This window comes from Magnolia sinica, chromosome 2 (assembly GCF_029962835.1).
Source record: "Magnolia sinica isolate HGM2019 chromosome 2, MsV1, whole genome shotgun sequence".
NCBI lineage: Eukaryota > Viridiplantae > Streptophyta > Magnoliopsida > Magnoliales > Magnoliaceae > Magnolia > Magnolia sinica.
Genome location: NC_080574.1, coordinates 10,745,528 through 10,862,705, shown reverse-complemented (window position 1 = coordinate 10,862,705; position 117,178 = coordinate 10,745,528). Strand labels below are relative to the sequence as shown.

Sequence of the window (117,178 nt, the reverse complement as noted above, 5' to 3'; positions counted from 1 at the left end):
AAAACCCTTCCTAAATGATGATTTTGGTATAGTGACACCTATGGTTAAGTAGTTATCTACTTTATTTGTGTTGGTACTAATTGCCCAATTCAATCTTGAACTGCAATAGTTGGATGTAAATATTGTTTTCCTACATAGAGAATTAAAAGAATATATTTACATGAAGCAATCAGAAAGGTTCAAGGTGCAGGGGTCAGACAATAAGGTTTGCCGATTAAGGAGATCGTTATATGCCTTGAAACAGTCGCCTAACTAATGGTATACAAAAATTGATTATTTCAAGTTAAGCCACTGTTTATTTTGGAGTATTAAGGCATGAAGAATTGATTATATTATATGTTAATAATATGCTTATCACCAGTTATATCATGTCTAAGATCAATATATTGAAGGCTTAGTTATACAGGACGTTTGAAATCAAAGATCTAAAGGCTGCAAAGGGATTCTCGGCATCAACTTACATAGGGATATGGAAAGTGGCAGGTTATGGTTGTCTCAGGAGAAGTATCTTAATTAAGTTCGAACTCGACAAAACTAAATTAGTTAGTACACCCCACGCTCCTCACTTTTAGCTTTCTTTAGATCGATATCCTACTATAGATAAAGAAAAACAACATATGTCTTGTGTGCCCTACTCGAGCGTAGTTGACACTTTGATATACATCATGGTCTGTACAAGACAAGATATTTCACATGCAGTGGGTGTTGTGAGTAGATACATGTCAAACCTCGACAAGCAACACTGGAGGTAGTGAAATAGCTACTTTGTTACATACGGGGTATGAAGGACTACGTCTTGACATTCAAAAAATCGGAGGATAAACTTGTATGCTATGTGGATTCTGATTACACAGGGAATGTAAATAATAGAAGGTTGACTTCCCGTTACTCGCTTATATTAATAGGTAGAGTGATCAGTTAGATGTTAAAGCTTCAGTCTGTGGTTGCTTTTTTCACAACCAAAGTTAAGTATAGACAATGACGAAGGGATTCCAAGAACGTGTTTGGTTGAAAAGAATGGTGAATGAGTTTAGGCTTTTGTAAGAAGTTGTGTCTGTGCATTGTGACAACAAAAGTATTATTAATTTGGTAAAGAACTCGGTATATTATTCCCATACTAAATATATTAATATTTGTCATCATTTTATCCGATAATTGCTTGAGAAATGAGATTTACTCTTAGAAAGATCCACACCAACATGAATCCGACTGACATGCTTACGAAGGTAATTCCTATAGAGAAATTTAAGTTTTGCTCGACTTCTCTAGGCTTGACAAAGATTTAATGAAGATAAAGTGTATATAAGAAGCGATAATGAAGATATAATTGAAACGATTAGAGATGGAAAAAGTAGCTTGAAGCAGTGGAGCATAGAAATTAAAGCTACGGTGGAGATTGTTAAAATTGGGTACCTTTAATCTATGCTAAACAAGAATTTTAGCTATGATTGACACCTTAGTCGATTGGATAGAGAAATTTCAATTGCTCGTTGGACTATTCTAGTTATGTTTGATTCAATTGAAGAGGCTCTCGATTTGATCGAGAAAATCCAAAAATATAAGTTTGCTCTCTAGATGATTTTAGGCACTTTTGATTCGATTAAAAGTGTGGTCGATTCGATTGATGACCCTCGATTGGAGTTAATTTTGTCGAAAGCCCTATTGACAGTTTGCACAGTTTTGCATAATTGTGCAGTTTTGTTTCTAATTTTGGATTTGGGTTGTATTAGAGGCACAACCTGAATCTGGCCTGTAAAGATCTCTATTAATCAATGAAATCTGGAAGTTTTTTTTTTTTTAATTAAGAAATATGGATCTAGGTTATATATGGGTATAAAGTGAGATTAGGGTATTCTACGATAATTGGAAACTCGTTCTATAGAGAGTTAGGATTGGGGGAAATGGGATTTAGGGTTTTTTAACTGTAGGATTTGCAAGTTAGTTGATTGCATTTCTTATAATTTCATTTTCATAGTGAATTGTTTGTCGCTTTATGTTATAATTTTTTCCATAAGAGTTTTTTCACATAAATCATTATGTTCCAGACGTATGCTCAAATTTTCCATTTCTATACTTATTTGATTCACATTTGGGTCACATCTAAGTGACGCTTATCTTATCCCACAACATATAGGACATTTGTCCCTTACATAAAAAGTTACGCACTGGGAATGCAAAAGAGCATGTCCCCATATGGAAACAGTCGATGGTTCAAAAGACTCGCTAAGGGTCCACTTCAACATATACACGTGTTACATTAGAAAAGTGGCACACCCATTCAACGGTAGATGATCTTCAGCGTCAAACCCACATTACCCAAGGATCATGTCTCACACACACATGGCTGCTTGGCATGTGTGCGAGACAAATTATGATATAGCTTACTTATACATGGCGGTTGAAACTATGTGTGCAAATGCCTATTAATCAGATGGTTTGGATCGTCCTATCCCTATAATTTCCCAACAATACTAAAAAAGACAACATGTGGACCGTAATTCAAATGGCTTTGATTGAGTTAAATGCATGCCACCTACTCGTCTAATTAAATTTATTACACAAAACTATCCTGATAGGTCACCTCTATTTAAATGGCACGACTTACCTTACTCGCCCGCTACTACATCTAGAGCAATACAAATCAGAGGGACCGCTGTGCATGGAGCATACCTTAAGAATTACACTGTCATAAACATTCTAATTATCCAATTAATGGGCATTATTTGAGCTGTTAAATGGAATTCCGTAGTAGGTACAAATTCAGCAGGTGTCATCTGACGGTTGATATTGACTGGTCGCTTATGCCCTTTGGGACCACTTTTCGTCGGAGAGGGGTTGCTCCTTTATTTATTTCTTTTTGTTTTTTTATTACACACCCACCAACCCACCCACTCCACATTTCCTGACGAACTCAAAAGAAGCTATTACTATAGAATTGTTTGTTGAAAGTAGAAGTCTCTCTCATGAATCCTTAAAAGTAGAAATCGGATTGCGTACTGCGTAAGTATGCTCTTATGAGTAAACTCTGTTGGGCCCACCGTGAATGTATATGGTCCATCCATGCTGTCCATCTGTTTTTCCATCTTATTTTAGGGGTTGACACCGAAATTTAAGCATAATCAAAGATCAACTGGACCATACCATTGGAAACAGTTTGAATAATGATTTACACCGTTGAAACCTTTAGAGGGCCGACAGTGATGTTTATTTCTCATCGAACCTGTTCGTAAGATCCAAAAAACATGGATGAAGGGAAAATACAAATGCAAGCTTGATCCAAAACTTCCGTGGCCCCCAAGAAATTTTCAATGGTAGATGTTCAATTCACAATGTTTCTTGTGGTGTGGTCCAATTGAGGTTTGGATATACTTAATTTTTAGGCTCAACCCTAAAATTATCTGCTAAAATGGATTGACGGAGTGGATAAAATACATAAATCACGGTTGACCCTACTGAGTTTACTCAATACACTAAGCATACTTAGTCACTCAATGCAATCCACTTCCTTAGAGTGGGCATGTTTGATTTTTTAGAGCAAACCTAAATGCATAGGAAATGGGTAATAATTATTAACTTGGGTAATTACCTTCATTGTTTCCTATGTTGACATGACTCCTACTTTTTTCAGTGCAAAAATCTACGAGGGTGCCAAATATATGGGGGTCCCACTATGATGCATGTGAATTATCCACACCGTTCATCCATCATGCCAACTGAATTTAAGGCATGAGCCAAAAAATGAGGCAGATTCAAAGTTCAAGTGGACCACACCATAGTAAAAATGTAATCGAACACTTACCGTTAAGAACTTCTTGGGCCACTGTTTACTTTGGTGTGGACCACTTGAATGTTGAATTTTTCTCGTTTTTCGGTTCATGCCTCAAAATGTTACCGTAAAATGGATGGACGGTGCGGATTTGTCATATACATGACAGTGGGGCCCACAAATTTATGCCATTCATTTTGAACCATTTTCAAACAGGTGAAATGGTAATAATTGGCTATTTACAAGGTATTTACCCTGATTTTGGAAAATCAAACAGGCCCTAAAAGTAAAACTTATAAAAGACTACCTACTTAATATAAAATTGATACTATGGCTCCTTTTTTAAAATGGTTACAAGGGCCATGCGAGCAAAGGGATAGGTAGATACGGTGGTCTCGATGTTTTTATGAAACCCACTCTAACAACCACCAAGTGTATGAAATCCACTTTAGCCACCGGATGCGGCCCCGTCTTACTACCTATTGTCCATTTTTATCCAGGATGTGTCTATCAAATGATTGGATGGGCCTAATCCAGCTCATCATCACCAGGAGGCTTTTTTTTTTTTTTTATTGACACACGCATACCCCCCCCCCCCCCCCACACACACACACAGAGCTCATCAAATGATGGGATTTCATCACCGGAGGCTCACTTAATGCGGAGGTTGGATGCATAGAGACAATGAGAAGGGCCTCACACAGGCTTTACCTTTTTTATACGTTGGTAAATATGGGTGTGATTGCTTGTCCCTCTCGCCAGTAGTTCTAAAAGCTCTCGCAAGAGCAAGTTGTGTGGGATCGACCATCCACATCCACTCTAATAATCAGTTTTGACAACTCAGGTTAAGTCATAATTCAAAAAACAATGAGGCAAATTCACTGAAATGTTTGTGAAAAATCCATCTCTTTCATCTATATATATATATGTGTGTGTGCGCGCACACGCGTGTGTGTGTGCATGTGTGTGTGTGTGTATATCTTGATAGATGAGGGATGCGGATTTCCTTTAAAAGCCTTTCCCATTAAGGGCATGTTTGGCCCACTGAATTCAATGGGATTAGGAGGGATGGGACCATTTTTAAGGTAATGATGAAGCTGTCAGTGGATGGGTTTAATTCCATGGTATTGCTATATCTTGGGACCATTTTTTGATAGTCTGTTTGGTTAGGTTGGAACATCCCAGGATTACGATTATGATTATGTTTGGATGAGGCATGGGATTGAAGTAATCCATTGGTGGAATCTGTTATGCCCGTTTGGATATATTGATCAAAATCTCAAGATTGATATCCCAAATCAAATTCAGCTCCTTGTGGTACACTGGACACAATACATTTCCAGAAAAATGGTCTCGAGTGGACCGCACCAACCGTAAACCATGGTATCCATGCCGTCCAATATAACTGATGCAAGGAATAATATATGTCTTTCACTTGAAGAATGTGGTCCCAGATATGGAGTGGACCACACCATTATCATTCGAGGGGCAATGATATCACAAGCACGCGTATAAGTTCCAAAAATCCAGTGAAAAACAAAATGATGATGGTGGTATCCACATCGTCCTAAATAACTGACAACGATTGGAAGGGCGATATCCAAATTTTGAATGTGGTCCACATATCCAGTGTACCACACCAAATGGGTCTGGTGCATTAAAATCAAGATCACGTGTTGCTGGTCCCCCAATCCAATGGACCACACCAAATGGAGATTAGTTGATAAATTCACAATCAAGGTGAAGCAGGCATAGATATACAGGTGACCACACCACCACCGAAAAAAAAAAAACTACAATGACACTATAAGATCCATTTGGATGACCATGGCTTTCAATCCTTTACAGCAAAATCCATCACCAATAAGTCATAGCTAAAGAATGTACATGAAGGAGGCCAGAACCCGTTGATTTGCCTTACATTAGGGCTATGTCATTCCAAGCATAGGTTTCTTGTATCTTTCATGAGGGCAATGCCATTCCAAGCCAACAAGTTCATGTTCCAAGAAGAATGAAACACATGGAGATGGAAATGAACCATTTACAAGGGCTAGTTTACATAATAGACTCAACACAATTTACATATATCATGAAAAGCCATCAAGTAAATTAGGGTCCTAATTAACATAACATACACTATACAAGCTTCAGTGACCATGCTACTCAAAATACGGGAAATGTAATAGTTTCAGATTCAGTACTGAAACTCATCCAAATCTTAAGTGGACCATACCATAAGAAACAGTGGTGACTTACTAATTAAATTTTCGTATGGGCCACAAAAATTTATAGTATCTAATATATGTTTTGCCCACCTGAGACATGGATCTAATATTTGTTTAGCTCAGAACACAGGAAGTGTAACAGTAATAGAGTCACTATTGAAACAGAAAAAAAAAAAAAAAAAACCTATAATGAAACCTTTAAATTTGGATTAGGATGACTTTATGCCATTTACAGAAAACGCATCACCAATCACATACATTTGAGTCATGAACATGAAGGAGATGAAACAATCTATGTATGTCTGACCACAATGAAATCATATGATGAATGGAACTTAAACAACAGTCTGATTCTATAGTAACATGGGTTTGGCCACAAGGAGATGAAACAATCTCTTTATGTCAAACTCTGTCTTCTTTACAGGAATCTATGGATTTTGAAAACATGTAAATCAAAAACAGAGAGAAGCTCATGATTTCCATATATTTCTACACATGTAGATTAAAAATCCTCAATATTTCAGAAATAATCCATAGAATCCCGATAATGTAGTGAAGTCGTATGCAAAAACTCTCAACCACAAACCTCCAAATTTCAAGAAAAATTATATAAAGTCATAGAAATCATCTCAAGTATCATGTACATCATGTAGACAACAAACCCCCTAATTTCGTGGAAGAAAAAATTCATTCAACATGATAATCAAAGGAACAATGAATCAGAACATGTAGGAAGCAAAACCTTCAATTTCTATCAAAAATTCGAAATAAGACCACACCAAATTCTGATTTTAGGAAAGCATCACACTAGAAATCAGAAAAAGATTTCGGATCCAAGAAATCAAAGTCTCAGAAGATGTTGCTTCGATCATTGAAGAGGGAGACATACGTCGGTCGAAATGGGTTTGATGTAAATGTTGTTGCTCACCTAAAATCGACCGTCACAGGGACGAACACAACCACTTACCTTCCAAGCCACCCTTTAAGTAGTAAACGCCCAGTTCGTGCCAAGATTTCCACTTCTGCCATTTCGATCGGCCACGTCGACCTAAAATCTCCCACCCCATAGATCCGTATGACTGGATGGAGGAAGAGTCGTGGGATGGGCCCGATGCTGGCAGCATCCCGGGCGTCGTCTCCAAGAGGAATTTTGCAATCCCTCCTTTAGCAGCCAAATCCCACCAAAATCTCATGGGTCTGTAGGATATATACTTGCCCAAACACACCCAAAAATCGTAATCCCAGGATATTACGAATCTATCCCTCGTAATCTAGTCGAATCTATCTGTCCAAACAGGCCCTAAGTTACTGGACTTTAAACCTAAGTGGGGCCCACCATGATATTTGTTAAAAATTGACTCGTCCATCCATTTTTTTAGCTCATTTTAAGACTTTTAAGACTTGAGACCAAAAGTAAGCAAATCCAAGACTCAAGTGGGCTGCACTAAAGGAAAAGGTGGGTAAGGAAATTCTTACCATCGAAAACCTTTCGGGGAGTCGACAGTGATGTTTACATTCCATCTATGCTGTTCATAATGTCATTCTTGCTGGGATGAACTGAGAACACAAATATTAGCCTGATTCAAAACTTCTGTGGCCCCATGAATATTTCAAATGTGGACGTACAATCCTCATGTTTTCAGCTTACTTGAGTATTGGATCCGGCTCATTTTTAACGTCATAACATAAAATGAACTCACAAAACATATGAATGGAGTGGATTTCTAATAAACATCATGGTGGCCCCACCTAGGTTCCTTGCGCATAACCTTCCCGGGAAAAGCTTTAACAGGAAATCCGCGTCATAGATGAGTGGATTGGCTTAAATTTCATACCAGGCACTCGTCAGGCCGTAGCCCCATGTTTTTCACGGGTTGAATATTCTACAAATATAAAATACTGGTCACGTATGATAACTCATGCTACTGTATCCCATGAAAAAAAATAATAATAATAATTGGGAAAGGGAATCCTGACCGTAGAATGAAGAAGATGCTCAGAAAAGATAAAGTTGTAATTGATCGATGCAACTTGGACTATTCTATGGCAGCTCAGGCGATCACGTGCTTGTATTGCCAGAGCGTCCATTTGATACGTCGCCACCTTGGATGCTTCCGAGCATGAGACGACCTTTTGGAAACAATGCAAAGTACCTCAGGGGTCGTAATTCACACCGTTGGATGGCATGTGTCAGAAATCCAGGCCATTCATCAGGTACTGATTACTGTGAACACGCCCTTTACCGAAAAAAAGAAAAGAAAAACAAACTTATCTGCATCAGGCAGATCGCAATTGTACGAAAAAAAATGGGTACTAAGCTGAAAGAGTTAACAGTCCAGATTCAATGGGCATGTGAGGCTCACTTGATGAGTGTACTACCCTGTGTTCGCTGTCAACACTACCTAATGGGTGGGGCTGATCTGAATCTAAGTTGCCATCTAAAAAGTACGAACCAGGCCCTGCACTGTAGCCATAAATGAAACACGTGGTGTTTATATTCCATCCGATCTATTCATTGGAAGTGATCTTGACGTAAATGAAAATAAAATGGGCTTTCAGCCATCGATGTGATGGAATCTTGCAAACCTGTTAAGTTGATTGGTACGCCAAAATCATATATAATATATTGAAAAACTCATTCCAGTTTGCTACATACGTTATTTTGTTACCTTTCGTCGGCTATGGTTATTATCCGTAGCCATAGTCAGCGGCAGCTTTTAGAAATCACATTTCCAATAAAGCAGGGAATTTTGGTCCAATAAAAGTGCACCCATACAGCAGTGGCTTAGTTTGGTATAATAAATTCGGAGGAAACCACAAGTGTGGGTGACTTAAGAGTGAGGTATACAGTAGGAAAAAACTCTTATTAAATTCACTCTAACCACCAAAGGGTGTGAAATCCACTCTAACCACCAGCTGTGGACCCCACCATGATGTCTATGTGGTATCCACTCTGATAATCAGTTTTGAAAACTCATGTTAGATCATGATTCGAAAAACCAGGCAGATACAAAATTTATTGCAGTAAACATCAAATGGCACCCACTCCATTGTACTATATACCTACTACTAACATTCGATCTAAATGCAGTCCTTTGTAAGGCTAAGGGCCTGTTTGGGAAAGTGGATTTAGAACCCTCGGATTCGGAGCCCCGGTGTTTGAAACCCCCTGGATTTGAAATCCTCGCGCTGTGTTTGACACCCTAGATTGCGATTCAACTTTAATATAAAAGTAGCTTGTATGGTATACGTACGGGTTTGAATGTAATTACTAAATCAAATTTAATATCCATAAGTAATGAGATATACAATAATTTTTGATACAATGGTTGTGATAAGCTCGCTGAAATATATGCTTTAGTCAAAAATGATGAAATTCCAAGGCACGTATGGGCCACAAGCACAAGAATGTATCAGAGTGACTGACCAACAATTTTTAATCATTGATTAATATAGACAATGTTTGAACGTATTGGACAATATTTGGATGATATTGATTTACATGGACAATGTTTGGCCGGTGTTGATCATCATTAGTGGGCCATGTGCCCACTAGAATGACAGTATAATGACACACATGTTACACATTCAACTATTGAATTGAAACGAGCCCTAATGAGCTTAAATGCCAAACATACCCATATCACACGCGTAATTAATGTACTATTTGCGGGCAGTTAGGAAAATGCACCTCTGCGTGTGGTTGCATGCAATTTCATCAAGGATGGCAATACAGTGGTTGTAAGACTCACAGGAATTTGTTGCGACTAGTCCGAGTAAATTCGGAATAGGTGGCACCGTATCTGGTTCAATAACACGAGTCGTCCACAGCTCGCGTGAGTCCCCATTCTACAGATTTAACAGTGCATAGACTTTCAAGATCAAGAACAAAAATCGGTGATTACGTTTAGTCCACTGGGAATAACATTCTGAATGGTTGAGAATGCAATTTCAATGGTTTGAATTGCCCAAAAATATCAAAAGTAGACTATTGATAGTTTCAACAGTGATAAGCCACATACCTACTTTTTCCTATTGTGGGATCCACTTTTGGTTGGATTAGCCTCGATTTTGTGCTCACGCCCTAAAATAAGATGGTATAAATGGTGGACAGTTTGGATTTCTGATAAGCATTAGGAAAGTGGAGTCCAACAGAATTAAGTTTGCATGACTAAGTGGGTTCGAGTCCTTACGTCAGTGGTGGACTCCAAGGAGTTTCAACACGTGGTCTTGGGTTCGATACCCATAGGTGGTGAAATCTCACTACGGCGTGTGTAGATGTGTCTCCCGGGTGAGAGTCCAAGTAAGCAACCTACCTACATTTACATGTCGTGGGACCCGCCTTTACATTGAATTTGCTTGGATTTTGGGGCCATGCCCTAAAATGCAACGGTGGATGGTTCGGATTTATCATCATATTCTTTGAAAAAGATCCTAACTGTCCACCGTTTCCCTCATAAGATTTTAGGGCTTGGACCAAAAAGTGATCCAGATCCGAAAGTCGAGTGGGCTACACGGCTGATAACAGTGTAGATTGAACGTAGGCCTTTCAAGCCTTTACGGTGCCAAATTTTTTTGTTTAATCGGGGACTAAAATTGGTGGTTACGTTCAAAACTGGGAATGACATTATAAATGGTTGGGAATGCCATTTGAACGGTTTGAATGGCCTAAAAGCATTAAAAATGGATAATTGATAGTTTCAATGGTAATAAGCAGTGACTCACTTTTTCCTGTCATGGGACCCACACGTGTACACCTGATCAGCTGAATTTTAGGCCCTCAACAAAAAATGAGCCGATGAAAATGATAGATGGCTCAGATTTACGACAAGTACCAAAAAATCGGCCCAACCTCATGGTCAAAGTATACAGCAGGCTCACGACGAGCGATTTTGGGGCTAATGGCGCAAACAAAAGGCTTATCGGAAATTAATGGTTTTCCGATCCATTTCCCAAAACAAAGCAGCTTATCGGAAAAATCCATTTTTTTTCCCCTCATTTTTATGTTGGGTCTTAACCGATGAGTAGATTAGCTTGAATTTCATAACAGGAAATCGTCAGGCTGTAACCCCATCTAGGTTGGATATTCTACAAAATATAAAACACTGGTCGCGTATCATAACTTATGCTACTGTATCCCAAGAAAAAAATAAATTGGGAAGGGGAATCCTGACCGAAGATGGAAGAAGATGCTCGGTACGATAAAGTTATATTTGACTGATGCCTCTTTGGATTCTTATATTTATAAGGCCGCTCAGGCGATCACGTGCTTGTATTGCCAGAGCGTCCATTTGATACGGGACGCGGATTGCGTCTTAACCCCGCATACGGGACGCGGATCCCGGCGGGGCTCTGTGGGATTGAACGTCCACCGTTAAAAAATTCTTGGGAGCTGGAGAAGTTTCGGATCAAGCTGATATTTCTTTTTGCACTTCATCCACGCTTACATGACCTTATGAATAGTTTGGATGGTAAAAAAACATCACGGTGGCCCTTAGAAAGGTTTCAACCGTGGGTGTCATTATCACTTCAGCTTCCTTTGGTGTGGTCCACTGTATGTGTGGACCTGATTCGTTTTTAAGATCTTACCTTAAAATGATCTTAGAAAAGCGATGAACGAAGTGGATAGAACATTTACATCACAGTGATCCCTGCCCACGGATTACCGTCCGGACGGGGGTAGGACGCAATCCGCGTCCTTTGATACGTCGCCACCTTGGATGCTTCCCATGGTACTCTCCGAGCATGCTCAAGGTGAGACGACGATTTCGAAACAATGCAAAGTACCGCAGGGGTCGTAATTCACACCGTTGGATGGCATGTGTCAGAAATCCAGGCCATTAATCAGGTACTGATTACTGCGAACACGCCCTTTACCCAAAAAAGAAAAAAAAAGAAAAAAGAAAAGCTTATCTCCATCGGGCAGATAGCAATTGTACGAAAAAAATGGATACTAAGCTGAAAGAGTTAACAGTCCATATTCAATGGGCATGTGAGGCTCAGTTGATGAGTGCACTACCCTGAATTTTGGTTTATAACATGTTCGCTGTCAACACTACCTAATGGGTGGGTCTGATCTGAATCTAAGTGTGCCATCTAAAAGTAAGAACCAGGCACTTCACTGTAGCCATAAGCGAAACACGTGAAAAGGGTGGAATTTTCCCATCCATCTCGCATTAGAGGGCTCTAATACTCTGGTCAACCGGTGTGGGCCACGTTCAAACTGACCTAACAATCGCTATCTTGATTTTTTTTTTTTTTTTTTTTTTTTATATTAAACTTATCACCTAAGAAAGTAACCTCCACTTTCCTAACATTCAACACGCAAGCCGTGCAAACTCAAAGGAAAATGGCCGCGCTGGCGCAACCAGCGCCAGGTACCTCGCGCACCAATGTACACGTCGGCGGATTTTCCACGAGATCCATCCACCCAGTCCACCCGTTTATGCTGCTTTATGTACGCCTTGCAGCCCAGGAATCATGACCATCCATAACCAGGTAGGCCGCACCCAGGAAAAAGTTGGGATGGGACTACCACCGTTAGTTTTGCGTAGGGCCTACCGTTGTGTTTATATTCCATCAAATCCATACATCTGATAAGCCTCAACGAGATGAAATTATAAACTCATAATCGCAAAATTCCAAAACTCAGGTGGGCCACCACATGAATTTAAAGTTTTTAGGCATGATTTTATGAGTGGCCCACCTGATGGTTGAATCGACTGAATTTTTGGGATGAACTACAAGAAGAGGGGTGATGCACGTGATGGATGGAGTGGATTTTATGCATATTTAGCCTTTTTCCACGCATTAGAGAGACTGTCACCGTGTGTCTCCAACCCAGGTATACAAGAATTCTCCATTTGAAAATGGTTGCAATTAGGGGGCAATTTGTAACTTTATTTTTCAAGTCACAATGTTTATTAACTACTCCCAGACCAAATGAGAAAGGGACATGACTTATGACTTTTGATGGAATACACCCGGATGTAGTGCAATAGGGTAGGTGGGGGTTTTAGCCTCTGAATCTAGGCCATCTTACAAAATGATCCAAACCGTTTATATGATAAATCTTACTTTGTACGGTGGCGGACAGCAAATAAAAGTTACCAATTGAATTATTTCAACCATTTGATACTTCGGCTCTTTTACTCTGTACATAGCCGTAACATTAATTCGTATTCCCATCTAAAGGGAGCCCCTATCAAATAAACGGTTTTGTCATTCAATAAGGCCCAAACCCAATTGCAAGTGTTTCCAAGTATTTCATTTTAATACATGGAGATGCACTCGAGCAAGTCTCCATGAAAGCTTCCTATCACGCGTGCATTTCCTTGTGCTGAAATTCCTGGAATGAAATTCATGCTGCCCAGATTTTCTAGTGCGACACGTACGTTCTTTTACACGCACAGAGCACATGCCAATCTGGGAGGGTGTGCGACATCCAAACAGTATCCAAGATAGGGAGCGATTTGGAGATGAATATATGTAAAAATCAGGCTGGTCTACCTCGCCTTATGGGCTACAACTGTACGGAAAGAATGGATGGCTTTGAAAAACTGTCTGATTAGACAGCTGTCTGATTTCTGCGTACGTTCATCTACAGAGTGTATTCAGACGCGCCCATACTTCTGATACTCTTGCAAAGTTGGCACGTGCTGCGTGCAAGTTGCGTGTAGCCAACCTCCATGGAGCTTATAAGCTGACTTTTCAACGCTTTAGGTTGTCACGGAAGTTTCCAAGATACAAATGGTCTCTTCCTTTGAACAAGAATGATATGAACGCGTTATCTATTATAGCTCTCTATATAAAGCTCATCTATTTGTAGCCAAACACTCATATACCAGAGTTTCATTTCCATTAAAAGTGATTTGGGTTGCTTTGAAATCTCTGGTGATCTGAATTTTCAGCGGTTTCAAGGGTCAACATAGAGATTTAATGAGCATGTCTATGGTAACATCCATCAGTTCTAACATCCATTTCCTCAATCTTCCTCGCCATCGATCACATCCCAGCATCCATAATTCTTCTCCAAGTTTAGAGATTTCCAAATTAAAGCATGGATATTTGTCCTTGGCGAATCGAAGTGCTCAAACTGGCCGTATCCGCCGTGGAATCCGAAGCGAACTCCATGCAATAATGTAATTATCATTGGATCTCTCTCTCTCTCTCTCTCTCTCTCTCTCTCTCTCTCTCTCTCTCTCTCTCTCTCTCTCTCTCTTTATTTGAATGTTTTGATTTTGAAACAGGGACGATAACCTTCTATCAGGAGCTCCACAACTTCCACACATCTTCCCAGACTGGTAATGATCTAATGATATTTGGGTTGATAATTCAATTCTCATCTATTTTCCATCTGTGCTAAAATACACCGAAAATACAGGGCAAGTTGGGTTTTGGGATCGATATTCACAATAATCATACCACTTTGGAAGCTAAAAGGTGGATTCTTACAAAAATTAGGAAGTAAGCATCTACAACCAACATCTTCTTCTTTTTGTTTTTGGGCCACATGCAAGCATTGCATCCACACCTTGCTGATTTTATTGTTAGATGCTAAGTATTTAACTCTTGTGTTGGACCTTGGATGGTTTAGGTAAGGTAGAAGAGGCTGTAGATGTTGTAGACGATGTAGTTGAGGCTGTTGAAGATGTAGTTGAGGTCGTGGAAGATGTCGCTGAGGCAGTAGAGAAGGCATCTTCGGATATGGCTGATAATCTTTCCAACGGTGGGATGCTTAGGGATGCAGTCTTGTGGGTTGAGAATGCGTCGAAAGAATTGAGGGAGGATGCCCAGGAGGCATTAGAATTCATCGACAAGGTCTGATCTCTATCTTATAATTGAGGAACTCCATGTAAGTCGGCTACACTGAGTTTCGGTGCGAGGTGACTTTATAACCATCCGATCGCCAGATTGAAATGATCAGCACCAGAAATCGCTATAGCCTGGCTCCGTCTGGCCTAATGGATTGTGGTTTCCATATTCGACTGCTGTTCGATTAATATTGGGCTGATGAAATTGATTCACACCGAAGCTTGGTGTAGTTAATTTGAAAACGGTTTTCAAGTATCAATTCTTTAATTTTAATTATTTATTTATTTTAAAAGGTAACGATGAATTACAGCTGTGTATATCAAAGATAATGCTGAATTGTCATGTTCTCCATGGCCTTCCTTCGATGATGGGAGCCCCATGGCCATGTGGTTGGATAATCCAGACCGCCCATCTGTTCGTTCCTATCAAATAACGTTTAGCCACGAAAATTCAAACTAGTGGGACAATCCTAATCATACAACTTTCCCAGTAGAGCATGGATGTTAACCTTTAAGTTCTCTCCGGTAACCTTGAAGGTCGACAATGGGAGAGATGGGACTGTTTAACCATATGAACGGTACAGATCATTAGAAGTGCATACATGTGATGCCCATCGTGGGTGGGCATTATATTGGTTTATCATCTTTTGACGCATGGTGTAAATGGGCGTGCAGGTAGATGACTTGACGGAAGAAGTGGAGAAAAAGGTAGACGCACTGTTTGATTCCTTGAAGGAGGATGAAGGAGAGGCTATAGAAAAAGAAGCCAAGGTGGAGACAGTGGTGGGCCAGACCATCACAGAAAATGTGAAGGTTGTGGAAAATGCAGCACCAGTTAAACAAGAAGCACAGGTACGGCAGTCATGACAGAAAGTCGACGATAGTTGCTCGAAGTGGACGTTTGACTTCTCAAATGCACGAGAGCCACTCGAAAAAGATATTGGCCTAGAAACGATCTCCACCATTAGTTGATAGTGCCGCCCATGACCCGTGCTGTAATTACATGTAGCTTTTTTTTTTTCATTTATTCTTCTCATCAAGCAATTTATTAGACGTTATAATTTAAAATTTATTCTTGTCATCAAGCAATTTATTAGACGTTATAATTATAATTAACTTGCCAAGAGTCCTCTTCAACATATACATGTGTTCCATTAGATGAGTGGTCCACCTATTCAACACCCGATGATCTTTATTGAGGAACCCACATTACCCACGGATCAGATGTCTCACACGCACATGCCTTCTTGGCATGTGTGTGTTAGAAAAGAATGATATAGCGTACTTATACATCGTGGATGAAACTAAGTGTGCAAATGCCTATTATTCAGATGGTTGGGATCGTCCAATCGCTATAATTTCTAAATAATACTCCAATACAATACGTGGGCCATAATGCAAATGGCTTTGATTGAGTTAGATGCTCGCCATGTGCACATCGAGTGAGTGAATGCGCATGATATACAATGCACGGGCAGAGCATCATTTTCTCTGTAGATCCCAAAAATCAATCAAAGGTCGCACCATTGGGAGCCATATTTCTTAAAACCTCTATATTCACCTTGTGTGGCTACTTGAGTCTTGGTATTTCCTGATTTTAGGCAAATCCATTTACCCTGTGTGTGATGTCAGATGAGTGGATTGGATTGCATGTACACACCACGGTGGACCCCATACAAAATTTAGATGACTTTAGTGATGTGACTTTCGATTTGAATTGATTTCCATGGTGTGGCTCACCTGAATGCTGAATGGGCCTTAATTTTTTAGCCCAATATAAACACATGGCAGTCTGCCCAATGTACAAGATGGATCTAATCAACATGAAGTCGCTCCATCCACGTCGGGAAAAGTATGGCCCAGGTCCTTACTCTTGCTCTGGTGGTGGACTCTTGGGAGTTTCAACACTTCGTCAAGGGTTCGAGTGCCCATAGGTGGTGAATCCCACTCGGTGTGCGTGTGTCGGTGTGTGTGTGCGCGTCGGTTTTAAAAAAAAGAAAAAAAAAAGAAAAAAAAAAGGGGAAAAGTATGGCCCTGCATCTCTGTACGAAAGTCAAGCGTCCATTGACCGCTCGTCAGATGTGCACCTCTTGATTTGGACACAGTGCAAAATCTCACGGAGCAGAAGATCCCAACCGTCCAACCGTCTACCAATGCTTTTAAGTGTTCTTAAAAGCCCCATTAAAAATTCTATAGCTTTAGCGATTAATCTTACTGAATACTGATGTCATTTCTGGAATGTGGCCCTTGATGAATCGTAGCCATCGGAACCAAATGAATTGGCATTTGGGGTCGCTAGCTTATTTCACTTAAATAAATAAAGTTAATTAAGAACCACCAACCAAACCAATCCAAATGCAACCAGAGAAAATAATTAGAAAGATATTAGATTAAACAAAGTGAAACGTGATGAAATCAGCCATATAGAAAGAGGAATCTCTCTCTCTCTCTCTCTCTCTCTCTCTCATTAGTTTCTTCTCAATTCTCAGCGACAAAAAACTAAAATTTCAAACCTACAAGAAAGGCTTTCATATTACCATTGAAAACCTAATTAATCTAAACCATTCAGTCATCCTCCTCGCATCCAATCTCAACCATACAATTAAAACAAAGCAAAAATATGGAATTGCGCCGAACCCACGTTTTAGATGGCGGAAATTCAAGTCCCCTTATACAAAGTCATCTTACTGAATACTGGTGCCTTTTGTTCGTCAGAGCCATCAAAGAAGGGGGGAAATTTTTAAGTGGTCCAAATTGATGAACATATACACAGATTTTGGGGTTGTGGTGGGTACATAGCATAGTTTACTATCATATTTCTTCTAATATATTTAGAGTAAGAAAAAGTCCAGTTTGTTGAAAACCACATCAATGAATCATATAGCCCAACTTGCACAACGTTCGCATGTGGGTCATCTTTTCAGTTTCTCATCACGTAACAAATTTATTATTATTATTTTATTTTATTTTATATTTTTGTAGAAAAAGGAATCCACCTTCTCACTTTTCTTAGTTTCTTCTCTGTTCTCAGCAATAAAAGGCTAAATTTACGCCCATAAAAGGAAAAAAATAAAAATAAAAAATCTATCTTCGCTATGCAAAGAAAAATTATTCTTCTCTATTACACTTAAAATGTTGGGACTTGTGGAAGTATATAGAGCATAATCAAGTAAAGTAATCACAATCGTAAAAACAAATTAATATAGGGAACTTATCTGGAATCGTCATAGAGATTCCTCGAATCCATGGAGTTTATCTAGAATCCTCATAGAGATTCTTCGAATCCAAGAGGAATGAAAACAGAAATAATTTCTAATAATTTGAAATAAATTGATTGATGATAAAAACAAATTTACAATCATTTAAATAATGAACTCAAACCTAAGATGGAGTTTTAGACTCAAACTCTAACTTAAACTCTCAACAAACGTGACTTATTATAAATAGTAAACTTACTATTTTATAAATGGTTATGATTTTTACTAGACCTCATGATTTTTGGCCTAACCACATTATTCTCGTAATTTTTCTAATCCATTTTCATGTTCGGCATGACTCCTAAAACTCAAAGGATCAAAAGTTATGATCGAATTAAAACTTAGTATTTATAGTAAAAACAAAAATAAAATAGACTTTCGACCATCAATCTGATGGAATCTCACAAATTTGGCATGGACAACCAAGCATAAAAGGGTTGGTTGGATAAAATAACTTCTCTTACCCCAAAATCATATATGATATGTCGAAATTTTCATTCCGGTTTACGAGATACAACTATTTTAAAGTTCTAACGGTCCTGATCACCTCCGCCTCCGATCGGTCCTTCTTTGGTCCATCTTAGCCATGAAAGTGTCTGCGACCCTCTTTACATCACAAATCCAAACAAAGAACAACCTAAATTTTATGTGAAAAAATTCATGTGAAAAAAAATCACAGTACAAAACGACAAGTAATACAATATAAAAGCAATATACAGGAGATAGATAATCTTACCGATTCGAATATCCTTTGAGTTCCTAGCTATGCCCTTCAACCCTTGAGAACAACTTAGAAAACTTTAATTATTGCCATAATTTCGATTATACTTGATATATATATATATATATATATATAGACACACACACATTAATCAATAAATTTTATTTTATTTTTTCGAATTTTCTCGATGGAATCAATCATCTGTTGATGACATTAACAAATTCTGTTATTAGGCAACATAAAATTTTAATTATTCTATTTCAACGTATGTAATTAATAAATTCTTCTCTATTCTTAAAAAAAAAAAAATAAATAAAAAAAAATTTCCACCCTTATAAGAAAGCCTTTATATTACACTTTAAAACCTAATTAATCCAAATCATTCGGTTATCTTCCTTGTAGTCATGTATGCCAGGACTAACGAACAATAGCCAACTATAGGTAAGCATTTAGTCATTTCCATAGCCATTTTCTCCTTTAAAATCATGGGCCCCTGGGTACACTGATCCTCTTAGGGTGTGCTTTTAGACATGTGGATGGTCAAACCTATGAATTGGATCGTCCATTGGGTTTCCGCCACTTTCATAGGTCACCATGAAATAGTGGCAAAAGCTGGATTGACTTTTTCATCAGGTCATTGTCATCCTAAAAAACATGGACGGTTTGGATCAAAGGTCAAACAATCATATAAAAAGTCCATGTGATAATCTCTTTTGAATAACACGCCTCCAAGGAACTATTTTGATCAGCCAGATAACCATAAACATCACATCAGCGGCTTGGCAAGAAACGGTTCTAAAAACTATAAAAGGATAGTCTAGCATTCTCCAATCACCATGAATTTCTCGGGGTGGCCCATGACATGTGGGGTGCGCCCAATGGATGGCCCAGATTAATGATTTGACCAACCATGCCTCTAAAAGCAACTGCTCACGTTGGCCACGAAAACTATGTTTGTTTTTTTTTTTTTCAACCGTTTCTCCAACCCCTAGAGTAAATTTGGATTCTTCCAAACCTTATCATTATTATTATTATTTTTCTACTCATGGGTTACGTTTTCTGTTACAATTATTCAAATGATCATATCTTCATGAATGAAATAAATATTCCTTTTAAAGCCCCTTAATATAGGACGTGGATTGCGTCCTACCCACGCCCAGACGGCAATCCGTCCGGGCAGGGCTCTGTGGGGCCCAAAGTTATGTAAGTATTTTATACACGCCGTTAATAGCTTTTATTAGACCATTTTAAGTTATGACCCAAAGAACGAGGCAGGTCCACAGTTCCAATGGACCACACCAAAGGAAGTGCAATGATAATGACACCAACCGTTGAAACCGTTATGAGGGACACTGTAATGTTTTTTTTTTTTTTTTTATTTATACCATCCAACCTATTAATAAGGTCATGTAGAGTGAAAACATAAATATAATCTTGATCCAAAACTTCTCCAGCTGTCAAGAACTTTTTAATGGTAGACTTTCAATCCCCACTTTGTGGTCCACTTAAGACTTGTGCCTGCTTAATATTTTGCATCGTGCCTTAAAATGAAATGAGAAAAACGATTAACAGCGTGGATAAGAGTATTATATCACTGTGGACCTCACAGAGCCCTGCCCGGACGGATTACCGTTCCGGCTGGGGTAGGACGCAATCGGCGTCCCTTAAAATAGACTTCCTCTCAATTCTTTTCTCCAACTTACAAGCTTTTTTAACTATTCTTGGCTGGCCACCAAAGGAAGGGACGAGACCACACCTTCCGTGCTTAGGAACGCTGATTGACTGCAACAGCCTGTCACAGGAACTTCTAGGAAGCTAGGTGGGGCCCATGGTAATGTTTGTGAGAAATCCACCTGTCCATCCGTTTTGTCAAATTATGTTAGGATATGAGCCCAAAAATAGGCAGATACAACACTCAAGTGGGCCGCATGATGCGAAACAGTGAAGATTAAACGCCTACCATTGAAACATTTGTGGGGCCATGGAAGTTTTGGATCAGGGTAATATTTTTATGTTTTCAGTTCATCCAGATAGGAATGAACTTATTAACAGTATGGATGGAACATAAACATCACGGTGGACCAGGGAGGTTTCAACTATAGGCATTTTCCTAACTACCTTTTCCTGTCATATGCCCATTAAAGTTTTGAACCTGTCTCATTTTTTAACTCATGTCATAACATGATGTGGATAAATGGATGGTCGGGCAGATTTTTATCAAACTTCACACGGTGGGCCTCACCTAGTTTCCTGTCACAAGAAGTTATTAATGCGATCGGCTGTCTCACGCGATCCGCGTCCAATGCTTAGGTTGGCTGGATCAGCATCGTTAAAATAATAATTAAAAAAAGAATCTTGCAACGCATGCTTTAAATTTTCAACCCTGGTTTTTATTCTTTATCCAATGGCTGCCTCACTATGGAGCGGATTTGGTAAGACCCCGGGTCCACCGAGGTGGGTGGGACGGCTGACTGTGGGGCTCACAATGATTTATGTGAATTAAATCCACATCGTCCAACCAATTTGAAAGCTCATTTCAGCGCGTGATCTCAAACATTAAGCTGACTCAATTCTTAGGTGGAACACACCACAGGAACAGTATTGATTGAATCTCAATCATTAAAACTTCATGGATTCCACCGGAATATTTATTTGCCATCCAACCTGTTGATAAGGTCACAAACACGTACTTGAAAAGACCACACGAATATCATCTTGATCCAAAGCTTTTGTGGTCCACGAGAAGTTTTTAATAGCCAATCACCACTGTTTCCTGTACTATGGTCCATCTGGTTTTTCAAACTGCTTCATTTCATGGATCATGCCTTAAAATGAGCTTTCAATAGGGATGGACAGCATGGATGTAGTTAGATACATCACGGTGGGTCCCGAAGTCCCACCCACCTTGGTTTATACGGGGTCTCACCTAATCCGCTTCCCCTCCCCCGTACTAACAAAAGCCGTCTCATAACATATGGTGCATTATAGCTCATTTAGCATTTGACATGGATGTATGGTTCGTCCAAATAAAAAAGATTCATGATTTCTTAAGTAATTTTGCTGATCGGCAATCTCGACTCTTAGATTTTGGTTGTTGAACTTAGCTGTTGACTTTTTTCTCAACATCACCTGACGAACGTCGATCTTCTCAAGGCTAGGCGCATCTGACCCTTGTAATTCGTGTGCAATTCACCACCCACGGTGGGACCATAATTTGGACGGTTCGGATTGAGTCATGGTAGGGCCATATGAAGGGGTGCGTTCATGATCCACCATAAGTTGCATCGCGGCACTGGACCCATTTATCATATAAGGGAAAATACGATCCTCCAAAACCGGAGGCTGTGCAGAACATCTAGATCAGAAATCGGATCGGACCCAAAGTTGATGACCATAGCAATAAAGTATCCTTGATGTAAAACCCTCTACTTTCCATCAAAGCAATGACCTTCAAATCAAAGGCTATTTAAGAAAAGAAACATGAATATAAAAAAACAACTTATCCCACTCGTACTACCGAACGGACGCGGATTGGGTACCACACCGTCGGTCTCGAGTTCGGAACAGGCCGGAATTCTGAGGGGCCACAGTAACGTATGGGTTTTATCCACACCGTCCATTCATTTTTTCATATCATTATAGGCATAAGCCCAAAAATGAGTCAGATCCAAGGCTCAAGGTGACCACACCACAGGAAGCAGTGGTAATAATGATATCCACCGTTGAAACTTTCCCAAGGCCCACCGTGATGGTTAATTTCCATCCAAGATGTTCATAAGGTCACATGGACAAGGATGGAGGGAAAACACAAAAATCAGCTTGACCCAAAACTTCTGCGGCTCCCAAGAAGTTTTCAACGGTAGGAGCTTAATCCCCACCTATGGTCTACTTGAGTTTTGGAAATGCCTCATTTTTGGGCTTAGATCCGTAGGCGGTGTGGATTAAACCCATACATCACGGTGGCCCCTCAGAGCTCCTGCCCGTTCCGATCTCGGTATGGGCGGGGGTAGTACCCAATCCGCGTCCCCACCAGAAACTCCGAGGATACAACGCAGGTATATACGAACTCAAACCTTGGAAACTTGTCGTAAAAGGCACCGATCACATGGGCAAAACACAATTTTCTTTCATTACTCGGCCAAACACGCTTTCTTCCTATTAGAAGCTTTTTAATCCCACGTGGAATCCTATGGATGACTGCTCATATATATCTAGTATCTGGCATCCAAACAGTCATTAGTCGAGTTTCATTTCCATTGAGAGGATTAGGTAGCCTGCCAAACCGTGAGAGATTTGAATATTGAGCTGTTCCAAGGGCTTAATACAAAGATTTCAAGTACCATGTCCACGTTAACATCCATTCCTTCGAATAGCTCCCGTAGTCTCAATCTCCATTCTCGCCGTCGGCCTCAAGCTCAGATCATTGGTTCCTCTCTCCGATGGTTATTGGCAAGCCGAGGGGCGCAATCCGCCCGCATGACTGGAAAAGGCCGGAGCGAACTCCATACGGTGACGTAATGTTCAATAAAACTATTTCTTTCTCCTCTTCTCAACCATTTTCAAGGGCTTTATATATATATATATATATATATATATATATATATATATATATATATATATATATCCCACACTAAAACGCACCATGGAGGTGTAGATTTTATTGGATATGAGCATGTGGGTCTCACTTATGGGCAATCACTAGTGAGCGATTCTCATATGTATTTTCTTCTATATCATTCTTTTTGTTTTATTTTTCAGAACTATCAAATTCAAATAGCAAGAATTCATTGGGAAAAAAGAAAACTTGGATTAGATGAGATAACCCCTGCCTTATTCAAATTCCACCTAATCTTTAGATCCCTGCTCCCTCATAAAAGCAGAAGGATTTTTCTTCAAAATCAAGAGTTTTTCAGAGAAAAAATGGGGGGAAAATATTAATTATATACTTTCGTCCATCTGACTCATGTCTAAGCTATCTAAATTATTGATCATAATTTGGAAATGTTGACCACGAAATCAGACCCAAAAAAAGGGATCGGCTGACCCTGAGTGGCCTCCTTCCTCGCGTTGGGGACGGCCTCCGCTGGTTTCCTGCCCCATGCACCGTCTTGCCCTCATCCTGAGTGACTATCCTCTGGTTTGGTTGGAGGCTATTAGCCTGTTGGCGCCCTTTATGTAGGTGATTCCAGCTCGCGCTAACTTTTCCTTTCGTAGTTTTTTTTTCTTCCATATGATAGGTGTGGCCTACCCGAATCTCCAGGATGTACATTTTCCATTTTCAATATATTTGTGTATCCCACCTTTTTTTTTTATTATTATTTAAAAAAAAAAAAAAACCATGAAATCAAGGAGGTGATAAGATCCTTTCTAATTCTGTAATATTGAGATAAATCACCGGACATAGACACAATCTGAATACTGTCAGATCCTGTGAGCCTACTCATTTGTCCAGTCAAATTTATTACACCACACACATACTCTTTATATTTTAAGCACTAATCACGGTTGGCAAAGTAATGCTGGAAAAATATTACTCACTGTTGCAACCAACGGTGGATATTTTTTTGAGCTATGGTTGATCGTAGTGATCAATAGTGCACATTATCAATGTCTAGTTTGTGTGATTTGGATGCATTGATTTGATACAGGAACAGCAGCAGTCTCCCAGGAGCTCCAAAACCTCCATCACTCAATCTCCCTAGCTGGTAATAATCTCATAGCAACTTGATTATTTTCCTTTTTGTCTTCTCTGTTAGCATAGCCTAAAATATTGTATTGTGCTTGTAACAAATTGGGCATTTGATGCAGGGCATGTTGGATTTTGCGATCGTTACTCTCTATAGTTCTACCATTTTTGAAGCTAAAAGGTGGATTTTCACAGATAATAGGTAGTAAGCATATGCATACAAACATTTTTTTAAAGGCTAAACATATGCATTGCTCTTGGAGTTGTGCTTGGCACGCACCATAGCTTTCCAAACAGGATTCAGTGTGGGACTCGGTCTATCACCGGTGCTGGGTCAACTTGGGACTTGGCATGTTAACCACTCGGGTCAAAAATAAATTTTTTTTTACCATTCTTATGGTCAAATAAATTAATTTCTCTCTCTTGAAAATTACAGATCCGCCCCTAAAGGCTCACCCTGACCCAGTCACACTTTGACTTGGGAAACCAGGCCCAAGTCCCGTGCGTCCCTATTTCTCCTGACCCAGTGACTAGATCAGTGACCAGGCCGGGTTGACTCAGCCAATTCCCAAGTCGAATTGCCTTGCATGCCAACTATGGTAAACACCATGCTTAATGTAGAATGACTGGTGCATTGTAGTGTTAGATTCTGAGTCTTTGGGGCATGTTTAGGGAAGGTTGAACAAGTGGTGAATATGGTGGAAGATGTAGTCGAGGCTGTGGAGGATGTTGCCGAGGTGGTGGAACATGTCGCGGATAAGGTGGGAGATAATCTTCCCGACAATACGCCGCTGAAGTGTGTTGCTTTGTGGGTTGAGAACGCTGCCAAAGAAGTGGGGGATGATGCTGAACAGGCCAAAGACTTCATTGACAAGGTTTACTCCCTAATATTACTTTTAAGCAACCACTTGGTGCAAGGAGATTACCTAATTTCAGTGCGTAAGCATCTTAATAACCGTCCGATTGTCAAACTGTGGTGATCACTTCTTGATGACCTAGCAGGTGGCGCCTGTTTCCACAATCCTTAGCCGTTCGACCATGATCGGACTGGTATCATATGGACCGTCACTGAAATTCGGGTAGTTGAATTGCAAATGGTCATTTCAATTTTTTATCATCATATACAGCACTAATGTGCAGTGTCATATCAGTGGATTGGAATGATTTCTTGTCATGGTCTATTTCGGTCATCAAATTAACATGTTTCTACGTTATACATTTCTAATAGATAAACAAGTAAGAGTAAAACCTTGACAGCTATGTAGAACCGAAGCTTATGGTGGGATGATCTGAACCGTGCATGTGGTGGGCCGTGAGTAAATCATGCAGGCTGGACACTCTTAGCCAACCCATTTTCCCAGTTGAATACACTGTTCAATATTAGTTTTCATCCGTGGCTTTGAATACTGCCAATCCGGCCTCTAGGACTGTCAGAATAATGAGAGTTTACTGTTGGTTGTCCATCCTTGGTAGGTCCACTAATAGACGGTCCAGAACATCTAACAGTACATCCATCATGGGTGGGCTATATGCAGTAAATATTTTCAAATAATATTTTCATTGATGGTGTAAATGGGAATGCAGGTAGAGGACTTGACGGAAGAAGTAGAGAAAAAGGGGGACCAGCCCATAGATTCCTTCACAGGTGATGAAGGTGAGGCCGTCCAGAAGGAAACAAATGCCGTTGGATTGAAGGAAGAGGTGGGTCAGCCCCTCATTGAACAAGAGGAGCTGATCATGAAAGAGGAAGCACCTGTTAAAGAAGAGCTGATCATGAAAGAGGAAGCACCTGTTAAAGAAGAGCTGATCATCAAAGAGGAAGGACCTGTTAAAAAAGAAGCGAGCACACGTTAGACAGATAAGGAAGCCATGTGAGCCTGATTGGATTAAAGTTCTTCTTTGACTAGTCAAGCCATCAGAGCTGGTGGTGAAAGATGCTGGCTTAGCTACCCGAACCAGTTAATGTTATTTATTTATTTATGTATATTCTTCTGGCAATAGATCTTATGTGCGATTACACATGTAATGGTATGGTTGGAGTAGATTTATCCGGTTAAAACTCAAAGGCTAGGATCCCTCACTTAACCGTTGTAAAGAATAGTGGGATTTTGGCCGATATGTTAAAAAAAGAAACGAAAAGAAAAAAATTTATGAGATGGTCACCCTTAATTTTTACGGGGTCCACCGTAACATATATAAAGCAGATGTACAGATTTGAAATAATGTTGTGAAAAGTAATGTTTTCACCAATTATGATTATCTAAATTCTTTTGCAGATGTACAGATTTGAAATAATGTTGTGAAAAGTAATGTTTTCATCAATTATGATTATCTAAATTCTTTTACCCACGCATGTGTGGTGTCACCCATGGGTTTCGAACCCAAGACCCCGTGTTGAAACTCCTCAGAGCCTACCACTAAGGCAAGGACTGCCTTTTAAAAAAAAGAAAAAATAAAATAAAATTGAAAAATGGCATAGTATCTGCTAATCTGTGAAATGGGCCCATCAGTTCAACGTTCCAACAGCCACAGTTGGTTCCTCGTGTACACGCAGCATTATAACAGAGAAGATTGATGGTTCATAAGAACACTTTAATCATCGCCCTGCCACTGGCGGAGAACATGTTCCTCCACCTAACAAGTTGTAGGCAAGCCATGGCACAGCTCAGACAATCTCAGGAATCCAACAAAGTTACTGGTATCAGGTGTACGGTCGGATGACGACTCATTGAAAATTCACGGTAGAGTAAAAATCTTGAGAAAACAAAATCGTTACTACCTTTCCCTTTTGGTAGCCAACTCCCTTTTGCATCAGCAATGGTTCTAACCGACATTTTAAGCTTAATTCCGAAGGGTTGAGCTAGAAAACGTTTATCATATGAAAGGACTGCGCTATCCTCACCTGCGTAGGCACGCCAAAATCGTTACTAACCCTAACTGAGCGCTGCGCAGGACAAAAATGCATCAGATCCACCCTATCGACCACGTGCACCATCACATTTTCTCTATGTATCCTAAAATTCAATCAAATCCAAGACTTGGTAGGTCACAGTACCATTGGGATCCATGTTTCTTAAAACCTCTAAATTCACCTTGTGTGGCCCACATGGGTCTTGGAATTTCCTGATTTTAGGCAAAATCATTTACCCTAATGTGCAGTGTCATATCAGTGGATTGGATGGCATATGCACCCCACGGTGGACGCCACGCCAAATTTAGATGATTTTAGTGATGGGACTTCACACCTCAACTGCTTTCGATGGTGTGTCCCAACTGCCCAACTGAATGTTGAATGGGCCTTATTTTTTGGCCTGGTAAAAGCACAAGGCGGTCTGCTCAATTGACGGGGTGGATCTGATCAATCATGAAGTTTTCCATCCACGTCAGCAAAAATACCGCCCTCCATGTCTATACGAAAGTAAAGCTTCCATAGGCTAGCTGCTCTCTAGATATGCACCTCTTGAATTGGACACATTGCAAAATCTCATGGAGCAGAGGATCCCAACCGTCCAATCTTCTACTGTTGCTTTGAATCGTTTAACAACCCCATAAAAAATTCTATATCTTTAGCAATTTTAGTGATCTTACTAAATACTGAAGGCATTTATGAAATGTGGCCCATCAAAGAAGTTGTATAAAATTTGGGTGGTCCAATTGATGGGCACATCAGAGTCAGGAAAGTCCTGTTGATCCAAAACATCTTTAATGAAACATAGCCATGGACTGACAGAATTAGCATTTGGGATCTCTACCTTTTTTTTACTTAGGTAAAGAAAGTTCTATCCAACAAGAACCACCAACCAAACCAATCCAAACGCAGGAAGAGAATAATTAGAAACATATTGGATTAAGTATGTTAAATGTGATGAAATCAGCCACATTCACTCCCCCATTTCAGTTCAATGTAGAAGGACGAACCTCTCTCTCTCTCTCTCTCTCTCTCTCTCTAGTTTCTTCTCAATTGTTAGCAACAAAAAACTGAATTTCAACCTTGCAGGAAAGACCTATCTCAACCATACAATTATAACAAAGCAAAAATATAAATTACCCCTAACACAAGTTATGGATATTTGAATTTTCGCCATATAAAGCATGATTTTGGCAGAAAATTGCAAAAAATTAATTTCCTCCAAACCCATGTTTTAGATGGTGAAAATTCAAGTTCCCTTACATAAAGTCATCTTGCTATACTCATAGCATTTCAGTAGTGGGACCCATCAAGGAAGGGGGATATAATTTAAGTGGTCCAAGTTGATAAACACATTCACAGATTGGGGTACAAGGCATAGTTTACTATCAGTCTTCTAATATATTTCGAGTCAACCAGTTCATCGAAAACCTCATCAATGAATCATAGCCCAAGTTGCACATGGTTAGCATGTGGGTCATTCTACCAGTCTCGAGTCACCTCACTTTTATATATATATATATATATATATATATATATATATATATATATATATATATATATAGTTTGATGAGAAGATTCCTCCAAACTCCAAGAACCACCACCATACCCAACCAAAATGTGACGGGCCCTTAAAAAACCCAATTAATCTATTTTCGCCTTGCAAAGAAAAACTACTCTTCTCTATTACACTTAAAAATATAATACATTTTACCAACTAATTCATTCTTCTCTATTCTCAGCAAATAAATAAATAAATATAATCCCCCCCTTTTAAGAAAACCTTTATACTACGCTTGAAAGCCTAATTAATCCAAACCATTCAGTAATCCTCCTTGCAGTCATATATGCAAGTACTAACCAATGATAGCCAACTATAGGTAAACATATAGTCCATTTTCACAGCCATTTTCTCCTTAAAAATCATCGAGCCCTAGGCACTCTTAAGCTCTTAAGGTGCCTGGTGTAATTACCCTAAATTTTAGTGCACTAAAAAAATTAAAATAAATATTTAAAGATTTTATTTTTAAATAAAAAATAAAAACAAGTCAATAGTTGAGTTGGTAGAAACATTCTTAGTTGAGAGACAGGTTTAGGAATTGATTCTTTAAGTAGTAATAATAATTTATTTTTTTTATCAAATGTCATAAAAACAATTTTAATTCAGGATAAGGGAGGATGAGCTCATCCTATCTTAAGTTTTTTATTTTTTATTTTTTATTTTTTAAAAAAAAGGGATATGGAGAGATTTCTGCTTAATAGAAAAAAAAAATAGGAAGCCCTGAAGAATAAGAGAGATGAGATTTTAAAAAGGCTTGATCAGGTAAGTTCTAATCGTTAGATCTTTTTAATTTTTTTTATTATATTGTTAATTTCTTCTTGATCATATAATGGATGGTGTGGATTATCCACACTATCATTGTATAGGTGTGTAGAGTCAATTTTAATAAAGTGATTTTTTTATGATTTCAGACCTGATTAGTAATATTTTAGGAATATATTGAATGGATAGAATCTAATTGTGTTAAGATAGATCTGTACGGATTATATGATCCCTAAGGCCAAAATATACAAAGGCCATAATTTTCATATCAATCTGACCATAAGCCACATTAGTCAGATATAAAAGTGTTTAATAAAGGAATCTTAGATTTTTTCGCAAGTGTTGGTATTACTTTGCGTAGAAGGTCGAGATTGGCCATCGGTGTATGTGTGGTTAGATCCATACCATCCATCTAATGTGTAGAGGCAAAACATGGTAATATCTCAAGAATCTGGTTGATCCAATCATCCAGTGGGCCACCCCAATTAATTATTTGACATTCAATTTTAGGATTTTAAAAAGAAAATCTAAATCTTAATAATTAAATTTAAATAGACATAATTTTAATTATTTAATCATTTAGGGTTTGACTACTTTGGATATATATCAAGGTGGGCCCCACCATGTAAAATAACTATATGAATAATAATGTTGCTGATATAATTGATAGGATCTCTGAATTCAAACAAACTCATTTACCTTGTGGGTTTTATACTATCAGACTCATGTGAGTAACCCAACTTGTCTCATGATTCATTAAAATTAAAATAAATTGTTTGTGATTGTTTAATTGATTAATATATTAATTTGAGTATTTTGTTATGATAATTATACGCTAAATTCATACATGAATATTTTGATCAATATGCAAAATATGAAAAATATGCATTTACATATTATTCATCATTCATTGTATTTGTGTAATGCATGGTCGATCCTAGGGGCCGTCCTTGGAAGAAATGTCGATCCTGGTAGAGCGTTACCAGATACGAGCTATACCCAATCCTACAGAAAGGTGGAAGCCTACCCAACGGGTGGATGTGGGTTGACGACCTCCAACCTAAGCAGATGGACGATCATCCCATCTGATGTATTCATACATCATTTGTATCCATATCATTGTACATCCATTTTTATGTTATTTTAATTATTATGATTATGAACCATGCTGGATTATTTCACTAAGCCTGACCAGCTTACCTTTTTATTGATGAAAAAACTATATAGAGGAGCTATTAGCAGATGATGTGACGCAAGAATTGGAAGGATGCACCGTAACTAAATATAAAACATGTGAAACATGATCGTACTTATCTGAAGATGAAGTGACGACATTAAACCATTTCTAATTACTTGCTAGTATAGTTTGATTAACTTAAAATGCATATCGGTATTGATTTTGAGATTTTAAGAAATTATTTAGATTTATTTCATTGAAACAATGTTAGTATGGAATAAACACTACGCTAAAATCATGAATTTGCGACGGACTGCATCCGTCATAAAACTAAATAAACGACGGATTTCGTCCGTTACTTGGTCAGTCGCTGTTTACTGGGTCATTTTTTTTCTCCATGGACTACATCCATCGTAAAACTAAATAAAATCCGTCATTCAATCTTCGACAAATAAGGTCAATCGCAGAGTACTGACGGATAAGATCCGTCGCAAAAAATAAAAATCCGTCGCTGAAATTCAAAAAACCCATCCGAATTATTCGTCATTAAAAATATTTGCGACAGATAAGGTTAGTCGCTAATGTGAGGAGAGCGACGGACCTTAATTCCGTCGTCCATCGACTTGTTCAAAAATTAGCGACGGATTTGGTCCGTCGCTAAAATAGCTTCGAATTTTTTAAAAATTGCTAGATTTGTTTGTATATATATATATTTTTTTTGAATATTACACCTGATAGTCATTCAAAAAATAATTCACACAATTGTACACCTGATAGTCATTCAAAAAATAATTCACACAATTGTTTAATAATATTATAATCAATCAAGATTAAACATGTGCGTGCATGTTTCATCCATTTAACATTCATCAAGACAATAATCCACACAATACCCATAAAACAGTTAACAGTCTATTTAATGTTTTCAGACTATAAATGCACATGAATGTCCATTTTCCATTCGACAAATGTTTATCGCAATACAACTTTCCATGCAGCCACAACCTGATATAGCCAAACAGGCAAAACCGTACAACTAATAAGTAACAATTTTTGAAAAAATTTTACCTTTGAAAACCTTAAACCTGTTGTGCCAAACTGCACCAATTGAGAACCTGTCTCCAATATAATCCTTTCCTGGAGGTCAGTAGTTGTCCAAAAGTCTCCCTAGTAAATAGTGTTAGCTTCGGGTGGAAATCCTTAATGAGGCATAATGTATCTGCAATGAAATGCCGCTTTTTGATTAATTCAACCTGTAACATGTACCAGACTAAATATCGATCTAAGAATCCAAAATTTTGTATCTGATCACTCTTTATGGAAGAGATCTGTTTCATCTAGAAATTCTGTTTCATGCTAATTGCAGATGCCCCTACATTCACTAATTACACAAGCACGTGAGAATCTTACCTGCATTTTAGCAGGGCCCATCGGATCAATGGTCTGTATTTCCCGACCTCCCAACAAAGATTACCAGTTGAGAACTAAGTGCTCGCGGATTCCATACACAATCCTTGGGGTTGAGAATGCTAAAACCTTCACAAAAATCCGATTCTAAGATTCCCAACCCATTTATCACAAAGGAGCAACATGATCTTTGGCCTGAGTATATGTGCAGTGTACTAGGATTTTTCTCATAGAAGTATAATTTTCCTTGATTAGCAGACCAACATCAGTTTTTGGCCCAGGGCATGTGCAAAGTGTACACTACCTGATGAATGAGCTGGATTTTTGACATGTATACCATCTAATGGACAGAACAATGGTTCACTCATGTGTGGATGGATCCATTTCTGGACACATTTTGGTCCCCAGAGAGCAATCAACATACACAGATTAACCTCGATCATATAAATCATGGAGCGATCCGTGATTTTATTGTTCTTTTGCATACTTTGAATTATTTCCTAAATGCAATGCACATGCATTTAACTAATAGCATCTAGTTATGAATATTGACTAGAGGAAGGCATAATACTTGCCTTACGAAGCTCAAGTTTTCCACCATTTTCTGTTGTAGAACATTTGCATGAAAGAGTCACTCCATGTTTGTCAAGCACCTACATTAAATAACCAAAAAAAAAAAAAAAAACCTTTGAGCATTACAACATCTATTCAATGGAAACTAGTAACAAAGTAGCCACAGAGGCTAAAATAATACCTTCACATGGTAATGCTCTTTCTCTGATGCATTACCAAATTCATTCTTGGGACAACCAGATCTTCAACAGCTAGCATATATTCATCAGGAACATTTGTATAAAATGTCTTCCTCACTTTAGCTTGAGCTGGAGAACAGTCACATTCCCCAGTGTCAATGGCAACCCCAAATCAACTTACATTGATGATGTTATCAGAAAGATGGAAATAAGAAATGAGAGTATCCATGTCTATTTCCTAACTGACTTAAGCTGATTTAGGCCGCTTTTGGATGCACAAGTGAATTGAATTCCAAACAAAGATTACTGCCACTGCCCATAGGTAAGCTGATAAAGAGTCACCAGACAAACCAAAAACAATAAGAAAGGATCCAGCCAAATTAGAATATTTAAGTGTCATTAAAGAGAAAGGAAGTCCCTGCATGTTTATAAAAATCACGCATTACCAACCAAGCATGTGGACAGCACAAGTGTGGAAGTTAAAAGAAATGCCAGTTCGAGAATTAAAAATGCCAAGTTTCATTGCTGTTTTGCTTGTAGTTTTCATCCTGTTAGCTCCTTGTAGTTTTCCTTGGTCTAGTTTCAACATTGTTTACCATTTGTTATGCAGGAAAGGCCTCACATGTTTCAATTTGTTCCTAACGGAATAGTGTTATATTGGATGACATAATACCACTGGATGAAGAAACAAAACATCCAGTGTATGCAATGGATGCAATTACATTACATGGAAGCAGTTATTGAGGAATCCATGGCTTGATTTTGGCTAACAACTATCGTTTATCTGATGTCCATCTTACATAACAATTAGCTATTGGGTGTGAATCTCAAGACTGGGTTCAATCCATGGGCTTCTAAGCTCAGTCTATAACCCTGTCCAAAGTGGTTTGGACTCGGCCTCTAAGCTCATTCATTAGCTACAATCTCTCACTTCCTGTCATGGTTACCCAGAGTATGCCGAGTATCAATCATTAGAAAAAATTTCTGAATCATAGGTAAAATTGGGATTGTCCAAAATACTCCTATGAATGAAGAAAAGCTCCCCAAGTTAAAAGGTGTAAGAAAAGCTCCCCGAAAATCTTGAGGCCACAATTGCCACATTAAAGGTGATATTCAAAAGAAAATTAAAAAGAAAAAAATAAATAGTTAGTTTGCAATCTCACGCAGTGAATAATGGTCATATCTGATTTGTCTAGAAATTTAAGAAAAATAATTTTAAAAAACGGCTAAAGAAGTATTATCTGTTATAGCTTATACCTGGCTTCTAAGACGGCCTCCAAAAATCTGGTTTATGAAGTTGTTAGCATGTGAAGATGAGGGCTCATCTTGCAGTTTCAAGTCCACGTAGAAACTGTGAAGCCTGTCCAGCATGCACTGGAAGAATTCATGAGCATCTTCCTGCCAGTATCTTTGTAAAGAAGAGGATTACCGGTGCGAAATTGGCTTCAAATCAGTTTTAAGAATTCAACTAGCACATACTCCAGCAAAACGAAAAACTGCAAAATTCACTTCATGTTCTTAAACACAACAGATTGTTTAAATCAAGCTATAAGAATGCTTCTTAGATTATAGCTACAAAATTGGCTTCAAATCAGTTTTAAAATAATCATATTTAGGCCCCGTTTGTTAAATCTGAAGTCTAAAGACCGGATCTGAAATCTGAAGCCTGAATCTGAAATGTGAAGTAAAAAAACTTGTTTGGTAACTATGGCTGAAGTCTGAAAATTAAGTACTGACTTTGAAACAATCTGTTTGTTAACAAACATCCGAAATGTTTGAAATATGTTAATTTGACACATTTGCCCCTATCTATCTCCTGATTGGAAATGCTTTATAAAGAAATTATTTTTTATTAAATGAAAATAAAATTATTCTATTTAATCCAAACAAACTACAAAGTACTTAATAGAAAATTAAAATATCATTATTCATAAAAACAGATAAAAAATTAATGATTTGTATATATAAGTGTGGCGGCAATTTCTTCTCGATGAGCCCCATATAAGCTTCCAACGCAGGAACTTCATGCGAAGAGGAGCGGATGCGGAGTTCCTGCTAAAGCCTTTTGCAGGGAACTTAGGTGGGACCCATCGTAATGTTTGTCAGGAATCCACTCCATCCATCCGTTTTGTGAGCTAATTTTAGGTGATTAGACCAAAATTGAGTAGGATCCAATACTCAAGTGGGCTGTATTAAAGGAAAAGGTATTTAGGGAAATTCCTACCATTGAAACACCCCTAATTCGACAGTGATGTTTACATGCCATCCAAACTGTTCATAACGTCATTCCTAATGGAATGAACTGAAAACACAAATATTAGCACGATTTAAAACTTTAGTGGCCCCACGAATATTTCAACTGTGGACCATGGACGTTTAGTTATCACGTTTTCGGCCCACCTGAGCATTGAATATGGTTCATCTTTGGCCTCATTTCCTAAAATGAACTCACAAAATGGATGGACGGTGAGGATTTCTCACAAACATCCCAATGGCCCCAACTGCGTTCCCAGCGCAGGAACTTCTCGCGAAAGGCTTTCGCAGGAGATCCGTCCAAGACAGAAACGGATTGGCTACTCTCCATCCACCGTGGTCGGTGCTCTGTTAGCTCCTCCATGATGTATGTGTTTCATCCATTCCGTTCATCCATTTTTACAGATAATTCTAGTGCTTCACACCAAAAATTAGAGGGATATAAATCTCAGGTGGACCACACCATAGGAAAATAATAATGATTGGATATGCATCATTAAAATCTTCCTAAGGCCTACTGTACTGTTTATTTGAAATCCAATCTTTTTATTAGGTCATACAGGCCCAAGAGAAGGGAAAAAACAAAGATCAGCTTGATCCAAAACTTTTATGGCCCCCAAAAGGTTTTTAATGGTCGATGTTCACACCCCAAGAGCAGGGTTGTGATGTAGTAATAAACTGGGTAAGACCGAGGTCGAATCCACAGGGACTGATACCTGTACGTTATCTGAAACCAAGTAGAACTAGAACTAGACTGAGATGCGATCTAAACAAAATAGAATTTGAGAAATAATTGTGGAATAATTATCTAAAACTTTAAGGAATTTAGAGGAAGGAAACTAGGGATTCAGAGGATCCACTTGTAGAGATCAGGGAGATCTTATGCCACTATCACAAATTATGAAAATTTACTGAACTGCCATTGATATAGCTTTCAAGAGATGAAAGGTGTATGAATTAGAATGGATTCCATCACCAAACCATGCCCAGGAGACAAAGCTAACAACAGAATTAAACTAATTACCAACCACATCAACATGCTATGAAAATCAAGAAAAAAAAATGGTACTGTCATCGACCATGCCCAGGAGACGATGGTGAACAACAGGGCTTCCTGACGTCATACACATAAAAAGAGTAGGAACATGCTCAAAGTCATCGCAGACCCATTGTAATTTCAGTCACAACAGACCATTAAAAACTAAAAACATTCCCCTTAATCAAACTATAATCAAGGTCGTTCATAAATTAAAATCAATTCAATGGCACAAAGTAAAACCTCCCCTCACACCACAAGCTTCACCCCTTAGCCCTAGCTAAGGGGTTTAGCCCAACATGGGTAGGCTAAATAAACAACAAAATAAAAAATAAAAAGGGGAAGAAAAGAACATGAAGGAAGAAGAGAAAAAAAAATCACTCCTTAACCTTGCCAAACCCAACCGATGCTTTCAGCGAGCACGAACCAAACACCCTTGCTCCCTTCTGACGTGCAGCCAACCAATCAAACACCCTTGCTCCCTGCTTCTCTTCCCAACCGTGCACAGCAGCCGCCCCCTTTGTTTCTTCCAGCCGTTCTCTCTCTCTCTCTCCCTCCCGATAAATCCAAGACCCCTTCGTTTGATGTTTATAGCACTGTCCTCGGAGAGTCCTACCGGAAATAGGATGCGGAGACTCTCCTTACGCAACAAGGACCGGTGGAGAGCTGGAGTCCGCAGACGAGCCAGCTGCGAAAAAAAAAGTCCCTCCGCTGCGCAGTCCGGGATTCCGGTCTGGATTCTTATTCCTCTTTGCCTTCTTTTCAAAAGGACAGTGTCCTTTAGGAGATTTTTGGCCCACCTACCTGATGAACGGTTCGGATCAGCCGTCCGATCGCCCCTAAGGGCGCACAACTCGCCGCGAAAACCGGACAGCGTCCGGCTGCGAAACAGAGTGCGCTATGCACTTTCGCTGTCTGATGGTGGGGCCCACATCGCTTTTGTTTTGGGAAATCCACGCCGTGCACTGCATTCTCCTCGAAAAACCGTTCAGGTATGACGCGTTATGGCTCGAATTTGGTGTGGCCCATGGACTCTTCATATCACCGTCTGTCATATGTTTGAACGGCTAGAATCTGTGTATGGTTGCAGGAGACAAAAATAGACACCTAGGCGAGGGTCACGCACCATATCTGGAGTTAATGGACGGTTTGGATCATGGAGATACATGATAGATGGGGCCCACAAGCGGAACCGACGGTCGGCAGCGTTGCGTTGCTGCGTAATGAGAAAAAAAATAAGTTTGAGTCGGTCAGCGCCTGCTGACCGACGGCCCTTTTTTTTTTACGTTCGTCCGGTGTACATATGCACCTTGCACGTGCACTGCATGTGTGGGTCCAATGGTGATGTTTGTAAGAAATCTGCTCCATCCATCTGTTTTGGCACATAAGTTAAGGCGTTGAGACCAAAATTGGAGTATATCTAGATATCAGGCGGGGCCCACATAATGATTAAAGGGGCTGATCTATCCGTTGGGCCACTTCCACAGTGATCCAGGAGCTGAAATTTTACATGTACGGTTCATTTATGGTCCTCAGGCCACGTAATCGGATGGTGAAAACCCTATGATCTTGCATTCGGGACACTTTCAAGCCGCTTGAGCTTCAATTTCTCGATTTCCGCGCCCCTGGTGTATAATTCCGTCGCTCTTGGTCTTCTAGAGTCCGTTCCTTGCCTTGGTGCTCCTGGAGCGTCAAATTCATGCATTTACCACCCTTTTTCAGTCCATGCTTGTAAAAACACTCTGCATTACAAACACAATTAAATCAGGTTATTAAACGGTATCATGCTTGTAAATTCATGCAATAAATGGGTCTGATATGCAATATTTGACCCTCAACACAACCCCCAACCAGCATTTTGCTAGTCCCGAGCAAAGTATGCGAAAAATAAGTTGAGAATTACAGAACAATTTATAAACTCGAGTGATTTTTGCAGAGTAATCTAGATATGAGAATTTGTTAGATTCATGACTGTTGGATATTGTTTTCTCCTAGACTCCAGCACACGGTAAACTCATAATCAAGTTCAAAGTATTATTCCATTAATTAGAAAAATTCTAACCATTGAGATCTATGAATGTATAGTCTAATCTCGACTTGTTAATATTAAGATCCACCTCGATATTTAAGGATATCATTGGTAACACTAAGAGAAATCACGATAACTCAACTCGGCTTACACATTATCCTTTTATTCTTTTAATTTTTTTATCTTTTTATTAGAAGTAACGCCAAGAAGAGGGATCAGATCCCCACCTATAGGGAGCAAACCTAAGGTAAAGACTGTACACCAAACTTTTTCATATATCATTCATGGGGAATTAAATCTACACCTATAGGGAGCAAACCCATAGTGTAGTTCTTTTTTATACCCTGATGGCCAAATCTTTTAAGCTGGCTTTTATCATGCTCAGTGATTGCCAAATTAACCCTTCAGTTTCAAACTGAAATGTGTAAGCGAGATGTGACATGTGAAATCATGACTCAATCAATGTTTACAACTTCTAATCATGGATTAATAATTCACTTAACTGTGAATTCTAACGAGCAACTGAATCCAAGAGTAGTAATTCACCAACATTCACTTATCTTGTAATTCTAAATCCAGGATGGCCATCAAAATCACTTCGAATGTACAAGAATGTTCAGAAAAAATTTTAAAAATTTTCACAATTTTTTTGTAATTTTTTTGCTCAAGATGAAGAAAACACTGATCTCAAGATGAAGAAAACACTGATTAGGTAACCTAATCTCCCACCCCCAACCAAAAATATACATTGTCCTCAATGTAAAAGAAATAGGCATGCAATGCACATGGGACAAAAATAGGTAAATGAGAAGTGATGAGAAGATAATACCTGAAAGGATCAAGAGGCTTTCTATAGCTATGTACGTAAAAAGGGGGTCAGTACAAGAGAGGAACCAACAAAAGTAAAGACAAAATCCTACCTATACCACTTTCGTAGGTGCTCTCGATTGCATTTAGCGTATGCAACAAGCCTTTAAACCCCTAGGTTACCCCTAGTGGACGAGTTGTAGTCTCGTGAGGGTTTGCAGCAATGTTACCCACAAACATTGAACTGACTAATGAAAAAAATGACATAAAATGAAGAACTGGGTTGCCTCCCAGGAGCGCTAAGTTTACCGTCTTGAGCCCCGGACAAATAAAGCAACTACCCTAGTCCTAAGAAAACGGAAACCTACCTATACCTCCATCAGACTAGGAGATCAATCCTGGTAAACAGGATCAGTGAGAGGCATGGACATGTCCTCGAATCAAATTTCTCGACAAATGGCTTTAAACGATGTCCATTTACTTTAAACTCCTTGCCATTGTCGGGATCTCTTATCTCGACGGCCCCATGAGGATAAGCGGTAACAACAATGTAAGGGCCGGTCCAACGAGATCGAAGCTTACCCGGAAAGAGATGTAATCGAGAATTATACAAAAGGACTTTCTGGCCTGGTGTGAATGATTTTCGTAGAATATGTTGATCATGAAACGCCTTCATCCTGTCCTTGTAAATTCTCGAATTCTCGTATGCGTCGTTCCGGATTTCTTCAAGTTCATTCAACTGAAGTTTGCGTAGCGAGCTAGCGTTGTTCAAATTGAAATTTAGATTTTTGATCGCCCAGTAGGCTCTATGTTCCAACTCTACAGGCAAGTGGCAAGCCTTCCCATAGACGAGTCTAAAGGGAGACATTCCAATAGGGGTTTTAAAAGCAGTACGGTAAGCCCATAAGGCATCGGTCAATCGAATTGACCAATCCTTACGGTCAGGGTTAACCGTTTTCTCCAAAATGTGTTTGATCTCCTTATTAGAAATCTCAGCTTGCCCACTTGTCTGTGGGTGGTATGGGGTGCTCACCTTATGAGAGATACCGTATTTCTTCATTAAACTCTCGAATGGCCTATTACAAAAGTGTGAGCCCCCATCACTAATGATGGCTCGAGGTGTTCCAAATCGGGAAAGGATGTTCTCTTTTAGGAATTTAATGACCGTGCGATGGTCATTATTCCGACACGGAATCGCTTCGACCCACTTAGTGACGTAGTCTACGGCAAGCAAAATATATAAATTTCCAAACGATTGGGGGAATGGTCCCATGAAATCGATGCCCCAGCAATCAAATGCTTCGATGATAAGGATGGGATTCAAAGGCATCATATTTCGACGGGACAATGCTTCCAATTTCTGACAACGCTCACAAGCTTTGCAAAACTCATGAGTGTCCCTAAACATAGTGGGCCAGTAAAAGCCACACTGCAAGATCTTGGCCGTGGTCTTTTTAGCAGAAAAGTGACCACCACAGGCCTCTGAGTGACAGAAGGAGATGACGCTCTGATGCTCATCATCTGGTACACATCTCCTTAGAATTTGATCTGGGCAATATTTAAATAAATAAGGATCATCCCAGAAAAAGTTACGCACCTCGGTGAAAAATTTCTTCTTATCTTGCGCAGTCCACTGTGTGTAGGAATTGTAGCAAGATATTAGCAATATCCGCCAACCAAGGTGAATGGGAGACTCGAACAATTGTTCATCGGGGAACATGTCATTGATATGAGTCGCCTCAAGGGACTCAGAGGTATTAAGGCGAGAAAGGTGATCGGCCACTACGTTCTCTACTCCCTTTTTATCTTTAATTTCCAAATCGAATTCTTGGAGTAGAAGGATCCATCTTATCAAGCGGGGCTTAGAATCATTCTTAGAAAGAAGATACTTCAGTGCCGCATGATCTGTATATATAATGATCTTGGATCCGATCAGGTAGGACCTAAATTTATCCAAGGCGAACACTACGGCTAAGAGTTCTTTTTCCGTAGTCGAGTAGTTCACTTGGGCAGGATTTAGAGTCCTACTTGCGTAGTGAATGACGTAGGGCTTCTTGTCTTTTCTCTGGCCTAGGACCGCCCCAAGAGCATAATCAGAAGCGTCGCACATAAGCTCAAAAGGAAGGTTCCAGTCGGGTGGCTGCATGATAGGTGCAGTGGTTAATGTGCCTTTAAGCTTGGTGAAAGCTTCCTGGCATTGCTCAGTCCACTCGTACAGAACATCCTTTTGAAGAAGATTACATAATGGACGAGAGAGGAGACTAAAGTCCTTTATGAATCGCCTGTAAAATCCTGCGTGTCCTAAGAAGGATCGCTCGTCTCTGATGTTCTTGGGTGGAGGTAGGTTAGAGATAAGATCTATTTTTGCCTTATCTACCTCGATTCCTTTGGATGAGATGATATGTCCAAGGACAATTCCTTTCTGAACCATGAAATGGCACTTCTCCCAATTGAGTACCAAGTTCTTCTCCTCACATCTTTTCAGCACACATTTAAGACTTTCCAAGCACTTGCTGAAAGATGGACCATAAACAGAGAAATCGTCCATGAAGACCTCTAGATATTGCCCTACCATATCAGAAAAGATACTAAGCATACATCGCTGAAAGGTGGCAGGGGCATTACATAGTCCGAATGACATCCTTCGATAGGCAAAGGTGCCGTAGGGACATGTAAATGTGGTCTTTTCCTGGTCTTCAGGGGCTATCTCTATCTGGTTGTAGCCCGAATACCCGTCAAGGAAACTGTAATAGGAATGACCAGCTAACCTTTCCAGGATCTGATCAATGAATGGTAAAGGGAAGTGGTCTTTCCTCGTGACGGTATTCAACTTCCTGTAGTCAATGCACATTCTCCAACCAGTAGTGACTCTAGTTGGCACGAGTTCATTATTAGCATTGGCTACGATGGTGATTCCGGACTTCTTAGGGACCACTTGAGTTGGACTCACCCATTGACTGTCAGATATAGGGTATATAATACCCACGTCCAGTAGTTTAAGAACCTCGGCTTTAACCACTTCCTTCATATTTGGATTTAGTCTACGTTGTGATTGCCGAGCGATTTTTGCATTATCCTCAAGATATATGTGGTGAGTACAAATCGAGGGATCGATTCCTTTGAGGTCCGCTATCGTCCATCCCAGGGCTCCTTTATGCTCAATGAGAGTAGATATAAGCATACTCTCCTGTTCTTTCCCCAGGTGGGCAGAGATCACCACCGGGTATGTCTCATCTTGACCCAAATATGCATATTTCAAATCAGAGGGCAAAGGTTTTAGGTCAAGCTTCGGCGGCTTGAGGTTAGACGGTAGAGGCACTACATCAGTTTGTGGTAATTCTTCAAATTGTGGCCTCCATCGGTTAACTTCAAGTACCGGTGCAGTATCAAGCAAGGCGCACGTCTCCCTAATCATGTCATCATCAAAATCATGAGAGTGGGCCAGGCACGACTCTCGAGAGTCAGAGGAAAAGGTCAGAGGTGTCGTATCTTCCACGAAAGAGTCAATCATGTTAATGTCGTTGAAATCGTCATCATCCTCTGAGTTTCTCGTTATTGAAAAAATGTTTGACTCCAATGTCAAATTTCCAAAAGACATACTCATGACACCATTCCTGTAATTGATTGCATTTGAGGTAGCAAGGAATGGGCGACTAAGAATGACCAGAATTTGAGTGCTCATGTTACTGATGGGTTCGGTATCCAGGACGATAAAGTCTACAGGGTAGTAGAATCTTTCAACTTGGACCAACACATCCTCAATTATCCCTCTTGGTACACGAACGGAGTGATCAGGAAGTTGTAGTGTGGTTAGGGTGGGTTTTAATTCACCCAACCCTAACTGTTTGTATACCGAGTAGGGAATCAACTCGACGCTCGCTCCTAAGTCAAGAAGTGCGTGATCAATTCGATGGTGCCCGATTACACATGATATGGTTGGGCTACGGGATCCTTGAATTTCTGTGGCACGTCTTGCTTGAGGATGGCACTCACTTTCTCGTCAAGAAGATTTTCTTTTGAATAATTTTCCGTCGGTCGTGCATAAGTCTTTTAGGAATTTGGCATATGAAGGTATCTTTTAACGACATCAAGTAGAGGAATGTTGACTTTCACTGTTTCAACACCTCTAGGATATCCGAGAGTTAAGAGAGGTTTTGGTGAAACCAACCGTTGGGGAATGGAGCAACCGGCTTCTCTAGAAGTTCCGGTTCCACTTTTTGTGGGGCATCTGGATCCATCATTGTTGTCCTCTTGGTTCTTGAGGCTTTTCGGGCCTAACCGGAAGAGTTTTATCAATGATCTTCCCACTCCTAAGAGTGGTGATGGATTTAGCATGCCCCATCGGATTTGAAGAGCTGGGATCATTATTCTCGTACTGCGGTTTAGGATTGGGGAGAGGTTGTGCAGGAAATCCCCTTTTCTATAACCGTCATACGAGAATCTATCTTTTGTATAAAATCTGTAATTTCTCGCATTGCCTGAGCCAACTCTTGTATGGGATTTTGAACCGGTTCCTCTTGAGGTTTCACTTAATTTGGATTTTGATTGAAGAAACCTGGAGGAGTCGCCGTTTGTCCATTTCTCCAACTAAAGTTTGGATGATTTTTCCAGCCAGGATTGTATGTGTTAGAGTTAGGTCCAGTAAAAGGTCTTTGATAGTTATTTACGGCATTGGCTTGTTCATTCAACACTCCTCGGAAGGCAGGTATTGTAGGACAGTTTTGAATGTTGCAATCACAGATGCCGCAAACAACTTCATTAACCTTATCCTTCTTTCCTTCCATGGCCTCAACTTTCCTTATGAGCGTAGTCACTTTACACTTGAGATCATCCTCTTCTTTGAGATATAATCCACCTTTCTCCTTTGATTGAGTTGGCCTAGGCGTGGTGTTCGACTTTGGGTAATAGTCCCAAGATTGTGTTCTGTCGAGGTAGTCCCATACCTCGTTGACATCTTTATTAATGAATTCTCCATTACACATTGTCTCGACCATTTGGCGCATGGAAGATGTCACTCCATCGTAGAAAAAATTTGTAATGCGCCATGTTTCAAATCCGTGTTATGGGCATGAAGTGACCAAATCTTTGAACCTTTCCCAACATTGGAAGAATGTTTCATCTTCCTTTTGGGCAAAGTTCATGATTGCTTTTCGAGGGTAATCGTTTTATGATGTGGGAAGAATTTTTTTATAAATTCCCTCGCATGTCGTTCCATGTGCCAATGGATCAGGGACACTGAATGTAACCACGTCTTAGCTTTCTCCTTTAAGGAAAAAGGAAAGAGTTTCAAATTGACCTCTGATACATTAGGAAAACATAATGTAGCTATTTTTCATCGAACTCTTTCAAATGTAAATATGGACTTTGATTCAAGTCCATGGAATTTGGGAAGGAGTTGGATAACTCCGGCTTGATGTCCATTTGTCCTGTTTTTTAGGAAAAATCATGCATGAGGGCGTACTCACTCCCGGGTTGTAGAAAATCTCATAAAGTACGAGGGGGGGTGCGTTGCACCTCATTCTCATCTTGGGGTATCCTCCACCCCGGGTGGAAGTAGAGGAGGTTGGTGTTCAGCCATAACTTCAGTCAGGGGATTTCGATCGGTGTCTAGTCTGCGATGGATAGTCAACCCCTCAACCATTCCTCTCAGTCAAGAGACGTCGAGTGTCGTCACGGGCCCACTTGGGCATGAAAACACTCGCAGCCCTCGATTAAAAACCTAATCCTAAGAAAGAAAATCTAGAAAGAAAGAAAGAGTTGGAAAGAAATTACCAAATTGGAGTCCTAAGTTAAAAACCTGCAAAATAAAACAAAAATAAGTTAGATTCCTAAAAAGAGAAAAAAATAACAGGAATTTTTTTTAAAAGAAAGTGGAGATTTCTAAGATAAATTAGGAAAGATCTAAACTAGAAAGTAGATTATTAAAAGAGAATTGAAAAATAGAAAGTAGGGAAGGAGTGTACCAAATTAGAGATTTCTATCTTAACGGCCTACAAAATAGGAAGGTTAGTTCCTAAACACATATTCTAAAAATAAATTAGGAAACAAAATCAGTTTCTAAAAGTGTTGGAATTAGAAAGTTACTAAAAAAAAAAAAAAAAAAAAAAAATTAATTTCTAAGAAGGGAAAGAAATAACCTAAATTCTAAAAATATGAAAAAGTAGAGAGATTAGGAAGGGATTACCAATTGAGAAACTTATATCCAGATCCTATAAAACAGGAAACAAGTTAGTTTTGAACTCAAATAAAAATAAATAAATAAATAAAACTAAGGTTAATAAAATCCTAATCTTAAACTAATCCTAAAACCAATTAATTTCAGAAAATCGTAACTATCAGTCCCCGGCAACGGCGCCAAAAACTTGTTCACACCCCAAGAGCAGGGTTGTGATGTAGTAATAAACTGGGTAAGACCGAGGTCGAATCCACAGGGACTGATACCTGTACGTTATCTGAAACCAAGTAGAACTAGAACTAGACTGAGATGCGATCTAAACAAAATAGAATTTGAGAAATAATTGTGGAATAATTATCTAAAACTTTAAGGAATTTAGAGGAAGGAAACTAGGGATTCAGAGGATCCACTTGTAGAGATCAGGGAGATCTTATGCCACTATCACAAATTATGAAAATTTACATTGATATAGTTTTTAAGAGATGAAAGGTGTATGAATTAGAATGGATTCCATCACCAAACCATGGCCAGGAAAGTTAACAAAGGAATTAAACTAATTACCAACCACATCAACATGCTATGAAAATCAAGAAAAAATGTCTGTCATCCGACCATGCCCAGGAGCGATGGTGAACAACAGGCTTTGACGTCATACACATAAAAAGAGTAGGAACATGCTCAAAGTCATCGCAGACCCATTAATTTCAGTCACAACAGACCATTAAAAACTAAAAACATTCACCTTAATCAAACGATAATCAAGGTCGTTCATAAAGTAAAATCAATTCAATGGCACAAAGTAAAACCTCCCCTCACACCACAAGCTTCACCCCTTCGCCCTCGCTAAGGGGTTTAGCCTAGGATAAATAAACAACAAAATAAAAAATAAAAAGGGGAAGAAAAGAACATGAAGGAAGAAGAGAAAAAAAAATCACTCCTTAACCTTGCCAAACCCAACCGATGCTTTCAGCGAGCACGAACCAAACACCCTTGCTCCCTTCTGACGTGCAGCCAACCAATCAAACACCCTTGCTCCCTGCTTCTCTTCCCAACCGTGCACAGCAGCCGCCCCCTTTGTTTCTTCCAGCCGTTCTCTCTCTCTCTCTCTCCCTCCCGATAAATCCAAGACCTCTTCGTTTGATGTTTATAGCACTGTCCTCGGAGAGTCCTACAGGAAATAGGATGCGGAGACTCTCCTTACGCAACAAGGACCGGTGGAGAGCTGGAGTTCGCAGACGAGCCAGCTGCGAAAAAAAAAGTCCCTCCGCTGCGCAGTCCGGGATTCCGGTCTGGATTCTTATTCCTCTTTGCCTTCTTTTCAAAAGGACAGTGTCCTTTAGGAGATTTTTGGCCCACCTACCTGATGAACGGTTCGGATCAGCCGTCCGATCGCCCCTAAGGGCGCACAACTCGCCGCAAAAACCGGACAGCGTCCGGCTGCGAAACAGAGTGCGCTATGCACTTTCGCTGTCTGATGGTGGGGCCCTCATCGCTTTTGTTTTGGGAAATCCACGCCGTGCACTGCATTCTCCTCGAAAAACCGTTCAGGTATGACGCGTTATGGCTCGAATTTGGTGTGGCCCATGGACTCTTCATATCACCGTCTGTCATATGTTTGAACGGCTAGAATCTGTGTATGGTTGCAGGAGACAAATATAGACACCTAGGCGAGAGTCACGCACCATATCTGGAGTTAATGGACGGTTTGGATCATGGAGATACATGATAGATGGGGCCCACAAGCGGAACCGACGGTCGGCAGTGTTGCGTTGCTGCGTAATGAGAAAAAAAAATAAGTTTGAGTCGGTCAGCGCCTGCTGACCGACGGCCCCTTTTTTTTACGTTCGTCCGGTGTACATATGCACCTTGCACGTGCACTGCATGTGTGGGTCCAATGGTGATGTTTGTAAGAAATCTGCTCCATCCATCTGTTTTGGCACATAAGTTAAGGCGTTGAGACCAAAATTGGAGTATATCTAGATATCAGGCGGGGCCCACATAATGATTAAAGGGGCTGATCTATCCGTTGGGCCACTTCCACAGTGATCCAGGAGCTGAAATTTTACATGTACGGTTCATTTATGGTCCTCAGGCCACGTATAGAGTTTTGAACTGATCGGATGGTGAAAACCCTATGATCTTGCATTCTGGACACTTTTCAGGCCGCTTGAGCTTCAATTTCTCGATTTCCGCGGACCCCTGGTGTATAATTCCGTCGCTCTTGGTCTTCTAGAGTCCGTTCCTTGCCTTGGTGCTCCTGGAGCGTCAAATTCATGCATTTACCACCCTTTTTCAGTCCATGCTTGTAAATACACTCTGCATTACAAACACAATTAAATCAGGCTATTAAACGGTATCATGCTTGTAAATTCATGCAATAAATGGGTCTGATATGCAATATTTGACCCTCAACAGTCGACGCTCATTCAACACTGTTTCCTGTAATGTGGCCCACTTGAGATTTCGATGTACCTAATTTTTTGTCTCACATATGAAATGATCTGAAAAAATAGATGGATGGCATGGATGAAACACATACATCATGATAGGGCTCACAGAGCATCAACCACCAGCCATTAGCCGGTGGCAGTGGGAGTAGCCAATCCATTACCGTCTTGTGTCCAGGACGAGTGCAGAGTCCGCACGCGGATTTCCTGCGAAAGCCTTTCGCAGGAAGTTCCTCCGCAAGGATGCTGAGTGGGACCCACCGAGATGTTTGTGTAAAATCTCATTTTAGGACGTGAGATCAAACAATAGATGTATATAACACTCATGTGGGCCACACGAGAGGAAACATGGGGTATTTAGTGAGAACCGTTGAATAACTCTTTTGGCCATAAAGTTTTGTATCACGCTATATTTTTAGTGTTTTCACTTCATCCCATTTGGAATGACGTTATAAACGGTTTGGATAGCATATAAACATTAAGATGGAGTCCAGGAAGGTTTCAACGGTGGGAATTTCTTTCCCTAGTTTTCCATCTGGTGTGACCCACTTGAGTTCTGTATTCACCTAATTTTTGGTCCCATGTATTAAAATGAGCTCTCAAAACCGATGGACGGAATGAATTTCTATCCTACATTGCAGTGGGCCCCACCCAGCCAGCATACTTGCGCAGGAACTTCGTGCGAAAGGCTTTCGCAGGCCGCAGTGTTCTACAAGGACGCGGATTGGGTACTACCCCCGCCCGTCCCTAGCTCCGAATGGGTAGTTCTGTGGGTGGCCCACCGTGATGTATTTGTACATCCAAACCATCAATCCCTTTTCTCAAATTATTTTAAGGCATGACCACAAAAATGAGGCAGATCCAACGCTTAAATGGACCTACCAAAAATATCAGCGGGATAATGATTTTCACCATTAAAAAATTCACAGGTCCCACTGTAACGTTTATTTTCCATCTAATCTATTTATAAGGTCAAAAATATCTATATGAAGAGAAAAAACAAATTTCATATTGATATGAAACTTCTGTGACCCCAAAAGGGTTTCAATGGTAGACGTTCAATCCCCCTCTGCTTTTTGCAATGTGGTCTAGTTTTTCTTTAGATCTGTCTTATTTTTCAGTTCAAGCCTTACAACGAGGTCGAAAAATGGATGGACGTTTTGGATATAACAAATAAGTCATGATGGGAACCACAACTTGCTGACGTCAATACACTAGCCAATCCACTTCCCAAATCTCAATCCTTTGCGGGCTCCCTGATCCGCTTCAAACACGGAATGCATCCTACCCTCGCCCAGACGGTCCGGGCAGAGATCCGTATGGCCCACCATGATGTAAGTGTTTTATATAAGTTGTTTATTATTTTTCTTATATTATTTTAATATATGATATGAAAGATGAAGCAGGTCCACAGCTTGAGTGAACCACACCAAAAGGATGCTACAGTGATAATGACATCCATCGTTGAAACCTTTCTAAGGGCCACTGTGATGTTTTTTTACCATCCAACCTATTCATTAGGTCATGTAGACGTGGATGAAGTGAAAACACAAATATCGACTTGATCTGAAACTTCTCTAGCTCTCAAGAAGTTTTTAACGGTGGATGTTCAATCCCCACCTTATGATCCAATTAATCATTGGACCTGCTTCTTTTATTGGATCACACCTTAAATTATCTGAAAAAGTTGATGGATGGTGTGGATCAAACACATAAATCATGGTGGGGCATAAAGAAGTTTCACAAGTTAAAAGTTGATTTTGTATTGCGCAAATAATTTAAAAGAAAAAATTTCCGTCGTAACTTGAAAAGGGATACTTTTGGAAGCAAAAAAATTTCGTTTAATGAAAAATCTTCCGCGTTCACCATTAAGCTAGACTCCTATTGAAAGAATTCAGTGAAAAACCACTTAGTGCTTTCCATCTTCCGCGTTAACAAACACCACTAAACACGAAAAATTTTCCCCATTCCGTGTTAAGTGCAAAAATTCAGCGTTAACAAACACGGCCTTAGTTTAATTGATGCTTCATAATAGGATTGAAATTCAACTTGCAATAAGTTCTAAAATCATGAGATTGAGTTTAGATAAATTATTGGTACAGGTATAGATTATAGATTATAGAATGCAAACCAAACAAAAGCTCATGATATTTAATGATTAAGCAATCTAATATGGTGTAAATTTCATGATAGTTGGTGCAAATAAACACACCTGAGCAGGTGGGCTTGGATGGAACAATCTTTCTGCTAGAAATCATTCTACAACTAGCCACTAGATGTGTTATTGAAATTTAATCATGATTAAATATGGGTTCGAACTTCTGAAAATTTACTAATACATGCAGTTCATACTAAAGAAGAGATCCTATGACAGCCCAGCCCAAACCAGTGTTTCCAGACTTGGTAAACTGAGAATACAATCATCATTTCTGAAGACTGGGAGAATGCAGATCTTCAGAAAGTAACAGAGGAACCACTGGCTGATCTGATAGATGCATCGCTCCCTTTAGCACAACTGAACTAGATATGGCAGAGCTTTGTGTTTGTGTGTGTGTTTGTTTCTTTCAATCTTTCCTACCATTGATAAAACAGATACATCTCTGGTCATTGTCAGAACTATAGTTTTCATCAATATCTACAATGTGCAGATGATAATGGCCAGGGTGTTTCATGTTGTAATGCAACATGTGAATACAATAGTGGTCTTTGGATCCTGCATCTTTGTTGAAATGAAATGTCTAGATATCATAGATTGTCCAAGCACATTTTTTTAACAGACTATAAAGCTCAGCTATCTTCTTTTCTCAACAAGATTGAAATTGATGTGGGCATTATAAAACTCAGCTATCTTCTTTTTTAACAGACCCTGTTTTGTCGTAGTGTTCCTAATTAACAAAAACTCAGTAGGGCTCTTCCCACACATTTCCAAAAGAGGCATGAACTTTTTTTCTATTTGAGGTTTTTATATATATCTAAGCAGGTTGTTCATTAGACTCACTTTTGAATTGCACCGCTCCTAAATTCGACATATTTTGACGAAAGTTGCTCATAAAAAATGGAATTGGAAAGCATCCAAACAAGTATCAACTACCAAATTTGGGGATATGACTACAACTTGTTTTTCCAATAGTGCTCCTGCAAATAGTGCCAAAACCTGAAAGATATATTCTTCAACTTAGTCTTGTGATTATATGTGCCGGAGAGTGTCCACCACCAAATTATAAAAGCTTGTAATAATTACATAAATAAGAAAACGAAAAATAAAAGAAATCGACACTTTTTCAGGAATTTCATCTAAAATTTGATGGCTAGAAAACAACTTCAATTTGTTGAAAACGGTTTCCAATCACTAGAAAACAACTTCTACCAAATGGGAAAGTCTTATAACGGCTGGAATTTAGTTCGCAGCTGGAAATTTATTTCTCCAACAAGTTTTGTATTTCTATGATGCTTAGTACTACAATCAAACCCTGCTACCACCTATATTAGTGGTTAAAAGTTTATCGTGGACCAGTTTAATATTGATGAGATTGAATAATAGAATTAAAAGAGCCATTTATCCTTACATCACTCTACATCAGTGACAGAGATAGTGTCACGCCCTAAACCCGGAGATCGGACTCATAGGAATCCCGATTGCCGAAATCCGGTGCCGACAGCCTCCATAGTACCCCATTCTCAGCTCCCAGCGCCTATACACCAGATTCCGATCTTGGGATCCTACAAGGAGGATTTTCCAATGTACATTTATCTCGTAAGAAGCATAACTATGAGTTTACCCAAATCACAAAGGCAACATCATCATCACATATCCACTAATATAATCATTTGAATATAATGCTGAAAGGGAAATACATATGTCGAAAATTAAAGCTCCAGAAGTCCGCTGCATGCTCCAAGCTCAACGCAGCTGCAACCTATTGCCACTTGCACGCATCTATCGTGCATAAGCTTATAGAAAGCTTAGTGGGTGGTGAAAGTGTGTGCACAAAGTAAGTGCCAAGTAAGCAATATCAGATTAAGCGGAAGTACTGACAAGTCCATGAGTCATATAATATCAAGGCACGCAATGCAAATCAACTGTGCAAATGAGGAGTCAAAGAGAGCCAAATACTAGATTTCGAGGATACAATTCCCTTAAATCATACAATATCGAAATAAGCAAAAATATACTAATAAGTCTATAAGTGTCATCAGCCGTACCAAGGTTATGCGATGCAAGAGGTGAATGCTAACGGTCATATCAATGCAGAAACATAGCAACCCAAAATGCTAAATACTACGAATGCAATGTAATATGCAGTGCGAATGAAATGACCAAGCTGGAGTGAAGTTGGGATGAGAGTACGTAGTATCGCAGGCTATGGGGTCCATCACAAGGGACTTCTATCCAAACCAGTCTCATACCTAAATTTGAATAGCTAGACTCAATATAGTAAACTCTTGATCTCAAGTTAGTCGCGCGCCCAATCGAAATCCTGGCCATGCGAAGGTACACAACAGTTAGTTGCGCACCATCAGCTCGAGTGGATAGTGAATGAATGAGTATGTAATCTCTGCCCAATAAGTCAACATATCAGTACAGTTCCTCTCTGAGAAATCACCGGGGTCTATTACAATCCAAACCAGATTGCCGCCCCATCATGCGTAACAAGGTGAGTGAAAGATACCTCACTATTCGCCTGCCAATATCGGGCCCGGCTCATCGATAGCGGACCCATTCCTCGAGCTGGTCAGATTTAACCTAGCATTGCTCCCTCCTCTTGGGCAGGAAAGGCCGTACCCCCTTCCAACCGACCACGACACAGTGAAAGACGCGGCCTAACGGTATACGGCTCTCATGCACTCATGTATTCACTCGGTCTAGACGTTGGAGCAACCTTTGGAACCAAGAGGGTTCTGAAACTTTCACCCAAGGATATCTATAACACCCCATGTAGAACAGATTTTTGGTGTCCCGTCTAGCCATCCACGATATGCCTATGGAGGTTATGACCCTGATGTCGCTAAGGCACACAATGCAAGATGCATGAGTCATACAATCCAGCCATGCATCAACCTTGCGCATACCGTGCGCTCATGTGAGATAACATCTGCCTATCAAGGAGTCTCATAACAATCTGCCTAATGAAATATGCAATGGTCAACCACATCTCATAAAAAACATGCAGATGATGCGTATGAGCATGTATCATGATGCTATGCAGTCACATACTCATAATCGGTATCAATAACCGGCATTGACAATCGACTTCGACAATATGGACATTTAACCAACATTGCCCCCGAGGAATGACCCTCATAAATCCTAACATATAGTGGACCCATGACCTCACACAAGGGCCAAATATATAACACCATGGGTCTCACTCAAGAGCTTAATACACATCACGATGGGCCTTTCACATGGGCCTAACATATATCACAATGGGCCTCAAGTACAAGTCGCATATACACCATATAGGTCTCGATAATCGGCCTTGACAATTGAAATCGGCCTCGACAATCGAAATCGGAACTCGGACTCGACAATCGGAATCGGCAAATTGGTCACATCAATTGGAAATCGACAATTAGTCACGATAATCAGCCTCGATCACTAATCGGCAATCACCCACGACAATTGGAATCGATCAATAATCGGAATCAGCAAATCGGTCACGTTAATCGAAATCGACAATCGGTCATGATAAAGGGCCTCAATCGCTAATCAATAATCGGTCAAGTCAATCGAAATAGGTAATCGACCACGACAATCGAAATCGACAAATTGGTCACGACAATCGGAATCGACAAATCGGTCACGTCAATTGGAATTAGCAATCGATCATGATAAACGGCCTCGATCGCTAATCAGCAATTGGTCAAGTCAATCGGATCAGCAATCGGCCATAACAATCGAAATCGGTCAAGTCAATCTTAATCGACAATTGGCCACGACAATCGAAATCAACAAATCGATCACGACAATCAGAATCGATCAATAATTAAAATCGGCAAATCAGTCATGTCAATCGAAATCAGTAATCGTTCACGATAATCGACATCGATAATCAGGGTCAATAATCGGCACTGATAATCAGGGTCAATAATCGGTGTCGACCTCGATAATCGGCACCGATAATCAGTAGATATAAATAAGGCGGGGTTTATAGATGATGAGCCGATAAACCATAGTATAAAGATCGGCACTCGACTGTGGTTATATCAAATCTGATGACATGGGGTCATCCGTCTACGGCGAATGGGGCTCCCCTTATTTGGGTTAACTCACTAAGGAAATGATGAGAATGGGCCTAACAAGGCCCAAAGGAAGGTCGCAATGTGAACATCCAACTATTATTGCCCATCAATGTGGACATCTAACCAACATTGCTCCCAAGGAGTGGCCTACATATGGCTAAACATATAGTGAGCCCATGGCCTTGCACAAGGGCCTAATACTCGTCACAATAGGCAACAACCCATGAGACTCAATAGATCGCAGGTGGGCCTCAAATATACATCACAAGGGGGCTCATTCATGGGCCTCATATACATCACCATACACATCGCAATAGGCCGCATACCTGGGCCTTCTACACATCAAAATGGGCCATGCCTAAAAAAAGCCATAAATACACAACAGGTGGGCCCTGCACATGGGTCAAATGTATATAAGAGGCAGGCCCTGCGCATGGGCCATTAATACACCTCAATGGGCCATGACCCATGAGCCTCAGTACATTGCAAGTGGGCCTCAAATACAATAAGTGGGCCACATTAATGGGCCTCAATTACATCACATAGGGCCTTACGAAGCAATGGGGCCCATGGCCCTCATTCTATCTGAAATGGATGGGCGTTGTGTGTACATAATACATCATGGTGGGCCTCATACATCATCAAACGGGCCCTACCAAGAATGGCCAACGCGAATATAAAACATACATCAAGGTAGGCCTCATGGACCGCACGCATAAACCGCACACATTTCGACGGGTCCCGGTGTTCAATGGACAGTCACAAACATCATTGGTGGTCCCATGTCCAGTCCATTTGGACGGTGAGGATGCAACACTTACATCAATGAGGTCCAGCACCGTCCCACATATCTGGACGGTGTGGATAAAGCACACGCATCACATGGGCCCCACATCTGTTGGACGGCGTAGATAAGACAGATACATCACTGTGGGGTCCGCATCACAGACGGACGGCGCTCATAATACATACAAGGTGGGTACTCAAAGATCCTACCTGTCCCATTTAAATGGATGGACGGTGTGCAGATACAACACATCATTGTGGGCCCACTCGTCCAGAACGGACGGACGACTTAGATATAACACGTACGTCTCTGCTCTGCTGCGTCCTACAGCTGCTGGACGTCAGTCCAACAGCACCCTTGACGAATGACGTGGGTAGAATACATACATCAGGGCCCCACAGTGCCGTGCAAATGGTCCAGCACCGTCCAGATCATCTGGACGGTGTGGATGAAGCAAATACATCAAGGTGCAGCACCATACGGCAAAATAAACGGTCGGTGTTGATGCAACAACCACATCAGGGGGCCCACGTCCTTTGTAGATGGATGGCATGGAGAAACAGGTACATCACGGCGGAGTCCACACGTGCATGTGGGGCCACGTTGCTGGGCATCATGGATATATTACGTACGGCCCCACACAGTTTGCTGACGTCAATACCACAACTTCATAGCTATGGTCCCTGCCGTCCATCCATTCATGCCAGGTGGGCCACGATCACGTCCAGACCGCTGGACGGTCTGGATGTAGCGTACACAAACAAGGTGGGCCCCACCCCTCACACGTGCAGAACTTGTGGGCTAGGCCCACAGCTGCCAAAGCAGATGGACAGCGTGGCTAAAACACAAGCATCATGGTGTAACCCACTGTCCAACAATCTGGATGGTGCGGCTAAAATAAATAAATCATGGTGGATCCCATCTTTGATTAAGGGGATACAACAGATACATTAGGACTGGTTCCCACTACACGTGGCCCATCAGCTAGACAGCTGGTATTGCATTGCTGCTACCGTCCAGGTGTTGGACAGTAAGATGAAACATATATCCAGGTGGGGTCCATACGTCCCGCGTGGACGAATGATGTGGAGGTAACACATACCACACGGGTCCCACAGCTGCTGGACGTCAGTCCAGCAGCCTTCACAGATGGACAGTATAAATGAGATGCATTCATCACAGTGGGTCCCGGCCCTCCTAGTGGATCAAACTGATATTTGTGAGTCCCTTCATCCAAGGCCTGCCAAAAATTAGACAGCAAGGTGGGTCTCATGATCGAACGGTCTGGATCAGGTGGGCCACATATCATCACAAGAGGGAGAAGAAAGAGAAAAGAGAGAGAGAGAGAGAGAGAGAGAGAGAGAGAGAGATCGGATGATGGAGGGACCCCGCCACTATAGGTCCCTCTTAAATACCAAAACATACATCAAGATGGGTTCCACCATATGTGGGCCGTCTAATCATCAAATCAAAATAAAAATCACCCACCTTAGGATCTTTTTCTTCATTCTTCCACCAACGTGTTGTAGAGCTTCAAGGGAATAAGATTCAGCGGTTGAGATCGATTTTAGAGGTTGGGATTGGGTGATAGGAAGGTGGGCCACACATGGCTTCTCCATGGAAGCCATGGACGATTCTTCTCTTGGGGTTGCTTGGGAGAATGAGAGAGAGAGAGAGAGATGATGAGACAGGAGTGATGGGAGAGAGGAGTAGTGAGTGATGGATAAGTGTACTTGGTTGTAAGAGAGTGTTGACTTTAGGGGAGGGGTGGTTGTACTTGGGGATGGGGTGTAAGGTGATGGGAGTACTTTGATTGATTGATGGATTGATGTGATATTTCGTAAAGATTCTCTCGAAATTACAACGTGCGGCGTTTTCTCAAACCGAACGCGGGCCCACATCTCCTGGCTTGGGTATCGCCTCGGCGCGAGAGACGCGGCGTTGGAACCGTGGCGACAGCGCGGTTGCACTGGTACAATTCTCGGGTAGAGCCGACTCTGAAATACGAAATACGACTCGGGGTTAGGCACAATTGCCGATAAAAGATCGCGGTTCACTGGAATTCGATCGGAAGGACCGCGGAAGCCTACAGAACGGTACGAGCTAGGACACGGGTCTTACAGATAGTAAAAGCATAGGTCACCTATTTTGCATAAGGACATCTAAATAAAATATGCTAGATGCTATGAGGGTAATTGTTTTTCATAGAAAAAGATATGGTAAGGCCAAAGAAGCATGAATATACTCAACATGTACATCGGCATCCACCACACTTACATGGATAATTCAACCTAACAGAAGTGAAGTAACCCAATGGCATAGAAAGAGATCCTCCTACAGAGAAATGTAAGAATGAGTGAGTCATAGTTGTAGCAAAACAACCATCCCAAGAGAATTGAGCTGCATACGAATTAAACTAGTCTAAGTTGACCATGTGCCATCCGATTGTTGGATGTGGCCTACATTTACATCCAATTGGACTGTAGACCCACAAACCCAGTCAAATGGATGGCCTGGATAGCTACTTTGCTGATCCTAAGACCCACAGGTCCAACCGAAACTGAATCATACATCATTTATGTCATGCAATTGAATTATTATGTTTTGTATATCAATCATAGAGCCTTGAATAACCATACAATTGTATAAACACCCAATGCGCAAGATAAGAGAGTAAATTCAGCATTTTACTCATATATATGGCTCTACATCAACCACTTGCTAGTACATATATAACTGTACAACCTATATAGTCCATACGGTTGTATAAAATTGCCTACAATACTGTTATTTTAGGTAGCATACAAGGCCAACTACAAAAAATTTTTGGAAAGATGATGATAGGTTGCATGCAGGTTTTTGATGTCATTAACTGTATCTTGCCCGACAGAAGAATATTGATGACTTGGAAAGAAGAGAAGAAACACTGTGGGGCTCCACAATGAGTTCCCCGGTTATTAAACTTTCAAATCCTAAAAGCAGCATATGCATGAAGTTGGCAATTATCATTAGTATACTTTCTAGGAAGCTTTGTCAAAGAAATGTACTTACCAAAGATCATTTTTTTTTAAATTTTTTTAAAAAAGAGTACTTCAACTATTCTAACAGGCAGACATTGCTTAATTGAGAAAGAAGCAATATTTGTACTGATCGTTCTATAATTAAAAAACGGACATCCCACATCAGCCATCTATTATGGATGACAAACAAACATCCCACATCACCATTATAAAAAATTAAAATTAAAAAAATGCTCTCAGTTGATTGGAGACACCGAACCTTGGTGTTATATGAAAAGTCCATGGAATAATCCGACACATCATGCTTTTGATCCCAATCTCCAAATTAGGGAACTGATAGCCACTCATTTTTCTGAAAAGCACAAAGAAATATGTGACAATCAAGAGCCTTTTTTGTAATTAAAACAAAAGAACTTTACTAATGTATCAAGTAATACTAACTTATAAGATCGATCCAAGAACGCCAAAGCAAAAGGCAGGAAAATTAAGTTCAAAGACCTATGTAGACAACAAGCACTCTGCAAAGGGATGCCCATACATATAAGAACCATCAATCGAATAAACACAAATTCAATCATAGAAAACTGCGAACCAGTTTATAAATCAATTATGCCACTGACATCTTATCCATCTCATCTTTCTTTCTTTTTCTTTTTCTTTTTCTTTTTTTTTAAATCCCGTATAATAGTCTCAGTAGTTTTTTTTTTTTTTTTTTTTTTTTAAAATCCCGTATACTAGTAGCCACATTTCCAACTCCAACAGAATTCAGAACTGCTTCAATAATTTATGAAAGAAAGCAATGAGAAAAATTAGCCTACAAAACTGGAAAATTGACTGTGATTCACTTATAACAAAACCGATGAACATACCAGTGTAAGGTCAGGTACAATGCCTACAAAACTGGAAAATTGACTGTGATTCACTTATAACTACAAAATTCGATTTCTAATTCTAAAGTTTTACTTAAAAAATGTGGATATCTATTTCTCTAAAAAAAAATGTTAGATGCCAATTTCCAAGGTTATGAGATACAGCTCATAGTGTTTAACTGCTGACCTCTTAACATTTCCATGGAAAACTGCACCTTGGAAATGAAACACAAAGCATGAACATAGAAATGAGACAGATCCAAAACTCAACCAGAATTTAGTCTGTGAAAAGCTAGAAACAGCTTAGCAAGATTTCCAAGGACTCAACTGAGTTTCTAAAACAAAAATCAACTAAATGGAAATGAAATCTGCAGATTCAACTGGAAATCATACGGACTGAAAAACAATTCAGGGGAGTGAAGATAAATTGACATAGATAAAAATAATAATAATAATAATAAACAAAAAAAAAAAAAAAAAACCAACCCCTAGTGCGCAGTGATCACGACCATCAATTTGGTGCTACACCATGTGGATGGGCCATACATACAAACAATCAAGGCGATTGGACTGTGGTAACTACCATCCTATCAGGAGCCTGAAAATGAGATGGCTCATTCAAAACAAAGCAATCATCCACATTTCAACAAGTAAAATTCACAACAATGGCATGGTCAGAGTCGTTCAATCAATGCCATGTTTACCTTTGCAGGGCCGTCCACATGGTGACCACAAAGTCCGCAGTCCTGCACACATGCACGAGCAAAGGGAATTCCATCATTCCGTTGAATGCAGAGGCATTCTGGTAATTCTCGTCACTCGGGCACTTACTTTTCGATGGTACTATTTAAGTGAAATAAGAGATGACATTCTCAAATGAGAAAAATGATTTAATTACTTTAAAAGAATTGAACAAGTAACTGTGTGAGATAAAAATCTCATGTTCAATTTTGTAGAGTGACAATAAGAATAACCTCTCTTTTTTTTTTCTAAGATATGGATTTTATCAATCAGGAATAATAATAATAATAATAATGCCATCATTTAGATCTAGATGTGCTATGTTTGCTTTGTTCTTCTTTTTTGGACACATTTGATGTGGCACTAGCTAAAACCTTGTTCAAAGATGTTTTTACTAGTATTGACCCAAATTTGGATGCTCATTTGGAATTTGGGGTATTCAAAAAAACTTAGAGATCTAACTACAAGGAAGCAAGTAACTATAACTGCAATTTTAATTTCAAGCCAACAAGGCCAATGAAGAGACTATGTCAGGGAGGTTTACAAACAGTAAGTAATCCTATATCTGAGTAAGTAATAAATCATTAAAATAAAGCTTCTTTTTTTTTTTTGTTTGAAAGAAGTTGAATTTGTGATCCTAAATGTAATGACCATGCTAGGATCATATAAGTAAAATATTGAAAAGAAAAGAATGAATTTGCTCTTACAAATCATTATATCTCGTAAATGATTGTTACGATGTATAACGGAAATTCTTTAGGACATGAGGAATATTGAAATCCAAATCAAAGCCTAAGAAACTTATGGATTCTGGAATGAAAAGCAACAACTGGTACCATAAAGAAGCACGATCATTGGATGTGAGCAGTTATTTCTAGTTGACAACAGATGGAGAAAAGTTACATATTCCTACCGATGAAGACCAAATAACTGGTCTAGTCACATTCATGCATAGAGCAAGGGTAGGAGTTTGATAAATCCCCAATTCTCATTCAAAATCATGCATGAGATTTTCATCTCGCATGGTTCCCAAGTGATAAAAGAAAGAACTCTTCTTCACTACATGAAAAATGGAAAAAAAAGGACATATTTTGAGACAGTCCAAGACCGTCTCTAAATATTTAGACGGCTCTTGACCGTCCCTAATATTGTCTTAAAATGTTGAACGTCCACAAATCATTTAAGACGGTCGAAGACCGTCTTATATGCGATCATCTGAGACGGTCAAAGACCGTCCGCTTTAGAGACGATCCTTGACCATCTTATATGCGATCATCTGAGATTGTTATTGGCCGTCCGCATTAGAAATGGTCATTGGCCATCTTTTACTTGTAATCTAATACTGTCAAAGACCGTCTCTATTAGAAATGGTCCTTAGTCGTCTTATAGCCCTGTTAAAGACCATCTTCATTAGAGACTGTCGAGGACCGTCTTTATTAGAGATGGTCCTTAGTCGTCATATAGCCCTGTTAACCGTCTTTATTAGAGACTGTTAAAGACCGTCTCTATTAGAGACGATCCTAAACATCTCTTTAAATTTTCTTTTTCAAAATATCATTTTTCTTAAACATTGTCAAAAATTATGAATTAAAAAAAAAATAGTTGAGAAGCTTAGAAAAATAATTAACAATGTTTAAGAAAAATTTAAATTTTGAAAAAATAAAGATTTTGATTAAAAAAAATGATATTTTGAAAAAGAAAATTTTAAAAATTAAACAAAATTGTGAAAATTTTAACAAATTGAAAAAAATATATATTTTTAAAAGAAGAAAACTAGATTTTGTATTTTGACAAGAAAAATTGAAAATTTATATAACAAAAGTGAGATTAAAAAAATGATATTTTGAAAAAGAAAATTTAAGAAATTAAATAAAATTGTGAAAAAATATATATTTTAAAAAGAAAACTAGATTTTGTAAAAAAAAATGTTAAATTTATTTATAATAAAAATGATATTTAGTTAAAAGAGAAAAAAAATATACATTTTGAAAAAAAAATGTTAAATTTATTTGTGAAAAATAAAATTACTAAATTATTAGGCACATTCACTAATTGAACCTTTAATCGTTTTTGGACAATCTAATCAGTTCAAATTGAAGAGTAAATAACTTCAGATGTTTAAATCAAATTTCACTGAAATTGTTGATCAATCTTGTGTGCCCAATATCTTTCTCATATGTAGCTTGATTGAGGCGAGTAAGTAGTCAAATTGAGAGTATTGATCAGTAAAATAGAGTGAATGGACCAGACATGTAAAATGGGCTAAATATTCTAGTTAAAATTGTGACCCAACTTACTAACCTCGTGAGAACCTAAGAATTGATATTAGTAAGTTTTATTGGCCCCATCATGATGTGTGTCGAACATCAACACCGTGGATTTGATGTGTCCCCTTTAGGTTATGAGATATCTCAAAAATCATCGGTAAACAAAAATCAAGTGGGCTATACCATTTAAAACTATGTGAAGACATCCTAAAAAATATAAAAGCACTTGGTGGGGCCCACATGAGTTTTGGATGTGGTTGAAACTTGGTCTGACCCCTCATCCTAGTGGGACACACATAATGAGTGGGTTGGATATGCGAATCACATTTAGGCAGGCCCAATATATGATTATGAATGTTTTAAGGAAACCTTTCTCCACTACATTTAAGTGAGTTACTCGTTACTTTACCAGAGTAAACTCTGTGGGGTTCACCGTTATTTATTTATTTTATCCATTCCATTCATCCATGTTAACAGATAAATTGAGGTCTAAAGAACAAAAAGGAAGCATATCTAAAGCTCAAGTGGACCACACCATAGGAAATAGTGTGATTGAACCTCTACCATTTAAAATTTCTTTGAGGCCATAGAAGTTTTGGATCAAGTTGATGTTTGTGTTTTCTATTCATTTATATATTTTTGATATTATGAACAACCTTTAACTGTTTTTGGATAATTTGATCAGTCCGGACATGAAGAGTAAATAACTTCAGATATTTAAATCAAAATTCACTCAAATTGTTGATCAATCTTGTTTGCCCAATATCTTTCTCATATGTAGTATGATCGAGGCGAGTAACTAGTCAAATTGAGGGTAATGATTCAGTAAAATAGAGTGAATGGACCAAGCATGTAAAATGGGCCTATCATGATGTGTGTCGAACATCAACATCGTGCATTTGATGTCTCCCCTTTAGCTTATGAGATATCTCAAAAATCATCCATATACGAAACTCAGGTGTTGATTACCATCTAAAACTATGTGAAGACATCTAAAAAAAATATAAACAGTATAATATTGGATGTCATACCATTTTGGGGCCATAAAAGTTTTGGATCAAGCCGATTTTTGTTTTTTCCATTCACCTGGCCCTGTATGACCTAATAAACATATTGGATGTCAAATAAATAGTACAGTAAGCCTTAGGAGGATTTTAATGATGGATATCCAATTACTATTGATTTCATGTGGTGTGGTGCACCTAAGATTTATGTGGGGTCCACTACAGATTTTTATCTGCCTCATTCTTTGGCTCATGACGTAAAATGATATCTCAAAATGGATGGACGGTGTGGATATAACAAATACATCATAGTGGGGCCCACAAAACTGAATCGATGGGCAAGATTAGACAATAATCATTAAGAAATCATCTTGGACATCCTTGGGCGATCAGGACCCAAACTGAACCGATGAAAAGAGCACGAAAAACGGTGGATATTCGCCAAATTTCACTTCTTTTGGACGGTGCAGTAGGGAGGAATGAACGACAGACTATTGTAAAAGGAAGAGTGGCAAATTTGTAAATAAACAAAATTTCATATGCATGCACATAAAGGATAACATAGGGTTGCTTCAACGGTGGGTAGTGCCTCATCACAAGTGAATAGTATGGCCCGCACAGAGTTTGGATCTACTTCATACTTTGACCCATGGGCTTACACGTTATTGAGAAAATGATTAATGAAGTAGATCCCCAAGAATATCATCAAAAGTGGGCCCTACCTATTTTTTGAAGAAAGCATCCAAACAGTTCCCTTCTGGCGAAAAACGTCCAGTGACGGACGTGCTTACTACTGGGTTTTGATAGTGGACCCCACCCATTATCGATTTTCATGATCTGGATTGTCCAATGTGTCCCATGGGGCGGCAACAACCTATGCCTAGGTGGCAGAATTACATAAGATCGCGAAGATTGGTTTTCACCCCCCAAAAGGTTTTTAATGGTCGACGCTTATTCAACACTGTTTCCTATAATGTGGTCCAGTTGAGATTGGGATATACCTCATTTTTTGTCTGATACCATAAAATGAAATGGAAAATTAGATGGATGGTAATGATGAAACACATACATCATGGTGGGGCCCACAGAGCACCGACCACGTGACCTGCTCGTGAGACCGTGAGAGAGAGAGACGGGTAGATCATTGAAGTGCATCCGCACTAACAATGGTGGTGAATACATCAGTGACTTTTATAAGTATTACAAGTCCCTGGGTATACGGCATGAATAGACGGTTCCCAAGATCCCCAGCATAATGGTGTGGCTGAGCAAATGAATCACACCATTGTAGAGAGAATCAAATGAATGTTATCTCATGTGAAATTGCCCAAAACGTTCTGAAGAGAAGCAATGCACATGGCAGTATATTTAATAAACAGGTCTCCATCAGCCCCGTTGAATGGAGAAGTACCTAGGAAGGTGTAGACTGGACATGATCTATCGTATAATCATCTAAGGGTGTTTGGATGTAGGGCATCCGTTCACGTACCAAAGGACGAGAGGTCCAAGTTCGATATGAAAATCAGGCAATGTGTGTTCTTAGGGTACGGTGATGAAAAATAGGAGTAGAGATGTGGTATTCTTTGAAAATCAGTGTATAGAAAATATTAGTAAGCTAGAGAAGAACCAGCCTAGTTCAGGTGAGGTAGAGGATATGGATTCGGTTATTCCTCCCGTGGTGCTTGATGACGGGGGAGTATAGTAAGATGCAGAGGACGAGGGAGTTCCTAAAGAAGATAGACCAGGGGAGCAGCCCCCACCTGATCCACCTATTGAGCCACAGGTGAGGAGGTCATTTAGGGAAAGATACTCATCCAAGAGGCACTCGTCATATGAGTACATTATGCTCACTGATGGGGGAGATCCAAAAGACTATTCTGAGGCCCTAACCGAGGAGTATAAGGGAAAGTGGTTGATAGCTATGGAAGAGGAGATGAGATCCTTGCATAAGAATCACACCTATGATATGGTGAAATAGATATTGCGGTATCTAAGAGGCTTATCTAGGTTAAGCATATGCTATGGTGACGGAAAACCTACGCTAAAGGGCTACATAAATGCAGATATGGCAGATGACATAGACTTAAGGAAGTCTACATCAGGGTTCATGTTCACATTTGCAGGGGGAGCGATCTCTTGACAGAGCAAGCTACAGAAAGTCATAGTATTGTCGACGACAAAGATCGAGTACATTGTGATCACAGAGGCATGTAAAGAGATGCTTTGAATTAAGAAGTTCCTACAGGAACTTAGCCTGAAGTAGAAGCAGCACGTGGTTTATTGCGATAGTCAAAGTGCTATAAACTTGAATAAGAATCCAAGTCAGCACTCCAAGTTAAAGCACATAGAGATTCGGTATCACTGGATCAGGGATACTTTGGAACAGTAGGTGTTACAGTTTGAGGAGGTCAACACGAACGACAATGGGTCAGACATGATGACTAAGGCATTGCTCAAGGACAAGTTTGAGGTTTGTAAAAACCTGGCTGGCTTGAAGAAAGTAAATTCCTCTGAAGGCGAAAAGGGGGAGATTTGATGGAGTTTTTTCTCCTCCATTTAGAGGTGAGATAGTGCAGCCGATTGAAAATCGGAGTGTTTCACCATGCTATTTGACCAGTCGAGTGGACTGCTCAACTAGTCGAGTGAATAGCGCTCGACCAGTCGAGGGTCACTCAACTCAAAGTCCAGCGAGCTCAGTGAACAGTGCTCGACCAGTCAAGTGAACAGTGCTCAACTTGTCGAGGTTACGCAGATTCATTCCAGATTTTGTGCAGATTGCGTAAATTTGAGACGGTTTTTAAAGAGGTGCGGAAGCAAGTTGCCTAAACTATAAATAGAGGTCCCTAGGGCTTTTCTATGGCATTGAGAAGGGTATTCTAAAGGTTTTTCACGACCAAGGTGAGAGAGATAGAGAGAAAGGGAGATAGAGGAAGCTTGTGAAAGGGAGAATTCGCAGTCGACGTCTCAGCGCTTCTATGTCCTCGTGATTGGTGAGATCTTTTCATTTTTTCTTTTATTCTCTTATTGTTCATCTGCTCCTGCGTGAATGAAGTAGGTTTGATCCAAGCGAGTATGCTTGTGATCGGTTATAACGCTCTACTTCATAGTGGATTGTTGGTCTGGACTAGGTCCCGTGGTTTTTACCTCTTTGAGGGTTTTCCACGTAAAAATTATCTTGTGTTGTGTAATTTGTGCTTTGATTTATTTCATTGCTTTATTATCCCATAATTTTGGTATTTTTTGGGAGGCTAAATCCTAAGGTTTTGTGCAACGGCCCCCAACACCACTATGTGTGTTACTCTGTATTAGCTAAAGGCTCAAAAATCAGCTCCATCTATAATTCACGTAGACAACATGATTAAAAATAGTGCATAGAACAATGCATGCCCTCTAAACTATTTCCATTAGTGTGGACCTAATGAATCATGAATGGTTATGAATTTTGATCCACAAACATAAAATTGTGCGGAATGATGGTTGGAGTGGATTTCATATAATTATCATAACTGACTTGTAAAAATAAGCGTCGAGGTCTCTTTCAACTTTTTCCTTAACTTGGGGTGGTCCCCTAGAATCATTGTCAACTTTATTATTTTGTTTCCTTTTCTTTTTTTGTCTATGGGCCTAATGTGGGGCTAATGGATGGAGTGGATCTTACACGAATACCATCATGGGCCCATCAAAATCAAGATTGGCCCATACAATTTTCATTTTTTCTTTCTAAATACTCTCTATATAGTTTTGGAGGAACAGGCCACCATGAGGACTTGTTTGCAAAATTCACTATGGCAATCAGATGCCTAATTCTAGTTTAGGCCAAGAGCCCAAAAATCAAGCTAACTTGTAATTTAGGCTGGTCACACCTGGAAAAATAGTCTAAGAGAGACACCCACCCTTGATTTTTATGATCCACTCCAACTATTAGATGCCACGCTAAAACTTATGTGTGGGACTTAACAATCAGTCAATCCGTGATTCAGGTGAGCCATACAAAGGGAAACAGTTTGGAGGGCTATTATTGCCCGGTACATTAATTTCAATTATGTGCTCCACCTTAATCATATATGAGGGAAAATTTTGGGCCGGTCGCCTAAGATGAGGTGATGCACCTCGTAGTAGTCGAGGTAAATTTTATATAAACATCATGATGGGGCCCACCCAAGTGGTTGACCCATTTGCTTATACTCCCACACAGTGCGTGTTAAAAAAATGCAGCCCAAGTGACTGAAATAATAATTATATTGATTAATAAGGTAGCATTTTTAAAAGGTACTGAATTGTAAATTTTGTATTAGTCAGGTAGTTTTGTATAAGATTTCCTTTTCTTCCAGCTTTAACTAATAAAATAATTCTCAAAACCTTGATAATTTGTATTCATGAAGCACGTTTTCAATTTACAAATATTCTATTGATCACAGCTTCATAAATGCAATAAGTATTCCCATATCGGATGGGGACGCAACTTAGTTGCGACTTTAGAGAGGTACGCAAAATAGGTGCGACGCCCCGACCCAGATCCCCGTACGGCCATGTGGATGGGACCGTGATTCCCACCTAGTTGCATGCATTATATATGTATGCCGTCCATCCATTTTACCGGATCATTTTATACCATGGGCCTAAATATGAAGCTGATATAAATCTCAGGTGGACCACACCATAAGAAACAGTGTCGAATGACCATTAAAAACTCAGTGAGCCACAAAAGTTTTGAATCAAAATGATATTTGTGTTTTCCCTTCATCCAGATTATTGTGATCTTATCAATGGGTTAGATGACAAATAAACATTACAGTGGACGCTAGAAAATTTTTAATGGTGGGTGTTCATTAACCGCTGTTTCTTGTGGTGTGGTCCACTTGAGATTTTAATATGCTTCATTTCTGAGAAAATAAATGAAATGATCTAGCGAAATAGAATGACGGTGTAGATATACAACGAATGCATCTGGGTGGGCCCACGGTCAGGCCCCACCGACATCGCTGGATCCTGCTTCGCAGCCAAGTCGCGTGCATAAACAGACTTTCTCTCATTAATTATTATTATTATTCTTTATTTATTTTCCACATGCAGTCTTTATTAAACTTTCTCTCATTGAACAGACTTTATTTCCCACATGCAGACAAGACCCCACCTCGGATTCTTAGATGGTATAGCTCAGTCAGCGTCGCCGATAGCGACCATTTGCAAGACAAGCTTTGAATTTCAACCCTAATTTTTATCCAAAGAACGGCACACCAATAAAAGTGGCCCTATACTGGGCCATGACGGATGATGCATTATACAATGCCCATGTATGCATCTACCCATTGAGCATTTGACAAACATGTATGCCGATCCAGACCGTCAATAAAAAGATTCATGATTTGTTGGGCGTGGCCCATAAAACTTTGCTGTTCAGCATTCTCGACTCTTAGATTTTGGAAGTTGACTTTTTCTCAACATCACCTGATGAACGTCGATCGAACGCAAGGCTAGAGGCATCTGACCCTTGAAGTTCTCGCGAAATTTCCCATCCACAATGGGAACATAATGTGGACGGTTCTGATTGAGTCATAATTGGGCCATGCTTAAAAGTCGATCATGGTCCACCATAAGTTGCCTCCCCGTACCGAACCCATTTATCATATAAGGAATTATGCCATCTTCCACCACCGGAAGATGTCTAAAACATTTAAACCAGTGATTAGATGGGACACAACGTGATGGACCATGGCAAGAAAGTATCCTTGATGAACAAACCCAAACTTTCCATCAAAGCAATGACCTTCAAAACAAAGTTTAAGAAAAGAAGCACGGATAAAAGAAAAAACACGAAAAAGAAAAGAAACACGCATTATGAAGAAAAAACAAGCAGGCGGTCGCACCAGATGGAAGGTCTGATAATTGAAGCAAAGACGCCGCTTGTACCATCAGAAGGCCGCGGCTTGGGTACTACCCCGCCTGTCTTTGGCTCGGAACGGGCAGGAGCTCTGATGGCCCCCATGATGGATGGATTTTATCAACACCGTCCTTCCATTTTCCATAACATATATTTCAAGGTATAAGCCCAAAAAAATGAGACAGATCCAACGTTCAAGTGGATCACACCAGATGAAGTAGCAGTAATAAGGACACCTATCGTTGAAACCTTCCTGGGGCCCACCGTGATGGTTAATAGCCATCCAACCTGTTAATAAGGTCATATAGACCTTAAAGAAGGGAAAACACATATATTAGCTTAATCTAAAACTTCTGCGCTCCTAAGAAGCTTTCAACGGTAAGCGTTTAATTCACACTGTGCGGTAAACTTGATACTTGGATCTGCCTCACCTTTTTTCTTCTTACATCCTAACGTTAATGAGAAAATTGATGGACGATGTGGATAAAACCCATATATCAGGGTGGCCCTGCCTGTTCCAATCTCGGACAGGTGGGGCAGTACCCAGTCCAAGTTCCCACCAGAAACTCCCAAGGAAACAAAGCGTGTACGAATTCAAACCATGGAAGCATGTAACGAAAGGCACCGATCAACATAAGAAAAGAAAAAAAAGAAAAAAAAAAACCCACGATTTATTAAATGACTCGGCTAAACACGCTTTCTTTTATCGAACGTGGATTCCTTTGCATGATTGCTTATATATATCTAGTCTCTGGCATCCAAACAGTCATAAGCGGAGTTTCATTTCGATTGAGAGGATTAGGTTGCCTTCCAAACCGTGAGAGACTTGAATATTGAGCTGTTCGAAGGGCCTTAATACAAAGATTTCTAGTACCATGTCTACGTTAACATCCATTCCTTCAAATAGCTTCCCTAGTATCGATCTCCATTCCCGCCGACGATCTCAAGCTCAGATCATTGGTTCTTCTCTCCGATGGTTACTAGCGAGCCGAGGGGTGCAATCTGCCCGCATGACTGGCAAAGTGCCGAGCAAACTCCATGCAGTCATGTAATGTCCTTCACAACTATTTCTTTCTCCTCTTTTCAACCATTTTCAAGGCTGGGACTTAATGGACACATGTCTCACACTAAAATGCACTGTGGAAGTGTAGATTTTATTGGATATGGGCTTGCTTATGGGCAGTCACTAGCCGATTAGTCCCATACATATTTTCCTCTATATTGTTCTTTCTGTTTTATTTTTTTTAAAATATCAAATTCAAGTTCAAATAGTAGGAATCGATTGGGAAAGAGAGAGATTGGATCTGATGGGATATCTCCTCCCTCTTCCAAATTCTACCTAATCTCTAAATCTCTTCCTCAAAAAAATAAAATAAAAATGGAGGGATTCCTACTCGAAATTGAGAGTTTTCAGAGAAAAATTAAGGAGAAAATATTATATGTTTTTGTCTATCTGGCTCATCCCTAGACGGTTTAAATTAATCATTTATCATAATCCAAATACCATCTTAACCATGGAATCAGAGAGTTGATGAGATTCTTTCTGCTCCCGTAATGGTTAAATAAATCACTGGATGTAGACCTTGTAAATACCATCAAATCTTGTAGGCCCACTCATCCATCAAATCAACAAATTTATTATGCCGCACATTTTTTCTTGAATTTTAACCACTAATCACTGTTGGTAAAGTAAGCCCATAAAAATTTACTCATTGTCGTGACCAACAGTGGCTTTTTTTTTTTCGATCTCTAGTTGATTGCCGTGATCAATGGTGCAGATTATCAATGTCTAATTTGTATGATTGGATACAGGAACAGCAGCAGCCTCCCAGGAGCTCCACAACCTCCATCACCCAATCGCCTTAGCTGGTAATAATCTCATAGCAACTTGATTATTTTCCTTTTTGTCTTCTCTGTTAGTGTAGCCTAAAATATTGTATTGTGCTTGTAACATTTTGAGCATTTGATTCAGGGCAAGTTGGATTTTGGGAACGTTACTCTCCATAGTTGTACCATTTTTGAAGCTAAAAGGTGGATATTTACAAATAATAGGTAATAAGCATATGCATACGACATTTTTTTAGGCTAAACATATGCATTGTATCTGGAGTTGTGCTTGGTACGCACCATAGTTTGCCAAAGAGGAATATGAAATACAATTTAAAAAAAAAGGATTCGGTGCATTGTAGTGTTAGATTCTGAGTCTTTTGGGTATGTTTAGGGAAGGTTGAACAAGTGGTGGATATGGTGGAAGATGTAGTTGAGGCCGTGGAGGATGTCGCTGAGATGGTGGAAAATGTCGCCGATGAGGTGGGAGATAGTCTTCCCGACAATACGCCGCTCAAGTGTGTGGCTTTGTGGGTTGAGAACACTGCAAAAGAAGTGGGGGATGATGCTGAACAGGCCAAAGACTTCATTAACAAGGTTTACTCCCTAATATTACTTTTAAGCAACCACTGGATGTGATGAGATTGCCGAATTTCAGTGTGTAAGCGACTTGATAACCGTCCGACTGTCATGCTGCCATGATCACTTCTTGATGATCTAGCAGGTGGCCGTTTCCACATTTCTTAGCCATTGAACCATGATCGGACTGGTATCATATGGACGGACACTGAAATTCGTGTAGTTGATTTGCAAATGGTCATTTCAATTTTTTATCATCATATACAGCACTAATATTTATTTTATAATAGCCTTTTTCCTCGCTCGACTTCAGGTATTTTATTCCGTTTATATTTCCAAGGATTTGAATGATTTCTTGTCATGGTCTATTTCGCTCATGAAACTAACCTGTTAATACATTACACATTTTCAATATATAAACGAGCGAAGAGTAAAACCTTGACAGCTACATAGTACCAAAGCTTATGGTGGGATGATCTGAACCGTGCTTATGGTGGGCCGTATGTAAATCATACTGGCTGGATAGTCCTAGCCAAACCGTTTTCCCAGTTTGGCGTGCTGTTTAATATTAGTTTTGTTCCGTGGCTTTCAAGGCTGCCAATCCGACCACTAGATGGACGGTCCAGATCATCAAACAGTACATCCATCATAGGTGGGCCATATGCAATAAATTTTTTCGAATAATCTTTTCATTGATGGCTTAAATGGCAATGCAGGTGGAGGACTTGACGGAAGCAGTAGAGAAAAAGGTGGACCAGCTCATAGATTCCTTCACAGGTGATGAAGGTGAAGCCGTCCAAAAGGAAACAAGTGCCGTTGGAATGGCGGAAGAGGTGGGCCAGCCCTTCATTGAACAAAAGGAACTGATCATGAAAGAGGAAGCAGCTGTTAAAGAAGAGGCGAGCACACGTTAGGCAGATATCAAAGCCAGTGGGCCTTATTGGATTAAAGTTCGACTTTTGAGTAGTTGAAGCCACCGGAACAAGTGGTGAAGCATGCCGGCTGAGCCACCCGAACCAGTTAACCTGTTTTGTATTTGTTTATTTATTATTTTTCTACCTTACATAAGATTACACGTGTAATTATCTAACCTTTCAAGAAAAGTTAATAAAGTTGAGGCACAATCTCATAATATGATTTTGGGATACTAATCCTTAGTTGTTTAACCTCTATTTAAGGTTTATACTTCTTCTAATTTATTCCTACTTTAGGCTCTCAGCAAAAAGATTAGGCTGACCTGTAATTCAAGAGGGCCATACCCCAGGAAAAAGCTGAGACTGAGGCTGTCTATCCTTAGACTTTTATTCTGCCCATCGAAAAAATATATGAAGGCCACTCCAACATTAATTGTTGCGACCTGGCACCCAAAGGTCCTGTGCATCCGAGATCAAACTAAGGCAGACTAAGGGAAATAATTTAGAAGGTGAACGTTGCAGTATATATTATTTCCAACCATGTGGTCCACATGAACTATTAATGGGGCTGATTTTTGGGCTCTGGGTCTAACATGGGTTGATTCACTTGGTGGTCAAAGTGAATTTCACATAATCATGGTGGGCCCACCCTATTTACTCACCCATTTTTCAAAAAACAAGTTATGATTAATTAGATTAATTAGGTATCTTGTTGAAAACCTTTTTCATTGGAATGTAAATTTTATATTATTCAGGTAAGGATTTTTTATTTTTTATTTTTTATTATTTTTATTTTTTTTTGTAAATTTCCTTTTAAAAATTATAAAAGTCATATTTGTGGCCTCTATGCTGATCTAAACCGTTGATCTGATGGGCTCTATTATCAATGGGGTGGCCCAAGACTTTTCTCCAATTAGAAGAACCCAACCCTTTGATCTTAGCCCTATTCTTCTTTTGATGCGGACTGTTGCCTTTTTTTTTTTTTTTTTAATTGACAATTTGTAGGCATATTGATGGCACCTTAGAATCTGCCAATCTGTGAAATAGCCCATCAGTTCAACGTTCCAACAGCCACCTTTAGTTCCTGGTGTATTATATTGGAGAAGGTTAATGGTCCGCAAGAACACTTTAATACTCGCCCTGTCATGTCACTGGTGGAGGACATGTTTCTCCACCTAACGAGTAGAGTTGGGCATATCTGACCCGATCCAGTGGATCCAACCCAATCAGACCTGATCCGACCCGTTTCGAACCAAACCGACAGCCTGGATTGGTACGGATCAGGTAGGGCCATTTAGATCCGACATTTTTTTTGGATCGAGTTCAGGTCGTAGTCAATTCGGACCGATGCGATCCGAAAACTCGATATGAATGGATCCAGACCGATCCGTTTCGACCCGATCCGGAGTGGTTCTTATCAATAATTCTACTTTTTTTTGTGGTATGGTCCACTTAAGCTTTGGATACGCATCAATTTTGGGTTCAACCATTAAAATGATCTAAAAAAATGAATGGATGGTGTGGATAAATCAAATGCATTCACGGTGGGCCCCAACAAAGTTTACTCAGCATAATAAGGAGATATTCGTTGGTGTATCATACACAGCTATATAGCTGCTGCGTAGGCTATCGTTGTAGGCATGTGTCGCGCTAAGACGAGCATTGATGCTCCTTGAGCTCCGAGTTGTACGAATGGTTCAAAGGAGATTAAATTTATATGGCCCCACAGTGATGTATTTATTATATCTACATCGTTCATATAGTTTTAGAGATCATTAAAGAGTATTATCCAAAAAATAAATCATATCCAAAGATAATTTGAACCACACCACAAATAGCAGCTGAGAATGATTTTCACCGTTAAACAATTCGTAGGGCCCACCGTAACATTTATTTTCCATCCAATTTGTAAGAGGCAAAACAAATTTCAAATTAATCCAAAACTTCTGTGAGATTGTGACCCCAAAAAGGCTTTCAACGATAGACATTCAATCCCCACTACTTTTTCCAATGTGGTCCACTTGATAGTCAGATCTATCTTATTTTTCGTCTCAAGCCTTAAAATGAGCTCGCCAAATGGATGGCTGGTTTGGATATAACACATATCCCATGATCAGACCCACGGCTTGCAAATGTCAATGCAGGCACTTTCGTGCACAACACATTATAGCTACAACCCGTGCACAGCACGTTCACAGCTGTAGTGCCTCGAGCTCCGAGTTGTATGAACGGCTCAAATGATATCAACATTAAATGGAACCCACAATGATGTATTTATCATATCCATACCGTTTATCCTTTTTTCATGATCATTTTAGATCATTTGGAAAATAAAAAATAAAAAATGAATCATATCTAAAGCTCAAATGGACCACACCAAAAATAGTAGTGAGAATAATGATTCTCACCATTAAAAAAGTCGATCTGAATCACACCTAACCCGATCCAACTCGGTTCCCCTGATCGAGTCGGACTCGGTTCTGGTCAAGCCAACCGTGTGTCGGATGGGTTCAAGTCTTATGTCTCGGACTTGGTTCCGAATCAGATCAGACTTAGGTCAGCCCAGCTAGATTTCAGACCGAATCGGGTTGGACCCAATCCGATCATACTCGGTCCGATGCCCACCTCTACTAATGAGTGGTCAAGGCAAACCATGGCACGGTTCAGCGAATCCCATCCATCCAATAAAGTTCCTGTCACCAGGTGTACAGTCGGATGATTCCTTGTTGAAAATTTACCGTAGGCTAAAACAACCTACTACCTAATCTTTTAGAAGCCAACAACTCCCTTCTTGCATCAGCAATGCAACCACCCTACATTTTAAACGCAATTTCGAAGACTTGATCTAGAAAACGTTTGCCATGCGAAAGGACTGCGTCATTGCTTCGTACATCAGATCCACCCGGTCCATCAGGTGCACCGTCACATTTTCTCTGTAGATACTAAAAATCAATCAAATCCAAGACTTGTTAGGTCACACCATTGGGAGCCATGTTTCTTAAAACCTCTAAATTCACCTTGGGTTGCTCGCATTAGTCTCGGAATTTCCTAATTTTAGGTAAATCCATATACCCTGGTGTGCACTGTCATATTAATGGATTGGATGGCATAGAAACACCAGGGCGGACCCCACACCAAGATGATTTTAGTGATGGGACTTCCCATCTCAACTGCTTTCGATGGTGTGTCCCACCTGAATGTTGAATGGATCTTATTTTTAGGCCCAGTACAAGCACAAGGCGGTGTGCAGAATTGACGGGGTGGATCTGATCAATCATGATGTCTTTTCATCCACGTCAGCAAAAATACCGCCCTCCATGTCTATACGAAAGTCAAGCTTCCAATCTTGAATCGGACACATTGCAAAATCTCACGGAGCAGAGGATCCCAACCGTCCAATCTTCTACTGTTGCTTTGAATCGTTTAACAACCTCATAAAAAGTTCTATAGCTTTTGCAATTATAGTGATCTTACTGAATACTGATGGCATTTTTGAAATGTGGCCCATCGAAGTTGTTTAAAACATCTTTAATGAATCATAGCCATGGAGTCACAGAATTAGCATTTGGGATCTCTAGCTTTTTTCACTTAGGTAAAGAAAGTTCTGTCCATCAAGAACCACCAACCAAACCAATCCAGGCGCAGGAAGAGAAAATAATTAGAAACTTATTGGATTAATATATGTTAAACATGTTAGAGTAGATGGCATGCCTGGAAAATATCTCATGGATTCACCCCATAAGGCAACTCGTGATCCATGAGATATCCTGGTGTCTGGAAAATATCTCATGGATCCACCCCGTAAGGCAACTCGTAATCCATGAGATATTCTAGTGTCCTTAGATAATCTTGCTCCAATTATACATAGTTATAATTAGCCTCACAATATTCACCTACCTTGTATATCTTGTAATATTCACCTACCTTGTATATCTTGTAACAGCCCTTTAAATCAGTGGCTGATTGTTCTCCTCTCAAGTTATTAATAGAAACCGTGCAACTCCATGAGATGCATCGGATTACATCTCAATCTATCTTGGTATCAGAGCTATTACGAGTGCATCCACCATGTCAAGCACTTCATCTTCCTCCTTGTCGCCATCTGTTTCTAACATCACTCACTTCCTCAACATCAAACTTGACAAAGGCAATTTTTTGGTATGGCGTTCCCAGTTCCTTCCCATACTAAAACTCCATGATCTTGAAGGCCTTATCGATGGCACCTCTCCATGTCCAGACCATTTCCTCCCTCCAACAGAGAAGGATACCTTGCCTATCCTCAATCCTAACTACACCAGATGGATCAAAATGGACCAAATGCTCCTCTGCTGGCTCATCTCCTCCCTCACTGAACCGGTCATGGCCCATGTTGTCGGCCTCACCACATCTCGTGATGTGTGGTGTGCTCTGGAGAGGATCTTTGCATCGTCCTCCCGAGCTCGCGTACAGCAACTCAAGTATCAGTTACACACTGTCAAAATGGGTGCTACACCTATGTCTGAATACATCCAGTCTGTCAAGTCTATTGTGGACAACCTCGCTGCCGTGGCAAATCCCGTCACCGACTCCGACCTCGTGTCCACCCTCCTCAGTGGCCTGTCTCCTGAATATGACTCGTTCGTCACCTCTGTCAACACACGAGTCGACCCTTTTCCTCTGAAGAATTGATCGGCCTCATGCTCAATCAGGAGATACATCGTGGGCACACCCTCCCCAACCCTGAGTCTACCAGCCTCATCTCTCCTGCACCTGCAATTCACATTGCTTCACGGACTTCGAGGTTCTTCTCTGCCTCGCCTTCGTCTTCCTTCTGTGGGCATGGTCGAGGACGGGGTCGGGAATACGGTCGTGGGTGTGGTCGGTACTCCTCTCTACATCTGACCTCGGGTGGCCCCCAACATTAGACAGCTGGTGGTCGCCCGCAGTGCCAGATCTGCAACCGGTTCGGCCATTATGCCAACCACTGCTACAACCGCTATGATGAAGCCACCCCGCCTTCCAACCCAACTGCTCTCATGCACTCGGTCGGTAGCAGTAGCTCTTCTGATCCTAAGTGGTATGTTGACTCTGGTGCTATACATCACTTGACTGCTGATATGGTAAACCTAACAATTACGACTGAGTATCATGGCCCTGACAAGATTCGCATGGGTAACGGGACAGGTCTGCCTATCCATTCTACTGGTTATTTTATTCTGAGTTCTCCATCTTCCTCCTTTGCGTTATATAACCTCTTGTTCGTTCCCAATATCACTAAGAATCTTCTCTCTGTTAGTCGTTTCACTGCTGATAATAAAGTCTTACTTGAATTTCATCCTAACTTTTGTCTTGTCAAGGATCTCTCCACCCGGAAAACTCTGCTGCAAGGACACCTTAAGAACGGTCTATATGCCTTCTTTCTGGGGGACAAGAGTCTTACTGCTTCTCCTCAGGCTCTTCTTGGTGAACGTGTCTCTTCGTCAGTATGGCACGAGCGCCTTGGTCATCCCACTAGTCGCATTGTCTCCAATCTACTCTCTCAACATAAGCTTCCCTCTCTTCCTGATCAAAGTCCCCTTACATAAAGCCATCTTATTATACTCATGGCATTTCAGTAATGGGACCCATCAAATAAGTAGTCTTTATGTTACCCTTAAAAACCTAATTAATCCAAACCAGTCAGTCATCCTCCTTGCAGTCACATATGGGAGGACTAACCAACTATAGCCAACTATGGGTAAACATATAGTCAATTTTGACAGCCATTTTATCCTTGAAAATCATGGGCCCTGCCCACAATAATGCTCTTAATGTGCCTGGTGCTTTTAGACATGTGGATGGTCAAACCAATGATTCGGGTCGTCCATTACGTTTGCCATACTTTCATAGGTCACCGTGAAATAATCGCAAAAGCTAGAGAAACATTTCCATCGAGTCATTGCCATCCTAAAAAATCGGTTAATTTGGATCAAAAGGTCAAACAATCTTATCAAAAGTCCATTTGATAATCTCCCTGAAATAACACGTCTCCAAGGAACTATTTTGATCAGTGACATAACCATAAAGATCAGAGCAGTTGCTTGGCAAGTCACAGTTCTAAAACTGAAAAGATAGCGGGCATCCTCCAATCAGTATGAGCTTTTCACCGTGGCCCATTACATGTGGTGTGAACGTAATGGATGGCCCAGATCAATGATTTGACTGACCATCAATACCTGTAAAATCAACTGCACATATGCTGGCCGAAAGAATAATGTTTTCTTTGGAATTTTACAAAAACGAAAAACTAACTAATTAATAACAAATTTATATTCTGTGCCTTTTTCAAAAAACTACCTCATTAATTAATATAATTATAAAAAGAGACCCTCGAGAGGTGGAAAACAGAAGACAGAAGGTTTGTGTAACAACTTTAAATTTTGGTACATTATAAAAAAACTAAATTAAATATTTAAAGATTTTATTTTTAAATAAAAAATAAAAACAAGTCAATAGTTGAGTTGGTAGCGAAATTCTTAATTGAGAGAGAGGTTTAGGGATCGATTCTTGAAGTAGTAATAATAAATTTTTTATTAAATATCATTGCATTAAAAAAAAGGAGATAGGAAACCCTAAAGTAAAAGGAAGAGGAAATTTTAAGAAGGCTCGATAGTTTCTACATTAAAAAAAAGGAGATAGAAAGCCCTAAAATAAAAGGAAGAGGAAATTCTAAGAAGGCTCGATCAGGTAAGTTCTAATCGTTAGATCTTTTTAACTTTTTATTATGTTGTTAATTTCTTCTTGATCTATACAATGGATGGCGTGGATCATCCACACCATCATTGTATAGGTGTGTAGAGTCAATTTTAATAAAGTGATGTTTTTATGATTTCGGTCTAATTAGTAATATTTTAGGAATAAATTAAATGGATGGAATCTGATTGTGCTAAGATAGATCTGTACGGATCATATGATCCTTAAGGCCAAAATATACAAGGGCCATAATTTTTAGATCAATCTAACAATCAGATAGGTCACATTAGTCAGATCTAAAAGTATTTTATAAAGGAATCTTAGATTTTTGCGCAAGTGTTGGTATCACTTGGCGTAGAAAGTCGAGATAGGTCATCGGTGTATCTGTGGTTAGATCTACACCATCCATCTAATGTGTAGAGGCAAAACATGATAATACCTTAAGAATTTGGATGATTCAATCATCCGGTGGGCCATCCCAATTAATTATTTGACATTCAATTTCAGGATCTTAAAAAGAAAATCTAAATCTTGATAATTAAATTTACATAAACATATAATTTTAATTATTTGATTATTTTAGATTTGGCCACTTAGAATGTTAATCAAAGGTGGACCCCACCATGTAATACAAATAAATGAATAATAATATCGTTGATATAATTGATAGGACCCTGGAATTCAAATCAACCTAATTACATTGCAGAGTCAATACTACCAAACTCAGGTGAGTAACCCAACTTGTCTCATAATTCATTAAAATTAAAATAAATCATTGTGATTGTTTGATTGATTTACTGGTTTGAATATTTTGATATGATAATTGTACAATAAATTTATATGTGAATATTTTAATCGAGACAACTATGCCAAATATGAAAAATATGCATTTACATATCATCCCTCATTCATTGCATTGCATAATGCATGGTCGATCCTAGGGGCCCTCCCTGGAAGAAATGTCGATCCTGGTAGAGCGTTACCAGATGCAGGCTATGCCCGAGCTCGCGTACAGCAACTCAAGTATCAGTTACACACTGTCAAAATGGGTGCTACACCTATGTCTGAATACATCCAGTCTGTCAAGTCTATTGTGGACAACCTCGCTGCCGTGGCAAATCCCGTCACCGACTCCGACCTCGTGTCCACCCTCCTCAGTGGCCTGTCTCCTGAATATGACTCGTTCGTCACCTCTGTCAACACACGAGTCGACCCTATTTCCTCTGAAGAATTGATCGGCCTCATGCTCAGTCAGGAGATACATCGTGGGCGCACCCTCCCCAACCCTGAGTCTACCGGCCTCATCTCTCCTGCACCTGCAGTTCACACTGCTTCACGGACTTCGAGGTTCTTCTCCGCCTCGCCTTCGTCTTCCTTCCGTGGGCATGGTCGAGGACGGGGTCGGGAACACGGTCGTGGGCGTGGTCGGTACTCCTCTCTACATCCGACCTCAGGTGGCCCCCAACATCAGACAGCTGGTGGTCGCCCGCAGTGCCAGATCTGCAACCGGTTCGGCCATTATGCCAACCACTGCTACAACCGCTATGATGAAGCCACCCCGCCTTCCAACCCGACTGCTCTCATGCACTCGGTCGGTAGCAGTAGCTCCTCTGATCCTAACTGGTATGTTGACTCTGGTGCTACACATCACTTGACTGCTGATATGGCGAACCTGACAATTCCGACTGAGTATCATGGCCCTGACAAGATTCGCATGGGTAACGGGACAGGTCTGCCTATCCATTCTACTGGTTATTCTATTCTGAGTTCTCCATCTTCCTCCTTTGCGTTACATAACCTCTTGTTCGTTCCCAATATCACTAAGAATCTTCTCTCTGTTAGTCGTTTCACTGCTGATAATAAAGTCTTACTTGAATTTCATCCTGACTTTTGTCTTGTCAAGGATCTCTCCACCCGGAAAACTCTGCTGCGAGGACACCTTAAGAACGGTCTATATGCCTTCTCTCTGGGGGACAAGAGTCTTGCTGCTTCTCCTCAGGCTCTTCTTGGTGAACGTGTCTCTTCCTCAGTATGGCACGAGCGCCTTGGTCATCCCACTAGTCGCATTGTCTCCAGTCTACTCTCTCAACATAAGCTTCCCTCTCTTCCTGATCGTGGGGGTCCTTCGGTTTGTGCTGCCTGTCAGCAAGGGAAGAGCCATCGTTTACCTTTTTCCTCTTCATCTTCGGTTGCTACTACTCCTTTAGAACTTATTCATTCAGATCTCTGGGGTCCATCTCATGTACCTTCTGTAAGTGGTCATCGCTACTACGTTAGCTTTGTTGATCACTACAGCAAATATGTTTGGCTTTACCCATTAATGAATAAAAGCGAGACTTTTTCAGTTTTTGTCACTTTCAAAAATTATATTGAAAAATTCTTAGGTCATTCAATAAAGGTCCTGCAGACCGATAGTGGTGGTGAATTCCTAAAATTTAAATCATTTCTTTCTTCTCATGGTATTATTCATCGTGTTTCCTGCCCACACACTAGTGCCCAAAATGGAACTGTGGAACGGAAGCATCGCCATCTCGTTGAGACTGGCTTGACCCTCCTCGCTCGGTCCCATGTACCTTTCTCTTATTGGCCATATGCTTTTCAAACTGCATTTTTCCTTATCAACCGAATGCCAACCATGGTCCTACACAACCTTTCCCCTTTCCAAAAATTATTTCAGAAATCACCTAATTACCTCTCCTTGAGGGTGTTTAGCTGTGCTTGCTACCCTCATCTTCGCCCCTACAATCCACATAAATTTGACTTCCGCTCTGTGCAATGTGTCTTCTTAGGGTACTCCGCATCCCACAAAGGTTACCAGTGCTTACATATCCCCACTGGGCATGTGTACATCTCCCAGGATGTTGTCTTTGATGAATGCACCTTCCCATTCCTTGGCCTCACGCCTAACCTCTCTTCTCCACTATCCGCGTCCCAATCACCAATTCCAATTTCCATTGGTCCCCTGCCTGTCCCAGACTCCTTTCTGTCTGTTATACCGGTGCCCTCTATTGGTCCAGTAGATCCCTGTGTCTCTCCTCCACCTTCGCACCAGTCCCTCCCTAATCCTTCTATCACTAGTTCATCCACTTCATCTCCTGATCCCCCTTCTAATACTACTCCCTCCTCGGTATCTCCATCCCCTATGGTTCCTACTAGTCCACCTCTCATCCGAAATCATCCAATGGTCACCAGGACTTAGGATAACACAAGAACACCTAAAGTTTGGCTTGCCACCCGTTACCCACTGCCCACTTGTCTCATGAATGATCTGCACACCTCGCCCGTCGAACCCACCTGTTTCACACAAGCAAACTGCGATCTTTGATAGCGTCAGGCCATGGACATCGAGATTAATGCTCTACTCCAAAATGGTACCTGGTCTCTTGTTCCCTACCATCATGATATGAACCTCGTTGGTTGCAAGTGGGTCTTCAAGTTAAAACATAACCCGGATGGTTCAGCGGACAGGTACAAGGCGCGTCTTGTGGCCAAGGGGTTTCACCAAAAACCGGGACTTGACTATGGAGAAACGTTCAGCCCTGTCATCAAACCAACCACCGTCCAAACTGTCTGCAGCCTTGCAGTGTCCAAAGGATGGACCTTGCGCCAACTCGATGTTAATAATGCTTTTCTACAGGGCTTTCTTGCAAAGACCGTCTATATGGCACAACCTTCAGGGTTTGTTGACCCGACTCGGCCCAACCATGTCTGCCGACTCCATCGCAGCATCTATGGCCTCAAACAGGCCCCGCGAGCCTGGTTCTCTCGTCTCAGTAGTTACTTGGTTCGCATGGGCTTCGTGGGATCTAAGTCCGATACTTCTCTATTTATCCGACGGTCTGGATTCAATCTCCAACTGGTTCTCATCTATGTGGATGACATCATCATCACAGGGGATAACTCTGACTCGGTCGATCATCTTATTAGGGATCTTGGCCTAGAGTTTTCCCTAAAAGACTTGGGCCCACTTCACTATTTCTTGGGAGTCGAGTGTCACCATACTCCGGATGGTATGTTCTTATCTCAGCAAAAGTATATTCACGATCTCTTACTCAAACTCAAGATGGATGGTGTGAAGCCTGTCAACTCTCCCATGGCCACGTCCTGCAAGCTATCAAAGTTTGGAGGTACTCCCTTGTCTGATCCTTTCCTCTTTCGAAGTACTGTTGGGGCCCTCCAATACCTCAGTTTCACTCGACCAGACATTGCCTTCTCCGTCAATAAGGTCGCCCAGTTCATGCAATCTCCTATAGAGGATCACTGGTGCTCGGTCAAGAGGATTCTCTGTTATCTCAAATCTACTATTACACTTAGTCTCTATTTCTCCTCTCAGTCCACATTAGGTCTTACAGCCTATACTGATGCAGACTGGGCCGGATCTATTGATGATCGAAAATCCACTAATGGGTATTGTGTTTTTCTTGGCAAAAATCTTATCTCCTGGAGTTCAAAAAAATAATCTACAGTGGCACGATCCAGCACCGAGGCCGAATACCGGGGAGTTGCTAATGTAACCGCGGAAGTTCTCTGGCTTCAATCTCTCCTTCGTAAGTTAGGACTCCCCCTATCCACTCCTATAGTGCTTTGTGATAACCTTGGAGCAACTTATCTATCGGTCAATCCTGTATGTCACACTCGGTCGAAACATGTTGATATCGATGTTCATTTTGTCTGTGATCATGTGGCCAATGGAGCCTTTAATGTCCGGTTCGTCTCCACTGAAGACCAACTTGCTGATGTGCTCACTAAATCGTTAAGTTCCGCCCGTTTCTCTCTTCTCAAGTCCAAGTTCTCGGTTCTTTCAGAACCGTTACACTTGCGGGGGGGTGTTAGAGTAAATGGCATGCCTGTAAAATATCTCATGGATTCACACAATAAGGCAACTCGTGATCCATGAAATATCCTGGTGTCTGGAAAATATCTTATGGATCCACCCCGTAAGGCAACTCGTAATCCATGAGATATTCTGGTGTCCTTAGATAATCTTGCTCCAATTATACATAGTTATAATTAGCCTCACAATATTCACCTATCTTGTATATCTTGTAACATCCCTCCAAATTAGTGGCTGATTGTTCTCCTCTCAAGTTATTAATAGAAACCGTGCAACTCCATGAGATGCATCAGATTACATCTCGATCTATCTAAACGTGATGAAATCAGCCACATTCACTCCCCCATTTCAGTAAAAATTAAGAACCTCCCCAGGAAGAGAAAATAATTAGAAACATATTGGATTAATATATGTTAAACGTGATGAAATCAGCCACATTCACTCCCCCATTTCAGTAAAAATTAAGAACCTCTCTCTCTCTCTCTCTCTCTCTCTCTCTCTCTCTCTCTCTCTCTCTCTCTCTCTCTCTCTCTCTCTCTCTCTCTCTCTCGTTTCTTCTCAATTCTCATCAACCAAAAAACTGAATTTCAACCTTATAGGAAAGACTTTCATACTACCATTGAAAACCTAATTAACCTAAACTTTTCCATCATCCTCACATTTAATCTCAACCATACAATTATAGCAAAGCAAAAATATAAATTACCCCTAACTTAAGTAAGGGGACTTGAATTTTTTCCATCTAAAACATTAGTTTTGCCGAAATTTGGTGAAGTTTAATTTCCACCAAACCCGTGTTTTAGATGGTGAAAATTCAAAGTCCCCTTACATAAAGTCATCTTATTATACTCATGGCATTTCAGTAATGGGACCCATCAAATAAGTAGTCTTTATATTACCCTTAAAAACCTAATTAATCCAAACCAGTCAGTCATCCTCCTTGCAGTCACATATGGGAGGACTAACCAACTATAGCCAACTATGGGTAAACATATAGTCAATTTTCACAGCCATTTTATCCTTGAAAATCATGGGCCCTGCCCACAATAATGCTCTTAATGTGCCTGGTGCTTTTAGACATGTGGATGGTCAAACCAAGGATTCGGGTCGTCCATTACGTTTGCCATACTTTCATAGGTCACCGTGAAATAATCGCAAAAGCTAGAGAAACATTTCCATCGAGTCATTGCCATCCTAAAAAATCGGTTAATTTGGATCAAAAGGTCAAACAATCTTATCAAAAGTCCATTTGATAATCTCCCTGAAATAACACGTCTCCAAGGAACTATTTTGATCAGTGACATAACCATAAAGATCAGAGCAGTTGCTTGGCAAGTCACAGTTCTAAAACTGAAAAGATAGCGGGCATCCTCCAATCAGTATGAGCTTTTCACCGTGGCCCATTACATGTGGTGTGAACGTAATGGATGGCCCAGATCAATGATTTGACTGACCATCAATACCTGTAAAATCAACTGCACATATGCTGGCCGAAAGAATAATGTTTTCTTTGGAATTTTACAAAAACGAAAAACTAACTAATTAATAACAAATTTATATTCTGTGCCTTTTTCAAAAAACTACCTCATTAATTAATATAATTATCATTTCAACACCTTTCACCCCAGATAGATGGGCCAATAGCTCAGGTGAGACCCACTGTAATGTTGCCTAACCACCGTGTGTGCTACCCTATATTAGCTAAAGGCTCAAAAATCTGCTCCATCTATAGTTCGGTTAGACGACATGATTAAAAACAGTGTATAAGACAATGCATACCCTCCAAACTATTTCCATTAGCGGGGACCTAATGAATCATGAATGGTTATGAATTATGAGCCACAAGCATAAAATTGTGTAAAATGATAATTGGAGTGGATTTCATATATTTATCATAACGGGAAGTGTAAAAATAAGTGTTCTCTTTCAACTTTTTTCCTTAATTTGGTGTGGCCCACCATAATCATTGTTATCTTTATTATTAGTTTTTTTCCTTTTCTTTTTTGTCTCCGGGCCAAATATGAGGCTGATGGTCAGAGTGGATCTTACACAAATATCATCATGGGCCCATCAAAATCAAGATTGGCACATACAATTTTCATTTTTTCATTTTTTTTTTTTTCTTTTTTCCTTTCTAAATACTCTGTCACACCATGACCACGTGTTTGCAAAATTCGCTGTGGCAATCAGATGCCTAATCCTGGTTTAGGCCAAGAACCCAAAAGGCAAGCTGATTTGTAATCTAGGCTGGTCACACTAGGGAAAACATCAGGAGAAACACATCCACCCTTAATTTTTATGGGGCTTACCTTGATGATTATATGTAATCCACTCCAATTATTAGATGCCACACCAAAACTTATGCCTAGGACCTAATAATCAAGTCAATCCATGATTCAGGTGAGCCATACAAAGGAAAACAGTTTGAAGGGCTATTGTTGCCTTGTACATTAATTTCGATTACGTGGTATACTTAAATCAGATGTGAGAGAGTGAATTTTGGGCCATTTGCCTAAGATGAGGTGATGCACCTAGTGGTCAAGATAGATTTTACATAAACATCATGGTGGAGCCCACCCAAGTAGTCAACCCATTTGCTTACACTCCCACCCAAGAATGAAACTGGAATATATTAAAATAAGGTAGCGTTTTTAAAAGGTACTGGATTGTAAATTTTGTATCATTTATGTAGTTTTGTATAAAATTTCCTTTTCTTTCAGCTTTATCTAATGGAACATTTTTCAAGACCTTAATCTTTTGTACTCGTGAAGCACGTTGTCTATTTACAAATATTCAAATGATCATAGCTTCAAAAATGAAATAAATATTCTCTTCTGGATAAGGACTCAACTTAGGTGAGACTTTGGATAGGGACGCAACTGAGGTGCCACCCCGACCCCGACCCCGACCCGGATCCCCATACAGCCATGTGGATGGGACGGTGGTTCCCACCTAGATGCCTGCATTTTATATCTATGCTGTCCATCCGTTTTTCCAGATCATTTTATGCCATGAGCCCAAATATGAAGCTGATATAAATATCAGGTGGACCACACCGTAAGAAACAGTGGCTAATGACCATTAAAATTACTGTGAGCCACAGACGTTTTGGATCAAGCTGATATTTGTGTTTCCCTTCATCCAGGTTTTTATGATCTTATCAACAGGTTAGATGACAAATAAACATAACAGTGGACCCTAGAAATTTTTTAATGTTGAGTATTCATTGACCACTATTTCTTGTGGTGTGGTCCACCTGAGATTTTTATATGCTTCATTTTAGAGAGGTTACAATAAAGTGATTTAGTGAAATAGATAAACGGTGTAGATATACAACGAATACATTTAGGTGAGCCTACGGCCGGGTCCCACCCACACCGCTGCATCCTGGGTCATAGCTAAGTCGAGTATTGCAATCTTTATTAACCACTGCCAACGAGCCGAAGGATGCAGACAAGACCCCACCTCGAATGCTTAGATGGGATAGATCAGTCAGCGTCGTCGACGGCGACCATTCTGGAATCTTCCTATCATCTTCCTAGCATGCATGAATTTTCCTTGATGAGCTCATTGCCGGGGCAAAAAAAAAGGTAAACCGTCTTGCAAGCCACGCTAGCTTTGAATTTTAAACCTTAATTTTTATCCAAAGAACGGCCCATTGATAAAAGTCGGCCCATGATATATGATGCATTATATGATGCCCATGTATGCGTCATACCCGTTGAGCATTCTACAGACATGTATGCCAATCCAGACCGTCAACAAAAAGATTCATGATTTAAACTTTGCTGATAAGCATTCTCGACTCTTAGATTTTGGAGGTTGACTTCTTCTCAACATCACCTGACGAACGTCGATCGAACGCAAGACTAGAGGCATCTGACCGTTGAAGTTCTTGTGAAATTCCCCATCCACAATGGGAACATAATGTGGACGGTTCTGATTGAGTCATAATTGGGCCATGCTCAAAGGTCGGTTCATGGTAGCCGCACCGAACCCATTTATCATCTAAGGAATTATGTGATCTTCCACCACCGGAAGATATGCAAAACATCTAAACCAGTGATCGGATGGGACACAACGTGATGGACCATGGTAAGAAGTATCCTTGATGTACAACCCTCAGCTTTCTATCAAAGCAATGACCTTCAAATCAAAGGTTAATAAAAGAAACAAGTAAAAAAAAAAAAAAGCACGCATTGAATAATAAAGAAAACGAAGCAGGCGGTCACCAGATGGAAGGTCTGGATTACTGAAGCAAGGACCCCGCTTGTACCATCAGAAGGTCGCGGCTTGGGTACTACCTTGCTGGTCTCCAGTCGGAACGGGCAGGAGCTCTGAGGGGCCATCATGATGTATGGATTTTATCCACACTGTCCATCCATTTTCCATATCATTTCGCGTTACAAGCCCAACAAATGAGGCAGATCCAACACTCTAGTGGACCACACCAGAAGAAATAGCAGTAATAATGACATCTATGGTTGAAACGTTCCAAGGGCCCACCGTGATGGTTAATAGCTTAATCCAAAACTTCTGTTTCTCCTACGAAGTTTTCAACGGTAGGAGTTTAATTTGCACTGTGTGGTCAACTTGACACTAGGATCGGCTTTATCTTTTTTCTTCTTGGATCCTAACATAAATGGGAAAACTGATGGACGATGTGGATCAAACCCATGCATCACGGTGGCTCCTCAGAGCCCCTGCCCCTTACAATATGTGGACAGGTGGGGTAGTACCCAATCCGTGTCCCCACCAGAAACTCCTAAGGAAACAACGCATGTACGAATTCAAACCATGGAAACATGTAACGAAAGGCACCAATCACCGTAGGCAAAAAAAAAAAAAAACATGATTTTATTAAATGACTCGGCCAAACACGTTTTCTTTAATCGTACGTGGATTCCTTTGGATGATTGCTTATATATATCCAGGCTCTGGCATCCAAACAGTCATCAGCGGAGTTTCATTTCGATTGAGAGGATTAGGTTGCTTGCCAAACCGTGAGAGATTTGAATATTGAGCTGTTCCAAGGGCTTAATACAAAGATTTCAAGTACCATGTCTACGTTGACATCCATTCCTTCAAATAGCTCCCGTAGTCTCGATCTCCATTCTCGCCGTAGATCTCAAGCTCGGATCATTGGTTCTTCTCTCCGATGGTTAGTAGCGAGCCGAGGGGTGCAATCGGCCCGCATAACTGGCAAAGTGCAGAGCAAACTCCATGCAGTGATGTAATTTCCTTTATAACTATTTCTTTTTCCTCTTTTCAACCATTTTAAAGGATGGGGCTTAATGAGCACGTCTCATACTAACATGCACCGTGGAAGTGTAGATTTTATTGGATATGGGCTTACTTATGGGCAGTCATTAGCGGTTGAGTCCCATACATGTTTCCCTCTATATCCTTCTTTCGGTTTTTTTTTTTTTTTTTTGAAAATATCAAATTCAAATTCAAATAGTAGGAATCGATTGGGAAAGAGAGAAATTGGATGTGATGGGATAACTCCTCCCTCATCCAAATTCTACCTCATATCTGAATCTCTTCCTCATAAAAAGTGGGGGGATTCCTACTCGAAATTGAGAGTTTTCAGAGAAAAATTAAGGAGAAAATATTATATATTTTTGTCTATCTGGTTTAATAATAGACGGTTTAAATCATTGATCATAATTCAAAGACCAATCAGAGAAATGATGAGATCCTTCCTGCTTCCGTAATGATTAAGTAAATCAACTTGATGTAGACATTGTACATACCATCAAATCTTGTAGGCCCACTCATCCATCAAATCAACAAATTTATTACGCAGCTCATTTTTTCTTGATTTTTAACCACTAATCACTCTTGGTAAAGTAAGGCCGGTAAAAATTTTACTCATTGTCGTGACCAAACAACCCTGATTTTTATTTTTTTTATATCTCTAGCTGATTTTCGTGATCAATGGTGCACATTATCAATGTCTAATTTGTGTGATTTGAATGCATTGATTTGATGATACAGGAACAGCAGCAGCCTCCCAGCAGCTCCACAACCTCCATCACCCAATCCCCCTAGCTGGTACTAATCTCATAGCAACTTGATTGTTTTCCTTTCTGTCTTCTCTCTTAGAGTAGCCTAAAATAGTGTATTGTGCTTGTGTAACGTATTGGGCATTTGATGCAGGGCACGTTGGATTTTGGGATCGTTACTCTCCATAGTTCTACCACTTTTGAAGCTAAAAGGTGGATTTTTACAGATAATAGGTAATAAGCATATGTATGCAACATTTTTTTAAGCCTAAACATATGCATCATATCTGGAGTTGTGCTTGGTACACACCATAGTTTGCCATAAAGGATTCGGTGCATCGGTCGACCACCGGTGCTGGGTCGACTTACGACTTGGTATGTTATCCGAGTGGGTCGAAATGATTTTTTACCATTTTTATGGCCAAATAAATTTATTTGTCTCTTAAAAATTACAGACCCACCCCTAAAGGCTCACCCTGACCCTGTCACACTTTAACTTGGGAAACCAGGCCCAAGTCCAGTGCATCACTATTCCTCCCAACCCAGTGACTAGGTCAGTGACCAGGTCGGGTTGACTCAGCTAATTCCCAAGTCGACTTGCCTGGCATGCAAACTATGGTAAACACCATACTTAATGTAGAATGACCGGTGCATTGTACTGTTAGATTCTGAGTCTTTTGGGCATGTTTAGGGAAGGTGGAACAAGTAGTGGATATGGTGGAAGATGTAGTAGAGGCTGTGGAGGATGTCGCCGAGGTAGTGGAAAATGTCGCGGATAAGGTGGGAGATAGTCTTCCTGACAATACGCCGCTGAAGTGTGTGGCTTTGTGGGTTGAGAGCACTGCCAAAGAAGTGGGGGATGATGCTGAACATGCAAAAGACTTCATTGACAAGGTTTACTCCCTAATATTACTTTTAAGCAACCACTGGATGGAGGAGATTTCCGAATTTCAGTGTGTAAGCCCGAATTTCAGTGTGTAAGCGTCTTAAAAACCATCCGATTGTCAAACTGCGATGATCACTTCTTGATGACATAGCAGGTGACTTTTTCCACAATTCTTAGCCATTGAACCATGATCGGACCGGTATCATATGGGCGGGCACTGAAATTCCGGTAGTTGAATTGCAAATGGTCATTTCAATTTTTTATCATCATATACTGCACTAATTATTTTAAAATAGCCTTTTCCTTGCTGGACTTCTGATATTTTATTCCGTTTATATCTTTCCAAGTATTGAAAAGATTTCTTGTCAGGGTCTATTTTGGTCATCAAATTAACATGTTTATACATTATACATTTCCAATAGATAAACAAGTAAGAATAATTATAAAACCTTGGAGGCTATGTACTACCGAAGCTTATGGTGGGATGATCTGAACTGTGCATGTGATGGGCCTTGAGTAAATCACACAGGCTGGACACTCCTAGCAAACCCATTTTCCCAGTTGGATGTACTGTTCAATATTAGTTTTCATCCATGACTTTGAAGACTGAGAATCCGGCCGCTAGGACTGTCAGAATAATGCAAGTTTACTGTTGGATGTCCATCCTTGGTAGGCTCACTAGATGGAAGATTCAGATCATCTAACAGAACATCCATCATGGGTGGGCTATATATGCAATAATTTTTTTTCTAATAATCTTTATCATTGATAGCGTAAATGGGAAAATGCAGGTGGAGGACTTGACAGATGAAGTAGAGAAAAAGGTGGAGCAGCTCATAGATTCCTTCACAGGTGATGAAGGTGAGGCCGTCCAAAAGGAAACAAACACCGTTGGATTGAAGGAAGAGGTGGACCAGGCCCTCATAGAACAAAGGGAGCAGATCCTGAAAGAGGAAGTACACGTTAAAGGATTGAAGGAAGAGGTGGACCAGCCCCTCATAGAACGAAGGGAGCAGATCGTGAAAGAGGAAGTAGACGTTAAAGGATTGAAGGAAGAGGTGGACCAGCCCCTCATAGAACAAAGGGAGCAGATCGTGAAAGAGGAAGTACACGTTAAAGAAGTGGCGAGTTAGCACACGTTAGACAGATATGAAATCCACGTGGGTCTGATTGGATCAAAGTTGCACTTTGACTAGTCAACGTCACCTAAGACAGAGGTGAAAGTCATTGGATTAGGCGCGGTGGAATTGACTGCATTTTCTTTTTTTTATTCTTGTAAACTTCCTTTTCCATTCGTTGCATTTTATTTTATTTTTAATTTTTTTTGTCTAATTGGACTTGTTGTTTCTGTACGTTTTAGGTTGTAACATGCTCTATAAATAATTGATTTCCCTTCATACTTGTGGGGACCTCTAAAGTTCAATGGTCTGGATCAATGGGCCACGAACCACACATATACTCACAAGTCACAATTTAATTGCCCTTGATGGTGGACGCCAATTTTCAGGGGAGCCCGGGCAACAAAAGGCTCTGTGGGGCCACTCTGATGCGTTTGTGACATCTGTTCCATCCATCATTTGCATGAGATCAGTTTAGGGCGTGTGCCCTTAAATGAGGTTGATCAAACAGTCAACGTGGCCACACCATTGGGAACGGCGGGATGGGGACACCCACCATTGGATCTCTTGAGCCACTATTACGTTTATATTTATATGCCATCCAACTCGTTAATAAGGTGAGTCTCATCAGAATGAAGGGAAAAATCAGATATGAACCTTATCTAAAACTTTAGTGGACCCAAGAAAGTTTCAACGGTAGGCTTCCGATCCCCACTTTCTCCTGTGCTGCTGCACGCTTGAATTTTCTTTATGTCTTAAAATAACCTGGCACAAAATATGGACGGAGTGGATCACCCGTGGAACCCACGAAGTTTTTGTTGCACGGGCTTCCTAACCCTCTCATATGAAATTCGCGTCCATTGATGGTCTGAAAGAATTATAGTCCGCTTGCTGTTGGCAGATCATGATATGCACGTGCTTGCTTTGCTTACCAGGTAAACGGTCCGATGTATCTGGTCATTCCTCTCTCTCTCTCTCTCTCTCTCCCTCTCCCTCTATATATATATATATGAATCCAAATTGTGGGACCAGAAAAAGTAAAAAACCCGTGCATGCGTATGGAGATTAAGTCAGGCCCAGGCAAAGAAAAAACCATGTGCATGAGGCACCCATTGTGCACTTTAGAATTTATTATTACAAAGATTAATTAACATTGAATACTTTGATTTGATTAAGGGAAGAAAATCTCCAACCAACAGCTGGCCATCTTCGGAAATCCACAGTTCCTTCGTAGTAAATGTATAATATTCTCTTAGATATTGCATCCATGACTCTATTTTCTGTTTTGCCTTATTACTGTGGGGCCCACCTACGATCACCATGGGCAATGTGGACTGTACATGGCCCTGATGTCAATCTGATCGGATGATCATAGCCATTCAAGTATGGACCTGCAAAATGGTATAGTTTTGATGGATCTCTAAAAGCTTAGAAGACAAGGACACTTTAACAACCTTAGGTCCCATGGAGCTCACTCACTTCCATCAAAAAGATTCTAATTTCTTCGTTGGTATTCTCCATGGAATTCTGATCCATGTCTGAACTTCCAACACATCCAAACCACAGTTCTAAAACTCTATGACTCAACTTGAAAATTAACCGAGTCAACTCGACTTGACGTGATTGCAACCCAAGTCAATAAGAAACACCCAGACAGGCGTGACTCAGTTCTGAGTCGACCTGACCTGGCTGCATATAAGTCGAGATGAGTTTTCGGTTTCTGAGCTAGGATCCAAACAACCCCTACCGTCCATTTTCCATGACCTTAAAGTGAATGGATGTGATCATCGGATCATGTTTTTTTTTGGGTCATGCACAATGCCCGGTGGATTCTTCATGTGCAACTGTCTTTAGTGATCATAGGCAGAATAGCTTGGGCCCCACAGAGGTACAAAGAATTCATACTTTTCTGGATCATAGCTCTCCCACCCACGTGATGTCTTTATATGAGCTGGTGTTTAGTGCAGGTAACATGTTTTTTTTTTTTTTTTGTCCGTATTTTATGTAGAACATGCTTTTGCTGGGACCACTTAAGATTGTAATATAGAAATAACGCGTGCCTACAATGCACTGTTCTTATTTGAACTCAATCGATTCAATAATGTTATAGAATCATAGGCTCCTGTTGCCTCAGGATGTGTATAGTTGGATCCTGATATACCGATTCCTTCAAGTGGTCCCCTTGTTCGATGATCTAGATCTTGATCTCATGGATACTACCAGGATAGAGATTACCTACAAAATATCCCATATTGGAAAATCCTAGCCGTCCAACGTTTGGGCATTTTATCATACAGTTGAGCATTTCTCTCCAGGCGATTAAAGGGGTTAGAATTGTCAAATCAAGGTGATATTTTTTGGATTTGCTATATGAAGTGGGCTCCATCGTATCAACGGCCTAGATCACAAAAAAAAATGGCCTCAGTTGTACATTTCCAGATGCATCAGGACACATAATCATTCCAAATGCTCACTGTTATAGATGGTGTGGGATTGGAATGTTTAGGCCTGTTAGAAAAGGTGGGTAGAGGCATGGAAATTGTGACAGACAAAGATTGTGGACGATGTTGCAGGGGCCACAGAGAAGACGTCTTCGGAGGTGGCGGATAGCCTTCCAAACAATGGCGGAACACTGAAGGATACAGCTTTGATGGTCGAGTGTATCTAATTAAAGAGGTGTACGAGGGCGCCCAGTTCACATTGGACGTCATTCACAAGGTGGTTGCTTTGTTTCTACATATTCCCCGGGCCACTTAACAACCGTCCACAGTCCAGATTGTGAATGGGCCACAATCAGTCGCTCATACCAATGCGTCGATCCTTAAGTGTCCAAACAAATGGACCTTTGGTCTCCTGGGCTTGAACCACCGACCATTCTGATTGAACCTTTCCTCAGGTGGGGCCCACTATTAACTTGGCATACTTGTGCCAAATCCGACCCATTCGTCAGGTGAGGCCCACTATATTAACATGCTCTCTCAAAAATAGGGATGGCAAAGGCCGGGTTTTCCACCGTCAACAGCTCTAGCTAGGGGTGCCAATGGGTTGGGTTTGGGTCTGGTTGGGTAGCCCAATCCCAACTCGTTACTAAACAGGCCAGCCCAAAACCAAGCAGATGGATCCACTTGAAATTAGTCAAGCCCAAGCCCAACCGGACCTGACCAATTTGACTGTAATCAGCTCCACTTCAAACAACCCAACCCAACCTAATTCCTCTCTTTCTTTGTGAATGTAATACAGGGGAAAATACATGCCATTAACACAACCCAAATGGTGTGGATATATACACTCCACGTGTATCAATATGAGTATGCTTAGGCCCTGTTTGGCAAATGCCCAAAAATGAGGTAATCTCATTTTAGTCAACAGTAATTATGTATTAGAGAGCTTGATCTCTATTAAAAAGGAAATGAGTTAAGATAGTATTTGCCCCAGCATAAATTAGGTTGGCAATACAAGGGTTCCAGCAATAATAGATACTGATAAATGCCACCACGACTCTAAGATAATCTGAGTCCCGGAAAGATTGAACATAAGATGGGTTGAGAGAGCGAGAGAGAGAGAGAGAGAGAGAGAGAGAGAGAGTATTTTCATCAAAACCAAGAGTATTGTTGTAATTTAATTACAATGGTTGTCTGTAACTAAACAAATCAACACCCTTTAGCATCACCTAGCCTAACTGCCATCTCAACTACCATTAGTAACTGACATGTCTTCCAATTATACACATATCTACCACATGGGCACGATGTCATATTCTGGGCAACACTGTGTTAACCATTGACTGAGCCTTATTTGGTAAAACTCATTTCTTTATCTTTAATCCAGTAATTCTCTAAACTTTTTTTATGAAAAATGACATTTTTTTTTAAAGGTAACAAAGTATATTATAAATACGTGACAAAAGATAAAGAATTGTACAAAGAGAAGTCAACAACCACCCTAACTATTTACATGAAGAAATAATAATTAATTCCTCTCTCTCTCTCTCTCTCTCTCTCTCTCTCTCTCTCTCTCTCTCTCTCTCTCTCTCTCCTAATCTAAGGCCCATTCAATAATATTTAAGCTCCGAACTTTTAATATGACCCAACTTAATGAGTGACTTTAATTTTTAAAACACCTCTCATTTCTTTCTTCACTAGTAGCCCAAAGCCCCATTAAAAATCATAAACGTTGTAGGATTTGGAATTCCTTTTTGAAATTTACCCCACTACAAGATAAAAATAACTAAATCAATGGAAGCTGGAAAGGCCCAAGACTAAGGTGTCCCGTATCGGTATCGGTTGGCGTAACGGTGACCTCCAAAACCGATACAAATACAGGGGCGTAACCGCCCGCAATGGCGCAAAATTTTTTTTTACTAAAAAAATATGAAAAAATATGGATTAAATCCGGAATATTCTAAGCATTCCAAATATGCATTCATTTATAAATTAGAATATGTTTATGGTGGTGTAACGGTCCACTCTTTGGTGAGAAGTTGTATCGGATTGTCTAATGAATTTATGAACCAGATAACCTGAATTTGACTACAAAATTCATATATTTAGTTTTTTAACTATCTACTATCAATGATTGATATATTAGAATGAATGTAATATGAAAATATCTTATATTTAGGTGTTTGCAATTATTTTTTAGGGCTAAAATTCATGCGTAAATAGAAAAAAATATTAAAAAAATATAAATGGCACCACAAATATGTAAAATGCACATTAACATGTTCTACTATGATTAACACATCATATGGCATCATTAAAACAGCAAAAGAATCATTAAAAAATGATTTTTTGAATTTTCAAAAAAAGGGCCGAAATAAATGCGTAAATAGAAAAAATTATTTAAAAAATATAAAATAGCACCCCAAATATGTAAAATGCACATTAACATGTTCGTCTATGATTACCACATCATATGGCATCATTAAAACAGCAAAAGAATTATTAAAAAATGATTTTTCGAATTTTCAAAAAAAGGGCCAAATAAATGCGTAAATAGAAAAAAAATATTAAAAAAAATATAAAATGGCACCCCAAATCTGTAAAATACACATTAACATATTCTATTATAATTAACACATCATATGGCATCATTAAAACAACAAAAGAATCATTAAAAAATGATTTTTCAAATTTTTTTTTTAAAAGGCCAAAATAAATGCGTAAATAGAAAAAAATATATAAAATGACACCCCAAATCTGTAAAATGCACATTAACATGTTCTACTATGATTAACACATCATATGACATCTTTAAAACAATAAAAGAATCATTAAAAAATGATTTTTCGAATTTTCAAAAAAAGGGCAAAAATAAATTCATAAATAAAAAAATATTAAAAAAATATAAAATGGCACCCCAAATCTGTAAAATGCACATTAACATGTTCTACTATGCTTAACACATCAAATGGGATGATTAAAACAGCAAAACAACTATTAAAAATTGATTTTTTGAATTTTAAAAAAATGGATCAAAATTCATGCGTAAATAGAAAAAAATATAAAAGAATTATTAAATGGCACCTCAAATCTGTAAAATGCATATTAACATGTTCTACTATAATTAACACATCATATGACATGATTAAAACAGCAAAACATATTTTAAAAAAAGTATAAATACCTATTTTGACGAATTTCTGAAAAATAACTCATCGAGCTTTGATTCAAAAAAATCTGTAATATAATGTGTTTTTATCTCAAATATCTAACCAAGATTGGTCGAAATTAGTAGTAGAAGGAGTAAGAAATAATTTGAAAGTAAGAAGTTTAAAAAAAAAAAACAAAAACAGAGCTTAAAATGGAAAAAAAAAAAAAAAAAAAAAAGTTATCGTTACGGGCCCGTAACGGCCCGTAACAGCCGTTACACCCCGTAATGGGCCCGTATCTGCTGATACAGGTACAAAATCGGATAACGGCCGATACGACCCCGAAATACATAATGGTTCACACCATTATCGTAACAGCCGATACGTAATCGTTTTGGCATCCCATGCCCAAGACACCTAAAACGAAGAAACAATATTATTCCACAAAAGGGATGTTGTCAGGCACTGCAATGAAAGATGGCATTTTCAAATCATTAAAAAAATAATAATAATTAAAAAAAAAAAAAAAACCTTTTTAAAAGATTCAAAATTTTAATGGAAAATAAAACAACAAATTTTCATATCTCTAGATAACACTCCCAAATTATTTTCTATTTTTACGAGGGCTGGATTAAAAAATAATAATAAATAAATAATCCTATGCTTTCATAACAGCTTGGGAAGTTTTGGTGCGTTGGCCGGTAATCCCTGCATCAGAATATGCAGGTGCATCTTGTGTATAATTTAGTTCTTCTTAATGGATATTAACATAATAGTCTTCCACAATGTAGTCTCTGCTGTTAACACAATGGGCCACATTTGGAAAATCTTGCTGAAAAGATCAACCCAATAATTGATTTGTGAAGTTGAATATACGCTGTTGTAAAACTTTCTTCACAGCAGCCCACATTCAGCTACACGCATCAGTGGTTCAAATCACTCCTTCAGAAGAAATTTCAGAGTTAGGACATCCACAGTAGCACTGAGAATATGGATGTTAGTGATGGTCGGATCATCTCTACATCAGGGCCGCAATGGAGCTACACTTGCTAGTGGACCGCATAACCTTAATGCGGCCACTTCCTTTTTCTCCATGCAAGTACAGGTTGATGAACTGAAACAAGAGGTGGAGGCCCATTGAATGCGAGGCGTACACTTTCACTTGCCTCCTGCGTAGAGAGGAGTTACACGTGTGCTGGTGTGCTCGATCAGAAACACTCGTTGGGTGGCCCCAACTTTCTAGATGCCATTTCTCGAAAATTTGGAGAAAATGATAATCAAGCGGCCCATACGTGCATGTAGATTTTGGACCGTTGGCCAGTTCGTATTTACCTGTTCATTTATTTTGTAACATGTGGCCCACGTGATGGGCGTGTGGATCTAGTTATTACACATGGGCAGGTGTTGGGTCAAACATCTATACCACGTTTACATACCAAGATATGTTAGGTTCTCAACTTTCGTGGGGTCCTTACTCAATACTCATGTAGACTCATAGGAGTTTAACACGAGGTCGAGTACCAATTGTCGTGTGAGTGCGTGGGTGCGTGTGGGGTGTGAGTGCGTGTGTTTTTTCTTTTCTTTTCTTTTTTAAAGGGAAAGGAAAAACGTCTTTGTTTTATAGATCATAGGTCAATCGAAACCGTCCATCTGGTTAGCCTCACAATGCTTAGAAATCACGCGTATCAGTCAGACTGCGTGTAGAACGCAGTATTAAAACCGATCAAATAAATTAATAATTTCAGCCATCTATTTCATGTCTGCCGATCAGCCATTTTGGAAATCAAAACAGTTTAATTTTTGGTTTACGTGCCACGTCTGGACCGTTTAGTTAATTTCCATGTACGCCAATTAGGGCTGTTAATGGGCCGGGTTAGGGCTGAACTGAGCTCAGTCCAATCCTGGCTTACAATTCTTAACGTAAGCCCAAATCCAGCCCGGGCCCATGACGGGTGGACGTGCTGAATTAGTACACCCTGAGTTCGGCCCAAGACATTTACCCAAAGCTCAACCCAAGTCCACCTAGCCCGAGCCCTAAATATATCCGTGGATAAATGATACTTTGGTGTGCCTTATGTGGGAGAGAGAATGAGAGAATGAAAGAGAAGGGGAAAATTAGGTTTAGAAAAGACCTATCAGACCGGGCCATATATTTGGGCTTTTGGGCTGCTAAGCCCAAGTCCATCCCGATTTACAATCGAGCTCCTGATTTAACCCCGAGCCTGACCGTCGGGCTTGATGCACCACCCCAAACCCGGCCTAATAAGGGCCAAGCCCGACGGCCCGTTGAGACTACCCGGCTCATCGACAGCCCTAACCATCGCCCCCCTTTTTAAGATGAGAAATTTTAGGGCTATGCTCATCAGCGAACTTATGAAAACGTGAATCCGTACACGTGGAGCCATGGCTTGCTCATCTAAACCGTTGATCTGATGAGATAAAACGACTTATGGAGGATGCTTACTAAATCTTCAGGATTGGAAGATCCTTAATGGCTCAAAAAATAATATTAAAAAAAAATGGACACCTAAGAAGTCCATGTTGAAAGACATAGTTTCAGTGATGAAAGGTTTGAAATGTTCCAACATGTAAGCGGTTTCTTACTATCATCCATTTGCAGTGACGTCCATCATATGAACGTTTTGGATCATTGAAATACGTTCCCTGCCTTATAGAATCCTACACGTCAGCATACAGCATTATTGCTCATCACAATACGCACAGTTTCAGTCAACGTGGAGTGCTGCTCTGAAGGTTTCTTTTTCAGGTCCCCCTTCAAACCCTAGTTGTTTTTTAGGTACGGCCTATTCGCGTGGTGGGCCACCAAAACAACTATTCCAATCACATCTTTTTTTAGCCCCACTGACGCACTACGCAAGTAGTGGCGACAATGGATTGGGTCAGCACATGGGTCGGCTGGCCTTTGGGCCAAGCTATCGGTAATGGGTGGGGCTCAAATTAGAAAATGGGTCTGGCTGCATGCTGAACCCTTTTCAAACCGACCTGCCGATGGAGTTTATCTGTGAGCTCAGCTAAATGACCTGACCCGGCCCAGACCGACCCAAAGTCCAAATATCACATGATATATGAATTTTTTTTGTCTACTAATTGGATGATCCTGACGTACCTTTAGCCCCTTATTCTATTTTTAACCCAATTTTGGTCGTGGAAGGTCGGTTGGGCTGAGCCTAACCTGATTACAATTAAATGGGTCGGGTCAAAGTAGGTTAGGTAAGGCTTGGGTTTATGAATTTAAGTTGGTCTAGTCAGGCCATAGGATAATGGGTCATGGGTCATGTTGAGGCCAGGTTCTTGGCCTGTTTTGCAAGTGGGTTTGGCTTGGGCTGATCTCAACCGATCCGGGATCCGACCCATTGCCACCCTTGTTGAGAAGGTACCGTGCATTGGGAGTTGCAACTCATTGATAGTTTAGTTGAATGAGAAAAACTTCAATACTCTGTCAGATTGTGGTGATGGATACTTAGGCAGCGTGAATGCAGTGAACATGTAGTTTAAATTAAAGGCCCCAGGAGGAGTGTCCCAGTTTAGATAGCTTGTGAACCAAAAATTGTACTGATTTGATTTCCCACCTATACAGAAAAGGAAAGAAGAAAGGCACCTTTTGAGTTTTCAGTTTATATTAATTAATTGATGATCCAAATCATTGATATTATTAGCCCACTTACTCCAGTTCAAGCATCTAAAAGATCAGATAAGAAAAATCTAAACCTTCAAATAGGTGACCAATAAAAAATTTGAAAATGAAGAAACGGTTCCATTTGAGCCAATAAGAGGCCCAAAATGTTGAAATTGGTGCCTTCAATCTGTTCTAAAACAGGGGATTTCAATTGCTCCAGCATAGCTTCAATCAATCGAGAAAATTTTGATCTCTCTAGACAATTTTGGACATAATCGATTGATCAAAGAGCAAGGCTCGATCAATCAAGATTACTCAAAGAACACATGTTTGTTCTCTGGATATATATTGTTTTTAACATGTTCAATAGATCGAACATTGCGGCATCGATTGATCAATGAATGCATGATCAATGTCAATTGATCAAAGGTTCAATCAACGGTTTGCGAAACTTCTGTATAAGTGTGTGATTTGTTTCTAATTTTATACGTAATCTTACATAAAAACAGGTGTAATGTGTGATTATGGTTAAGTAACAAACCACGAAGAGTCAAAAGGAATTTTCTAGGGTTTTGTTAAGGGATTTCATCTCGTGAGAAGAAGGGTTTCAAGATCTTAAAATCGCATCTCTTATAATTCCTCATTTATAGTGAATTATTCTATCACTTAGTATTATGAATTTTTCCTACATGAATTTTTTCACATAAATCATTATTTTTCTGTGATTGTTCATCCTTTTTGCTACTCTATTATGTGTTTGACTCGTTCTAAGGTTGCTTCCACACCTAACTTGTAGTAGCTATACAACACAAAATTTATGGCTGTAATTTCTTTATCTTTGGGGGCATCATAAACAACAATCTAGATCACTAAATCGGAGCTTTGCCATAAGCCCACATACATGTGCAAGTGAGCTTAAGCACAAAAAACAAATATGGCAGCATTTCATACAGGTGCAATATCCAAGCCATCCATATCCATGTCAATTTTATGTTAGGGTCTGTGCAGCCTAATCGTTAGATATGTATTGTTCATCTAATCAGAGGATAATTTTATAATTTCACATTATGTTTTATGTAAATTCTATTTCATTTTAGAGTAATATATATTCTATTATGAGAGAGAGAGAGAGAGAGAGAGAGAGAGAGAGAGATCATTGAATTGTAAGTTGGTTCTTCAATTTTTTTTCCTTTTATAAGTTGGGTTTTGTTTTAACAAGGGCGTTCTATCAAATGGACGGTTCAGATCTCCCAGTTGGGTGATCATGGTGGGCCACGGATGTTGTCCGTTCGAACTGCACTTGCAATGTACACCATAAGAGAAAGAGGATGTTTCCTCTTCGGGATAGCCATGTCAAACGCTATTTGACCGACATGGTACATTGTAAGTGCACACCCACTGTGGTGTACATACATCAGATGTGGGGTCCATAATGGTGCCCTATGCAATCCACACCATCCATTATGCTTCATGGGCTTAACTGGGCCATTTTGACTGGAGATGTGGCAAATCCAATGCATAGGTGGGCCACACTAATTGTTTCATAGCCTTTTAAGTGTCGATTACATCGATTCGGCGGTTAAATTAATTCCAATCTAACCATTAATGGTTAGGTCTTGGGAATCCTTTGTGTGTTTAGGTCCGCCTATTCTATGTGTTAACAATATCATTATTACCATAAGAACCTCTATTATCATTATCATTTTTATTTTTATATTATTTTTATGTGTGTATACATGGTGGATTGGTGTGAATATGTATACATCACTACAAAATCCCATTCCTAAACCATTTAGGAACGGTTTTCAACTGTGGTTGTATAGGGCGTCGCAAAAAATTAGGACAGTTGAAAACCGCTCCAGAATTTTCAATTTTGGACTGCCTCTCAACCAGTTGCCAGAGAGGGCATCGCAAAAAATTAGGGACAGTTGAAAACTGTCGCAAATTTTCAATTTCCATCCCACTTTTAAATCATTCTTAATTTTTGGAAACGGTATTTTTTTTTTTTCTTATTTAAAAATGGGTTTAAACCAAAAAACCATGCAGCTACATAGCAATGTAGATTGGAGAGTCCATCTCCACAGCTTTCATTAGCAGACATCACAATTTTGGTGTAGTGATTTTGGGTTAGGTTAGGGTCCACCGAAGCCTAATTCGTCTACAAACAGGCCTACATTCAGTTTTAGTCCATAGAGTAATTCGTGTTTCCAAACCCAATACTATCATACATTATAAATTCCCATGGGAATCAAATCCAAGTGCCGACTAAGGCCATGAAGATTGCCACTAATGCTGACATTTGGATCTTATACATTCTTAGCTAGGATTTTCAATAGATAAAAACTAACCTCTGTAATCTTATATCTTAAACAATGTATTGCTCTATTTATGACTTGTCTAGTTCATCAATCTACTATTACTGCTAAAGACATGGCCGTTCCTAATTAACAATTTTGGTGTAGTACATACAGAGTAAATCATGTAAATCTGTCTCGTGGTTCAAACTTTTTTTTTTTTTTTAATGACTATGTGTGGTTGAGAAGGTATCCTCTTTTCAATATTTTATAGACTACCATTGAAGCAGCAGTTAAAAAAATAAATTAAAATATATTTTTTTTTTTTTTAAAAAAAAAAAGGTAAACAGTCATAAGAAAAGTTGAGTAAGATTTCCCGATGGATTTGATTTTTTATATATAAGCCATTCCTATCAAGGCCCACTAGATGAGCACACCTAATTCACAACTCAACCGACCACATGCACTGCGCGATAGCATGGATAATAGTAATTTACCAAAACTAAGAATCAATTATTTAAAATAGTGACTGTTGATGCAAAATTCTGGCTCACCCTCCTGGATGCTAGACCTTCAAGCACGTGCACAGGAAGAAGACAAAGGAGACCTTGGCTAAAGCAAGGGACCTTTCGATGCCAAAGTCAGGCTAGGAATCTAGGTCTAGTAGTATGAGGGGTTTTGGGTGAGAGATTTTTCATACCTTTTCATGTAAGTGAGTCCTCTATTTATAGTGTGGGTTGAGCAGGATAATCTGTAATTTCAAACACGACCTCAGTGATTACGCGAGACATGTGCAAGTGTTGACAGTTACCCTAGAATCATGTGGCGAATTGTTATGCTGATATGACGCCCTTATCAAATCGTGGGTAGATCTTTTCTCAATGTATTATAAGTGTATTCCTTTTTCGAGGCCCGAATCATTTGGTCGAGGCCGACCTTTGAGACTCTTCAAGCACTTCATAGTATTTGAATTTGTACATATGGTTAGTCCATTTTTACCCACAATAGAAGCCTCCATGCTTCCGAGCATTCCTCAAGAGCTCGAGAAGTAAGTTAGTGAGGACTGACCCTGTCTAATGCCTTGTGCCGAAGAGGTCGGGAGGTCGAAATTTAGGATGAAGAAGAGTGAGTGGAAGGGACTTTTCTCCCTTCAATTGAGGGGAGTCTCAGTCGTTGATCAAAGGTCGGCCGATCACTCGGTAGAAAAACTTTCTTCCCTTATACTAAGAAAAGTCCTTATTGTAGATCGTGCAACCCAATTAGTATTAGTGATCCGACCTCTTCTTTAAGGGTCGGACGACTAATGACGACTGTTTTTTTCCTTGCACTAAGAGAAGTCCCCGGTAGTTCGTGTAGCTTGGATTGTAGAAAAAGAGATATTCTTCCCAATTCGGGGAAGCTCTTCTATTGTAGAGGACTTTTCTTCCTTTAAAAAAAAAGGGGGAGGTCATCTTTGTTGACACGCTCCTGGTTGGAAGACTTCTTGAGTTCTTAGGAGTAGTAGATCTTTAAGTGGTTAGCATTCCATGAGCGAGGAAAGAGCCCCCCATGTTTTCTGGTCAATACGCCCCTCAGTATTTGATGTTGAAGATGGAGTTGGCCAATGAGCTCAGTCGTCAAGTTTCCTCATTCAGCTTGGCTTCTTTCAATACCTGCTTCGACTTGGCGTTCAAGGGAATGTACCGATAAAAGCGACTTCTTGATATCCTAGCCTCGGTCTTGTCTTAGTCGTGCTCTTTCTTTCTTTTGGCGTTAATAGCAGAATGCTCCCCTTTTTCCTTTCACTTCCTATCATCAACCGAGTTGTTTCCTCTTCGAGCATCTCTTTGTGAACTAAAGAGATACTTAGTATTGGAATATTTTTTAGCTCGGTTAAGTAGGTCAGCTAGGGTAATCGGGGGATTCTTACCAATAGAGAAGAAAAACTTTCCTTGTTTGAGGCCAGCCACCATGGCGGTCAGAGCTATTTGGTTGGAATAATGGTCAACCTAGACAGCTTTGGCATTGAAACGGATGAGGTAGTCTTTTAACAACTTGTCCTCCCTCTACTTGATCGCGAGAAGATGAGCTGATGTCTTTCTTTTGTCTCTTCCATGGATGAACTATGTGAGGAAGGTTTTGCCGAGCTGTGTGAAGGAGTCGATGGATCTCGGCTTCAACTCCTTGTACCACTTTTGTGCAATCCTTGACAAAGTCAAGGAGAAGGCTCGACACATAACCGAGTTCGACGTGCCGTGGGCTCCATCCATGCCTTGAACGATTCCAGATGCTCGGTTGGGTCACCAAACCCGGATTAAAAGTTGATTTGCGATATTCAAAATTTAGGCAGGAGTTGGGTTCCCATAATGTCATCGGTAAATGGTGACTCGGTCTCCTCCAGCATAACGTCGACGGAGGTCGGTATTTGAAAGCGGTAGGCTTGGTGAATATCGTCGATCTGACCTCGTAGTTTCTTAAGTTCTGCCTTTCAGGGGGCCTCGTTCTTGGCTACTGCCTCAAGAACCTTTCCACGCCTATTCTTCTCCAACATGTGATGCAAGTCGGTGGGAGTAACAGTTCCTGAAGTGTGGGAGAGCGTATGGCTCGGTTGCCCAGGATGTTGTTTGGTTCTCTACGAGTCGGCCGATGCTTGAGGTGGTGCAGAGACCTCGGTGGCTGCCCGTGCATCTATCCCCTGGCCAAAAGGTAGGTTTTGTCTCTCCAAAATCTACATTACCCGGTTAATGTTACCAGTCAATGCTTCGACTTAATGTTCCGGAGAGGCGAGCTAACCTCCTTGGTTTCGGGAACGATGCGCAAGGCCTGTAGGTGTAGAATCAGCTTGGAGTTGGGAATACGAATCTCCTTGGTCTATGCACTATTCCGCTGATGCTGGAGTAGTTACAGGAATGGCGAACAGAGCTCTCTTTCTTCCTTTTGCCATTATAGAACCTCGATGAGATGGTAATGACTTCGATGTCATTCCCAAAAATGGTGTCAAAATGTTGATGCAAAAATCTAGCTCACCCTTCTGGACGGCTGGAACTTCAATCACTTACGCAGGAAGAAAACAAAGAAGACCCTGGCTAGAGTAAGGGACCCTTCGATGCCAAAGTCAAGCTAGGAATCTACGTCTGGTAGTATGACGGGTTTTGGGTGAGAGATTTTGTGTACATTTTCATGTAGGTGAGTCCTCTATTTATAGTGCAGGTAGAGCAGGATAATTCGTAATTTTAGGCACGACCTCAACGATTACGTAAGACATGTCCAAGTGTTAATAGTTACGCTAGAATCATGCGGCGAAATGTTATGTTGATATGCCGCCCTTATCAGAACGTGGGTAGATCTTATCTCAATGTATTGTAAGTGTATTCCTTTTTCGAGGCCCAGATCATTTGGTCGAAGCCGAGGTCTTTGGTTGAGACCGACCTCTTAGACTCCTCAAGCAGTTCATAGTATTCGAATCTGTACATATAGTCCGTCCATTTTTACCCACAACCGCTTGTGTGGCCAGTTCGTTCCAACCCTCTGTCTGACCCTCTTTGCCCATTTTTGCTTTGAAATTTGATTTATTTAAAATAATAAAAACTAGAAAGTTGAATTATCTGTCAGCCTGATGGCTATAATGTTTGGTTTTTAAGCCGAAGTTATTAAATTTGATAATTGATGGAAATCAACTCTATGACGTTACTTTAAATTTATTTTTTAAAAAAATAAAATCAAGCACAAATATATGAAAGAGACTAATAACCAAACAATAGATTTAGGGCCTATTTGGATACTACCAAATAAGTCACTTTTTTACTTTAGTAAATTAATAAGATATTTTTCTTAAATAAATTAGTTTGGTTATTAAATTCAAATAAGTAACTTTTTAGCAAAAACAATTTTTATTTTTATTTTTATTTTTACTTTTCAAACTTTCAAAAGTAACTTATTTTCTTCGTTTTCACGGGTAACATAGCAACTTAAGAAATTATGTAAGGAAATATGCTCTCTGTGGGTAGGGTTGTCAAATGTGTCGAGCCAATTGTAGGTTTAGGCCTAGATTTTGAACTATTTTGGGCTAGGCAGTCAAGCTGGGCCTACTGAAAATTTTGATTTTTTTTAGGCCTGAACTCAGCTCGTTAACACCTCCATATGTGGCCATGAACCCCTTATAAGTTTATGAGATTGGAAAATCATCCAATGAATGGGTAGATGATCTAATGAGTCTCACATGATGATGGCCCATATCGAAGTGGCCTCACATGATAGATGATCCACATCAAAGGTCTACCCATGATGATGAATGGCCCACATCCAAGGTGAGCCCTACATGATGGGCAACCCACATCAAAGGTGTGCTCCACATGATGGGCAATTAATAATGGTGGGCCCCATATGATGGATGATCCACATCAAGGTAGGCACCACATGATGGACATTCCACATCAAAGGTCAGCTTAATGATGAGTGGTCCATATCCAAGGTGGGTCCTACATGATGGATATTACACATCAAAGGTGGGCTCCACATGATAGGCAATGAATATGAAGATGAGCCCCACATGATGAACATTAACATTAATGGTGGGCCCTACATCATGGATGACTAACATCAAAGGTGGGCCCTCACTAATGAACTATGCACATTGAAGGTTGGCCTCTTAATGCAGGGATGAACGTGATGAGGTTGAGCATCGTCTTCCTCAGAGATAACTACTCCGAATCCATGGAATTTCTCTCGACTCCTCAGAGATTCCTCGAATCCATGAGAAAAGAAAATAGAAAATAATTTCTAATAATTCTAAAAATAAATTGATTAATTATAAAAACAAGTTTACAATCCTTTAAATAGTGATATCAAACCTAGGAAGAAGTTTCGAAATCAAACTCCAACTCAAACTCCCTAAAATTGTGACTTACTATAAATAATAAACTTATTATCTATATATAGAGCTGGGCACGAACCGACTCGACTTGCCTAACTCAACTCATCTGACTCCTTCGAACCCAACTTGACCCGAACCGAATGGGTAAGTCAGTACGAACCAAGTAGGAATCTCTCAATCCGAACTCAAACCGAGTTAAGTTCGACTAACCCAGTAACTCGACCCGACTCGACCCAAAACTCGATCCGAAACCGACTCGACTCAGATTGGGTATTAGAGCTGGGCAGAATCCGACCCGATCCGATCCGAACCGAAGGCCAAGATCGGGTCGGTTCGAGTAGGCCCACTCAGATCCGAATGTACATCGAGTCGAGTTCGGATCAGTGGCCAATCCAGACTGATCCGATCCGATTCAGTCGGGTACTATATAATTAATATTTACTTTTTTATTTTCACTTTTTTACTACCCACTTTACCCAAATGAATCTCTAATCCCTCCATTCTTTCTCTACCCAAACAAGCGGCGCCGCACCCACCCATCTCTCCTCCTTTCTCTCCTGATTTCCCTCCTCTCCTTCTTTCTCTCTCAATTTCCCACATCTCTTCCTTTCTCTCTTTCTCTCTCCCGACCTTGATTCTGCCCAATCTGAATCAACTGGACAGACTCAACTCAATCTGACTCGATTTGAATCAAGCTAACAAGGATTCAGATCAAATCGAGCCAGCCCTACTGGACTTCGTCCCGGATCGAATCAAGTTCGAGTTAGGTTCTTGAAAAATCGGATCGAGTCGAGTTGGATCCAATCCGGTCTAACTTGACTAAATGCCCACCTCTATTGGGTATACATATAAATAAAAAATCCTAATTTTTAATTATATTTAACCCTATACGCCGCACCCAACCCCACCCTGACCCAATCCCAAACTCTCTCTTCCTCCCTCATCCTCCTCTTCCAAGCCCGGCAACCACCATCATCACCCTCTCTCTCTCTCTCTCTCTCTCTCTCTCTCTCTCTCTCTCTCTCCTCTTCCAAGCCCGGCAGCTACCCACCACCATCACTGGATTCACCACCAGCCTCCTCTCTCTCCTCCCCAATCCCTCGCTCCCTCCCTCTCTCATCTCTCGATCCGAATTAATGCTAACACGAACCGACTCAATACTTTTTATCAGGTCAAACTCGATCCGAATTAGTCCAGGCTAGACCTAGATTCAAATCGGTTCAGGCATGCTAGACTCGGTAGCGAGTTGAGTCGAGTTTAAGCCATGCCTATTTCTAAACCGGATCGAGTCGGGTCAGCCCTAACTAGGTCCAACTCAACTCGATGCCCAACTCTATTATATATGATCATGATTTCTACTAGACTTCATGGTTTTCGGCCAAAAAATAGTAAGTGTCCAATTTAGCCTAACCACGTTATTCCCTTAATTTTTCTAAGCCCTTGTCATGTTGGGCACGACTCCTAAAACTCAATGGATTAAAAGTTATAATCGAACTAAAATTTACTATAGATAGTAAAAACGAAAATAAAATGGATTTTCAACCATTGATCTAATGGATTCTCACAAATTTGGCATGGTAAACTTAGCATAGTAGGGTTGGTTGGCTAAAGTAGCTTCTCCTACCCCAAAATCACATATGCTACGTCAAATAACTCATTCAGGCTTGCGAGATATGCCTGTTTTAGGCTTCCGATAGTCTAGATCACTTCCGCCTCCGATTGGGCCTTCTCTAGTCCATCTTGCCCATGAAATTGCTCGCGACCCACTCTACATCACTTCTAATTATGAATGGCCCACAACCAAGATGGCCCATGCATGATGGACGGCCTACATCAATGGTGGAGCCCACACAATGCACGATCCACATCAAAGGTTGGCCCCACATGATGTACAATGGATGTGAGGGGAATTAAATATACTTTTAAGATAAATTAGTAATGACCTTAGAAAATAAATATGCTTTTTCTACTTTTTGGATGATAAGTATATTGTTTCCCAGACATACTTATTTATTAATTAAGTAGAAAATCAAAATAAGCTATTTATGCCATAAGTAGCTTATCTAAAGTAACTTTCGATCCAAACAACTCATTAATAATTTTCGATGGCAGACAATGCATAAAACAGTGGGACGGTAACATTATGGGACCATCTGGATAGGATACCACCAAATAAGTTACTTTTTCTACTTATGGCAGTACATAAATAACTTATTTCAGGTAATTGGTCATCTAATCATGATAAGTCAAAACTTTGATGAAATATACACACAAAAGATCAATCGTTGATCAATGAGTCCGCACATAGGCCTAATCAGGATCGTTACTGATGAGGGGCCACACATGCCACTCTACCCCATGAAGAGCAAGAATGGGGAGGAGCACACTGGTCCTAAAGGTGCCTGAATAGCATTAAACGTATACAAGATAGCTCGTGCATGCACTCGGTGCGTGTACTACCTTGATTCTGCTACATGGCATATGCACGCTGGGAGTTATTTGATACCGTGGCAGGGGAAGATGCTTGATACGCAGGCGCTCAGAAACTGCGTGGGATGCATTAATTAAAACTAAACCAACTACACTATGGAATTCACTGTTCCTTAATCCCAAACCCTCATTGGCTGGAATGATCCTAGTCTCTTACTAGTGGACACTTTTTTGTTGAAGCATGACCATTAGATATGTTTCTTTTTTCAGCTGTCCAATAAAATCTGATAGTCAGGGCATCAGATAGAATTATAGGAGTTCTTTAATTTTCTTTTTTGGTCAATGGTATATCTAAAACAAAGACTCATAATTTAGACAGTTTATAATAAGAATTACTCAAATACCATGCATGCAATTTCTAAGTAATTTCTTAGTGCCTATGTACCACTCGAGTATTGAAATGTTTCTCTGCTCATAGTGCACCTTGCCCACCTGTCCAACACACATATGCGCTCGAGGGGGACAGTCATTGAACCATGAACCTGATACAGTACCACGACAAAACAGTCACCATTCATTTAGGATTCTTCGATTGAGTTAGGAAATTGGGACATTTCATTTAGGATTCTTCGATTGAGTTAGGAAATTGGGACATTGCTGGAGGCATTGTATAGACAAATGGTAAGATTGATACAGTAGCATTTTTCGTATGTGCTGGCCTATTTACGAAAACCCTTTGGTATATTGACATTAGCATCGGAGATTTTGGTATTAGATAATATAAACTATTGGAAATTTTGGAATCTCTCACATAATATTTATTTGTCATTTGATTAGCTATGGATTATATATGGAGATAGCGGGAATATTAACTCCTACAATTTCAAATTTCATGTTAGGTTTTTTGGTGGATTAATTCTGTCCACATAATGCTAGAATGTTTTACTCCACCAGCGGAACTTTTGCACTTTCATTGTTATCTGCCAACCTGGACAAAGGAGAAGGGTTGCATTAGGTTGGAAGGCAGCATCAAACGTGGGCGGCAACTTTAACTTTTATCATGAATCATGAGAATCTAACATGTGATACATGTGATGTTGATGGCCAGAATATCTGGGTAGAGATTTTGGTTAGCTTGTGGATTTGAAATTGTTAGAGCCCTTTCAAGGACTGTTGAAGCGAATGTGGGCTGAATTGTGGACTCGATCAGATAATTAATGAGTCTGGATCCAAAATTGGACCGGATCTGGGTCCGAATCGCAACTCAGATTATCAATGAATTGGGTCTAGAACCTCAAAAACCTGACCTGGTATGACCTACGCTGACGATTTAAATGGAATGGATTTGAACTACCCACAAATAAATCCAACCGAACCCAAGTCGAAGCTTATCTAGAACTGACCTTTTGAAACCCCCCTTATTAAAGGAATAAAGGCAATTAACTAAATTCCGAAAGCCTACTAAAGAAAAAAAAAAAATGTAGTTGGGCAATAATAAGTAGTCCACATCAAATAATAAATTAAGATCTGACCAATCCAAGTGAAAAAAAAAAAACTGGTGATTGAGTCATAAATAGGAAGTCCATATCAAATAGGAATTTTGAGAAGACTAGTCCAAGAAAGATGCCACCTAAAACTAACCAATTGATAAATAGATCGCACCGGGATCCTCTTAGCCTTGGCCAGACCTGAACCTGGACCCAATTATAGTAAAATTGTAGTTGGGTGCTTAAAAAGAAGTCCGTATCAAATAGGATTGTTAGAGATTAGACCAACAACAGTGTGATCCAACTTAGGACTAACCAATGGAGAAATAGATCAGCTGGTCAGGATCTTCTTACCTAAACCAAACCTGTGGACCCAACTCATGAAGAAAACTTGTATTTGGGTGCTTACTAGAAGTCCATATCACATGAGATTGGACATCAAACCAACCAAACTGAAGAAAACTTGTAGTTGGCTGATTAATGAGAAGTCCATATCAAATAGAAATTTGAAGATTAGATGGACCCAAGTGAGATCCAGCCTAGGACTAACCAATGGATACACAGATCAGGTCAGGATCCTCTTAGCCTAGACCCGAAGACCTCTTGTTGGGTGCTTAATAAGAATTCCATATCAAATAGGAAATTAGATATTAGACCAACCAATGTTAGATACGTGGTAGAACTAACCTATGGATAAATAGACTGGGTGAGGATCCTCTTAGCCTAGATCAGACCTGGCCAGGAGTTAGACCCAACTGAGTAATTGGCCGAGAATAGCCTTCCTTAACACAAGCCGTGATCATCCTGCCCCTATATGTGTCATGTCGTCGTCTTCAACTACTCCATTTTAATATTGACTTTGAGAAAAGCCTTCGTGAAAGCATTCGTCTAATCTAAAACTACTCCATTTTAATATTGTCTTTGAGAAAAGCCTTCGCGAAAGCATTATACATGCTGAGACATGCCAGCGAATGCATTATACATGTGGGTTGCCAGTACTATCCTTTATCATGAAATGGGGAAAAAAATGATTTGAGTCAACATCAATGTCAGTCGAAAGGGCCCCACTTTCGGTTGGTCACATATCATGCCAAACTGGCAGATTCAATTGTGATTCATGTGCCTGAAAAGACCACACGTCGTACACAATTCACTCTAAACAGGGAGCGATCTGCTTTTGTCACATGCATTGTCTAGGAAGCGGATTGGCAGGTGTACTACATACCAGCTGTATAGCTAGTGTATTGACGTTAGCAAGTTCTGGTCCCATCATGAGGTATGCGTTATGCCCAAACCGCTAATCCATTTTGCGAGCACATCGTAAGGCTTGAACTGAAAAATAAGACAGATCTAAAGATAGAGTAGACCACAATGCAAAAAGCAGTAGGAGATTGAACGTCCATCATTGAGTCCCTTTTGGGAGTTACAGAAGTTTCAGAACAATATGAAATTTGTTTTCCTCTTCATCCAGGTATTTTTTACCTTATGAACAGATTAGATGGAAAATAAACATTATGGTGGGCCCTGCAAATTTTTTAAGGGTGAAAATCATTATCCTCGCTGCTCTTTTTGATGTGATCCATTTGAGCTTTGTATATGATTTTTTTTGTCTAATGCTTTAAAATGATCTAAAAAAATGGATGACAGTGTGGATATAATAAATACATATTGAGGGCCATGTAACTTTGATCTCCTTTGTACCAATCATACAACTCGGTGCTCAAGGAGCGTCAGCGCTCGTCTTCACACGACTAGTATCTACATCAGCGATATAGCTGACGTGTCATACACCAGCCAATCCACTTCCCATTGTTTAATGACTCCACTCAGTGGGACTTTTGGTCGGTAGACATCCAAGATAGGGTCCTTGAGTGGTCAGTCCTGATGATGGTCCTTTACTCTTGCTTTAGTGGTAGACTCACAGAACTTTCAACATGAGGTCATGAGTTCAGGTACCCAGTCTGGTGAAACACCACTCAGGGTGTGAGTGTAGAGGTACAAAAAAAGGAAAAAAAAAAAAAAAAGAAGAAGAAGAAGAAGAAGCAGCAGGAGGAGGACGAGAAGAAGGTGCTCAGTACTGATTAAAATTTCACCAACACAGAAAGCCTTGAACGTCAATATACAAAGTGCCCAAGTGTAACTAAGTTTATGTAATTTTTATCATGGTGCCTTGGACCCTTTCTCTGCTCGCTTGTTGAGTTGGATGGCCTGATTAATGCCACCATTTACTTTAACATCAGATGGGCCACACGTTGAAATCAACGAGCAACTGGTGGTCTAATTCAACATACGAATGCAGCCCACGTGATGAGCTGACCATCCTGATATTTGTGTCAGGTGATTTTCATAGTGGGACCTACTATTTTCATAAACTAATGGCATGTAGATGGAAAGATGTAGACATACCACAAAGTTGTGGTATTTGGTACAGGCCTCTCACAGGACTTGATTGGGATTTGAAAATAGTCTCATTCTCACTGGACAACTTTTAAACATGCTACCATATTGATGGCTAGATGCTCATCCTTACAACGTTCAAACATGTTTCTGTAAAACTGCACTTCAATCAAATTCTGCCCCCTTATGCTCATGTCAAGTTTAATATAGGCAGGGATGTGGTTTGCATGGTGACCCTGCCTAGATGGACACCTGTGAGGGGAACACGGCTTGCATTGTGACCCTACTCTTTTAGGCACTTCGATGTATGTGTTTTATCAACACCGTACATCCACTTTGCCTTATGAGCCAAAAAATTAAGTAAATTCAAAGCTCGAGTGAGTCACATGGTGGAGATTGAATGTCTATAATTAAAAACTTCTTTTGGGGGAGTTTTGCTCGAGCTAATATTTGTATTTTCTATCATCTAGTTCTAGATGACATTGTGAATTGGTTATATGGCAAATAAACATCATGGTGGGCTTGAAAGGTTTCAACAACAATGGGCATGATTATCACGTTGCTTCCTGTGGTGTGGTTCACTTGAGTCTTGAATCTACCTCCTTTTTCAGCTCATATCCTAAAATAATTTGTCAAAATAAATGGATGGCACGGATAAAACACATGCTTCACAGTGGACCCCACAGAGTCCCAGCCTTCATTAAGTCCCTCAAGGCAAGGGTAGGACACAATCTACGTCCATCTGTGTAGCCCAACACAGCGGGATTTAATTTGACCATATGCCCTTGTAAAAAAGAAAGGACCCAAGCAAAAGCATGTTTGAAAGGGAACCTTGTGTTGCTTTTGATGGTGGGTTGATGTGGCAAAGCTCCGTAGGTCTCATTTTTGAGATCAAGCCATAAAATGATCTGTAAAAATGGATGAACGGAATGGATGAAACAAATACATCATGGTGGGGCCCACAGAGCACCGACCACCGGCCACGGGGCTGGTGTCAGGGGGAGTAGCCAATCCGTTTGCATTACACTTGGCCTGCTGATGGCACATGGCAAATCAAATCCCGACACGACAATTGCGTCACCGCGGGAGGTGGTGGCAGACTGGCAGGGTCCCACGCAATCCGTGTCCGGGAGATCCCATCCATTCATCAGTCGATCCCATCTATGTAAATGCGCGCCTAAAAAATAAGGCTGATTCTTACATGATTACTTGGTGGACCACACCTGCACAAAATCAATGAACGGCTGGGAGAAACCGACTCACGGTTTAAGTTCATTTACACGTGTAACCCAACTAGTTATGACGTTCGCATGCAAGGAATGTACATAACAAGGATCTTACGGCGAGCCAGTTCAATACACACATGTGAGGCGAATCAGCGTTATTCAAGGTCAGCGCAATCAGCGTTATTCAAGGTGGCACGTTTTTCTTTTCTTATTTGACGCTTGAGATGTGCCAATTTTTTTTTATCTATGGCCGATTAGCCATGGACCCAGATTGTCTGGCGAGGAGCTTACCACGCTGTAGCATATATGAAGAGATGGGCATGTATGACCCGATGCGGTGGATCCGACCTGATTCGAACTGAACCGACGGCCTGGATCGGTGTGGTTCAAGTATGGTCAATCTAATCTGACCGTTCATCAGATTGGGTTTGGCTCAATGCCAATCCAGACCGATCCGGTATCCGGTATCCGATCCGGTCAAATCCGATCTGTCATTTTCCTCATGTGCAAACATCTCCCCTTTCATTCTCTTTCTATCACTCATCTACTCCCTCCAACAAAATAATGGGTTCAACCCCTAAAATGATCTGGAAAAATGAATGAACAGCGTGGATCAACCACATGCATTCACAGTGGGCCTACATGCATTCACGCTTAGAGTTGGGCAACGCCTTGTTGCCTGGATAAGCTCAAAAGCTCAAATTGGTTTCTTGTATCACATGCAACATAATGAAAACATTGGAAAGTGACAGACAGGTTGTGTAGCCAGCGAGACTCCTACTGAAGTCATGTCCCCAGGTTATGTGGGACCCACCATGATGTATGTGTTGTATCCACCCCATCCTTCAATTTGTAGAGATCATTTTAGGCCATGAGACAAAGAATAAGTAAGATCTAGAATTGGAGTGCACCCCACCACAGAAAACAATGGGAAGAGTGACTCTACCGTTGAAACCTTCCTAAGGTCCGGGAGTTTCAACACCGGGTTAAGGGTTCGAGTACTCGAGTACCCACCAGTGGTGAAATCCCATGGCATGGATGTGTGGGGTGTGTGCGTGTGTGTAAGCGCGTGTGTGTGGGGTGTGTGTGTGCGTGTGTTAAAAAAAAAAATCTGAGATCCAATGTGTTCACAAGTTAAGACAGACATGACAGAAGGGAAATTTCAGTTTGATCGAAAACTTTTGTGGGCCTTAGAAAAATTTAATGGTGGCGTCACTCTCTCCACTATTTTCTATGGTGGGGTCCATTTGAGCTTTGGCTCCTGCCCTAAATCGATATCTCCAAGTGAATGGAAGGTGCTGATACAACACATATATAATGGTGGGTCTCACAGAACTTGGTCACGTCACTTCACACGGAACTTGGTCATGTCACTTTGGAAGGGAGTCTAGCTACTAAACCAATCAGTAGCTAATCTGCGTCCCACACGGTCAGCTACTCCCCCCGCCACCAGCTCCGTGGCTGGTGGTTGGTGCTCTGTGGGCCCCACCATGATGTATGCTTTTCATCCATTCCATTAATCAATTTTTAAAGATAATTTTATGGCTTAATCCCAAAAATGAGAGGAAAATAAATATTAGGTGCACCACACCACATGAAAATAATAGCGATTGGATATCCACCATTAAAATCCTCATAAGGCCCACTATACTGTTTATTTGACATCCAAATGATCCAATCTTTTGATTAGGTCTTACGGTCCCAGATGAAGAGAAAAAACAAAGATCAGCTTGATCCAAAACTTTTGTGGCCCCCAAAATATTTTTAATAGTCCACCCTCATTTAGCACTATTT

The 117,178-nt window shown here is 40.1% G+C and overlaps 3 protein-coding genes, 1 long non-coding RNA gene and 1 other non-coding gene across 10 annotated transcripts; 4 read left to right on the top strand and 1 right to left on the bottom strand.

Annotated features, from left to right (window-relative positions):
- Positions 1-13,787: 13,787 nt before the first annotated feature.
- LOC131234648 (uncharacterized) lies at positions 13,788-15,889 on the top strand. Its single transcript, XM_058231575.1, has 5 exons — positions 13,788-14,132; positions 14,241-14,294; positions 14,375-14,457; positions 14,588-14,811; positions 15,480-15,889. The coding sequence occupies exons 1-5, from the start codon at positions 13,930-13,932 to the stop codon at positions 15,669-15,671; spliced, it is 756 nt and encodes a 251-aa protein (XP_058087558.1). The 5' UTR covers positions 13,788-13,929; the 3' UTR covers positions 15,672-15,889.
- Positions 15,890-22,995: 7,106 nt separating this feature from the next.
- Positions 22,996-72,136, top strand: LOC131234590 (uncharacterized). 3 transcript variants are annotated; one of them, XM_058231535.1, is made up of 5 exons: positions 22,996-23,296; positions 24,431-24,487; positions 70,567-70,646; positions 70,816-71,018; positions 71,717-72,136. In XM_058231535.1, exons 1-5 carry the CDS (start codon positions 23,124-23,126, stop codon positions 71,912-71,914), a joined length of 711 nt encoding a protein of 236 aa, XP_058087518.1. In that variant the 5' UTR covers positions 22,996-23,123; the 3' UTR covers positions 71,915-72,136. The 3 variants fall into 3 exon arrangements, with proteins under 3 accessions (XP_058087518.1, XP_058087510.1, XP_058087506.1); XM_058231527.1 differs by lacking the exons at positions 70,567-70,646; positions 70,816-71,018 and adding exons at positions 24,591-24,670; positions 25,141-25,343 and having other exon boundaries at positions 23,002-23,296; XM_058231523.1 differs by lacking the exons at positions 70,567-70,646; positions 70,816-71,018; positions 71,717-72,136 and adding exons at positions 24,591-24,670; positions 25,141-25,343; positions 26,053-26,739 and having other exon boundaries at positions 23,008-23,296.
- Positions 31,773-34,625, bottom strand: LOC131234616 (uncharacterized). Of its 4 annotated transcripts, none has more exons than XR_009165740.1 (3): positions 33,279-34,625; positions 33,038-33,164; positions 31,773-32,936 (listed from the first exon to the last, which is right to left on the bottom strand). It is a non-coding gene; the product is annotated as an uncharacterized LOC131234616 (long non-coding RNA). The 4 variants fall into 4 exon arrangements; XR_009165738.1 differs by having other exon boundaries at positions 33,283-34,625; XR_009165739.1 differs by having other exon boundaries at positions 33,038-33,362; positions 34,293-34,625.
- On the top strand, positions 44,213-44,318 carry LOC131238381 (small nucleolar RNA R71). The gene has a single exon (XR_009167784.1). It is a non-coding gene; the product is annotated as a small nucleolar RNA R71 (small nucleolar RNA).
- A 16,282-nt stretch (positions 72,137-88,418) lies between the features above and the next one.
- Positions 88,419-91,754, top strand: LOC131234582 (uncharacterized). The gene is made up of 5 exons (XM_058231518.1): positions 88,419-88,692; positions 89,460-89,516; positions 89,622-89,701; positions 90,159-90,361; positions 91,145-91,754. The coding sequence occupies exons 1-5, from the start codon at positions 88,520-88,522 to the stop codon at positions 91,484-91,486; spliced, it is 855 nt and encodes a 284-aa protein (XP_058087501.1). The 5' UTR covers positions 88,419-88,519; the 3' UTR covers positions 91,487-91,754.
- The last annotated feature ends 25,424 nt before the right edge of the window (positions 91,755-117,178 follow it).

Excerpts from the sequence above, each read along its gene's own strand:
- LOC131234648 (XM_058231575.1), top strand. The coding sequence starts at position 13,930 with ATGAGCATGTCTATGGTAACATCCATCAGTTCTAACATCCATTTCCTC. Across the intron at positions 14,133-14,240 it reads AGCGAACTCCATGCAATAAT|GGACGATAACCTTCTATCAG; the intron begins GTAATTATCATT and ends ATTTTGAAACAG. Across the intron at positions 14,812-15,479 it reads CATTAGAATTCATCGACAAG|GTAGATGACTTGACGGAAGA; the intron begins GTCTGATCTCTA and ends ATGGGCGTGCAG.
- LOC131234590 (XM_058231523.1), top strand. The coding sequence starts at position 23,124 with ATGTCCACGTTAACATCCATTCCTTCGAATAGCTCCCGTAGTCTCAAT. Across the intron at positions 24,488-24,590 it reads TCACTCAATCTCCCTAGCTG|GGCATGTTGGATTTTGCGAT; the intron begins GTAATAATCTCA and ends CATTTGATGCAG. Across the intron at positions 25,344-26,052 it reads CCAAAGACTTCATTGACAAG|GTAGAGGACTTGACGGAAGA; the intron begins GTTTACTCCCTA and ends ATGGGAATGCAG.
- LOC131234582 (XM_058231518.1), top strand. The coding sequence starts at position 88,520 with ATGTCTACGTTGACATCCATTCCTTCAAATAGCTCCCGTAGTCTCGAT. Across the intron at positions 89,517-89,621 it reads TCACCCAATCCCCCTAGCTG|GGCACGTTGGATTTTGGGAT; the intron begins GTACTAATCTCA and ends CATTTGATGCAG. Across the intron at positions 90,362-91,144 it reads CAAAAGACTTCATTGACAAG|GTGGAGGACTTGACAGATGA; the intron begins GTTTACTCCCTA and ends GGGAAAATGCAG.